The 123,147-nt window shown below is 47.0% G+C and overlaps 1 protein-coding gene across 1 annotated transcript; it reads right to left on the bottom strand.

The window, feature by feature from the left end:
• Positions 1–11,883: 11,883 nt before the first annotated feature.
• Positions 11,884–93,759, bottom strand: LOC144806587 (uncharacterized). The gene is made up of 3 exons (XM_078672923.1): positions 93,539–93,759; positions 82,041–82,105; positions 11,884–16,917 (listed from the first exon to the last, which is right to left on the bottom strand). The coding sequence occupies exon 3, from the start codon at positions 16,199–16,201 to the stop codon at positions 14,942–14,944; it is 1,260 nt and encodes a 419-aa protein (XP_078529049.1). The 5' UTR covers positions 16,202–16,917; positions 82,041–82,105; positions 93,539–93,759; the 3' UTR covers positions 11,884–14,941.
• Positions 93,760–123,147: the final 29,388 nt, after the last annotated feature.

Below are 123,147 nucleotides of genomic sequence, written 5' to 3'. Positions count from 1 at the left end.
TGGTGTTAAAGGGTTTTGAAGTGGTGCTTGATTTGGGTTCAACTAATCTATCCACCAGCACCTTGACATCAATGTTCTCCTTTTTTCACCTGAACTGTCTTTGCGTATAATATCAACACACGCTCTTGAATGCTAGTGACTTTTGGCTATGGTCAGCACTTCTTGAAGCAATGGCTTTTCTATTTGCCACAGGGCGTCTCTCGTTTTGTCGAGGGCACATCCCAACATGAACTGATATCTTAACCGCTCCTCTAAGCTGCACCAAAATTGCACGTGGAAGCCAATTTGCGCAAGGTAGTCATGTACTGTTTGACTGGCTCATCCTGCCTTTGCATCCTTCTCCCAAAAAGATATGGTTCAAGGACAGTACTCACTTTGGGGAGGTAGTGCAAGTCCAACTTTTTGAAGCAGATCTCGTATTCATTAAGAGTGACAGAGTCACTATAGAGAGTTCAGGAAGGTGTTCAAAGAATTCTTGTCCCTCAGAGCCCAAACAATGCATGAACAGTGAGGCTTTCCTCTAAGCACTTAAGGAAATGCCACAGACACGAGCATAATGTGTGAAAACCTTCTTTCACTTCAGCCACGAGAGAGAAGGAACTCCTGGAGATGTCAACAAGAAGGGAGGGGCAGTGACATTATGTATGATGTACGTACTATGTTTTTTTTTTTTATTCTTTTTATTTTCAAAATAAAGAAAGATCATAATCACCACAGCACAAACACGTATTAGCATATTATCATTAGCAATAGTACATTTCCAGGAAGACACATGGATTAAATAGTTTGACGTTTCAATAAGCATCATGAAAGTAGATCCAGTTCATACATTCTTCTATACATTAATCAATTAACTCGTCAACAGTCCTGATCATGGGGGGTTCACAGATGTTGCCTCTGTACTCATTTCATTTAGCCCATACAGCAACCCATTTCCTCGTACAGCCTCCAGACACGTATACCGTCTTTTCCTGCACCATATTCCAGTCTATATCTTTCTGCCAGGCCCCCAGTGTTGGTGGTGTGGCTGCACCCCATAGTCTTGCGATGTTTCTTTTTGCTATTGCCAGACCCAGCGTGGCCCATATTTTGCCCTTTGCAGGGAGGTCAGAGGGTTCCCAGATGTTAAGGAGGCACCTCTTCGCTTCAGGCTGCAATTCCACCCCCACACATCTCTCATACAATCAAGCACCTGTGCCCAGTAAAATTGCACCTCCCGGCATTCCCACAATATGTGTAGAAAGGTTCCCACCTCCCCACACCGTCTTCGGCAGAGTCCGTCATCGCTGCGGCCCATCAGGACCAGCCGGGTACCAGAAATATACTCTCTGTGTAGGACTTTCAATTGAATGAGTCGCAACTTGGCTGGTATTGCTATCTCTTTTGGGGACGCTAGCGCCTCATGCCATTCTTCGTCGTCAATTTCCAGTCCGTCTGCCTCCCACTTCTCTTTAAGGGCCCACTGTGGGTCAGGGGTATGGTTAATGAGTTTTTTGTATGGGAGCGATATGGTCTTTTCCGGGACGTGGCCATCTAGAAGTCTGTCCTCTAGTGGCAAGGACTCTGGGAGCTGCGTCCCAGAAGGAATATTGGCCTGTAGTGCATGTCGGACTTGCATGTATTGGAAGTGTTCTGTCTGAGCCAGATCATATGTGCATTGAAGGGTGTCAAATGTGAGCACTCCCACGGGGCCCCATAAGTCCTTGACCCGAGAAATGCCTATTAAGTCCGAGTTCCTAAAGCCCTTCGTGCGGCTAAGGGTGCCTAGCCTCTCAGAGGCCCACAGTGGGGTTGCCTGGGTAAGTTTGCCCACCCAGGCCAATTTCTTCTGAACTATGTGCCACAGCTGGACAGAGTGTTTGGTCGGCCCCGTCAATCGGTACCTTCCCTGTCTGGAGTAAAGAGCCGCCTCGAAGTTCCCCCCTGGAAGGAGCCATTTGTCCATCTCGTACCCAGGGTCATTACCTGCACAGTATGTCCCCTGATTGATGGCCGATAGATGCGCCACCCAGTAATATTTCCTGATGTCAGGTAATGCTATCCCCCCATCAAACCAACCCAGAGTTAGCTTCTGGAGGGAGATGCGGGGCGTACCCGCCCAGAGAAGGTCCCTTTGGGTTGCCTCAAAGCGGCAAAGTATTTATTCGGGACTAGGTCCGGGTGATTCTGGAGGACATAAAGGAATCTTGGCAGCGCCATCATTTTAAATAGGGCGGCCCGGCCTAGTAGCGATAGTGGGAGGTTCTTCCAGACCGCTACGTCTCTTTGGAGCTGCCGCAGGGGAGGCAAAAGGTTTCGCTCGTACCGTGCAGCACGGTCTTTGGATATGTAAATGCCTAGGTATGTGAACACGTCGCTGGCTATTTGGATCGGGCAATCGGCAGGTGTCTGCGGGGGGGAGGGTCCGCGCAAAACATAAATGAGAGATTTCCCCAGTTAACAGTGTAACCAGAGTACTCCCCAAACCTCCGGAAAATATCTAGTGCTGCTGCTAGGGACTCTTGTGGCTTCGTGAGGTACAGGAGGATGTCGTCCGCGTAAAGCGAGATCCTATCCTCCTAGCCGTCTGCCCATCGTATCCCCTGCAGTGAGCGGGTCTGCCTCACCCACGCTGCCAATGGTTCAAGGGCCAAAGCAAATAGCAGGGGTGAGAGGGGGCATCCCTGTCGTGCCCCCTCCCTAAACTGAAGTCCTCTGAAAGTTTGTTGTTGACCACGACCTGAGCTAACGGATCTGCATAAAGGAGCTGTACCCAGTGAATGAAGCTAGGGCCGAACCCCAACTTTCGAAGTACTGTCATCATGTACGGCCACTCTAGGGTATCGAAAGCCATGGCCGCATCTAATGACACCACCACTGCCTCTCTGCGTAGCTGGTGGCAGCAGCCCAGCACCCCATGGAGGCGTCGTAGATTCAACGCTCTATTGCGGTGAGGCATAAAGCCCGATTGGTCTGGGTGCACCAGTGTATGGAGGACCAGTCTGATCCTATTGCCCAAAACCTTGGCCAGGAGTTTTGGTTCCACATTGAGCAATGATATTGGCCTATGGGAGGCACAGAACTCTTTAGGCTTCCCCACCTTGGGGATTGCCAGGATTGTGGCTATCCGCTGGTCATGGGGCAGACTACCTAGCTCCCTACTTTCCTCGAACATCCGCTTGAGGTGCTCACCCAGGCCGTTAGGTTTGAGCTTATAGAGCTCCACAGGTAGCCCATTGGGCCCTAGGGCCTTCCCAGGGCGAAGTTCATTGATGGCCTTCACTATTTCTTCCACCACCAAGGGTGCTTCTAGAGTCTCTTTTTCGTCCTCGGAGAGGGACGGGAGGACAATGTCCTCCAAGAAGGCCGCCGAATCACTTTCCGTCATTGCGGATCTCCGAGCGTAAACTTGTTGATAGTATGACGCTAACTCCCTGACTATATCTTGCGGGTCCGTTAGAACCGTTCCCGTAGCCGTCTGCAACTCAGCGACCACCTTCTGAGCCTGTTGCTTCCTATCCAACCAGGCTATAAGTTTGCCCGTCTTATCTCCTTGATCATAGAGCCTCCCTTCTCTGTCCCTCGCCAATGTCCTGGCTGCGTCTGTAGCAAGGTCCCTGTACTCTGTGGCCTTCACTTGGAGCCGGTGTATCGTGTCTAGGCTCCCAGTGCAGTGCGCAGTGTCCTCAAGGGTATGCAACTCAGACTCCAGAGTCTGCAGTTGTGTCTCATGTTCCTTGTGGCGTCCCGCTATTGCTGAGAGTGCTTCTCCCCTTACCACCATCTTGAAGGCCTCCCATAGGACCACCCCCGAGTCCACAGACCGAGTTTTCATCAAAGTAGCGATCGATCACCTGGGTAACGTTCTTCTGTATAGCTTCACCCTTCAAATGCCACGCGGCAATGGGAGCGACACAGCTAACCTGCCGGTCGCCTAGCGTAAGATGCACCCAGAGAGCGGAGTGATCCGAGATGCCCCTTGCCAGGTGGGTGACTTCACGTATCGTCATGTCCTGGTGCATTGGTGCCAGGAGGTAATCTAGGCGCGAAAGAGTGTGGTGTGGACCTGACAGGAAAGTGTACTGTTTTTGTGTCGGGTGCAGGAGGCGCCATAGATCGACCAGTCCGAATGCCTCCAGGAGATTGGGGAGCCACCGCTGCCCCACCCGATATCTCTTGCCGGTTGCCTGTCTATCTGCCCGAGACCACCGCGTTGAATTCACCACCCAGCAGCAGGAGGCCTTCCGGGAGGGACAGTACGAGCTCTCCCAGGTCACTATAGGATTGTGTCTGGATGCCTGGAGGGATATAGACCGACACTAGGGTGAGTCTACGGCCCTCCCATTTCCCAGAAATAGCCACAAAGCGCCTCATGGGATCCACCTCCACCACCATGGGAAAGGTGCGTCGCACCAAAATACCTACCCCTCGAGACCCCGAAGTGAAACCGGCATGTGCCGCTAGTGTGTATCCCCATCTGTTTAGTGCCTGGCATGTCTACCCCCTCAGGTGCATCTCCTGCATTAAGACTACGTCTGGCAAGTGTTTCTTCACAAACTGCAGCACGATACACCGTTTGAGTTTGTCCCCCATACCATTGACGTTCCAGCTAATTAGTTTAAGACTCCTATCCCGCTTCATAGCCATGGACCCTGTAGCTAACCAGTGCTCTCATGTGTGTCCTATGTTGCTGTTTCAGAATATGTGCCCTGCCGTGGTGTGCTGCTAACCACCTCGCCCCTCCCCCTCCAATGTGCAACCGTCCCTGTCTCTCCCCCCTCACTCTCGTCCCTCCCCCCCAACAAATGCACCCCCCCCAACCCTGCTTCCCTGCTCAATAGGTCTCGAACTACCCACGTCCCCGATTAGCAGAGCGCCTTTCGCCCGTTACCCAACCTGGAATCGGGAGAATAATAAAACAGAAAAACAACCCCCTTTTCCCAACAGATGAACCTTGTGCAAGTTGGGTGTGCGCCGGCTCCAGCTCCAGCCGCCACCCATGCCCACCCCGTAAACTGTAACAGTGTACCATGAAAAACCTACACTCCATGTATCTAAAGAGTAATTCATTTTCAGTCTGCATTACACTCCTTCAGACAAGAAGGCAGCCCCTCGCGGGCTCACTTGGGTCACGGAGTTGGAAAAGAGAGGGGGGGGATCTTCAGCACAGCCGCCAACAATAGCACGGCCCTCCTTCCCGTATCATACAACATCGTCTCTCCCTCCCCCCAACCAGAAGTCCTTCGAAAAATCATGACCCACACCCAAACCACAAACCCTCGGTACATTACCGTAAGCAGAGGTCCACAGTTGCGGGTCCGTCGCACTCAATTTTCAGTCGCCTCTCGAAGCGTCCCCCAACGAGGACTTGCAGACCTCGACCTCCACGAGCGCTGACTCTGTCCATCAACGTCTGACCTGCCGGCCACAGACTCTGGCAACGCAGCCTGTGCGTCTCTCCAACTCCCACCTCTGGCCTGATCCCAAGCCGTCGACATCTTCCGGTCAATCCAGTCCTGCACGTCCGCAGGTGAGGTAAAGAATAAAGATTTGCCTCCAGCAAGAACCTTGAGCTTGGCAGGAAAAAACATCATGTATTTGATGCCTCTCTCCCTCAGCGCTGCCTTCACGCCTACAAAGGAGCGCCTCTCTCGTTGTACCTGAAGGGTAAAGTCTGGAAAAAACTGAATCGTGGCGTTGTCGTAGCGGAGGTCCACGGCCTGTCTAGCTGCTTGCAAGATGGCGTCTCTATCCCTATAGTTCAGGATTTTTGCAATAATGGTCCTGGGTGGCGCCCCTGGTTTGGGTTTAGGGATAGGTGCACAGTGCGCCCTTTCCACGGTGAATATGTTGGAGAGGCGTTTAGGCTTCAAGTGATTGAGGATCAGGTCTTTCAGGAAAAGTTCCACACTGGGCCCCTCCAAATCCTCCGGTACGCCTACGACGCATATATTGCTTCTGCGGGCCCTCCGTTCTTGGTCTTCCAGCCGCAACACCACTTGGCAGTGTTGGTACACTAGGTCGTTGACACGTTGTTCCATTGCCTTGGTTGACTTCTGTAGCACCTTGATGTCGGCCTCGTTGGCTTTCGTCTTCTCCGATGTTTTCCCGAGGTCGACCCGGAGGAGATTTACTTCGATGGAGACCTTGTAAATTTTCGCCTCTAAGTTGGCGCCAAGTATTTTATTTATTTATTTATTTATTTCCATTTATATAGCGCGTTATCACCCCGGGGTCTCTAAGCGCCTATACAAAGAGAAACCAGTCCCACAGATAGCGGATATCAAATCTATAACACACCCCATGCTTCACGGAAAAGTATTGTTTTTAGCATTCGGCAAAACAGCAAAAGATTAGATTCCTTCCGAAGGTCAGTTGGAAGTGTATTCCATGCTGCAGGGAGCAGAATGGAGAAGGCACGCCCCCCAACAGTGGACAGGCGAAAGCGAGGGTTCACCAGAAGAGTAGCTTCAGAAGATCGAAGTGCCCTACCCGGGATGTATCCAGCCAGTCTGGTTTTAATGTAACTGGGCGCATTACCATAAAGTGCCTTGTGTGAAATACACAGACCTTTAAACAATGCCCTCTGTCTAACAGGGAGCCAGTGTAACTGATGCAGGAGAGGAGATGCACGCGTTGTCCTAGGTTTCTTAAAAATCAATCTTGCTGCATCATTCATGACCGTCTGCAGCCGCGAAAATAGTCGCTGAGGTAGCCCTAAGTACAGCGCATTGCCGTAGTCCAGGCGTCCCAGGATCATGGCAGACATAACGCTTCTTAAGGTGGAAAAAGACAGCAGTTGAGAGATCTTACGAATCTGTCTCAGAAGACCAACGCAAGTTCCTACGACTACAGACACCTGTTTGTTCATGGACAACGTGCTATCGATGTAAATTCCCAGGCTCTTCACCGCGGTTGCTGGTTTCGGTGACTTGCCCAACTCCCTAGGCCAAAAACCGTCGTTCCACAGACTGCCCTGGATGGCTATGGGCAGCACCTCGGTTTTGTCCGGGTTGATGTTCAGGGAGTTGGCAGTCATCCAATTTACTGTGAACCTTAAGATGTTATGCAACCGGGTTTGAGCACCTGGAGAGTCCTCTATTTGGATAATGATCTGCGTATCGTCAGCGTAGTTAAAGATCTGACAGTCCATCTGGTTAAGAGCTGAAATTAGTGGCTGCAGGTAGGTGACTGTATGGCTGCCATGATGGAGGCAGCGATGGTTCTTTCGCGCCTGATTGGTCACCTGCAGCGTTCTCTGCTTGTGGCGTCCCCATCTGGACCGTATATTTGTCCAGTTTGTTTGATTGCGTCGCTGTATTGTATTTGGGCCTCATGTTGGCTATAATCCCACGCGGTCAGTCTGTGGCACGCAACACGCCCCGGTCCATCCAAGAATGGCATCTGCAGCCACTATTGATATTCGGCACACCCCTAGGGTTCCCGCAGCTGAGGCCTTCAAATCACCAGGCAGGCCTCCACTCCACCGGTCCAGGCCCAAGGCTGTGAAGCGCTCCCTCCGCTACGCTCTTCGCCGCACCCCAGCAGGTGGCAAGTTTCGCTGTGGCACACAGCCCTGTCCCGCTGGCCGCAGCTCCGTCTCGTATATGCAGGCTGCAGGCGTCCCTTCTCCGCAGCCCGCCTCCTGTCCTGCCCCGGGGGGTGTCGCACGTTATCTGCCCCCACGCATGTGATGGTCACCCCTGCCTTCCGGGAGAGGGTTCACTCATGGGGCCCAAATCACCGCCGCAGCCTCTCCGTCCCGCCTTCTCGATTCTCCTGCAGTCCGTCTCCTCTTCTGCCGGGGGCCACTACGCTGATGTGCGCCCCTGCTGTGCTGGGCCCGTCCAGCCGCCCACTGCCTCACCGACAGTCGGATTCCGCGTCTAGCTTACTGTCTTTGAACCGGGACCCACGCAGCCCCGGTTGCTTTCCTGAGGTGTCCTCCGGTCCGCCGCTAAACCTTCCCAACCACTGGTGCCTGCAGCCAGCCTCGATGTAGGACAGCGTGTGGTAGTCCCAAACTGGTGGCGCTACACTTTTGGGCCACACGATGCAGACCAGATGGCTTCCCTCAGGCCGAGTCGAGCTCCGTAACGCCCAACTAGGCCGCCGAGCCGGGCCCTTGCCTGAGACCACTTGCGCCACTTCAGCACATCCCGCCGGCAGCAGGCACAAGGCCACAGGGACGTAACTCGGCTCCCGCTGCAGGCAGCGCGGCCGGAGACGGATCAGTCGGTGCCCCTTCCTAGCGCCGATTCAGCGCCGCATATGGAGTGTAGGATTCTCCGGATATTGAGCGGATTTATGCGGGATGAAGGCTCGGCTCCACGGAGCTTCCGAGTCAGGCGGCCATCTTCGCTGGCACCCGGCCACGCCCCACGTACTATGTTTTGACCTAGTTACTACTTAAGGGTGAACTTCAGTGATCTGCTTACAGTGCGCAATATCCACAAGCCTTATTAACTGTGCGCATCAGCGGAACTGCGTGCAACTTCAGCAATTAAAATTTAGGCCAATGCGCACAGTTCCAAAAACGGTATTTGCTGTGCCATCAGCGGAACGATCAGCCCGATTACTGATGGCACATACTTATACAGGGAGGAGCCACTTTAGTCTGGTGCTCAATTACAAGTGTAAATGTGAGTCTGGTGGTGCCTGATAACTGAAAGGCACACATTTGTTTACATACAATTTCATATTTGTCTGATTTATTATTCCTATTACAGCGCCTTCTACCTTGAGAAGGCCCGTCCTAGACTAGTGTGAGGACAAAACCCACGCCGACAAATGAGCGACCTGAAGTGTAATACAGAGAAAAAGTAGCCTGGAGGATTGCTGCAAATTAAAGGAAATGAAACAGAATTAATAAAGAACTACATAACAACAGCTGTGTGACCTGGGAGCCGATTGTGTCTCAATAAAGCCCTAGTTTGTCATTACCTTACAGTGCTCACATTATCATCCGCATTAGAAGAGATGGGAGCCTGGGGTGTCTGGTCACAGAAGCTCATTTACATACAAAGGGGGTGACAGCCTGCTCACAACGCACAGCACAACTTGTTTACGTAAAGTGCTAGTACACAGAACAGGGTAAAGTCTTGTGTCTCTTTTTTCACTTTCTTTAATATATCCTGCACCTTGCTCTGTTCTTCTCTTTCTCTCATTTCAATTCATAGCAAATTACTCAAATTCACTATTGCTTTATCAGCACGGCACAAGTCGGGGGGTAGCCACAGTTTGAAGTGGTCCCCCCACTATTATCTAGAAACAGGACTCAGTTCCACATAGCTCCTTAGCCTGCGACTGATAATTGTTACTTTGTGCCCCAGCACTGCAGACACAGGCCTCTGAGTGTTTGTTTGTGTGAGTGGCGCAAGAGAGGAACAGAGAACTTGACACAATTAGTCCATCTATTTCTTAATACATTGTAAATGTGAAACACTTTGGGGTTTAGGGGCTGGATAAAGAATATAGTCAGGAAACAAGTGCAAATTAAAAGCCTATTTTATTTATTCGCTGAAAACTGTTTAAAAATGTAATTTCCAAGTTCCACATATCTGTTTAAAAATATTTACACTTTCAGTCATTTTTCGAGTTTAGTTACAAACTAATAGTGGGCAAAACACATGATGTATAAAAACTGAAACCAAAAATTTATTTTTACATTATTTTATGTTTCTTGTTTTGTGTTTTTAAAACAGGCCGTCAACCTTTCACGTGAAAATTATGAGGGCCTGACATCACTTCTTGTGATGTCACTACATGTGACGTCACTGTGATTTGCATATGATAATGGGCTCCTTCACTATTTTCCTTACTTGTGCCCTGTTTATTGGCATGACATGGGTCTATAGGTATTAAAAATAAACATTAAATTCACAGGTGTTCAGCCCATTTCTCTGGTGATGTCACACCTTGACATGTATTCGGCTGCTTCTTCTATTTTTAGATGAGTACAAATAACGTACGTTCCCCCTCATTCCAATTCGTTCTTTTTCTCCCCCTTTCTTTGTCTCTCTTCCTCTCTTTATCTCTCCCCCTCTCTATCTCCCACACACTCCTGTTAGCTTTAGCTTCATGAATGTCACTGCCACTTCTGGCATTCATACGACAAATCCTTCAGAACATTTGAGGACAAGGAACAATCAAGTGTGGAAGATGAGTTGCTGGGAGTGCAACTGATTGTCCTGGTACATATATGCTTTTGATGTGAGATTTCGCTATCTCACCACATTCTTCAAACAGAGTCGACTGCTTACAATGGCTCAATTCTGGTACAAAGTAGAGTTTGGCAAGTCTCAAAATGAATAGGGAGAGCCAAGTCGGAGAGGAGCCACGGGTCACACTTAGTTATAAGGCCCGAGGCACGAGCTGATCCATCAACCGATAACAGTGTGTTAAAGATGCAGCAAACGTTACTTAAAAACAAGGTATATGCTCTTTTATATCTAAAAATAACACTTGTGCTTCACTTTAGTTCATTACATATACTGCAGTGGCATTTGTTAATATTAATACATGCATTTTACCAATGAAGCTTCCATCTCCAGAGCCCTGACAACATGTCCACTCTGGGTGTGTTGGGTTTATAGGTTTTATCACTAATCCGACAAGTTAGCTGAAAATACCGCTGTTAGTCCCAGTATTGTTCAGTGTTGCTTTTACTGGTAGTGTGGTCAGGTGTGATTGAATGTTTTCCTTTGTATCTCTTCTTCACCAAATAAAAATCAACAATGTTTCTTTTCTTTTAATCCACATTGTGCTTGTCTTCCACTGTGTATCCTGGTACATAATGTCACTTTGCTATGTGTACGGAAGTGAACGATCACTGGAAACAAACACTTTTATAATTCTGCAAATACTGTTATCTGATTTTCTTCTTTACTGCTATCAGGGTCTTTTATCATCTGGTATTTCAATGTCCTACATAATTTGAATTTTATCTTTTTCCATAATTCATTCCTCTCACAATAACTGCACTGATTTGCTCTTTTCTATGTCTTCAGAAGGGTCAATATTATTTTTGATGTTCTTAAGTTCTTTCCGGAATCTCTGCATCTCTAGGATTATTTCCATATGAGTTAAATCAAGGAGTGTATTCACTGAGGGCTGTGTGGGATCGAAAATTGACAAAAGCCCTTCTCACTTTCACTGCCCTTCTATGTTTTCCCCCTGAGTGTTCACTGATGACTTTGTAGCTCTAATCGTCGACAAAAGCTCTTCCCACATTCATTGCACTTGAGTGGCTTTCCCCCTGTGTGTGTTTGTTGATGTTTTCGTAGCGTTGATAACTGACTAAAGCTCTTCAAACATTCACAGCAATCATATAGTTTTTTCCCTGTGTGTGTTCTCTGATGTGTTTGTAGGTCTGATAATTGACTAAAGCTCTTCCCACATTCATTGCACTTGAATGGTTTTTCTCCAGTGTGAGTTCGCTGATGATACCTTAATATTGAAGAGAAGCGAAAACTGCTGTCACATTCACCGCAATGATAGGGTTTTCCCCCCTGTGTGTCCGCTGAGTTGTTTGGAGGTTTGATAATCGACTAAAGCTCTTCACACATTCACTGCAGTTGAATGGTTTTTTCCCCTGTGTTCACTGATGATTGTGTAGGTGTGATGACTTTGCACTTGAGTGGCTTTCCCCCTGTGTGTGTTTGTTGATGTATTCGTGAGTTGAAAACTGACTAAAGCTCTTCAAACATTCCCAGCAATCAATTAGTTATTTTATCTACATAATTAAGTTTGGGAAACCATCTTTTTTTAAATTATACACAATGACAAAAACTGAAGAAACACACAGAATTTTCAAATGAAATTGAAATAGGTATTGTTACTGTTTCTGTAAAAGCTCAATGCTATATCTTGTACAGACATTGTGGGTGTTTTCATATTCCCTTTTCTAAAATCTCACTTCTCTCTATTCTTGTAAGGCAAAATAGGGTCCCTTATATCAGATTGCATGCATCACCTGGAATGTGGTATAATAGTTCAAAATGATGCAATTGTCTCCATGATCTATAATATCTGATTACTAACTATTACATGTAAATACCACTTTTTATATTGGAATTTTCACTCTTCTTCTTTTTCTTCTTCCTTATCACCCCTTCCCCCGACCTTTTCTGACATGTACACATTTGTTACTTAGTTATATTCTTCTCTAAGGAAACTCTGAACTTAGCCTTGGTATTTTAATCCAATCAAAAAATGAAAAAATGTTCTTTAAAAATCTGCAAGTTGAAGACTCCCCTTGCTCCACTTATCCCTCTGCACTCTTTGGTTTCTTTACTTCTGCTCTCTTGGGGTCACTCAAACTACAGAGAAATCTTTTGATAAAATACACTTTATTTTAATTTACAGCCTTGAGAAAGCCCTGGCGCCACTCGCCACACAGGGCGAAACACGTGTCGGCTGTTTGTGTTCAATCTTGAATCAATAAAGGACTTGTTTGGAAAAACTTTAATGAAAATGGAATGAATTTTTTTTACGTCTGAACGGCACTGTGCACCCAAGGAAAAAGGATTTAGCCTCAAATTAATACATCTACAGAACAGGAAGACATACTCATACTTTCCTCAAAACTTTGCAACTTTGAAGCTCATAGGATCCAGAGCTTTGAGTATGATTCCCTTGCATCTATAAAATTGCGAAAACAGATATAGGCCTGGAATCCTTGGACCTATTGTTTTTGTTGAAAATTTAAATTACGGATTATCCAGGACCATATCATAAGACATCAAATGATTAGCCTACATCAATAAATCGACATTTGCCAGAAAACAAAGCATTGGTGCATAAAAAGATCCTAATACAAAATGTCCACCTATACAAATCGACGCGAAAGATGAAACAATAGATTAGAAGAAGCATTTGACCCCTCGAGCGCAGCCATTAGCAAAACATCGAGCTCAACTAATTTATTATCAGCTAAAAGTACATTTCAAGCATTGGAGAAAGTAGCCAAAAAAGAAACCTCCAAATGGTGGGAAGGAGCATCACTCAAAAAATATCTGGAACACAATCTTATCCCTCGTGGATTACGAATTCTTATCTTTCCTCCAATAGAGACCACGGCTCCTGAAAAATTACAACTTTAGGAAGAAAATCTACGCACAGCCTCCAATAACATGCTAAGACAGCTAATAGATATAGCGCAAGAAGAATTTGAAAAAAACAAATCAGAGGTTGATACTTTATCCAAACGAATTGAGGAAGCAAATTGGGGTGATATTACAATGAAAAACTATGATATCCTAAACAAAATCTTGGATGAATATGAAGAGGACATAATCCAAAGGAAAAATCACAAATTTAGACAAGACTTGAATGACTAGGGAAGGGTATATACCTTCGCACAAAAATATGACAACATTAACACCTCAACATCAAACAGTAATACCAGCACCACAAATCAAACCCCTACCTCATCGGAAGCTGGCTCAGTAGAAGAACTACCAACAACTTGCAATACTCGTCCACAAGTAAATTTTCAGGAGGAAGTTCAACGACATCGACTAGGGAATGTCCAAGACAATCGCACCAGACCTCCAAACCTGGGGACACCAAAACCAAGTACAATAGGAGTTCAAACCAGAGCAAGAAAGAAGGAACTGTACACGGCAAAACCCTAACTAATAACCTGGTGATCAATCTGTCTACTACAAACCTTACTGATACACACAACCAAATTCTCAATAAAGGATTATCCTTCTGCCCAACTGTGTGTGTTCGCTGATGTTTTTGAAGGTGTGATAACTGACTAAAGCACTTTGCACATTCACTGCACTTGAATGGTTTTTCCCCCGTGTGTGTTCGATTATGACGCTGAAGGTGTGATAACAGACTAAAGCACTTTGCACATTCACTGCACTTGAACGGTTTTTCCCCGTGTGTGTTCGCTGATGTCTTTGAAGGTGTGATAACTGACTAAAGCACTTTGCACATTTACTGCACTCGAATGGGTTTTCCCCTGTGTGTATTCGCGGATGTCTTTGAAGTTGTGATAACGGACTAAAGCACTTTGCACATTTATTGCACTTGAATGGTTTTTCCCCTGTGTGTATTCGCTGATGTGTTTGAAGGTGTGATAAGTGATTAAAGCACTTTGCACATTCACTGAACTTGAATGGTTTTTTCCCTGTGTGTGTTCCCTGATGATACCTTAATGCTGAAGAGTCGTGAAAACTACTGTCACATTCACTTCAATGATAAGGTTTTTCCCCCGTGTGTGTTCGCTGATGACGTTTTCGGTCTGATATCCGACTAAAGCTCTTCCCGCATTCATTACACTTGAATGGTTTTTCCCCTGTGTGTATTCGCTGATGATTTTGAAGGTGTGATAAGTGACTAAAGCACTTTGCACATTCACTGCACTTGAATGGTTTTTCCCCTGTGTGTGTTTGCTGATGAACCCTTAATACTGAAGAGTCGCGAAAACTACTGTCACATTCACTACAATGATAAGGTTTTTCCCCCGTGTGTGTTCGCTGATGACTTTGGAGGTGTGATATCTGACTAAAGCTCTTCCCACATTCACTGCACTTGAATGGTTTTTCCCCCGTGTGTGTTCGATTATGACGCTGAAGGTGTGATAACAGACTAAAGCACTTTGCACATTCACTGCACTTGAACGTTTTTTCCCCGTGTGTGTTCGCTGATGTCTTTGAAGGTGTGATAACTGACTAAAGCACTTTGCACATTTACTGCACTCGAATGGGTTTTCCCCTGTGTGTATTCGCGGATGTCTTTGAAGTTGTGATAACGGACTAAAGCACTTTGCACATTTATTGCACTTGAATGGTTTTTCCCCTGTGTGTATTCGCTGATGTGTTTGAAGGTGTGATAAGTGATTAAAGCACTTTGCACATTCACTGAACTTGAATGGTTTTTTCCCTGTGTGTGTTCCCTGATGATACCTTAATGCTGAAGAGTCGTGAAAACTACTGTCACATTCACTTCAATGATAAGGTTTTTCCCCCGTGTGTGTTCGCTGATGACGTTTTCGGTCTGATATCCGACTAAAGCTCTTCCCGCATTCATTACACTTGAATGGTTTTTCCCCTGTGTGTATTCGCTGATGATTTTGAAGGTGTGATAAGTGACTAAAGCACTTTGCACATTCACTGCACTTGAATGGTTTTTCCCCTGTGTGTGTTCGCTGATGAACCCTTAATACTGAAGAGTCGCGAAAACTACTGTCACATTCACTACAATGATAAGGTTTTTCCCCCGTGTGTGTTCGCTGATGACTTTGGAGGTGTGATATCTGACTAAAGCTCTTCCCACATTCACTGCACTTGAATGGTTTTTCCCCCGTGTGTGTTCGAATATGATGTTTTCGGTCTGACATCCGACTAAAGGTCTTCCCACATTCATTGCACTTGAATGGTTTTTCCCCTGTGTGTATTCGCTGATGATTTTGAAGGTTTGATAATTGACTAAAGTACTTTGCACATTCACTGCACTTGAACGGTTTTTCTCCTGTGTGTGTTCGCTGATGAACCCTTAATGCTGAAGAGTTGCGAAAACTACTGTCACATTCACTACAATGATAAGGTTTTTCCCCTGTGTGTGTTCGCTGATGACGTTTTCGGTCTGACATATGACTAAAGCTCTTCCCACATTCATTGCATTTGAATGGTTTTTCCCCTGTGTGTATTCGCTGATGATTTTGAAGGTTTGATAACTGACTAAAGCACTTTGCACATTCACTGCACTTGAATGGTTTTTCCCCCGTGTGTGTTCGTTGATGTGTTTGAAGGTATGATAACAGACTAAAGCACTTTGCACATTCACTGCACTTGAACGGTTTTTCCCCCGTGTGTTTTCGCTGATGTCTTTGAAGGTGTGATAACTCACTAAAGCACTTTGAACATTTACTGCATTTGAATGGTTTTTCCCCCGTGTGTGTTCGCTGATGATTTTGTAGCTTTGATACTTGTCTAAAGCACTTCCCACATTCACTGCAGTTGAATGGTTTTTTCCCCGTGTGTGTTCGCTGATGACTTTGAAGGCTTGATAATCGACTAAAGCTCTTCCCACATTCATTGCACTTGAATGTTTTTTCTCCTGTGTAGGTTTGCTGATGAAGCTTGAGATGTGATGTCAAACTAAAGCTCTTGCTGCATGTGTATGATTCTTCTTTCTTGGTTAGTGTCTGTGGGTCGGGTATATATTTGTCTACATCCCATGACTGCATTTCCTGATGGGCCGACATGTCTGATAAAGCACTTGGCTTTTTCTCACACACTTTATATGTGTGCAGTATTTTCCACGTTTGATTTCTGTTTTAACAATAAAATGCGATAGCCACCAAATATTTGCCACACTCCTAATATGAAAAGGTGTCTTTGTAGGCGATTGTGCCTTTAGATTGGATTATGGCAATGCACGCTTGCGGGTAAAGATGTATCTTCCTTCTGACCGGTGCAAATTGGGACAGCCTGTTGTATTGTAGATAGAAGAACTCCTCTTTCCTTTACCCGTCAGTTGTCTGGCTCCGCTCTGTTGTGCTCTTCTCTGGTTACTGTGGTTCGGCCAGAAAGAGTTTACAATACACCTAGAGCACGGAATGATGGCTCGTCGTCATTTTATAAAACAAAGCACTGTGGTAATCACATCATACCGCCCCCATGATCAAAGCTGGTGTTGGACACTTGTTTATACAGGAGGCGGTTGGTTATTGTTGTTGCCTTAATTTTCCAAGGTCATTTCTTCGTCTTGTGGCGTGGAGGTGCACAGCTCAGACTCTTACAATCACTGAACTGCCCTTGATGCTTCATCCGGGATCTGTCAGTTTATGTGCAGGTTCCCCTGTCGCCAACTGCGCTGATGTTTTCCTGAATACTGAAGCTCATTATTTCTGCTGTTTTTGAAGATTTACCGCATTCGCTTTATTATTGATGGTCATTTCACACATTCAAGGCTTGTTTTCTGTTGGATGTAAAGATATTTAAAATTATTAAATGGAAACATAATGGAATGAGAATTCACAATGTTTAACTGGTTGTAAAAGACACTCCACGCAATGCAGCGCAGCCCCCCCCGCGAGGCTACGCTGCGTGGCGCGACAGGAGGGGAACAGGTGCGCACCATATTTTCAGAGATACGGCTCTCTCCTTTCCTTTCCCTTGCGCCGGCACTGATTACAGAGGGCCTGCGTCAAGCATACACCTTAGCACCAGAGCGCTAGCGTGTGTGTGTCTGTGAGTCCAGCATGGGTTTTGTACAGGGAGGACACCCTTCCTGTACAAATTGTTATGCCTCGACACGAGGGAAAGCTTTTACCATTTTGCATACGTGTTGCACAGTGCAGCACACATGCAAAGTCAGAAAAGGAAGAAGAAATGAAAGCATTTCTACTTCCTTGCACCTAGTTTTGTGGTTGCACAAGAACACTCATGCACCACCCTTGGCAGGCCCCCATGGCACAAAGTAATGCCAAACAATGCTATGCGCAGTGTCACATTACTTTAACGTTATTTCCAGTGCTAAACAAGTTTAGCGCTGGAAAGTAAATTAGGAAAAAAGATTTTGCGCCATTTTGTGCCTCTTTTGTGACGCAAACACAGTGCAAAATCTTAGTGTCGCTTTTGAAACTTAGCAAGGAATATTTCATCATACACAGATCTTTTGTGACGCAAACACAGTGCAAAATCTTAGTGTCGCTTTTGAAACTTAGCAAGGAATATTTCATCATACACAGATATTTAACTAAATGTTATGTTGATCAGGTGACATTTTGTCAGAATCAAAGGATACACTGAAGCGGCCCCCTCAGGAACAGAAGCTCTTACCCCAAATCCTCCTCAAGGATAACTCCAGGAACAACCTAGAATCTGCTGTCAATAGAATCAGCCCCGCGGGGGAAAGGGGAAGTGGAAGACAAACAAAGAGAGACTTGCTTCGGACACTGGCACCCGTCTGGTCTGGTCTGGAAGCGTACTGTAAGGCAAAATTCTTATTAGTTTCCTAACGCACTAAGTATGATGTTGATTATGATAATTGCTTTCTATCGTGAACTAATTCTTACCAGTGTCTAACCAGAAGCTAGCTCCTCCCTACACATGTTTGTCTGGAATGATGTACATACTGATTCACTGGAAGAACAAGTGGACACCTTATTGGAAACTGCGTAATGGGATCACCATGGAAGTCTCCAGCAAAGGTTGTTAAGTCTCTGAGAACTCCTTGAACTGTAAGCTGACAAGAGGAGTTTGAAACGAACAAGGTTATGAACTGCCAGCTTAAGAAGAATGGATATTTAATTGTATCTACAACACCGGGTACTGAATACTCAGAAGTCTTTGTCGAGTTCAAGATTAATAACCAGTCTCAAAAAAGGCTCAAGGATCCTCTTACATCTGAACACCTGAAGTCCGAAGATTACTTCACCTCAGTCATAGCCATGAGACTCAAGATAACGTCGAATAAATACTCTTACTTGGAATTCGAGGTCTTCTCTTGACTGAAGACTCTACAAAGAAGCCTGCTCCACTGCTTCCCAGAAATACTCTGCTTAGCGTCTTCAAACTCTGTTGTCACACGAATTCTCTGAGGAGAAAAAATAATTACTAAATGCTCTTTTGCTAGAGCCAAAACTGTCTTTCTGTACTTCCCTGTAAAATAGAGGAAAGAAGGCAAGACGAATTTCTTCAGAAAACACTTCTATTCAGTGAGGAATGACAGCGAGCGCAGAAGGCTCCTGTCGGACGAAGAAAGTCGGTTGAAGTGCGCAGAGCGAGGCGCGCGCATGCGCATTACCTCCAATTCTCGCCACTGCACAAACAACTAGACTGCTAAGCGGTGCTTTGCTCAGTGGGGACGGAACTCTGCCTTTCCAACATGGCTGAGCTCTACAGCATTTCAATAAACACCGCAGAGACGTTTTCCAGCACAGGCTTCTTTTTGCGAGTCTTTTCTTGTTAAGCACGTGGATCCTGACAGTACCTCCCACCAAGAAGGCTCCTTCCCGTTTGGGTTTAGAAGGATTGGCCTTGTGAAACTCCTGCAGGAGTTTTGGAGCGTAAATGTTTTCATAAGGCTCCCACGATCTTTCCTCCGGGCCAAAGTTCTTCCAGTCAATCAGATAGTACAATGTGCCTCTCTTCATTTTAGAATCTAAGACTTTATGTACCTCAAACTCTTCATGTGTGTCTACCTGAATTGGTTTTGGTGCTAAACGAACTCTCAACTTAGGAGGATTCTTTTTTAACAAGGAAACATGAAAGGTTGGGTGGACTTTGAGATAAGAAGGCAGTTGGATTTTAACTGTGACTGGATTTAACATCTTGTCTACCTTAAACGGGCCTAAGAATCGAGGTTGAAATTTTCGATTTATCTTTAACTTTAAGTTTTTTGTGGATAGCCACACTTTTTCTCCTGACTGAAAAACTGGGTTGTCTCTTCTCTTTTTATCTGCATGTTTCTTGTAAGATTCTTTTGCCTTCTCTAAATTTTTTTTGACTTGAGAAAGGGATTTCTGCATTTCGCTAACCTTCCTTTCCACTGCCGGGACTGGACCTTCCTCTTTTTCCACAATGAAGGTGGGATGTCTACCATAATTTACATAAAAAGGAGAGTAACCAGTGGAAGAGTGAACGGCATTATTATAAGCAAACTCTGCCGCCCACACCAGATCAGACCAATCCATTTTTTGATCCAAAAGGTACAGACGTAAGTACTGCTCAAGCTCCTGGTTCACTCTTTCCGTCTGGCCATCCGTTTCTGGATGGTAACTGGTGGAAAAACGAGTGTCAATTCCTAACTTAGCAGTGAAGGCCTTCCAAAAGTGTGAAACAAACTGTGTGCCCCTGTCTGAAACCAATATCTTGGGAATCCCATGAAGGCGCACAATGTGTTGGACAAAAAGCTGAGCTAAAAGGGGAGCATCTGGAGTTTTCTTCAAGGGAATAAAGTGTGCCATCTTTGAAAAGACATCTACAAAGACCAGTATGGTGGTAAACCCATGACTGGGGGGTAGCTCCACAATGAGATCCATGGACACAGTGTGCCAAGGATGAGGCGGAATTGGCAATGGTCTCAACTTGCCCTGTGGGGCCCTTCTCTCTGACTTCCCCCTTAAACACCGTTCACAAGTGGTCACAAATTGTCGCACCTGGGGTCTCATGCCTGGCCACCAAAAATTCCTCTCCACCAACTCTGTCGTTTTGTGAATTCCTTTGTGTCCAGCTAGCAAACTATCATGACAGGATTCCATGGCCTTTTCTTGAAGTTCCGATGTTGGAAGAAACATGCGATTATCCTGGTAAGGAACTCCATTCTTTACTTCTCTACCCTCCGCCTGTTTGGACCAATTCTTCATCTCTTGAGCAGTCATGGATTTCTGTAACCAATTCCGAAGAATCCACAGCCAACACGATCTTTTCCTCCGGGATGATGTTCTGAGGCTCTTTTTCATCATCATCTGGCGAACCCGAATCTATCCGAGACAAGGCATCTGCTTTTGCATTACTCTTTCCTGGTCGAAATGTAATTATGAAATCAAAATCAGCAAAAAATAAGGACCAACGTAACTGTCGGGCTGTGAGAGTTCGGGCTGATTTTAAGAATTGTAAATTTCTGTGGTCAGTGAAAACTGTTATCTTGTGTCTGGCTCCCATTAAATAATGACGCCACTCCTCAAATGCATTCTTGACCGCCAACAACTCCTTATCCGCAATGGAATAATTGCACTCTGGAGGACTCAATTTTCTAGAATAATAAGCTACTGGATGTAGCTGCCCAGACGTTGGATGCCGTTGTGACAAAATTCCTCCTATTGCTCCATCAGAAGCATCCGCTTCCACAAAAAAGGGGTCCTCCATTCGAGGATGCAACAGAATAGGTGCTTTTGTGAATGAGTCTTTAAGGAACTGAAAGGCATTTTCAGCTTCAAGGTTCCAACTGAATTTGACTCCCTTCTTAAGCAAACGAGTTATTGGAATCACCTTTTGAGAAAAATCTGAAATAAATCTCCGGTAAAAATTTGAAAATCCCAAAAAAATCTGCACTTCCTTAACTGTTTTCGGTGAAGGCCAATCCTGTACTGCCTTAACTTTGGTGGTATCCATACTCACTCCATCAGGGGATAGCACAAACCCCAAAAATTCTACTCGAGTGACATGAAAAGCGCATTTCTCCAGCTTCACATAGAGGTGATTTTTGAGTAGTTTAGTCAAAATCGCTCTCACATGAGGGATATGCTCTTCCTCACTGTTCGAGAAGATTAGGATGTCGTCAATGTAGACAACTGCAACTCGGTCCAGAAATTCTCCTAACACATCATTTACAAAATGTTGAAAGGCAGCAGGAGCGTTACATAATCCATAGGGCATTACGCAATACTCAAACAATCCATATCGCGTTCTGAACGCCGTTTTCCATTCATCTCCGGAGGCCACCCGGATCAAATGATAAGCCCCTCGGAGATCCAACTTCGTATAAATCTTGGCATCCTTCACCTGATCGAGTAATACCGAAATCAACGGAAGAGGATAGCGGTTCTTAACTGTCACTTGGTTAACCGCTCTATAGTCTATGCAAGCGCGAAGATCCCCATCCCGTTTTGGAATGAAAAACAGAGGAGATGACTGTGATGGGCGTATAAATCCGTTTGCCAAATGTTTGTCCAAATATTCTTTTAAATACCGATTTTCTTTTTCTGTGAGGGCGTAGATTCTGCTACAGGGTAAAATGGCTCCAGGCTCAATTTCAATTTTACAATCATAAGGGCGATGAGGAGGTAGTTGTTCTGCACCTTTTTTATCAAAGACCACTGCTAGATCTTGATATTGCTCGGGAATTTCCTTAATTTCCAAGGCACAAATCTGAGTAGAGTGGCCAGAGGCTAAAATCTTTACTGGAGCTGACTCTTCCTTAATTTCTTGAACCCCAAAACAATTTTCTCTGCAATACAAAGAATCCATCTCTATGGTTCTCTTACTCCAATCTATTCGTGGGTTGTGTTCAGTCAACCAAGGCAGACCAAGGATCAGTTGAAACTGGGGCGCGTCGATTAAATTGAATGTTATCCACTCAGAATGTCCTTTCAACCCAGTTAGCAACACCATCTCAGTTTCATGGGTAATTGGACCAGATGACAAATTGGTGCCGTCTACTGCTCGAACTGCCTCTGGCACTAGTTTTTGAACTGGTCTGATTCCATGTTGTTTGGCATATTTGAGGTCACAAAAGTTCCCTGTGGCCCCTGAATCAATCATCACAGACACCTCATGCAACTCATGGTCACGAAATTTTACTACAAAAACAGCTATCAAGTGAGGAGCTGCAGACTGCAGGGTGTTCATAATATGTTGTCTTCCTGGAGTTGTCTTTGAAAACGCTTCCACCCGTGCGACTCTATCTACGGGCGAAGCCGATCTTTTACTGGCAAAGAGGTCTTTGGTCTCTTTGAACACTTCTGAACAAAATGTCCTGCACCTCCACAATATAAACATAATTGGGAACTTCTTCTCCGCTCCTTTTCTTCTTTAGTAAGAGGTCCCCGCACAGAGCCTATTTGCATGGGTTCTTCTGAAGAAGCGTTTTCCGAACTTTTCGAAGGTTCACTTTTCACTCTGTCAAATCGTGGAGGTATGAAGCGATAATCTTTCTTCTTTTCATTCCGGCGTTCACTGAGCCGATGATCCAACTGCAACACCAAATCTATAAGGCCAGAAATTTCTGTAGGTCTTTGAGGGATTTGAGCCAAAGCATCTTTAAGATCATCTCGAAGGCCCCTGTAAAAGATTGCAGCTCTTTTTGCTTCTGGCCAATTGGTTTCCACCACTAACTTGTTGAAGCTGGCTAAGTATCCAACCAAATCCCTATTTCCTTGCTTGAGATCCAGCAACTCATTGTCTGTAGCCTGCGATGCTGACCTTCGATCAAATATTCGTTCGAATTCTACTTTAAAGTCAGCGTAGTTGGTTAGAACAGGATCGTTCCTGGTGACCAAGGACATGGACCATGCAGCCGCATCTCCCGTCAAGTACGACAAAATGAAGGCCACTTTAGCTTGGTCATCTGTAAAAATGACCGGACGACACAGGAAATGTAATGAGCACTGTGTCAAGAAAATTTGCGCTTTCATAGGGTCCCCCCCTTCAGAAAACACTTCTATTCAGTGAGGAATGACAGCGAGCGCAGAAGGCTCCTGTCGGACGAAGAAAGTCGGTTGAAGTGCGCAGAGCGAGGCGCGCGCATGCGCATTACCTCCAATTCTCGCCACTGCACAAACAACTAGACTGCTAAGCGGTGCTTTGCTCAGTGGGGACGGAACTCTGCCTTTCCAACATGGCTGAGCTCTACAGCATTTCAATAAACACCGCAGAGACGTTTTCCAGCACGGGCTTCTTTTTGCGAGTCTTTTCTTGTTAAGCACGTGGATCCTGACACATTTTATTAATGTCTGGAAAAGAGGTGATTTACCAGTGTTCACAGAGTAACTGAGCAAAGTAAGGGCACTCACGTAGCACCCAAGTGCTAGAGGTATAGCTTAAGATAGACGCATATGGTCAAGATTTCATTTAAACAACAGTAGAGTTTAGAAAAAGAGATGGATCAGGCTGGCCTGTAAAATTTCCAGTAACTCTTTACGAAGTATACAACAAAAGTAACTCCATTTACACACTTTTTCTCATTCTTTCCGATTTACTTAAAATCATCTCAAATACCAACTCCTGTCTTTACCTTGCTGTTCATAAGTCACCTTTGACACTTTCGACGCTCCCTTGGATCAAGCATTTCTGGTTTCTTCTAACCTGGAAGATTGGAACATTATTGTGGGTTGAGCTGGGTTTCCTATCGCCATAACTTCTGTCCATCTCCCTGAAACTAGTGCAGTTTACATCACCTGGTTCTGGCCTGAAAGACAACTTTAAAAAGCAAGTCTTTAGTTCTTCCTAAGTAAGATAAAGTTCTGTAAGATGCAGCTCCTTCCAGAGCTTTTGTGTAAAACAGAGCGAGGGGTTCACTGTAAGGCCCGCCCTTTACATTATAAGCGCAGATAAGGCAAACAAATGTTGAGTAATATAATTTAATATTCAACGATATCAGTCATTTACTACTTATAGAGAATCCATCACAACCAATAATTTACCTGATATATCCCCGCAGCAGATGTGTGCCTATTACTCTTTTTACCCCCTTTTCCACCATTACATGGCATCTGGCATGACGTTGTCCTTTTGGGGCCCTGGATGCCATTTGTGACCGGATGGGCATTTTGAAGAGTGGGAGGAGGTGTCAGTTATCCACAGGTGATGCAGCATTTCTACCTTTCCATATTTCTCATATTCAAGTTCATCTAATTTCCTGTCCTTCAGCCCCCCTACTGTCCTCTGGCTGCGCACTCACTCTGTGGGGTTCATAAGAAGTCAGATAACGGCCTGATAGTCACAAGGCCATGGATCTCACTTCTTCTACAACACTTATTGCAGACAAAGGGCCTAGTTAGGAGTTTGTCCAACAGATTATTGCCTCAAAACTATGGGTGGGTGAAGAATTCCGCTCTGCCGGCGGAGCTCACAAAGTTTTACCCACTCCTGGTCCAAAAAACTCCATGTAGAACAGAGTTCTTTTCTCCAGCGGTTCGCCAACGGTAAGGTGACGAGCGCTTGTGAGAAAATATAGCACGCTAGACCTCTTCCTGGTGAGATTTCTCATTGCAGGAGGTCAAGGCAGGTCGCGACCACTCGAGTGTTAAAATCTGCCATTCTCGTTGATGAAGCTGCCATTCGATTAGGATATCAATTTGAGCGGCAGAAAGCAGCATCGTCCTCTGACACGACGCGTAGTGCTGTTCGTGCTGATTTTACAGTGGGGGTTAAACTCCTGGCACTAAAAATCAGTACGAGCAGTGCAACTTAAACTCTGCCACTAGCGGAAGTCAGCAGAGTGTGGCGGAGTTTCCCTGACACTTCATGGAGTTCTGCGGGGTACACTCTGCAAACTACACCAAGGCATCATCAAAACGTGACAGATATCCTGCCTGCCTTATTATAATGGCCACAGGATGTAATACATATTTAATGGGGCGGGAAGGATACCTGTTACATTTATGATAGAATAAACAATACGCTGAAATCTAAATCAGGCCTCTGGTGTACATTGCGTCCAGTCTGGCTAGCTGGGCTTGACGGATCTTGTGGTTTGTGGGTATCTCACTGCTTTGAGGTCACCGCGAGGCAAACCTTCTGTCAGCTGTGCCCTGTGCAGATCTTCCTTCCAACCAGGACTTCTGTCAGCTGTGGCCTGTGCAGATCTTCCTTCCAGGCAGGACTTCTGTCAGCTGTGGCCTGTGCAGATCTTCCTTCCAGGCAGGGGCTTCTGTCAGCTGAGTTTTGTGCAGATCTTCCTTCCAGGGTGGATTTCTGTCAGCTGTGCCTCGTGCAGATCTTCCTCCCAGGCGGGGTCTTCTGTCAGCTGTACCTTGTGTGGATCTGCTTTGCAGACAAGGGCTTATTTCCTCAAGGATCAGTTCAAAGGTCGGGAGAGGTAGAACTGGTCTAGGTCATCTTCTTTATTGCCGTTCAACTGGTCAAGCCACAGAGCTCGTGCTCTGAGAGGACAGAGAGTCTGGGTTTTCTGAGCTCCATGGAACATTAAGACAGTTCCACCACATCCAGCACATACTACAAGACTCCAAGAGTCAACACTACAAGTGCTGCTCCATGGTTTAATTCTACCACTGTATCTGAACATCCCCTGGCAAATGCCAACTAGAGACTAAACATCCAGCCTGCACCAGCAGAGGGCAGAAAGCTTTTCAAGCAACTCGAGGTAAATGAACTTTCACTATCTGTCGTAACTGAAGATGTTAATCCTTGGTAACATCAATCCCCTTTGGACAAGGTCCTCCATTTTGCTATCGGGATGTAACTCATCCTGCGCAGACACAAACCCTCTAGTCCATATTGCATGAAGCTCGGTGGTTCTCCCCCAGAAGAAGGCCCTCCACAAATTGCTGACATTTTCTTACACCCCCTGGACAGCTGTGGCAACACACAGACCAACTACACCCCCTCAGGGATCACCCGTCCATCTGCCAGGATCAAGACTCCGATCTTTCAACCTTCTCTGTTACCGTCTTTGGAACGGCCCGTCTCTAGGATTCATGGAAGCTCCACACTCAGTGAGCTCAGAGTTGCCTTGTAAAACCATCTCATGAGAGTGAAAGAAAAGAACATTAAGTGACAAGCACCGCACAGAAGTGTAAATAACTCTACCATTATCATTCCATGAACCATTGTCCTACTGCTGATGTTTCGACATGGATGTTTTGCCATCTATCACAGCAGCTTCTTCGATTAAAATCTTACTCAACACTTTTGCATCATACCCATTTACCTATGTTCTGTTTCTGACCCTACGACATCTCTGGCAGACATGCTGGGCTGACTGTTGCTACATAAATAGGAAGTAGATTGCTACTGCAGGAAGAGGGCAGTGTCCTTGCAGTCAGATGCACTTAATTGGGATAAAAGGTACCATGTTTGTTAGAAAAGCTGCAACTATTAGAATAATAACATACCAAAAGCAGCGGACAATGCAATAACAGACCAGGTACTAGAAAAACCTGACGCAAACAATGCAATAACACAGGCCAGGAACAAGGAAAATCTGATGTAAACAATGCAATAACATAGGCCAGGCATTGGGAAAATCTGATGTAAACAATGTAATAACACAGGTCAGGCACTAGGTGAATCTGATGCAAACAATGCAATAACACATGCCGGGCGCAAGGAGAATCTGATGCAGACAATGCAATAACACAGGCCAGGCACGAGGAGAATCTCACACAAACAATGCAATAACACATGCCGGGCGCAAGGAGAATCTGATGTAAACAATGCAATAACACAGGCCAGGAACAAGGAAAATCTGATGTAAACAATGCTATAACGCAGGTCAGGCGTTGGGAGAATCTGAAGCAAACAATGTAATAACACAGGTCAGGCACTAGGTGAATCTGATGCAAACAATGCAATAACACTGGCCAGGCACTAGGTGAATCTGATGCAAACAATGCAATAACACTTGCCAGGCACTAGGTGAATCTGACGCAAACAATGCAATAACACAGTCCAGGCACAAGGAAAATCCGATGTAACAATGCAGTAATACAGGCCAGGCACAAGGAAAATCTGATGTAAACAATGCAATAACAAAGGCCAGGCACTAGGAGGATCTGATGCAAACAATGCAATCACACAGGCCAGGCACGAGGAGAATCTGACGCAAACAATGCAATAACAAAGGCCAGGCACTAGGAGGATCTGATGCAAACAATGCAATCACACAGGCCAGGCACGAGGAGAATCTGACGCAAACAATGCAATTAACACAGGCTGGGCACGAGGAGAATTTGATGTAAACAATGCAATAACACAGGCCAGGCGTTGGGAGAATCTGACGCAAACAATGCTAATAACACAGGCCAGGCACGAGGAGAATCTGTCGCAAACAATGCAATAACACAGGCCAGGCACTAGGAGAATCTCACACAAACAATGCAATAACATAGGTCAGGCACTAGGTGAATGTGATGCAAACAATGCAATAACACAGGCCAGGCTCGAGGAGAATCTGATGCAAACAATGCAATAACACAGGCCAGGCACTAGGAGAATCTGACGCAAACAATGCAATAACACAGGACAGGCTCTAGGGTTGATGCAAACAATGCAATAACGCGGGCCAGGCACTAGGAGAATCTGATGTAAACAATGCAATAACACAGGCCAAGCACTGGGAGAATCTGATGCAAACAATGCAATAACACAGGCCAGGCACTAGGAGAATCTGACGCAAACAATGCAATAACAAAGGCCAGGCACTAGGAGGATCTGATGCAAACAATGCAATCACACAGGCCAGGCACGAGGAGAATCTGACGCAAACAATGCAATTAACACAGGCTGGGCACGAGGAGAATTTGATGTAAACAATATAATAACACAGGCCAGGCGTTGGGAGGATATGACGCAAACAATGCTAATAACACAGGCCAGGCACGAGGAGAATCTGTCGCAAACAATGCAATAACACAGGCCAGGCACGAGGAGAATCTGTCGCAAACAATGCAATAACATAGGCCAGGCACTAGGTGAATGTGATGCAAACAATGCAATAACACAGGCCAGGCGTTGGGAGAATCTGACGCAAACAATTCTAATAACACAGGTCAGGCAAGAGGAGAATCTGACGCAAACAATGCAATTATATTGAAGGTGCTCTGTGCACACTATACTTTCAGTCAATAATCAAACAATCATTTTAGTGCTGCTCCATTCGTTACACTTGGTCAGAGTGCCTTGAAAATATAGTAACAGATCTGGTTGGGAAAATTCCCGTCCTGATGAAAGTGCGCACTATTTTCAGGGAACTGTTGGTTCCTTATCCATGTCTTTGAAAAATAAAAACTTAGTTGTCTTTTTGATGATTTTATCAATTTCCTTTATTTATATCATTTATTTCATGATTTCTTTGTTCTTTCAATAGATTAAATCAGTTTCATGAATTATACCCAATGCATTTTGGGTCACTTATAGGACCCTTCCTCAGGGGTCTACAAAAATGAAAACGAAAAACTAATTAGTCCCAAACAACAAAATCTACATTAAATTTTAAACACATCCTGTCTATTTCAAGCAATAATCTCTCTTTTCAGATCAAATCCACGTACATGTATTGTTTCAGTATCGTTCATCGAGTTAAATCAAAGAACAGATCAATACACCAGATTGGTCTTTCATGGTATCTCTAAGAAAATTATATGTGAAAAAATTATATACATGACTATACCCATTACTCACAGGATCTAATTTTACCCTGCTGACAAGTCATGCTCTAAAACAAATCAGGTTTACGCTAGAAATTACAAGACTTACTTGAGTTTCACGTAATTAAACTCTCTCGCACACGCTGCACGCCGTTCTGTGCAAGCGGTAAAAAACGCACTACTTTCTTGCGCTGTGTGAATAGCGTCCTGGATGTAGTGTTGTGGAGCCTCGTGAAATAGTCATGTGCTTAGTGATTTAAAGTAACCTGCACTATCGAGATGTAACCCGTTTTGTTGAAGTTGATAGAAAATTCGCAAATTGACATGATTATAATTGAAATCGATAGGTAGATTGAATCAGTAGTTAAATCATGTGTTAAAGTAAAAATAGAACAATGCTAGATAGTCATGGTATTATGAATTAGGGACAACTCTGCAGTAAGTCAAAATCCTAAATAACAGTATGATCTGAAAAAACGTTCTGTGTGACATTATAAAAAACAAGATAATTCAATACGGTCATTTAACCCAAACGGCTGTAAAGTATTCAACTTTTTGATCCAAAGGAATTCAGCCTTTAGTAATTGCATATGAACACTAGCCTCAGGTGTTTGACAAAAAAAACCCTCGGACTATTACTCTAGTTGATCCAAGTGAAGCAACTTGTAAATGTGGTTATAAATAAATAAATCACAACACCCACGAATTCAAAAAAAGTCGGGTGGTATCTGCACCAAATAAAAGAAGCAGTAAAAATAAAAAGCGACTGGGTTCCCTTTATTTAATTCAAGCCATTACTGATAAAGCACCCGGGCGGCAGATCCCTAACAACCAACGCAACTTAAAAGTGACGACCAGCAGACCACCCTGCAAGGCAAAACACCTCACGTAGGGACCCAACCGGACTACAGCGCGACCTGCCCACAGGGTCACTTCACTGTGATTGCGCCGCAGCGAACCGGACGCAGAACCCTGATCTGAGACGCCGCATTTAAACCGACGACAAAGCAAGACTGAGTCCACAGCCATAGGCCGCCATTACTGATACAGCACCCGGACGGCAGGTTCCCTAATAACCAACACAACTTAAGAGCGACGTTCATTCGGCAAGCGAACTGCACACACATAGCACGACCCTCCCGAATCCTCGACTGTCTTTATCTGGAGACATCCGCAATGAGTGGTAGAGGAACCAGGGGCCAGCAGGCCCCCAAAACTGGACAAGTTTGCGTACCACAAAGATCCGCCGGACAACGCGAGAGGAGACGCACAGCGCTCGCCGCCCCAGAACAACGGGACGCACGCTGAAACCGAACAGGTCACCCTGCAAGATGTAATGGCGACACTGAAAGCGATGCAATCATCAATGGGAACAATTTCAACGGATGTCTCCCTAATAAGGGCGGACTTCGCGAAGATGTCGGAACGGCTAGTTGAAGTAGAAAAGGCAACCACCGGACTAGTAAGGGACACGTCGGAGCTTCAACGGAAAGTCCACCAACTAGAAGAAGACAACGCCACACTGAAATCTAAACTGGACGACCAGGAAGGCCGCTCGAGGCGCAATAACGTCCGTCTGGTGGGTGTACCGGAATCCGAAGGCGGGCCACCCCTGGACCTCTACGTGGAGGATCTAATTAAAAATCAACTCCAACCCAAAGGTTTATCGAACTTTTTTTCGGTCGAACGAGCCCATCGAGTGCTGTGGTTCTGAAAATCTGGACCCTATTGTTATCCCAATATCGAGGTCCAATACCCGTGTCACAAAATATCAACATACCATGACGAATTTAGTGTCCGTGAACCGATAATGATTAGGACATCATTCCTATGTATTTGCGTGACAATCGAGGGTTGCCAACACCCCTAAATCGTAGTTTCCGTCCCAATCCCTTAGACTCCATTTTGTGAACGGCATCCATCTTACGTCTTGCCCTCATGTTAAGTCAATTAAAGGTCGAGCTTGATCCAAAAGGACACGTCCACCTTCCCTGACTTCCCCCTGACCTGTCCAAACTGACTCCATTGCCTTAAGCCAAACCTGTTTGGGCGGCTCCCCGCCCAGTGGCCGAATACGATACTATCGACACATAACATTCCACAAACCATTCACCCCATACAGAACATGCTTTCTACAAACATGCACCTGTCCATACTTCTTCTTTATGGCCAGTTTTATGACTGGGTGGTACCTGCCTTTATTGGTGTTTCATCGATATCTGATGGGAGTCCCGGATCTTGCTGGGTAATCTGTCACGAACTGGACATCTAAAATGTGGGCCTGCTTACGTGACGCCGCACTTTGTATTATTGCAGAAATATGTTTACAGCCATATCATAAACTCAAGAATTCTTGCTTGAAGCCATTATTTCTGTATAAAAGGAGAAGACTGGTTCTGTAAAAACTAACACGTACAGTCTCCTGAGAATACATGACCCGTGTTTGTCGTGCTTCTAGGACACGTGTTACTTGGTAGCTACCAATAAAAACTTGATCTCTGACTGCGACTAGAAGACTCATTGTTTCTGTGGTCCGGAACAAGGGAGAACTCAGAGGTCTTCGGGTGTTGTCCCCTGGCACCACCGGGTTCCTAAAAACCCGGCACCTCAGTTGGCGCCCAACTCGGGGCGATATCAAGCGGCGACGGTCCAAGCCAGATGTTCGTGAGGAGCTTCGTGTGAAAATTCCGGAGGACGGCCAGCCACTTCAGCGACCCCTGTATGTCGACGTGGTTCCGAAGGTCTTTGCTGCGAGGTTCCCCGCGTCCCGACGGCTACGAAGGACTGCTGCCCTGACTATCGCCTTGTTTTGGACCGAGTGATCCTTGGTAGAGCGAAACGATAGACGAGTCTTCTAGCGACGTCACCGATCTTCAAATACTTCAGTTAAGTATAAGTGGAGCGTCTCCCAGTCCTCAGTTTGTCCTTAGTTTTTGGTATCCTGGAGATACGACTTGATTTGGCACTTGCAAGCCCCAAAGCCGAAGGACTCGTGTTTTCACGAGAAATATCATAATAGATAAACCTTTGAAGTTTGAAGCTAGACTAGTGAGCGAAGATGCCTGGTTTTAGCAGACTTGGAAACTTGTTTTGTCTTGGTTATAATAGGGACTCCCGATTAGAGGATTCGTGTCCGGTTCCTCCAATTGGAACTCCAACGTATGAGCTCTATGTAAAACATGGCGTAGGTCCGATCACATATAATGAAGTGTGGATAAAATACACCCGTAAAGATGGTGTTTTAAAATGGCCCCAATATGGTAGTTTCGACTCAGAAATTCTAGATAACCTAGAGGTCAAACTGTTCAAAAAGAAAGCCCGACCGGCGATGTTTGACTCTTTCCGCTTATGGCGTAAAGAGGCCAAACAAAAGGCAATTAAACTAGAAAAGAAGAATAAGAGGGAAAGGGGTATTTCAGTAATACAAGCCGCGATAAAATTTAAAGACAACGAAGAGGATCGAATAAGTGAGCAGTTGCACAGGCAACGTAAAATGGCAATAGATAAATGCTATCCTGTTTTACCATCTCTTCAGCAAGAGACAGTAAAAGAGCGTGAGAAAGAGCCATTAATGGCGCATTTGCTGAGTTCGCCACCACCCTATGCGCAAAATGCCACAGCACCTCCGCAACCTTTAGTTGCACCTCTGGTAGCTGTTATACCAGCTCCTCTACAGCACTCACCAGCTACTCTTCAGCTGGCTTCTATTTCTCTAGTGCAGCCTCCTCAAGGCTCACCAGTCACATCTACTTCTCCTACTGTTCCTTCTACAACTTCGCCTAGCGCACCTTCTATTTCTTCCGATACTAGTTCTGCGAACGCTTCTGTTTCTGCTTTGCGTGACTCTGTTCTGACACCAGTTATTCCTCCACTTTCACCTTCCGTCTGGCATAAAACGGCCAGCATTGTTACTAACATTCCTTCACCACTTTTTCGGTCGCCTAAAACGACCCCTAATACGGGACTAAGACAGTTACGAAGCCAAATGCCTGATTATCGAAATTATCGGAAGATTGTCAGACGAGTTTTCACAAGTTGCGTGATGCATTGCGTTCAGCCCCTGTGTTGGGAAACCCCAACTACAGTAAGCCTTTCACATTATATGTCCATGAGAAGGAAGGCTGTGCATTATCAGTCTTAACACAACATTTTGGGAACAGACAGCGCCCATGCGCGTATTTTTCGGCAACTCTGGATCCTGTGGCTAAGGCACTACCAAGTTGTCTGAGGGCTACCGCCGCAGCAGCTGTCTGCATTCGACAATCCGCTGGATTAGTCATGAATAATACTCTGATCGTTATGGTTCCGCATGCAGTAGACATTTTACTAAACAGGACGAAGACACAACACCTTACTAGCGCTCGACTATCCAGTTACGAACTGACGTTGCTAGCAAGCCACATCCACATAAAGAGGTGCGATACACTGAATCCGATACGTACAAATCAGACACGCCCTAAAAGGAGCCATCCCAACGGGGACGACCCTGGTCGAATCCTCCCCACTGGAGGACAGACTCCTCACTGACCATCTGGAGAAGAAGGCAATTTCGTTGACATACCGCAAGCTGATAAACAATCTTCCAGACCCCACAGTGGTCCTCCGTAGCAAGTGGGAAGTAGAATTGAGGGACATAGTGGACGAAGACTGGCTGCACGCCCTTGCCTCGCAAGAGACGCCTCCATTCCATCTCGGCTGAAACTTATACAACTGAAGATACTGCACCGAATCTATTATTCCCACACCCTCCTACACAAATTAGGTCATGTCCCGGAGCCGGGGTGTCTGAGGGGCTGTGGAGTTCCGGGAACGTACTTTCATATACTTTGGGAGTGCCCCAGGATTCGAACATACTGGTCAGGGGTGCTGTCAGAACTCACAAATGCGAGCGGGGTGGAGATACAACTTGATCCCCGGTGCTGTATATTGAACATCTGGCCGCCCACGGATCTTAACCGGGGACAACAGACTTGGGCAACACTGGGCATGACACTGGCAAAGCGTAACATAGCTAGAAGGTGGGGGTCCGGTACCACTCCCACGAGGACGCAATGGGGAAATGACATGGATGAGGCGATGGTGGCGGAAAAGGCAGTATATATACAGAGGGGGTGCCCAAAGAAATGGTCCGTTATATGGGGCAAATGGAACGAATACCGAGGGGACATATGCAAACCACCACGGGAAGCACCTGAGCTGTCTGTAAGTCCTTAGGAAGGGAACAAAGCCATAGCTCTAGTGTCATAGACGCAGGGGCCACCTGGGCTAAATCAAAGAATTGGACTGGTAACTAACATTACTAGTTTTTGACATGTGAGCTGGTTGTTGGAGTTCTTCCGCTCACTACACACGTGGGGTCGGCCCAGGGGGGCTCTCACCGAAGGCCGAAGCTATACTATTAACACATGGATGATGTAATGGTTTGTGATATTCGCTAATTACCAAAAGTAGTACTGTCGCTATAACACGAGGATGCAAACGTATGTTTACTGCATGTCCGAAACTGAAATTGATATGTACTGTTACATTGAAAATGCAAATAAAAACTGTTTAAATAAATAAAATAAAATGGTTTTGAATGTAAAAAAAAAAAAAAACATTGTAGGGAGCTTCATAAGATGACCAGAAACATGAATTATCCATGGCACTCAGAAGGAAGCTTTGACGTAACTACCCTTGAGCACGCCACCACCTTCCTAAACACCAAATATTCCGGCACTAAATTACACAAAAGGAAAGCCACCCTGGACCTTTGGCGTATCTTTAAAGACAATACGCAAGAGCACACTGCTACCCTGCCCACTGCCCCTTCCGCGCCCCCACCATACCACGCCAATGGCATGTATCCCGCAATTGCATCTGCCGAAAATAAAGAACTAGACCTACAGTGTACGACTAATAATATGGCAACTGTTGGATACAGTCAACTCCCAAGTGACCTCTTTACCACATCTGAACACCCTCAACCTGTCGTTGAATGTAGTGCTGCCCCATCGGCACCCCCCGGCACCAGCACTGGCCCACCTATACCGGTCACAGTGCCGGCACCCATACCCGTCACAGTGCCAGCCCCCACACCCATCACAGTGCCAGCCACAGACATTCCCCCACCTGTAACACCTATCACTAGTACTAGTCCAACACTGCACGCCACGGTGCCAGGTTTACCAGGACAAATAAATGCGCAGTTTACGCTACAACTGAACCCCACTTCCGTCGCAGTCCTGCCTGTTGAGGAGGAAGAGGAAGATTCCGACAATGTGTCCCTTGCACCATCAAACAACTCACGCACGTCATCTCACCACTCATTAAGGGGGTCATTAGGATCGCGGACGGACTTGAGTCCGTCCGCGACCCCAGAGCAGGAGGGAACCTCCGCATGGCATGCGGAGTTCCCTCCAGTGCAATTAGGATGTGACCGCAAGGGTTGCGGTCACATCCTCTATTTATAACATTGCGGCGGGTGGAGCTTCAAGCTGCACCCGCCGCAATGTTAAAAATGCACGCATTGCATTTGCATGCAGTAAGAGGCAGGCACCGCGCGGTGCCTGCCGCTTTCTGCATGCAAATGCAGGGGGGTACCATAGGTACCCCCCATGTGCACCCCCCACCCCCCCTTCACCTAGGGGGCCCGCAACGGGCCCCCGCAGTGAAGTTCCGTATGTTTTTCCACGGCGGAAAACCCGCCGCGGAAAGGCATACTTTACGGGCCATCCTAATATGGTGGACGGTGTCTGACAGACACCATCACCATATTAGAGCTTTTCCGCCGCGGTTGTAAGCCAGCCGCGGCGGAAAAGCTGCGGACGGAAACCAGGACCCACCAGCCATCCTAATGTGGCGGTGGGTCTTTGGTCAGTCCGCTGCGGTTTTCCGCATCCTCTGGGCCGGCGGTGCCTTCCGCCGGCCCCGAGGATGCGGAAAAACCGCGATCCTAATCGGCCCCTAAATCTTTATTTCGGCACGAGTGCCATAAAAGAGCAATGCATATATTACATTACATTTCGTTATAATAAAACATTACAATAAATAAAACATTAGTTTAAAAAGCAAAATAAACAAAAAGCTACGGCAATTTAGGAGCTGGGTTGAACAAAACATTACATTCATAGGTCAAAATAGGGAGCATCCTAGCAATTCTAAGCGGATTAATTATATTACATTACAAACAGTGCCCCGATTTTTTCCTTGTATAGAATATGGAAAGTAGGAATCTACTAACACTAAATATTATTTGTTGAGAGGTGTTAGTTGTTAGGATTCTCACCGCCTGTGCACTGGAGCTCAGGCCTAAAAGAAGGCAAATGGGTTTAATCCATCTCTTTCTGGCCTGTTTATAACAAGGACAAAAAAGGAGGATATGTTGCTCGTTTTCAATCTGATTGTAAGTACACATAGAGCAATTCTCATCCATTGTCGGAGTTCCTGCAGCACGATTTCTAGCCCAACGGGCCAAGGTAGTATTTATTTGTAAATTTCCATATCTAAATTTTAGAAATAAAGTTTTTGCTAGTGGGGGCTCTATTTCATCCATAAAGGTCTCATACATAGGTTCATTCTTAAAGTTTAGGAACCTTGAAACCAAGGTCCCGCTAGTACTATTACTTATAGTCCTATTTAGTATGAAACTCCAAAATGCCCTTTTTAATATTGATTTGGGGTTTGCGGGTAGGTGTTCGGGGTTCTCCCAAAAATGTTTCAGCCCTATATTACTTAACCAAATCTTGATGTGTCTTAACCATGGGATGTCACCCTGATTATCAAGTTTAATAACTTCTTTTAATCCATCTCTATAATCTTGGAGTTCAGGGACATGCCATAGTCTGACCCACAGCATCAATGGTCGAATCAAGACTTGGTGATCAGTTCTTTTGAAGTTTAGATCAAGTTCCAGGGGGACTAAAGGAGTACCTCTTGGGACCCTTGCCAAACTTCGCATGAAGTTATTGTCTAGGAGACTGAACGTTTCCTTTGAACCGGGACCCCATATTTCTGCCCCATAAAGGACCGCTGATTGAACCTTGGCTTTAAAAAGTTCCATCACGGGAGAAGCTGCTTTACTTGTACTTAAATTTTGCTCCCTAAGAATAGGTTTAACATTCTGGACAAAAATTAATTTGCTTTTATCCAATTGGGCTTTCCAAGTAAAGTTGGAGTCCAAAGTCACCCCCAAATACGAAAAATGAGGGACGGATTCCAGCTTTTCACCGTTTAATGTAAGGCAGCCTCTATCAGGTTTTATGGGATTCAGGGCCATATATTTTGTCTTCTTCACGTTGATTTCAAGCCCCTTCTGACTGCAGTATTCGTTAAAAGTATCTATAATTATCTGCAGACCATTTTTCGTTTGAGAAATCAAAATGGTATCATCAGCAAATAGTAGCGATGTCACCTTCTCACCATTCAGTTTCGGGGAGTCATTTTTACATCTCTCCAAGAATTGGGGAATATCGTTTACAAACAGGGAAAAGAGCGTGGGGGCCAGGACGCAACCCTGGCGGACTCCACGCTCGATGGGTATCTTCTGGGTTAATTCACCATTTGGACCCCATCTAATTCTAGCAAAATTCCCTGCGTGTAGCTCCCTTATCTGAGTGACAAGGTTATTTGGCATACCTGCTGAACTCAAAGTTTTCCATAGGAGATTGCGAGGCACCAAGTCAAATGCTGCCCTTAAATCGATAAAGGCAACATATAAATGGCACCTTTTAATCACCACGTACTTCCAATAGAGGCAGCAGAATCTAAAAATCTGATCTATTGTGCTGATGTTAGATCTAAACCCTGCTTGGAACTTAGTCAGTATTGCATTTTCATCTAGCCAGTTGTTCACGCGTAAAAGAATGTGGCGTGAATACATTTTTTGTAAAATATCCATTAGACTTATTGGCCGATAGTTGCAAGGATCCATCCTATCTCCCTTTTTAAAAATTAAAACAATTTCCGCTCCTTTCCAGCTCTCCGGAAATTCTAAAGTGCCTGCGAATACGTTACATAAAAAATTAATATATGGTACCCATACAGCTAAGTCATGCTTGTATAGGTCCCCAGGAATTTTGTCCAAGCCTGGTGCTTTTCCTGATTTAATCTGGGTTATTGCCAGTTCTGTTTCTCCTAAAGTAAAGGAGAGTTGGTCTGCCGGGGGTTCATAATTTGATGCATGCATATCCAAACATGGGTCATCATATTTTTTGTATAAATTTGTAAAATGGGTAACCCAAGTTTGTTCATCCAGGAAAACATCCTTGACCACCCTGCCCACCTTATTTCCATTTGCCACTAGCCTCCAAAAGGCAACATTGTCACGTGCCCTAGCTGCTTGCAGCAGATTGGCCCATTTGTCTTCCTCCCATGCCATCTTTGCAGCCCTTTGTACAAATTTGTAGTTGTTCCTCGCTTGTTTTACATCAAAAGGAGATTTAGCCTTAATTGCAATCAATAATTCCCTCTTTGATTCTCTACAGGATCTGTCGTACCAAGGTTTACTGTGGGACAGATTCTGGGTCTTCTGTTGGGTTTTTTTGGGCATCTTGGTAACCAGTAATTTTAATTCTTTAAAAAAGTTTTGGTGTAATGGCAGGAATGCAGTTGTTGTTGCGTCCTCTCCCATTGACGCCAAATAAGGGCCAAACGTCCCAGCCAGAAGTGAATAGATTTCACTGAGGATATCATTACGGTCCAATATGAGTGGCCATTTCAGAGATCTTCTATTATTACTAATATGAATCTCAAAATTGGAATTCACCCCTTCCTCAGTTGTGCTTTGTTCGACCGTATTATTAAAGAGTAAAGCATCTAATGTCAAAATTAAGGGAAAATGATCGCTTTCAAATCGCTCACCACTCATCCGCCTCGCTTCGCCATGCACTCCCCCACTACCCTGATCTCAACGGCCTCCGTGATGCCAATGCTCCACAACTCCAGGAGAAGGAGGCCACCCCCGAGACCCCATGCCATTTTGCGGCACAAACGCAGGCGAACCACTGATCACATTCTCCTCTGTCCAACCACAGAATAGGGACAGGGAGTTACAGGGCCCTCCGGCACCGTATCTAGTCCACTATGACACATGGAGAATGGCCGCAGACTTCAATAAAAGCTTAGAGTGCAGTCAAAATGGGGATACCCGAACAGACATGTTCATCAGAGAAATTCCACGCAACCCCGAACACGGCGACATATCTCAGGTAGTCCGACGTGCCTCATTAAAGTTAGAACAAATCAGTGACAGATTATCTGAGACCCTCAAGATTGCCCACTTTAAACCATCCAGTACCCAAACAATAATGAACACTTCACCACAACTTACTGTACAGACAAACCCTATTGAAAATACAGGAGGGACTGGGGAACATGGCCGTAGTAAACAGCAGACAGCCTACTTCCCATCCACACCTTTGACTAGCGCAGGTATCTCTCGGGACATGGGAGACAACGAAGAACTGATGCAAGTACTGTGCCACAGCGCCCATTCCCCTTGCCCTCAGACAACTGCACTAGACCACACCAATGCGACTACCACGACAGCACAGGTCCACTCCACACACCCAGAGCCACCACCACGACATACTGCACCTGTGGTGGATCCGTTTGCCTCACCATCCGCCACAGCCATGGTAGACTCATCCAGCCAGCCCGCGCCCCAAATGCGACAAACCCATTCTACGAACATCAGGAATTCCCAAATTCAGGGGATACAGGGGGGAGAAGGAGGACTAGGACAACAGAGGTAGAAAGACTTACAGTGTTGGAAACACACGGACGCCCAGAGGACATCCACTATGATGCCACTGGCACCACTTCCATGCGCAACACTCGAGCGAAAAAGGGTAATGGCATGTTCCTCAGCAGACCATGTGCCCTGCGGGACGATGGCCTGACTCCCAACAAAATAGTGACACATGGAGAGGATTCAGATTATGCTGTCAACCCCTTCACAGACGATCTGGCCGGATGGACAGAGTCTTTGGCCCCGCAGATGATCCCCTGGCCAAGAGAAGGGTCTTTCGAACCTCAGCACATATCCACAGCAGTAGAATGTATCCTGCAGGGTGTAGGGGATGAGGATTGGGATTATGCCTATATGCGAGCCAGTCTCAAATTTTGGCAGAAATATGCCAGGCAATATGACACCACAAGACCAAAGCATCAAGGTGCAGGAATTACCCGCCAGATGCCGCTTTTATACAAAAGGGCAAAGGACCCCCCAATTTATAACTGCTGGTCATACACAGAGAAGGAAGCCATAGAATTTTGTCAATATAAGTTTAACTCATGTACCTTGGTGCGGGTCATTTTGTGTTCAGTTTTTAAGTGATTTTCTAATCACGACTAGGGGGTGTATATGGGTCACATCCCTGACTCTTTGATAGAAAATATTAGCCAGGTACTGGCAGCTTGTAGCAGCTCTTGCGCAGCGTGGTGAGCGCGTTTTGCTTTTAACACCCTGTTTTGTATTTTTGTTCGTTTTTCTTTTCTTGCACCCTGATTTTAATTGGCAGCATTTTCGGGGCTCTGCCCTTACCTGCACCCTAATAGGCAGAACACCGCCGCTTGAGCGGGCCCGGTTCCGGGGTGGCTGAGGGTTTCTCTTGCTTCCCTAGCGGGCGCCATCTTGGGAAGGGCTTTGACGCTCTTCTAGCGCCATCTTGAGTGTACTGGAGGGTCCCTTTGCTCCCCACCTGGAGGGACTACTTAAGGCGGTCCTCATGTGTTGTGCACCTTGATAGAAAATATTAGCCAGGTACTGGCAGCTTGTAGCAGCTCTTGCGCAGCGTGGTGAGCGCGTTTTGCTTTTAACACCCTGCTTTGTATTTTTGTTTGTTTTTCTTTTCTTCCACCCTGATTTTAATTGGCAGCATTTTCGGGGCTCTCCCCTTACCTGCACCCTAATAGGCAGAACACCGCCGCTTGAGCGGGCCCGGTTCCGGGGTGGCTGAGGGTTTCTCTTGCTTCCCTAGCGGGCGCCATCTTGGGAAGGGCTTTAACGCTCTTCTAGCGCCATCTTGAGTGTACTGGAGGGTCGCTTTGCTCCCCACCTGGAGGGACTACTTAAACCAGTCCTCCGAGCGCAGCGGGATCGCGCAGCGGGTCGGCCTCCGCTTTGCCGGAGTCTTGCCAGAGTCCTGCCCGTCTGCGCCTGTCAGCCTCTCGGCAGCGGACGGAGCAGGACGGCTGGGTGTTTTCAGGTTAGCTGAACTACTGTGCTGTTTCATGGATATGACTAGCTATACCTCGGCAGATTTACTTGCTTTACGCCCCCCCCGTGGCCAATGTCATCTTATCTTCCCTGGCGGTCGGGCCTCAAGGAAAGGTTGCTCGATCTGCGGTTGGCGTCTTCCGGTGTCTACTGGAACTGCGCTGGACAATATCCCGGCTCCTTTTCAATGTTCTCTTCTTAATACCAGATCTCTGAATTGTCATTCTCTTGATATCTGGAATTTATTACAGAATTCCAATATATCATGCTTATTTCTTACAGAGACCTGACTGAGTGATTGCTCCGCTCCTGATTTAGCCAACGCCATTCCACCGGAATACAACATCTTTAGGAGGGATAGAATATCGGGCAGAGGAGGAGGAGTAGCACTAGTTGTAAATAAAAACATTCCCTGCTCAACCTTTCTGGTAGACAATATTCAGGGATGTGAAGCTCTCGGTTTCACCCTTCATTTCTCTCCCCTCCAGGCTGGTACCGGGATTCTTCTGTATAGAACTCCGGGACCTGCAGGGCTGTTCTTTGACGAACTACAAGTAGCTCTCTCAGTCCCCTGTCTTAGATCTGAGCACTGTATTCTTCTTGGGGATCTTAATGTTCACATGGATAATATACTTGACCCCGATGCAATGAAACTTAGTGACGTCACAGCCCCATTAGGATTGTCTCCGTTTCTGCGAGAACCAACACACAATAAAGGCCATACCCTGGATCAGGTTTTTTCAACGAAATCTATAACTATAACGTCCATACAACCAGTACTGTGGTCTGATCATTTCTTGATCTCCTTTTCCGTGCCTGCCACCACTATCACTCGGGTGAGAGAATCAATAGAGACCACGCGGACTTCGCGTCCTTTCCATCTACTTTCGATGGATATGTTATCTGAGGCCCTTACCACCTTTCCATGTCCTCTTCCGGGCAATTTGGGAGAGAATCTTGGTCTCTTCCACAAATGGCTGATAACCAGATTTGAGACCTTAATCCCTGAAAAAAAGCTTAAATCAGGTGAACGTAGAGCATCGGCCCCATGGTTCACTCCCCAGTTAAAGATGCAACGGCAGGGATGTAAAAGGGCTGAGAGAGTTTGGAGACGGGTCTATGATCCGACTGAAAAATTGAAATTTTGAGCGATAACTAAAGCCTACCATCAGTTGATCTGGAATGAAAAAAAGGCTTATTTTGAGCGCCGAATTGATGAGGCTGAAAATGGCTGTAAAGAAATTTTTAAAGTTGTCCTGGATTTTACTTCTCCAGCCATCTGCACTCCATCTCATACTCATTCAGAAGTATGGATAAAACAGCTTGCAACTTTCTTCGTTAGTAAAATCACAACCATTCAAGCCTCTCTTTCCCACTCCAGCTCCCAGTTGGTTTCGGGCCCTTCACCCCCCCTTCACTTATGGAGGGTCTAGGCCCTTTTCTCTCAGAATTTCCCCATCTGTGCCTTGATACTTCTCTCGAGCTTCTGTCAAGTTTGAAATCAGGCTCTCCACTTGACCCGTGCCCGGTTAAACCTCTGGGGAAGGTGGCTCCTGCCTTAAATGCCCTGCTGAACCCCCTTTTGAATTCCTCTCTGTCAACTGGAGTGGTTCCGCAGGCATGGAAACATACTTTGATCCTGCCACTGATCAAGAAGCCTACCCTGGACCCCCTTATCCATGCCAACTACAGGCCTATTTCCCTTCTCCCTGCTCTGGCAAAAGTGGCCGAGAGATTTGCACATCGGACGATTTCCAATTTCATCGAAGGAAACGATCTGTTGCATGACACGCAATCTGGGTTCCGTGCAAATTATAGCACGGAGTCGGCTCTTCTCGAGGTCACGGATGCAATCAGGGAAGTACTCGACTCCGGGGGAAGTGCCATGTTGGTAATGCTTGATCTGTCGGCGGCTTTCAACACCGTTCCTCACGATCGCCTCCTTGTAAGACTCTGGGAGAGCGGCCTCCGGGGAACGGTGTGGAATTGGCTTAAATCATTTCTGGCCGACCGTCGGCAAACGATCTGGGCGCCCCCTTTCTCCGCTGATATGGCTCCGCTAGAGGTGGGGGGTCCGCAAGGTTCCATTCTCAGCCCCATGCTGTTTAACATCTTTATGGCCCCTCTGGCGGTAGTCGCGGAGTCCTTTGGCGCCCAGATCGTATCCTACGCCGATGACACCCAGCTCCTATTCACTTGTGGTAGGGGCGGGTCATTCGACGGCATACAGATCAGGGATTGCCTTGGTGCGGTCTTTGAGTGGTTTAGGTGTAATGGCTTAAAGTGCAATTCCGATAAGTCGGAATTGCTCTTTTTTGGATGCGCCTGTGAACCAGATTGGAAAGCTTGGTGGCCACAAGATATGTTTCCCCCTGACAATGTGTCTCTCAAGGCTAAAAACTTGGGAGTGATTGTGGACAGGGAACTGTCCTTTGGGCCACATATTTCGTGCCTTTCAGGTAAATGCTTCGGCATTTTACGGATGCTGAGGAAGTTTCTTCCTTTAGTGTCTTTCCAGCATAGGAAGATAATTGTTCAGTCCTTGATTGGATCTCGACTGGACTATGCAAACGTTCTCTTCTTGGGTCTACCAAAATATCTTTTGACCCGTTTGCAAGTAGTCCAGAACTCGGCAGCCCGTGCTATTTACGGGCTCCCGAGAAGAGCAGGTGCCACTGTCCTACTGAACACCTTACACTGGTTACCGATCGCAAAGAGAATTCTTTTCAAGAGCCTGACTTTTGCCTTCAAAGCTTTACAAGGCACTGGCCCCAAGTACATAAGGAAACGTCTCTCCCGATATGCACCTAGCAGGTCTTTGAGATCATCTTGTTTATCCAAGATGACAGTCCCGGCTATTAGGCGTGCAAGGATGGGAGGTCGATCTTTCCGCTACCTAGCCCCGAAGGCTTGGAATGAACTACCACTCTCCCTTAGACAGGCTCCCAGTCTCCTCGCTTTTAGAAAAGATCTTAAAACGTGGCTTTTTACCAAATAATTCCTTCCCCTCTTTTCTGTCTGCATTTTAGTTGTTATGTTGTTGTCTTACTTGCTGATACTCTTCGCCAAAGCACCGGGATGCTCCTAGGAGTAGCCGAGCGCTATAGAAGAAATAAATTAACATAACATAACATAACATTAAAAAGAACCTCCCGCCCCTCGCGGAGGGTGCCAGCAAATGGATAGTGGCCCTAGAGAAAAATACTACAGGCACCACCCCAGGGAAAGGCGATATGAAAAGTTTGCTTATCTCCCTCATGGGAGGGGAAGCAGAAGAAATTTTCACAAGTATCAGTAGAGGGTTAATAACTATGAACGACACCAAGTATGATGGAGAACCATTCGACAAAATAAGGGCAGCCGCCTGGACTAAATTGCAACTAAAATACCCTGACATTCCAGATATTGGGTATCTCATGTCACTGACTATGCAAACAAATGAAGACCCGATTAACTTTATTTCCAGAATGAAAGAAAAATGGCACCAGGAGTTAGGTGACTCCTGGAATACAACTGGAGGAAACAGCAGGCTTTTTTACCACATGGTCAAGAGTGTAGTGTAGTTCCTATTATCCCAATAGGCTCTGCGCATTGGAATAATACCTTCAATAGTATAGGCCTAGACCAGACGTTAACTAGGTCTTCTATTGTCGATATTAGACTTAAAGTTTTGGGTTTGCCAGCTAGCTCAGAGTTCACTAGAAACTTTCTCGAATAGGCAAGGAGGAGTTGAACCTCCCTGGATAGACAAGAAGGGATTTAGTTTCTGACAACCATAGAAAATGACAACTTTGCTCTCCCCTAATCAAGAGTGTATCTCTAGAGTCGTGTGAAAACAAAAGACAACTTATTTTACTCAGTCTGTACGTGCATTCTTAGTTTCACCAGATTGTAGAGAAAAGGAAGAGACGGGCGTGTTCAATAAAAGATGGTATTTATTGATCAGTCTCTTTTCTCATACAAGAGAAATGGATCGATATTATCGCAATACTTATGGTTAAGTAAAGTGCATACAATAAAAGCAGAAGTATAAAATAATACTGTAAAAACATGTATATGGTTTCTAAGCCATATAGTGGTTTAAAATGGATAAAATAGATACATACATATATACATTTGACTAATCGTACTCAACTGGTGCTTCTAACTACGCCTACCCCAATGTACCTGACCTAAGCCTAATACGTGGGCGGGAATAGAAAGTAGCAGTTTAAGTTAAGTTTGTTTTGCCAAGTGACTGACTCAAGAATTCTCTGCAAGGGGTTATTCAGTTCTGTACCTGGAATCTAGGATGGTTGAGGGATGGTATCTCTCGTCTTTGGTCTCGATATTCCAGGCTGCCTGCGAGGGCTGCTCGGAAGCGCCGGAGCTGTATTTCTCGGCAGGAGAAAGCAGCGTCTCGTTCTCAGCGCGTCAGGAAGGCGGAGCTGCGCCAGCGGGTTCTGCTCTGCTCTGGACTTCGCAAGTCTGGCTGCTCCGATCTCGTCACCACCGCGTGTGTTTGCTTAAGGCAATACCGGTAATATTTATACCTGTAAGGTGCCGAGATTGACGTAAGGATGGACATAGATACGTCAATAAGGATGTCATACGAACTGGTCGTTAGCACATTCTTTTGCTGAAGTTCTCGGTGAAATCAAAACAATGGCCGCAGGGTTTTTTCCCAGGTTGTCATAGGTTTGATTTGTTTTGAGAACTCCGTATGCCTTATCAGGGGCTGGAGGAATATTGCTTGTCTAATTAGATGGCAAGCGTTATGACCTAATCAGATAACACGTTCCTGTGCCGTGGTGTGGCTTAATCAGATAACGGTTTCTGCATCATGGGATGGCTGCTAGTTAACTTGTTAACCAGAACAGGGTCAGGAATAGGGGGATCGATACAGAACCTATAGGAATACATCACACCCACTCCACGCTAACTATGGCCATATTTACGAATCTAGGCATAGTAAAACATACTGTAGAGTATCGTGTATACCTTACCACCCCAAAATACATATAATGCATTTCGAAATTATGTAATATACGGAAAAACAGTCATATATACTATATGCACTCAAGCTGTAGCATAATGCTAAAGTAATCACGCATATCTATACATTATTACTATTTAAATATGAGAATCACACATGAAATGGCTCTTAATACAGAAGAAAAAGTTCGAGACCATTCCATCACAGAATAAAATAATTATGAACATACCAGCGGGCAGCTAATGTCTATAAAGTATCTAAAAATAGAAATGTTAGTTCTCTAAGAATAGTTCTTACTTTAAGCAGAAGATAAGTGTCCCGAAAAATCGTAAAAATATTTTGGGGCTGCTGAAAAAAATTGCTGTCCGTGAACTGGAGGGAAAATTGTTCATGCTACTTTATTATGAAAGTTGAAGGCCAAATTCAGGGTGTTGGGAACGCCGTGTGCTAGCTTGCTCAAAAGTCGTTATTTCTGCTCTGGTGAGAACATCCTATCATTTAGACTGTCGAAAAAGCTGTCAACAGCTTCCTGGGAGAGTTCCACTAACTCGGAAAAAGATGTAACCATGCATTCGTGCGCATGATTGTCTCCATTGACGTTTTGATTAGTATTGCTGACAGAAGGTCGTACCTGATCAATGCTGCTTTCATCTTGAACTTCACTACCCCTCAATCGTAGTGGTGAAGTTTCCACGAATGCCGTCATCAGGATTGGTAGCCGTTGAGGGCAGCACAAAGCATGGGCCGTTACCGGACCCAACAATGTTTCTGCATCCATAGGCGCATCCGATTGTAGCGTCAGACAGGTGTCCAACACGCATTCTTCTCCGCACAGCAAGCACCTTAATACAGGTAAAACACATCGATGCCACATTGGTCGAAATGAAAGAAACCAAGTCATGTTTAGGTCTCTAAGCCGGGATAGTCCCTGGATTTTTGATATCCGGTCCCGGTATCCAATGGCTCGGATTGCTTCTTCCCTTGTCGCAGGTGTTTTGTCTGTGACATGGTTTGCCATAACGAAATATAAGGACCAAGAATAGGATTCCTGCAATTAGTCCCAAAATGAGGGGAAGTCCGCCAAAAATCGAATGGACGAAATCTGGAAAAATACCCAGTATGGCTTTGAATGGTGTTAATGCCATCGAAAATACTGTCTTAAATACTTTTGAGACTCCACTGGTATCAGAAATATTTAAGATTTCATTCAGGATTTCTGCGAAATGTATGGGGGAATTAGTTGATAACAACGAGTGAATCTCTGCAGTCGTCCTTGCGACCAGGAGATCATACGTTTCTTTTGATGACGTGAGTCTGGTCGGCTTATGAAGAAGCACTGTTTTCATTCTGCTTAAAGTATCTATTCGTATAGAAGTAATTTTCAAGTTAGGCCATGCCCTTGCCTCCCTGTCTGGAAAGGAGCTGGGGAACAATGAGTGTCCACAGCACATGACCTTCGCAGTCGTAGTTATGAGATAAGGAATCCCGGGCAGAAGACTACAACATCTGCGATCCACAATTAGAATGTAACTCCCGTTATAGAGTCTTTTAAAGAATGGTTCTATCTCAGTTGCAGGTGCGCCTAGCTGGTGACATGAAAGGTTGTTTGAGTTCCCTTCACAGGCTCCATGTAAACTAATTCCATTACACAGAAGTGTACCGCTTAGTGACATCGCACAATTATTGCCACTAAGAAACACTTTCTGTCCTTTATTACTGACACATGCATGTGAATAGGGTAAGTTCCATGTTGACTTAATGTACCCTTTTCCCAATTTTTCGTACATGCCAGCCTGTATATATTTTTGGCAGTATTGAAACCTGAAGGTAGATATTGGAATATTAATTATCCCATGTATTATCCATTCACTGACAGGTCGTTCTGACATTGTCACTGGTAATCTCTCGAGTTTCTCAATGCTCAGGATTGTATAATCAGCACCCTTCTGTGCCATACTGATTTGTTTATCAGTAAGGTTAAAGATATTGAATAGTGACGTTGTGTTGATTAAACGCCAAGGCACATAGCCTGAACGCAGATTTTTTAACGTCCAGCCAAGCTGTACAATAGAACGCAATTGAGACTGACCGTGTTGTAACAACAGTAAGTCTTGCAATATTATGTCGATTGCTGAAGACACAATGCTGTCCAAAGAAAAAATTCTGGAGGACAGAGTCATTAACCCATTGTCCACTACAGAAAGTGATTTTTCCAAATTAATACGGTCAATTTCCCGTATACTTTCTGCTGTCTCAATTTGAGTCACCTTCCAGGCCTCGTTGTAAGCTGCATATACAGAGGCTGCTATGAAACGTTTTTGACGCTGTTTGCGCGGTCCCATAATGAAATCACGCAAGTCAGCACCATCAGTAAGTAAAGTTAGGTGTTGCTTAATTTCTGTCAGTGTGGAAGTTTGTAGCCATTGAAGGCAGAGTTTGCCCACACTGTAGGTGGTTATTATCCCTGGGTGTTGTCTTTGGGAATATCTAGGGTCTGGCCTGGTCAATGTGAACCCCTGTGTTTTGTTCAGGAATCTGTCTTGACAGTTATTAGTATCTGTGGGCCAGATTAACCATTGTTTCCAATCAGGATGTGTTCTGTTTTGGTTAAATACATAGTTTACGTCTATCTCTTCATCTGTAGAGCTATTGCTGTTCATTGTTGGCTTTGGAATAGACGGTTTATTTAAGTCTTTGATTTTGGCTAGGCCAAGACAGGTAGTTTGTTGAACAGTGTCATTCAAAAATATAATTTGTTCTGGGATCATGCAGGCTCTAAACAATGATTCTATACCTTGTACTTGCCATTCTTTTGTACCCCAAACACTTTTTACTTCAACATTTTTGTCCCAATAATCAAAACCAAAAGTATTCATTTGTGCAAAAAATTAGTCTGAATATATCAATTTCGTGTTTGTTAGCATAGTTTTTGTTCCTGTCTTATTTGACAATTTGAAATAAAATGTTTCAGCGTTACTTGTGTTGAACCCTGAAAAGTATGAATATTTGTTATAAAAGGTTCTTGAGCTTCCTTTTGGAGGGGTTGCACAATGTTCCCATTGATTATAATTTAAAACATTTCTAGGTTGTGCCGATTTATGTAGAAAATGGTTACCATAGTGGTTGTAGCAGTACATACTATCATAATTGGATGAACCCTGCAAATAATCATGTTTGGTAAATTTAGCAGAGATTACTAGGTCAGACATCATATTATTTATACTTTCAAAGTCCCAATCCTCAGCAAATGAGCTTGATTTTACAAAGTCACTCAACGAGATCTTGATTTGGTGTGGATATTTCAGGATTTCAACTGGACCATAAATTTCATAGTCAGTATTGTCCCATGCTACCCCACCCGGTATAGGATTGGCTGTGAAGTTGACTGAAGAAAGTTCTCTTTTCTCGACGTGTGAAGACGTGTGTGGCTTGAGGATCAAGTTGATTTTCTGACTTGCTGTGTCCATTTTAGCATATTTTCCCTCAATGAAGCGTCCCAAAGTTAGTACCATGATGAGCCAAAGTATGAGGATAAATGCACCAAAGGCCACCCAAAATTCAATCCATGGAGAAATCAGATAGGTTTCTTTCAGTTGTTTCAAAAGTTCTTTAGCTTTATCTTTAAAGGTTTTTGTTGATGGCTGTGTTTTTGATTCACTGAGGTCTTCAGAGGAATCATCGAAGTTTATGAAGTAGCCGGATGCAGTTCTGTCAATTGTTCCAATTGCTTCAGGATTACTGTTTCTTGCATATTCGTTTGTTACTTCATTGTAGGTTGGTGTGTCTTTACTAAATGTTTTTATTTGGGTTTTTAGAGGTCTGAGTTCCAATGCATTGTTGCATAGTCCTTGTTGTTGTTCTGTAGGCGTTTCGAATGTGATTAGCCTCTTAGTTAGGACCTCTGTATTGGTAGCAAATCTTGGTGTTCTGCTACTTATCGGGAGTCCACTTGGCCTACTGATTGTTATCGGCCACATGATTGTGGTTTTACCAGGTCGATGGATACAACTCGGTTCTCCTTTTTACCAGCAAGCGGCGGTAGTACAACTGATCTTGTCCCGTTGATAGACAAGACAGGAACTGCTTTTCTGTAAGAAGGCCCAAATTCCTTCTTTACCGCGATCTTTTCTCTGACTAGATCCCCGACTTTTGGAATCCAGACAGGTCTTGCTGGGACAGGTGGTGGTTCTTCAGTGGTTGTTGGCTGCTGTTTCAACTTTATGTTGCTCAGGTCTTTTCTTGTTTCGTTTAAGTCCTGCAAAATAGCCAAACGATCTTTGATATCAAAGCTTTTTTCCTTCACCACTGAAGTCTGACTGTCAAGATCTAAGACCAACATCCTAGTTCCAAACAATAATTCGTACGGACTGAATCCCTTCAGAGAATTTCTTGGCAGGTTGTTTAGACTACGTTGGACACTTATTAGATGTTTGACCCACCCAGCTCCCGAACCTAATATCCTTTCCGTTCTAGATAGATTTATGCCTTGGTTTTTTCTTTACACCATCCCGTATCCCTCAGGAAGGAAGTGAGAAGAATCCCGCTGTGCTATGCTCATTTGGCCATGCTTCCCCACAGGCTTGAGGGCTAAAGTGAAAACATTGGTCAAACGTAGCATGCTCCTAGCGTATATGCCATTTAGACTCGCAAATCCTTGTATAACAGTCCCGACGTCAGCCGAGTGCTGGGGTCTACATTATAAGTGGAAACTAGTCTTTATTTGTTAATCGGACGCATTATTAACACTGGAATTACTGATTATTGTTTAGCCCTTATTGAGTGAACCTCCATGGTATTACCCCGTTCCTCTCGCCGCTGCGATCTCTGTTGCAGTCCGGGCATTTTTTTACAAAAATGTGATGATGCAGGCTCATGCCTGGCCACCAGTACACTGATTGTAGTTCTTCCAGAGAATCTTTTAGTTTGAGGTGTCTGAGACCCTCGCCCATATGTGCGTCTGCTATTAACAAAGTTCTCCTGTCCTTGTTTGGAATTACTCTATCCCCCACTCCAGGGATTCGAGCAAAAGGGACGGAGTTTGCATCGATTATGTATGTATAATTGAGTGGATAGTTGATCGGTAGCGCTGAGCAGTCGCCTTTTGATGACGTTTTCACCGCCAGCACTGTTTCACCGTCAATGTATTTCACTGTACGCTTTTTTCTAGCTACGGAAGCCGATTTAGTTGCTACCGCTGTGGCTGTCTCAGCCAATGAATTCCCTGCAACGTGAACGCCATCACGCTGATGACTCAGTGTATGTATCACGTGAGTCTTTGGTAATTCTTTTTGAAAAAGAGCTACTTGTTCCCAAAGCAGTTTTTACTTTATTGTTGCACCTGTGTCATCTTTGTAACCGTTTTGAATCCATTTCTGCAAATCGTTGTTATATGATTTGACGCAGTAATATGAATCGGACACTATAAGTGTCGGGAATTCGCGATCTGCATTATCTAGCGCCATTTTCAATGCTATTATTTCAGTCTGTTGTTCTGAATTAGTTTCTACTGAGTGTGTTTTTGTTAATAGAGGTCTTAGTTTACCTCCGCGCCACACTTCTTTTGTAATCTCACATGTGGGGTTGTATGCTTGTTCTCCCCAAACGGAGGGTTGAGCATGTCCGTCTGTATAGATTACACATACGTACTGTCGTAATGGCAGAATGTCGATTGGCAGAGGGAATGTTCTTTCATATTCTAGATTTTTTAATTCCTTTAGTTCTGGATCAAAGTAGTATTTTACTCTGTCCGTTGTAATTGAATTCACCCATTGTATCCATTCCGGATTCAATGCTGTTGTTGGTAAATTACACGGTGTTGTTAATGCCTCAAAAGCTGATTCTGCTGTTCGGACTGTGATACGTCTACCGTCAGCTTTATCTTTTTCTCTAGTTATTGCTGTTTGAACTGCATGAACAATGTTTTCTTTAATGCTGAACTTCTTTTCAGCTTCTGTGTACAAGTGTGTTTTGAATGCAATCGGTACCTTTTCTCCCTCATTAGAGGTCAGGTATGTGAATCCGCATCTTCCTGGGATGACTCGAATCACAAGATTGTGTGTGTTGTGACGTGTTTCTAATTTTGTTTTAATTAACATGTCTGTTTGTAAGGATCTCAGAATTTCTGTGTGTATTTGAGTCCAATTGGTTCTTTTAAAATCTGGTTTTATTAGATCATAAAGGGGTTTGACCCTTTCTGCGTAATTTGCAATGTATGTTCTTCCGAAATTTAGGAAGCCTAGAATTGACTGTAGGTTTTTTAGTGTTCTAGGTGCTTGGAGTACGGCACATTTCTCTAGGAAATTGTCAGCCAGGCTTTTGCCTTCACTTGATAATTCATATCCTAAGAACAGGACTGTTAGATGGGCAATTCTGGATTTTTTAAAGTTGAATTTGTAACCCTCTGCTGCGAACCCAAGTATTATGGTGTTCACTCTCTTCAAGTGAGTATCCAAGTCATCATCTGTTAGGTATATGTCGTCGACATACGATAATGCTTCGTCATCATATGTTTGTAGTAACTCTGTTACTCTCGCTGAGAATAATCCTGGGCTGTTCATGTACCCCTGGGGTAACCGACAGAATTGTTTTTGAGCGCCATTTATTGAGAACGCGGACAAGTATCTGCTCTCTGGTGCTATATTTTGACAAAAGAATCCATTAGAGATGTCTAATGTTGTTTTGTATTTTTTGCGCACTATGTTATTCATTAGTGCAGCACTATGCGAGTTTTGCACTGCAAAAGTTTTGCAACATGAGTTAAGGTGTCTGTAATCTAAAACTAGACGATATGAATTGTCTGGTTTGGAGACCGGAAACAAAGGGTTGTTCATTTGTGAGGTGCAAGTTTCAATCACCCCCTGGTATTCTAATTGGTCTAGGATTTCTTTTACCTGTTTTTTAGCTTCTTGCTTAATTGGGTACTGTCTTTGTGCAGTAGGTTGTGATTTTAACTGGATTTTGTGAGGAGGAGAGTCCTCATCCCATCCTACATGATTTTTATATAAAGCAGGAGCTTGAGCTACTGCCCACTTTCTAGCAAGTGTGTATTTTTTATGAATTGGGATATGATTTGAGAAGGCAGGCATAATTATTTCTTCGCCATGAGGGCAGTCCCTGACAAACTCTGGTGGCCAGTCTTTTTCAGCTAGAGGGATGTCATAGCCCTTGGAGAGATTATCCCAAAATAGTCCCCTTATTTTTCTAGTCTTATCCCCTTCTATACGTAAAGTTATTTCATATATTTTGTGAGGTTTGCTAACTCTGGTGTCTGCAGTTTCCACTTGAAGGTATTCATTCGTGTCCACTGTCTCCAGATGATTCATAAGGACTTTGCGAGCTATGCTCACTTCTGCTGCGCTGTCTAGCATTGTCTGAGCCCATTCTCCGTTTTTCAGTTGTGTCCTCAGTATTCTCGGCATTGTTAATTACTTTAATACTGGCTACCTTCTTTTTTGGAAATTGTAGTTTCTTTTTTAGATGAGCAGGTTCCTTGTCTTTGGACTTGACGTGCTCTTCTCTTTGTTCTGATCGTCCTCTTCTTTCCGATTTCTGCGAGGAAGTCTGAAAAGATTGAGAGGGGCGTGTATCAATTTCTTGATATCTATCAGGCTTCTTTATATTATCCCTATTTCTAAGGTTGTATTTTTTCCCAGAGGGCTCACTTTGGGGAGACCTGTGTCCCTGGTTTGGAGATTTTTCTCTCCACCGAGGAGACCTTCCTCTGGACTGGAATTTCTTTTCTTTAGGATTGGATTGTTTGTTTCCATCCCAGCTCTTTTTTGTGATGTTAAATTATTATTAAAAAATACTTTTTCAGGACTTTCAATCAGTCGGGGTTTTACTGGTATTCCACCTAGACTATCTCTACCTAGTTCCTCATAGGACTTTTCTATAATTCTGGCAATTTCAGCTGGTTGGTCTGCTATATCTGTTTCTTTTAACCTTTGGCGGATCGCCACGTTTGCTGCTTCTCCCTTTATATTGGCTAGTAATATAGCCGAGACCTGCTTGAAGTCTTTCAGTAATTTCATACCAAGAGTTAAAGCGGGTTCTGGACCGTATTCATCTTGAATTTGTTTTAGCACATCTGGTATTACCGAGATGGATGGAACACCATGCGTTTTTGTGTAAATGGAAGCAAAGACTGTACCCCAAGTGTCACAGTCCTCCACGTGTGGTGCGATTCCCATTGGAAGACAGATAGTCAGAATCCTGTGTTTATTCACAGGAGTGGTGTCTGGAAACACCGCCTCTATTTGGGTGATTTTTTGTGCTAACCAGAATGGTATTTGTTCCCGTTTAGCTGGTACTTTACCTAGGCAGGACTGTATGTTCTGTGGTGTAATTTTATTTGTGTTCCCCTGATGAGGGGTCAGCTGTGGAATTTTAATTGCTGGTTGGATTGTTGAAGTCCGCATTACATATTGGACTAATTGTCTATGTACTTTTATTAATTGTTTTAGTTGTATTAAAAGATCTGCTGCAGACATTCTTTCGATGTCTGGATGTGGTGTGTATCCGGCTAGGACCGGCCACGTTGCTCCTGGTCTACCTAATGGACCGAGCCTGGTGATGTGATTATTATGTTTTAGGGCGCCATTAAACAAGAGCAGGTGCTCTTGGAATTTAAGTGGTACTTCCACCTCCTCGAAAGGAGTGTACTCATCAGGAGGTTCCTCTGTTTTGTAATAGTGGAAGACCTTTGTTACAGCATTAGCTGCTGGAAAGTTTATCCATGAATAGAATACCTCTGTCTGCCGATATTCGTGTGCCTCTATTACGAATAGGACTGTGCCACCTCTCGGTGTCAGTCCATTTTCTATAAGTTTTAAAGTTATAGATTTTCTTTTGTTGACCGGGATGAGTATTATATCCGGGTCTGCTTCTTGCATAGTATTATCAGCTGCTACGAGTTCAGCTGCTAATCTAGCTGTCTCTCTTTCTTCATCACTGTCTACCATTTTACCGACAGGAAGGTTTTACCGTTTGTTTGCAGATCAGGTTTCTTATGGAAACAAAGATTAGATGCACAATATTTTGGAACAGTGTATCCTTCAACGTTGACTAAACCAAGAACCATACATAGGAGTTTCCTCCTGCGAGGTTTGGCGGATATGACCTTTCACCCACTCCAGACGTCTTTGGAGTATTATGGGAAAAAAGGGGTCTGAGTGAAAAAGCACGACTGAGTTACTCTAATGTCTTGCGTTAGTTTTATCGCCTTTCCAAACGTTGGGCGCCACGTAGTGTAGTTCCTATTATCCCAATAGGCTCTGCGCATTGGAATAATACCTTCAATAGTATAGGCCTAGACCAGACGTTAACTAGGTCTTCTATTGTCGATATTAGACTTAAAGTTTTGGGTTTGCCAGCTAGCTCAGAGTTCACTAGAAACTTTCTCGAATAGGCAAGGAGGAGTTGAACCTCCCTGGATAGACAAGAAGGGATTTAGTTTCTGACAACCATAGAACATGACAACTTTGCTCTCCCCTAATCAAGAGTGTATCTCTAGAGTCGTGTGAAAACAAAAGACAACTTATTTTACTCAGTCTGTACGTGCATTCTTAGTTTCACCAGATTGTAGAGAAAAGGAAGAGACGGGCGTGTTCAATAAAAGATGGTATTTATTGATCAGTCTCTTTTCTCATACAAGAGAAATGGATCGATATTATCGCAATACTTATGGTTAAGTAAAGTGCATACAATAAAAGCAGAAGTATAAAATAATACTGTAAAAACATTTATATGGTTTCTAAGCCATATAGTGGTTTAAAATGGATAAAATAGATACATACATATATACATTTGACTAATCGTACTCAACTGGTGCTTCTAACTACGCCTGCCCCAATGTACCTGACCTAAGCCTAATACGTGGGCGGGAATAGAAAGTAGCAGTTTAAGTTAAGTTTGTTTTGCCAAGTGACTGACTCAAGAATTCTCTGCAAGGGGTTATTCAGTTCTGTACCTGGAATCTAGGATGGTTGAGGGATGGTATCTCTCGTCTTTGGTCTCGATATTCCAGGCTGCCTGCGAGGGCTGCTCGGAAGCGCCGGAGCTGGATTTCTCGGCAGGAGAAAGCAGCGTCTCGTTCTCAGCGCGTCAGGAAGGCGGGGCTGCGCCAGCGGGGTCTGCTCTGCTCTGGGCTTCGGCAAGTCTGGCTGCTCCGATCTCGTCACCACCGCGTGTGTTTGCTTAAGGCAATACCGGTAATATTTATACCTGTAAGGTGCCGAGATTGACGTAAGGATGGACATAGATACGTCAATAAGGATGTCATACGAACTGGTCGTTAGCACATTCTTTTGCTGAAGTTCTCGGTGAAATCAAAACAATGGCCGCAGGGTTTTTCCCAGGTTGTCATAGGTTTGTTTTGTTTTGATAACTCTGTATGCCTTATCAGGGGCTGGAGGAATATTGCTTGTCTAATTAGATGGCAAGCGTTATGACCTAATCAGATAACACGTTCCTGTGCCGTGGTGTGGCTTAATCAGATAACGGTTTCTGCATCATGGGATGGCTGTTAGTTAACTTGTTAACCAGAACAGGGTCAGGAATAGGGGGATCGATACAGAACCTATAGGAATACATCACAAGAGAGGACTGCCAGAAGACGTGCAGGAAAAACTAGATGGGGTAGTAGCCACGGAGGCAAAACCATGGCCTGAGATCCAAGACCACATCATACATTTCTGCAAAAAGAAAATAGAACAGGAAAAAAGTAGACAGCTAGCTATTGAAAATGCAGCTGCAAAACTGGTACAGCAGAAGCATAATAAGAAAAAAGATGCATTTGACAAATGACGGCAGTCACCACCTTTCCACAGGCTGCTCGAAACGCGCTCGCCACCAATACCCAGTCTACTCCGCAACAGGGGCAGCAGCCTGCCATACAATATGTGCAGGCACAGACACAACAACAAACACAGCCAGCCGTACAGTACGTGCAGACCCCACCCCAACAAGCAGTACAGTATGTACAGGCCCAACCACAGCCTACAGTGCAGTACGTGCAACAACAGCCCCCTGTACAATACGTATCACCACTACCTGCTTATGGAAGTGACCAACAACAGCACTACAACAATGACAGAAATAACACCTACCAAAACACAGGCATGCAGGGAAGGGGAAATGGAATGGGACAGCAAAGGGCCACACTAGAGGCAGGGCCACGCACCTGCTTTTATTGTCACAAACCGGGCCACATGCTAAGAGAATGTCGTACTAGACTTCGAGAGCAAGGCCAAAAACCATGGGCCCCATCCAACAAGCACCCCAACAATTCCAACAACAACGACCGATGTATTCACAACAGCCCAAGATCTTGTATGCCTATGCTCAACCTGCCCCACCGCAAACTATGCAGCCCCAGCAGATGCAAGCCCCCCTGCAGCCGCAACAGCAAATATCCACATACCAAATGATGCCTCAAGCCCAAAACACCGCACCCCAAGGAGGAGTGGTGATTACCCCCAACAATACCCTCACACAAGGCACTATCCAACAATACCAAGCTGGAGGATACACTTGCTAGGACAGCCCACAGACAACTCTTGTGTGTCCAGTTTTATCATGCATCATGAGCGGTGAAGATGACCCCACCGTCCTGGTCACGATAAATAACAAAACATATAGCTTCCTCATTGACACAGGCGCCACCTACTCCTGCATTACAGGCGGACATCTGCCTATTTCTGATCAAGTAGCGGACACACAGGGATTCTCTGGGGCAATAGCAAGGGCCCCCTTCACCAAGCCAGTACCCCTACAAATAGGAGACCGGATGCTGGAGCAACCACTGTTGTACTCGCCACATTCTCCAGTTAACCTTTTAGGGAGAGACCTCATGGCAAAATTGAACATGACCCTTCACTTCCGTGAGAATGGAACAATGGTTTGTTCCATACCAGGCACACCCCTAGCAAGGATGATGGCACTCACTATTGACTCTTCCTTGAAGGATCAAATAAGAGCTCGCCCCGTGGATGAGCAAGCGTTCTCCACTGCGGTACACATCATTGTAGCCAACACACCAGAACTGCACGATCGCACTGTCCAGCTCCCAAAAGAGTTCCTCTTCTGTCCACAGTCCCAGAACTCCCAGACATCAGACAGAAACATGATCTTAGGCATACACGCTCTTCACATTACACCTACATACGGGGCGTTCATAGCAGGAGACGACTATATGTGCTCCTAGGCCTGTGTAATCTTCATCGAGCCCGGACACCAAGTGAGGGACATTTCAGATGAACAGCTCTTTGGTGATCCTGATGAATATCCCATCACAGAGATCGTCTATGAGTATGAGGTACCCCTCTCGGTGACAGTGGAAAAGAGAACACCCACTCCCTCACAAAAATATGATTCAGTGCGCTAAGCGGACTTGGCTCAAGTCCCGCCGCATCTGTGGACCGCTGGACACAATGATGTAGGCCTTATTCGCTCTTCCACCCCATTTAAAATAACCTTGAAGCCAGGCGCAATGCTACCCAGAATTAAACAGTACCCAACTCTCTAAGGAAGCAGAGGAGGGCATTGCCCCTACCATACAGGCCTTGCTGGATCAGGGAGTCATATACCCCTGTGTATCGCCTTGTAACACCTGCCTTTTTCCGGTTAGAAAAGGTAAGACCAATCAATGGAGTTTGATACACGACTTGCGTTCGATAAATAACATAGTGATACCAGAGTTTCCCATCGTCCCAGACCCTTCTGTCATCCTCACGAATGTTACCCCGAATGCACAATACTTTTCCGTGATTGACCTGAAAAATGCGTTTTTCAGCGTCCCCCTTCACCCAGACAGCCAGTACCTATTGGCTTTCTCGTTCAAAGGGGTGCAAATGATGTACAGAAGATTGGCTCAGGGGTACTGTGAGTCCCCTAGCAACTTTAACAAAGTTGTCAAAGAAGACTTATAAAATTTCCAATGTGACAGCACTCTGCTGCAATATGTCGATGACATTTTGCTCTGCAGCACCACAGAACAGCAGTGCAGAACAGACACCATCTCTCTGCTTACCACCTTAGCTCACAGAGGCTATAAAGTGGACAAAAACAAACTTCAGTACTGCCAAACAGAGGTACACTACTTAGGCCAGGTACTATCAGCATCAGGGAGACGAGTAACACCAGGCAGAGTTGAAGCCATAAGAAACACCCCAGAGCCCCAAACTGTGACGGAAATGCAAAAATTCCTTGGACTTATTAATTATGTCCATCAATGGGTTTTTGACTTCTCCACGATAACTGCCCCCCTGCTGAAGGCAGTCAAAGCAGCCAAAGACAAACGCAACAAAATAGACTGGACACCTGAAATGACAGCATCCTTTAAGCAGCTCAAAGATGAAATAACAAACGCACTAGTGTTAGGCACACCTGACTATACAAAATTTGTTTACCTGCTCACCCACTGCAATGGTCAGGTCATGACTGCTGTCCTTACTCAGAAATACCCCATGGGCCACAAGCCTATTGCCTACTTCAGCGGCATGCTAGATTCAGTCATGAAAGGCCATTACCCCTGCGAACAAGCTCTCACTGCTGCAGCCTTTGCTGTAGATAAAAGCACCCCCATTGTCATGGGATCCTCGCTAACAATGTACACAGAGCACGCTGTCTTTGCTATAATTCAGAAAGCCAAGACAACATTAACTACACAAAGAGTGTCAGGTTACGAAGTCATACTGTCATTACCCTCTCTGAAAGTTGTCAAATGTCACACAGTAAATCCTGCCACATTCTTTGCCCATCCCATTGCAGCCTCAGATGACGACACCCATGACCGTGCCACATACTCTCCCTGCACTCTGCCCTGCTATCGGTGCCAGCGACCTGCTATCTGTGCCAGCGACCTGCATTCTGCCCTGCTATCTGTGCCAGCGACCTGCATTGTGCCTGGTATTGTTGCCTGCATTGATTACAATTGGGCCAGCTATTTGTGCCTGCGACCGCATTCTGTGCCATTGATTGTGCCAGTGATTGTTTTTTGTGCCCACGACCTCCTTTGTGCCAGTGATCTCGCCCAGCATTGTTGTTGTGCCCTTAGCCCGTCCACGCCGCTGCTCCCCCGCGGCCCCACCCATGCTCCCTCCAGCTCCTACTGACCCTACCCACTCGCCACCCTGCTCCCGCCTCCCAGCTGCTCCTCCCTCGCTCCGCCCCCCTCCACTATCCACTTATGTCAGTGCAACATACGCGCAGCGGACGCGCCCTATGCGTGCCGAAGGCGCGCCAAAGGTAAGCCCGTCTACGCCCGTCCGCGCCTGGACCGCGCCCAGCGCCAGACCCCCTGCCCCCTGAAAAATTCACTCCACCCGCCTAATGTACGACGTCGCAACCCTCTCTGCACTCAACACCGGCCGTCTCCCCGACTGTCACCAAGCTGCCCCAGGACGCATGCATGGACCCTTCACCTGCCAATCCTGCAAGTTCGACTGCTTCAAGACCCACACTAAATCCACAAACGCCAAACAGAGCTCCGACAACAACTACCTGAAGTGCATCCTGCTCAACACCCGTTCGATCCACAGACACGCCAGTGAACTATGGAACCTACTAGACAACACCACGCCGGACATCGCCTTTCTTACAGAAACTTGGATGAACGCCTCATCAGCGCCCGACATCGCCATAGCCATCCCAGACGGTTACAAGATCATCCGAAAGGACCGCATCAACCAGACAGGAGGAGGCACCGCCATCGTCCACAAGAAAACCATCCGCATCACGACCAGCTCCGACGACACCCTCACAGCCGTCGAACACCTCCACTTCCAGATACACACGACCCCAAAACCACACTTAGAGGCACCCTCATCTACAGACCACCAGGACCCCGCACACAATTCTGTGAAGACATCACTGACTTCATCAGCCCACACGCCCTCCCCTCCGAGGACTACATTCTCCTAGGGGACCGCAACTTCCACCTGGAAAAGAACAACGACAGCAATACCATCACCCTTCTGGACAACCTCTCCAATCTCGGACTCAAACAACTGGTGAATACCCCCACCCACTACGCCGGACACACGCTCGACTCGATCTTCTCCTCCAGCAAGCACGTCTCCTTCAATCACGCCACAGGACTCCACTGGATGGACCACAGCTGCGTACATTTCAACTTCAGAAAGACCATGACCCACCACCACCCACAACAAGTCCCCCGCAGAAACTGGAACAAACTTACCACCGACCAGCTCACCACATTGCTATACCAAAACCCTCTCGCCAAATCATCGGACCCAACTCAAGCAGCCATCAATCTCGCACAATGGATCACCCACTGCGCCGACGAATTAGCTCCCCTGAAAAAGCAACACAACAAGCCAGGCTGAAAAAAAGCCTCTTGGTTCAATGCCGACCTCAAGAACTCCAAAAAGAAATGCCGCACCCTCGAGAAAGCCTGGCGAAGAAACCCTACCACAGACAACATGACCGCCCTCAAGGAGGCCACCCGCAAACACCACCAGCTGATCCGATCCACCAAGAAATCAGCATTCAAGGAGTGACTCGACAACAACGCCCACAACAGCAAGGAACTCTTCAGCATCATCAAAGGGCTTACCAATCCCAGCGCCGACACCAACGACATCACTCCCTCTCAAGGCCTCTGCGACTCTCTAGCCTCGTTCTTCCACAGTAAAATCGCTGACATACATAACAGCTTCTGCGACCAGTCCACCCCCCTTACCACCGAACTGAAGCCCCCCACCACCACCCTTGACGCCTGGAACCCGATCAGCACCGAAGACACCATCCGCTTGATGAACTCCATTCACTCCGGATCATCAACCGACCCATGCCCCCACCACATCTTCAACAAGGCCGACTCCATCATCGCACCCCACCTCCGGAATATCATCAACTGCTCCCTCAACACCGCTACCTTCCCGGAAAGCTGGAAACATGCCGAACTCAGTGCTCTCCTGAAGAAACCTATAGCAGACCCCACTGAACTTAAGAACTACCGCCCCATCTCGCTCCTCCCTTTCCCTGCCAAAGTCATAGAGAAGGCCGTCAACAATCAGCTCGCCGCCTTCCTCGAGTCTAACGGCTCCCTCGACCCTTCACAGTCCGGTTTCCAAGCCAAACACAGCACCGAGACAGCCCTCATCGCAGCCACAGATGACATCCGATCACTACTCGACAACGGAGAAACAGCTGCCCTCATCCTCCTGGACCTCTCCGCAGCGTTTGACACGGTCTGTCATAGCACCCTTGTACAACGCCTCAACAACATCGGAATACAAGGAAAAGCATTGGATTGGATCATATCGTTCCTCACCAGAAGAACCCAGAGAGTCCGCCTCCCCCTTTCAGATCAGAGGCCACCGAAGTAATCTGCGGCGTTCCCCAAGGCTCCTCGCTCAGCCCCACTCTCTTCAACGTCTACATGAGCCCCCTCGCATCCATCGCACGCCAACACAACCTCAACATCATCTCCTACGCTGACGACACACAGCTGATCCTCTCCCTCACCAAAGACCCAAACACCGCCAAAACCAACCTACACGAAGGGATGAAAGACGTAGCCGAATGGATGAAGAACAGCCGCTTAAAACTAAATTCAGACAAGACGGAAGTCCTCATCCTAGGATCATCACCCTCCGCTTGGGATGACTCATGGTGGCCACCAGCCCAAGGCAGCGCGCCCAAACCAACGGACCATGTTCGCAACCTGGGATTCATTCTAGACTCCTCCCTCTCGATGACCAGACAAGTCAACGCCATCTCATCATCATGCTTTAACATCCTACGCATGCTCAAAAAGATCTTCCGATGGATCCCCACCGAAACAAGAAAGACAGTCACTCAAGCACTTGTCACAAGCCGACTGGACTACGGAAACACCCTCTACGCTGGAACCACAGCCAAGTGACAGAAAAAACTGCAACGCATTCAGAACGCCTCCGCCAGACTCATCCTAGACATACCCAGCCACGACCACATTTCCGGTCACCTGAGAGACATTCATTGGCTCCCCGTCAACAAGAGAATAACGTTCCGTCTTCTCACCCACGCACACAAAGCCCTCTACGACCTAGGACCCAAATACCTCAACACACGCCAGACCTTTTACACCCCCACCCGCCAACTACGATCGTCCAATCAAGCCCTCGCCACGATTCCACGTATCCGTAAAACCACCATGGGAGGAAGATCTTTCTCCTAACTGGCGGCCAAAACCTGGAACTCTCTCCCCACCCACCTCCGCCTTACTCAGAACCACCTCTCCTTCAGAAAACAACTCAAAACTTGGCTATTTGATAAGTAACAACCCCCCCCCCCATCAAGCGCCTTGAGACCCTCCGGGTGAGTAGTGCGCTATATAAATTTTAACTTGACTAACTTGGCTCTGGCAGATTGGGCAGCCAAAGCGGCAGCCAGACCCCCCGTGCCTTTCATTACACCTGAGGACTTTCTCTCCAGAGATAACGCTCTGGCAGATTGGGCAGACAGAGCGGCAGTCGCACCCCCCATACCGTTGATCACGCCAGATCCCCGGAACACCCCAATATTACTCGCCCAAGGTGTAACTCCAGCACACCAGACAAACACGAATGAAGATAGTGTAGCACAAGCACAGCACGCAGACAACAACAAGTACACTCTTGACACAAATGATTTCTGCCCAATGGATAACACACAGCAATACAATTCCATTGCCCAACTGCATCTCAGAGAAATACAAGAAAGTGCACCACATAGAGAAAGAGCTATGGAAGAAGAGGGGAGTACAGCAGGACCCTGCTGATTTCATTTACAGGCACACAATGTCAGGGAAGCCTGTCATGCCACAAGCTTTACTGCAGAAGGCACTGGACCAACTCCACCTTCCCGCACATGTCTCCCGAGATAACATGTCCACAACGCTGCAAGCAGACTGGTTCATTCCCAATGCCCACGAACTAATACAACTCTTTGTTAACAAATGCCTTATTTGCCAACAGTACTCACCAAACCCAACACTCAAAACAGTCACTTCCACCATCCCCAAACCATCTGGCCCCTTCAAAGAACTCCACCTTGACTATGTCGACATGATTGATCGGTGCCAAAATTACCGATATCTCATTGTGGTGGTATGCCCATTCTCGCGCTGGATCGAAGCTGGACCTTGCGTCCACTGCGATGCCAAAGCAGCAGCCACATTCCTACTCCGTGACGTCATTTCCCGCTTTGGAATTCCGGATGCCATTAGGACAGACAACGGAAGTCATTTTTCAAATGCCATCTTCTCCTCTCTGACCACAATGCTAGGCATCAGACACAAACTAACATCTGCCTACCACCCCCAAAGCAATGGCATTTGTGAGCGCCTCAACGGCTTGCTCAAAAATAAAATAAGCAAAATTAGCGCTACCATCGGTAAAAAATGGCTCTATTGCCTCCCACTTGCCCTCTACTCACTAAGAAACTCCCCAAGCTCGGATCACCACCTCACGCCCCACCAACTTGTCACCGGACGATCCATAAATGTAACCGTACCCTTCACCAGGCCCAAAACAGATAGCCAATCATCCTCTGAAATTATTAAAGCTGAGCTTTAAGACAGTATTCAAAGAAAGACTGGACAACAACACCCACAACAGCAAGGAGCTCTTCAGCATCTTCAAAGAGCTCTCACATCCCAGCGCCTGCAACACCGACATCACTCCCTCGCAAGACCTCTGCGACTCTCTCGCCTCGTTCTTCCACCGCAAGATCGCCGACATTCACAACAGCTTCGGCGCACAAACCACGAACCCAACCGCCAAACCAGCGCCCCCCACCACCACCCTCTGCACCCGGACCCCTGTCAGCACCGAAGACACCACCCACATGATGAACACCATCCACTCCAGCTCCCCCACCGACCCCTGCACACACCACATCTTCAACAAAGCCGACTCCATCATCGCACCCCAACTCCGGAACATCATCAACAGCTCCTTCGCATCCGCCACCTTCCCGGAGAGCTGGAAACATGCCGAGCTGAGCGCCCTCCTCAAGAAACCCACCGTGGACCCCACGGACCTGAAGTAGTTCCGCCCCATCTGGCTCCTCCCCTTTCCAGCCAAAGTCATCGAGAAGACCGTCAACAGACAACTCTCCACCTTCCTCAAGACCAACGGATCCCTCGACCCTTCACAGCCCGGCTTCCGAGCAAACCACAGCACCGAGACCGCCCTCATCGCAGCCACCGACGACATCAGGTCCCTGCTCGACAACGCAGAAACGGCTGCCCTCATCCTCCTGGACCTCTCAGCAGCCTTCGACACCGTCTGCCACCGCACCCTGATACAGCACCTCAGCAACACCTGAATCCAAGGAGCGGCCCTGGAGTGGATCATCTCATTCCTCGCCGGAAGAACACAAAGAGTCCGCCTCCCCGTTCCGATCCGCGGCCACCGCAGTCATCTGCGGCGTCCCGCAAGGATCCTCACTCAGCCCCACCCTCTTCAACGTCTACATGAGCCCTCTCGCAGCCATCGCCCGCCAACACAACCTCATCTCCTACGCCGATGACACCCAGCTGATCCTCTCCCTCACCAACGACCCCGCCACCGCCAAAGCCAACCTTCAGGAAGGAATGAGAGACGTCGCAGAATGGACGAAGATCAGCTGTCTGAAACTGAACTCAGACAAGACGGATGTCCTCATCCTCGGACCATCTCCCTCCATGTGGGACGACTCCTGGTGGTCCCCTGCCCTGGGCAACGCACCCATACCAACAGACCACGCACGCAACCTGGGCTTCATCCTGGACTCCTCCCTCACGATGACCAAGCAAGTGAACGCAGTCTCATCATCCTGCTTCATCACCCTGCGCATGCTCCGAAAGATCTTCCGATGGATCCCCACAGAAACCAGGAAGACGGTCACCCAGGCCCTCGTCACCAGCCGTCTGGACTACGGGAACACCCTCTATGCTGGAACCACAGCCAAACTCCAGAAAAGACTCCAGCACATTCAGAACGCCTCAGCACGACTCATCCTGGACATCCCGTGCCGCAGCCACATCTCTGCCCACCTGAAAGACCTGCACTGGCTCCTTGTCAACAAGAGGATCACGTTCAGACTCCTCACCCACACACACAAGGCTCTACACGACATGGGCCCGAAGTACCTCAACAGCCGCCTCACTTTCTACACACCCACCCGCCAGCTCCGATCCGCCAGCCTCGCCCTCGCCTCCATCCCACGAATTCGGAAATCCACCGTCGGAGGAAGCTCCTTCTCCTACCTGGCAGCCAAGACTTGGAACTCCCTCCCCACTCACCTACGGCTGACCCGGGATCACCTCTCCTTCAGGAAACAACTCAAGACCTGGCTGTTCGAGCAGTAGCGACCCCCCCCCCCCTCAGCGCCTTGAGACCCTTACGGGTGAGTAGCGAGCCATACAAATTATTGTGATTGATTGATTGATTGATTGAGCTCTATGATTTTTTGTGCACACTAACCCGCGCTGCGAAGTTCCTTTCTGCCCAGGTGTCCAAAAGGAAGGAGAAGAGCTCCATCGATCCAGAACTTCCACCTATTCGTCCTGGGACTCTGATCTTCGTCCGGAGGCACGTCAGGCACTGGAAGGACCCCAAGTTTGATGGACCCTTTGCAGTGACTGATTCCTCTCTAACTGCCGTCCGGATAGCCGAGAGGAAGGCATGGATCCATCGGAAGGAGGTCCGCCTCAATCCTGTGCCTCCGCAGCAACAAACAATGGACTGAGAGAGGAAAGTGACATGCCCATGGTCCCCCTGAATGAAGACAGCGGTTTCCCGTCCACTGCCGAAGAAGAAGAAGAAGAAGAAGACACCCCCGAGCTGTTCCGTGAATACAGCAGCCGTGATGCAAAGGTAATGACTCTGTCTCTGTTGGGCGTAACACAGACTGTAACACAACTATCTTCAATTTCGACATGCAGTTTGGCACCTCCGCATTAATGGACTACTACTGGGCTTGTGGAGAACGCCTATGTCTCCACCTACCTCCTCAGTGGCTCAGACTGTGCTCTTTGGTGACTCTGCATGAAGTACATCTGGTTGTGCCGGCATCGAATGCCTCCCACATACTGTCACACCCCATGTCAGGCGATGTGACATTCCTTCACCGCCACCAGCGAACAGCGGAGTACTTCGCAGCAGAAGCCCTTGGTAAAGTTCCAGAAGAATTCCGCCTCTTCAACGAGGCACAGCTTTTTTTCGGAGGGGTAGTTCCAATATTCCAAACGTATGCAAATGCCCGTTGGCTGGAAGTAACTCGCTATGAGGTCATGAAAGCCATTAACAGCACCAGAGACAGACTAAATGCAATCAGGGAAGAACTGCACCCCTTGAGACTAATGGTTTTGGAACATCGCTATTTCCTCGACATGCTGACTGCCAAAGATGGTGGGTTGTGTCATCAAATCGGAAAATCCTGCTGCACTTTCATACCAGGAAACAATGAGGATAACGGATCAATAGCGAGGGCCATTGAGGAGTTGACAAAATTGGGAAAAGAAATGACCGATGAAGGAGGTGCCCCTGCGGATATTATTCCAACGGACTGGTTCGATTTTGACTGGATGCCTTCATGGCTAACAGCAATTTTGAAATTAATGATACCCATAGTTGGGATTATGATAATTCTGTGTTGCGCCTTTCAGATTGGGAGTCACTGTATTAAAAGGTTAAGTACCAAAGCTGTAGTGATGAATTATGCGAGCACAGCGATCTACCAGGTAGCGAAGTATGAAGACATGGATCGGGTTCCTGGGGATGGGACTGGAATGCAATTAGAAATGAGCGAAATAGCAGCACCTGGCACTCACTATAGCATACCCACAGCTCCCCCACTTCCCCCAAGTAGGGACATCCTGAGCAAGACCCCGGCAGCAGCCCAATACGAACGCCTGCTTAATGAATCAGGTGCAGAATATGCCGAAATACTTGTTAGGCCAGATGGAAAAAGAGCCAAGAAACAAGAGCAATTCCAAGGCAGCTTTAAGTGTTATGTTAACGACATGCCCTGGGTACCCCCACTGGCTAAAGGGTCACCGAGATACTCAGTTAAGAGTGTGTTCATAAATGAACAAGAGGGGGCAGATGATGAAGGGTTAAAATCACGCTCTACCATCTGATCACCAAAAAGAGCATCTCTTATCTACCTTGGTAGTATTAAAGTGCTATATGGCCCCACCCAGGAGAATCTGAAAAATGCTTTAAAGCCCTCCCCATTTGCTATGTATTATCAGCAAATTAAATTCCACAAATCCCCTGAATTCTTGGGTTATAGACCCAGGGCAAAGGCCAAAAAGACATGCCCTAGGATAACAAAATGCACTAGGCCCACAATAATGTTAAACATGCATTTCTGGTTCACTGAAAACAACGTGGTAAATTGGGCTAACACGAAGTACAGTGATTTTCCACAGCATCAAAACCAACGCCCACACACGTACACAAACCCAGCTGGTACAAGTTGGCACATCTTGGGACTTTTTACTGAAATATTGTTTTGAAACTTAGCTTGCCGAAATATAAGCCGCAACATCTTGCAATACTAGCACCTGGCGTAAGTTCCGCTCTCACATACATTTTTAGAAATTTGTACAGGACAAGATGCTCTTAGTTTATGTTCTGCGGTCAAGCATGGCCAACCAACCGTTAGGACACCTGACCGCCCCCCACTGTCCTAGGACAATGCGGTCAAGCCACCTGCGTCAGAAAATACGTCAGGACAGTGTCAGTTCTGCAATTTCAGGTATAAAAGATTCAGCATCACAATCAGAAGACCGAACTCTCCAGCTGACTTTGGCGAGATTCTCCGGTCGACCGTTTATCTGATTTGGGACTGCCAAGCCTATTCTATCAGGTGATGCCTTCCCAGATAAGATAATACCTCTATCTCTCTTAGAATTCTTGACTTTACCTAGGATTTTTCCATCCACACCCAATCCCTTATATTCTTAAGGTACCTTAGCAGCATTATATCTTGTAGGGTTACTCTTCCTAGTTAGGTGCTTTAAGGCACTAGGCCTGATAAAAATGTATTCTGTATAACTCAGCTAAATTCAATTATGCCTCTTAAGGATCTTATCCTCTGGTATTTGTTCTTTCTGAAATGCTTAAACTTGCTAAAATGATTCTCTCCAGGAGACTTGTGTGACAATGAAATATTGTCTTGAACTGGTTTTCAATGTCTTCTTAAAGTTTCAAGTTAATCAAATCTCGCATTTTAATAATTAACCACTTCTGTTTGCCTCGTAGCATTTTACAATCAATCTTCATCTAGCATGTACCCATGGCAGAGTGAAGCCAGGTTTTCTTAAGCGTGTTCTTTAGCAATACATTTTATTGAAATACATATGTTTTTGTGTAATAAAGTGCCACTCCAACGTGAAATATCGTCATCTCACTTCATTGTTCCGCTTTTATCAGTGCATTATTGAGACGGTACTCCAGATCACAGTAAACGTGACCACACCCTCAAAGGGGGCTCAGAAGGGCCTCCAGTTTCCCCTCTGTCACATGCACGAGGAAAATCTGATGTAAACAATGCAATAACACAGGCCATGCACTGGAAGAATCTGATGCAAACAATGTAATAACACAGGCCAGGCACGAGGAGAATCTGAAGCAAACAATGCAATAATACAGGCCAGGCACCAGGAGAATTTGATGCAAACAATGCAATAACACGTGCCAGGCACAAGAAGAATCTGATGCAGATGAGAATGTAATACCTGGCGGGATCTAGTGTACTGTGTGGACAAGAGGGTGGGAGGGCAAAGACTAGCTTCATATGGACTTAAGCATGGGCAAAATGAGCAATATTTTAAGGAAGTATTTACCATATAGTAAATCATGCAGAGTCAGTTTTTTTTTTTTTGGGCCAGGTACGGGATATTACGTACCAAGGGGTGTCAGAGATATTATAATCTTTCCTACAAGGGTCATCTGCTTTACAAAGAATTTCAATACAAGGAGTGACTCTAAAAAGCAGCAACGGGGCATGCAGTGAGAGGATAGATTGCAGAGATTCACTAACGTTATGGAACAGCACACAACTTTAGAGGTTACTTAGATACAAGGGAGACACCTGAAATGGGCTCTGCACCTCACACGTACGCAGTACACGAAAGCACCTTTACACACAGACCAATCATCCTAGGAGGGGCCGAGGGGAGACATAACATCTAATCCCGGCTTTACCACTTTACCTAAAGATGCTGGAAATAAACACCAAATGTTACTTCTCGACAGGGCCACTATACAGGTCCTTATCCTGGGATTGTAGTCCCTCGGCCTCTCCCTCACGATCTCCACTACCCCACGTGTGGTTTACTGCACTAGGAAACTGTGCAACCAGGAGACTCTGTGTTTAACCCTGACCTACAATTTGTAAAATATTGAGCTTCAGGAATCACTAAGTAAATTTATGCCTCCCCCCCTCATTTATGTCCAAGATCGGGGTATTTACTACCATCCTAAAGTTGTAAGTAAAACTGTGCTTTTAAAAATGGGCCCAGACTGTGGTGTTGCGTCTTTAACTAAAGATTCCTTCCAGCGGCTCCTGGAATGTTGTTGTTGATGCGTTGCCAGGAGTGTTCCCAGCAGTTACGTTCCTGGTGCAGTTGGGTGAGTGGTGAATAAATCTTACCCTTAGCCTACCGATGACACGAGAGTTTGATTACCACATAGACATTGCCTCTGGTGGGGGGGGTGGTAACACAGCGCCCACTCTCATGGACTATTCACCAGAATGTAACGTGGCCAAGTAATAACCTTTGGAAAAAGTAGTCCTGTGTTTGTCAGACTTAAACTGTTTAGTACTAGGCAAATCCTACTCTTTCTGTGCCTCTGTCTCCTTATCTGACAATGTATGTACCTCGAAGGAGGCTGGATGGAAGCAATAAACATGAAAGGCACGATACCAGCTCAAACCACCAGCATTGATTTCATTCACTCGTTCAGAGCTGCTTAACTGCAGGTCTCCGCACTGCATATCAGCATCTCTAAAGGCGAACACTGTCGAAGCAAAAGGAGGGGAAGAGCCCTGTGATCCTCTAGAGCCTAGGCAGCTCACTAGAAAACGACGATGAAGGACAGGACAGGACTCTAACAGGATAAACTGATCCAACTCAAATATGAGGTCAACGTATTATTTATCGCCTTAATGGTGCAAAAGTCACTCTGGAATGAAATCAATACTATTCGAATAATCAATGTTCGATTTATAATAGAGGCATTGCTGTGCTGCAATAAAGGAAATCAGCGGCAACAATAGCTATTCTCACAACAAAGTGTTCTTATTTCAAGTTTGGTTTGCATATTTTACAAGAAGGGGATAAAGCGACAACTGATAGACAACATTATAAAGCTTACCGACTTGTCTTATAAAGGTTACTGATACTTTTAAAACAACACAAAGGTTAAGGAAAAGCAGAAGTATCAAGGTAGACAGTGCATCCGCAATGGCGGACAATAAACCCTTATTAATAGTGACCACATAACAACCGTCTTCAGGTAGGATCGCCTAATTATAAAAGACCTGCTAATACAAAGAACGGCTACAGCGCCTCAAACTGTGACTATCACATTGGTCTATCAAAACATTTGAATTCTGCGTTTGTTCTTCTCGTTAGGTGTTGATCCTGGAAGATGTAGGCTGATGGATTTCGGGCTTGTGCTTTATGCATGCTTCAGGAATTTGCGGAACGAATGTCACCCAAACATCGCACCATGTTGAGGAGGCCATTGGGGTGAGAGTTTGTCGCTTAAAATTGAGCGCCTCGATAAAAGAACTGTTCGAAGAAGCACTGGGGTTACCAGCTTCCCAAAAGGCATGCCCTCTGTTTAGATAACTGTCCAGAGGGCTAGAGACCTGGGTGGGGCTGTCGTGTTTTGGCAGCTCCTGAGTTAGCGTTTAGCTCAGCTACACGATCTTTTCTATTAACTTGGCTAAAGTATACGGGGGCCATTTTGAATCCTTTTGGCTTCCATTTTGTATGAACATGCTGCCTCGTGGTTAGCATGCCCTTTCGTCCTTTCTCGATACCCATGGTCATCTACTTTGCCCAGCAACAGGCTATTTTTAGTACTAGTCAAGCGCACATGCGCATTATACATCGACTGGTCATCCTCTCAGGAATGTAGCTCAAACTGACCAGTACTACCGAACTCCTCCCATATGTTGGCTGTGTTCCAAAAATGCCCTTATATGTACCTTAAAGATGTAACTTGTAAACGCCTACCTTTTTATTGTCATTAAACTGTATAAAAGGGGTCGCACACCGATGTTCGGTGTGCTACTTCTTGCATTGCCGAAGGGTGCTGTAGGAATGTACCACCACCCCATGGGGTCCTAATAAACTTGTCTATTGCATTTTCCAGTGTCCGTGCCAACTTCTATACTAAGGTGTTCGAGAGTTTAGCAGAGTATGTAGGCCTGATTGAACCCAACACCACAATTGGCGACCACGAAGGGACTCATCGGCGACTCGAATGCCCGAAGGAGAGGTCACGACGAAGGTTCGGAAACTCGCCATGGAAGCGATCGCTGCCACTGAGTGACCCGAGTCTCGGCACCCACGGTGTTTCTTCCTTTCCTTCCGATCTGACCTTCCAGGTGGCGCCGGTCCTCGACTGAGATTCTGATCTTGGATTGTCGTGTAATGCCGTTTGGCTGATTCGGTTAAAGAACTTGGCAGTTGGATCTTGGATGTTTGAAGATACTTGGTAAGCCTATGATTGGTAAGGTAGTCTACTGACGCTTACTGTGGCTTTTTGAATTTGAATTTGAATTTGTTTGAGTTAGCTAACGTTTGGATCTATGAATTTGATTTATATGTGGAGTGCACCTCACATAGGCAGGCATGTAGGGATATTTCTCTAATTTTGTTATGTTCGAACGGCACACCGTGTAGAAAGCACATTAAGTGCCATTTTATGTAATATCACGTTTCCGTGATATTTTTGACATGCCTGTTTTCAGCACACTCCGAGGAATGTGCTGTTTTGGAAATGGTACCAGTTATCGATTAAATGAATCACAGCCGGCTCCCCCAGAGGGGACCCCTAATCGTGAGATGTATGTAAAATTTGGCATTCCGCCAATAATGTACAGCACATTATGGCACAAATACAGTAAAGCCGATCGTGAATTACAGTGGCCACTACATGGGTCATTTGATTTACGAAAGGTTCAGTATGTGGAGCAGTGTTTGTTTCAGCGCAGGTCTAGACAGGATATGTTTGATTGTGTGCGTATGTGGGAGAAAGAGGTGCGTGAACGAATGAAGCATGAGGAAGCCTTGGCGGATAAGGTGCAGCGAAGGGCTGCACGCGATAAAGCTTTACAGCTACAGGAGAAGGAGTTACAGGAACAGAAAGAGAGGGAGACTCGAGAACGTAATTTACAGGTTAATGGACAGTTTCCTATCAGGCGTCCTCTTTATCCGGTCCTTACTAATGAAACAGATGATTTTTCATTACTAGATCGTTGTCCGCCTCCGTACGTCGCACCTACGGCTCCGAACGAAGAATCAGATGAGGAGGCTCAGAATACACAGCGTACAAGGTTATCGTCAGATCGGACTGCGGAATTGCGTTCGTTTGCACGAAAGCTAAATGTTAATGCCGTAACTGTTTCTGACATTAGTAAGCAAATGGAACAATAGTCTGATAAAGAGCGGTTGTATTTCTTGGATCATTTTGGAGATGAGGTTGTTGACCGATTTAGAAAGTATTCTTCTGAGTTAGAACCTAAGGATATATCAAAGGGTCGCGATAACCTTCGTAAAGGTCTTTTTATTCTTTCAGATGCGGATGAATTTTTCAAACGCTTGGTTCAGCTACGGGATGAGGCGACACGGCTACGGGAGGTGCAAAAGACATCGGGTTCGCCTGCGCCTAGATCAACGGAGATATCCAAAGAATGCTCTATCTTTGGAACAGATAAGAATGCTGCGATTAATGTTAGACCTATTCGAGAAGCTGCGCCTTTATATGTCCCTCATAAAGGGGATGGCACAGATGATGATAAAACATCTAAAGAGGCGAAGGGTTATTTTATATATAATTGGGTTTATACGCCTTGGAATAGAGCAGATGTTATGGCGCTTAAAACTGCTTTGCCTGATCCCCGTAAGAATCCAGCGGCTTTCTATGAGAGTGTTGAAAGGGCAATTTCCTCGTGCATTATGACGTTAGTTGATATTGATCTGTTTTTTGGGCTAATATTGCCCCCTGATATGTGGCGAATGATTCGCAAGTTTGATGATGAAATGGCTCTTGGGGCAAGTTGGAAGGATATAGTTCAAGCTGATTTAGACAGAGAACCAGCATATAAGCCTTGTCAATTAATATTGGACCTCCCGGGGGCTATACTAAACAAACTAAAAACGCTTGTTCCCGCTAAGAAAATTGATTGGACCATGTTAGCCTCTTGTAAGCAGAAAACGGATGAATCGGTTTCTGATTTCTTTTCTCGCTTTGAGGAAGCGTTCCATGATTACAGTGGGCAATCATTAACAGAAGATACAGGCAGGCATTTATTTGTTGATAAGTATGTGGCTAATCTCCTACCGGAGATTGCAAAATGATTAAAGGCGAGTGAAAGTTCATGGACCACGGCAACCCCTGCTTCTTTATTGACTATGGCTCAATACTATGAACGACAGGAATTGGAGGCAAAGGAAAGTAGTGATAAGAAAGTGAAGGATTTGAAGACGAAGGTAATGCTGGCTCAGGTCCAGGCTACAAGGGGGAATAATAGGGGTAGACGAGGATCGTATAATAGTGCGCCTCCTCCCCGTTCCGACATTTCTGAGGATCAGTGTGCATACTGTAAACAGTTTGGACATTGGATTTCGGATTGTCCGGTGCTGAGAGAACAGCGTAGCCAGCGTGGTCGAGGAAGTGGAAGGTCTAGGAATGGTTATGGAGGATCGAGAGGTGGAGCGAATGATCGTGGAAGCTATGAAGCAAGGGGTCGTGGTCAGACAAACTACAACACGTTTGATAACCGCAATCAATATCAGATAAATGAGGGTGGCTCTGCCGAGTCACGCGACGAGCGTCATGCATAGGATTGCGTAGGATGGGGTGTGGAATCGGTTGAGGTACCAGTTGATCAAAGGGGTCCATATATAGAAGCACATGTCTTGGGTTCTACTGATCAGTTTTTAGTTGATACAGGAGCTACTCGTAGCGCCTTGTCCAAAAACTTGGTTTCAAGGGCTCCCCTGTCTGGCGAAGTAATTACAGCTATAGGGTTCGATGGAACACCTACTTCTAGCCCACTGTCTCAACCTGTTACATTTTATGTTGATAAATTTGCTGCCCCATGTCCCTTTTTGCTGTCCCCAAACACACCAGATAACATTATGGGACTCGATATGTTGAAGCATTTTCGAGCTACTATTCGCTGTGCTCCGGAAGGAGTGCGGGTTGTGTTGAATGAAAATTATCCAGAAATTGAGCGAGTGTGTTTTCTTCACGAATCTGAAGTACTAGCCTCCCTACCAAAAACGTTGTGGGCCACTTCTGATACTGATGTAGGTCAGATGATTATTCCTCCAGTACGTATTACTGTAAAGGAGGGAGTATCTCTGCCACGTGTCCCACAATATAAAATTTCAAGGGAAGGTGAAATTGCCTTGATACATATCGTGAATGATTTGATTTCAGCAGGAGTAGTTGAGGAAGTCTCCTACAATGTTTGTAACAGTCCAATTCTCCCGATCCTTAAAAGAGATACAGATGCTAAGGTTTATCGTTTTATCATTGATTTGAGAGAAATTAATAAGATAGTAGTGCCCCAGTACCCGGTGGTGTCTGACATCACTACGTTGCTTACGTTGGTTCCACCGACGGCAACTACTTTTACGGTCATCGATTTGAAAAATGCATTTTTCTCGATTCCTGTACATCCTGACAGTCGATATCTTTTTGGTTTCACATTAAATAATAAATCGTATAGATTCTGTCGAGTTCCTCAAGGTTACACAGAGAGTCCTAGCATCTATAATCAGGCTTTAAAAAGACAGCTTGATTCTTTTGAATTGCAGGCTGGAGTGGCTCTTATTCAGTATGTGGATGACATCTTACTTGCAGCAGACACACAGGAACAATGTGAGGAGAGCACTTTTTCTTTGCTTTCCTTCCTTGCTAAGAATAATCATAAGGTTTCGAAGAAAAAGTTACAATACTGTAGACCCAAGGTGACCTACCTCGGTCATCTTTTGTCTAAGGAGGGCCGTGCATTGACACCAGATCGAATCCAAGCAGTTTTAGATACACCAGTCCTCCGTACTCAGAAAGATGTTCGTGCCTTCATAGGTCTGACGTCTTATTGCAGGCAATGGATACTGGGTTTTTCTCACATTGTTAAGCCTTTGTTTGCATTGTTGTCCAAAGATACACCGATTCCCATTGAATGGACAGATGAATGTCAGAATGCTTTTGAACAATTGAGACAAGCTCTTTGCTCTGCACCAGTGTTAGGTACACCTGATTACATGAAGATCTTTACATTGTATGTACATGAGAAGGATGGGTGCGCATTGTCAGTCTTAGTGCAGACACACGGAGACAAACAGAGACCTTGTGCATATTTCTCGGCAGTACTTGACCCTGTGGCTCGAGGGTTGGCTGGATGTTTTCGAGCAGTTGCAGCAACAGCAGTAGCTATACGACAAAGTGAGGGAATAGTTCTGTCACACAAATTGTTGGTGTTAGTTCCCCATGCGGTAGATGCGTTGTTGAATCAAACGAAAACACAGCATCTAACTAGTGCACGTCTAACAGGATATGAGCTAACATTGTTGGCGCCGCACATCACACTAAAACGATGTGCTACATTGAACCCCGCTACTTTATTGCCGTATCCTGTTGCTGAGACCCAGAAGGAAGAACAACATGACTGTGTTTTTCTGACTGAGGAACAGACAAAGGGTCGTATCGACTTACAGGATACGCCATTTGCAGATGTAGATGGGGAACTGTGGGTTGATGGGTCATGTGTGAGGTTACCAGATGGTACGACTTCCGCAGCTTATGCAATCACGACGCTTAAGACAGTGGTAGAAGCAGCACGAATACCCCAGAAATCGGCTCAAGCAGCGGAATTAATAGCCTTAACGAAAGCATGTGAGTTAAGTGCTGGATTATGTGTGAACATTTACACGGACAGTCGTTACGCTTTTGGAGTAGTTTATGATTTTGGCCTACTCTGGAAGGAACGAGGGTTTTTGACTTCACATGGAGTACACATTATGCATGGAGAATTGGTACGCGATCTCCTGAATGCACTATTATGTCCGAAGAAAGTAGCGATAGTTAAATGCAGCGCACATAAAAAGGTGACACATAAAATAGGGCAAGGCAATGCTTTCGCAGATCGCATTGCGAGAGAAACTGCTATGCTACAAAACAACTCTCCCATGTACGTGGTGAAATCACAAGCTGAGCGATGGCATGATGCTAGAGAAGAAATATTAGGCATACAGAGGTCGGCATCTGAAGCAGAACTTGTGAGTTGGGCCACTGAAGGAGTATTGGATGATGAGGGTTGCTGGCGTAGCAAAGACATGGAAAGATGGAAATTACCTACGGCCTACTTACAAGCAATGGTGCAAATGACGCATGGGCTGGCACACGTTGGAGCTCTTGCAATTACTCAATTGCTTACACAGGTTTGGGAAAATCCAGAGATTGCTTCTACAGCTAAGAGAGTAGTGCAGACCTGTTTGATATGTTTGCAGCACAATCCTGGACAAGGGACTTACACTCCCAAAGGAGGGTTTGTTCCACCTACTGCACCATTTGAAGTACTGCAAATGGATTACATCCAGCTAGAGCGCTGTAATAACCTCAAGTATGTCTTAGTGGTGGTGTGTGCTTTCAGTAAATGGATTGAGGCCTACCCCACGAAGGATAATACAGCACTGACAACAGCTAAGGTGTTACTCAAGGAGTACTTCCCTCGCTATGGTGTTTGTAAGTTTATGTGGAATGATAATGGTCCTCATTTCATTGGGAAAGTAGTAGAGTATGTCCTGAAAGGATTGGGAATCAAGCAAAGATTCCAAACTGTATTTCACCCGCAGTCAGCAGGTCTAGTGGAAAGATATAATGCCACTCTGAAGCTGAAGATAGCAAAGATCGTAGCATCCACATCTTTGAAATGGCCGGACGCTTTGCCTTTGGCATTGCTGTCTATCCGATCAGTGCCACATTCCCGATCTGGCCTCACACCCTATGAAGTGGTGTTTGGAAGGCCTATGAACATTTGGGGAGTTCCTAAGCCTCGATTGATACATGATGTGCCTTGTATAATGATGAACGATTATTTGGCACGATTAACAAATGATTTACTTTCTATTCATCAGCAGGTTCGAGAAGCGCTCCCTGATAACTCCACCGGTGAGGCTCACGATCTTCGCCCTGGGGACCACGTGATGATCAAAGTGTTTGAGAGATCTAGCAGCTTGGAACCAAGATGGCATGGTCCTGAGCAGGTGCTGCTTGCAACCCGAACAGCAGTAAGGGTGACCAACAAAAAACGGTGGATTCATTCCACCCACTGACGTCGTGTTTCCCCGGATCTGGTGAGCCCAGTGGTGCTATCCGACTACAGAAATATTTTGGATGCAGAAAAGAGCCCAGCTGTTACGTCCAGCGAATTGGAGGGAGCCTTCCCGGACCACACTGTAGCTGATGGAGTGAAGTACAATCTACGCCCCAGGAGATAATTTTTTCTTGCATTTTTTGAACTGGTTTGTAACCGTTCTGAGGTTTGTGAAACGGAAGCCGGGAATATCAAGGGGGGGGGGGTCAGTTCTGTCCAGTGTAGCGACACCCGTCTTGAATCTCGGAGAAAAAACCAACGGCAGCCTCAGTCCAGAACTACCTTTTTATTTTTTTAGTTTGTTTCTAGAGAACATTGTTTCGGGAATTATGGCACCTCCTCCGTCACGAAAGGGGAGAATTTGTGGTGCCGTACTGTTTGTCTTGACTATAGTGGTAATAGCAGTAATAGCTTGGACTATAGAACAATTGTTTCCTGCACGAGAACATTTACTGCCTACCACTCCAAGCCCATCCGAACATTTTCATTTCACTTTGCCTTATCATGAAGAGAGACATAGGCAGACTTATTTGAATAACAGTTTCATTCAGATTTTGCATCACACTCACAACATGACTAATACAACAAACTGTTGGGTATGTGGAATGTTGCCTGGACATCAGAAGAGGGGAGGAACGCCACTTATTCCTCTCCCGTTTTCTCATAATGGTTCGTGTAACGCTTGGTACACTCTTCTTTTCACTTTACGATGGCCAACGAAAGGTGAACTGCTCTTTCGATTAAATAAAGTCTGTTTCAATGATAAAGATGGCTACCCACAAGCTGAAGGAACTAAATTTGAGTGGGAAGAAATACGCCTCACATTTTTACGAACCAAAGACTCATAAATGTGTCGAACTCACACGTGATAACTGTTATTGATACACAAGCAGATCTTTGCATTAGAAATAAAGGTACAATCCCTGTAGGCCGAAGCGAATGTAATATTACACTCACATTTGATACACCAAACGGAATTGCATTTGTAGCCTCACGTAATACATATTTCATTTGTGGAAATAAGGGATACCATTGTCTTCCATTGGGATGGTTAGGAGCCTGTTACATATCTTTTGTATTACCGCCTGTGTTTATTGCTCTACCTATGTATCATAATGATTATGTGTTGTATCACGATTTTGTACTAAACAGAGTTAAAAGAACATTAGATCTTGATGGAATAGATCAGACCGATACCTCCTTACAACAATATGTAGATTTCAATCTGGGATTATTTTCATTCGTAGGAGCTGCGTTAAACAGTAGAAAGATAAGACGGCTTACACGTGTCGTGGAAGCAGTCGCTAACGAAACTGCCTCTGCTTTGGGAAATATAACTGAAGAATTGCAGATTACTAGAATTGTGACGCTCCAGAACCGGATGGTTCTAGACGTGATACTAGCTGATCGTGGAGGAGCATGCCGTGTCATCGGCAGTAGTTGTTGCGTGTACGTGCCAGATAATTCACCTTCTGTGTATGATGCTATAACAAAACTACATAAGATAGCAGCTGAGATTCACCCAGAGAATGGAACATGGACCTTTTCTAGCTGGTTCTAGACTCTACTTAGTACATGGGGTTGGAAGTTATTAACTATTCTATGTATTATTATCGGAATACTGTTTTCTCTTTGTTTATGTATTCAATGTGGCCCTACCTTATGTTCTGTATGTATCACAGCTTGCATCCCGTCCAAACGAGCAATTATTAAGCAAGAGAAATTAGTTAATGATGAAGTGATGAAGATAATGGCAATTAATATTGATGATGAATACCCTGATTACTTTCGTTATGAGGTAGCTTTTGCTAAACGCTAAAAGGGCCGTCTGTCATGTTTTGGCAGCTCCTGAGTTAGCGTTTAGCTCAGCTACACGATCTATTCTATTAACTTGGCTAAAGTATACGGGGGCCATTTTGAATCCTTTTGGCTTCCATTTTGTATGAACATGCTGCCTCGTGGTTAGCATGCCCTTTCGTCCTTTCTCGATACCCATGGTCATCTACTTTGCCCGGCAACAGGCTATTTTTAGTACTGGTCAAGCGCACATGCGCATTATACATCGACTGGTCATCCTCTCAGGGGTAATGGGGACTTTTAGATCTGCGTTGTCGGTGGCACTCGGCTGCTACCTCATGTCCACTATCGATCGCTATCTCCTGTTTGCAATATATGGATTTTTATTATATACCTGATGACCATTTCTTGCCCAGTGATACCTGTGCCCCTACAGTGCCTTAATGAGGTTATCGTTCTGTATGCAACAGTTTTTGTATGATGCCGCACTTGGGGGGGTGGGGACTGTTATTGTTTTATTCCATAACAAAAAATAAAGTTAAAAAGAAAAAATATTTAAAAAATATATATATATACAAGTCACTATTTCCTCGTGCACCAACCAGGATTCAAATTAGCGACCATCCAGTTTGAGACGCAGACATCAGACATTATAACACTAAGCCCAGTGCCCCAGGCGATGTGAATGGCGTCTGTGTTGAGCCCATTTACGTAAACGCAGGCCATAGGCTGTGGGTCCAGCAGCTTCATACATGATCTCAAACTCCCTGACATACCAAGCCGCCTACACATCTCGACCATAAAAGGCTACTCCAGGGAGTCAAATGCCTTATCGGCATCAGCTGACTTCATGTTTGGGTTTACCTGATGCAGCACTGCAAATACTGCGAATACCGTCCGTAGATGAACCGCTGTGGATTCATGTGGGACAAATCCCAACTGTACAGGGGAGACTATTTTCTCTAGTAGGAAGGCTAGCCGAGTCGCATCACCTCAGGCAGGAATTTATTATCACTGTTACGCAGTGGCAGAGGGCGATAAGATGTACACTTACAGGGTTTCTTCCAGGCTTAGGGAGCACTGATATGACTGCATCACTTACAGACGCCAGCGACACACCGCCCTTCAATCCCTCGGCATAGACCTCCTGGACAGGCCTCAACTTCTTTGCACCCCCTGAACAAGTCTCACCTCCTCAGCACAGTACACGCCTCACCTCTTCTGCACCCCCTGGACAGGTGTCAGGGTGCAGGAAAAAGGAATCAAAGCTCTTCTTTGTCTCGCAGTATCTGCCATTGAAACGGCATTGCAAAGATCACCCTCTCGCAAAAGGTTGCGAGTGATTATAGCACGGAACCAGGCATTCTCCCCTGTACTACCAACAGGGAGGACCACGGTGGAAGTTGCCGGTCTAGTCCTGAGTTCCTGGACACGGGCGTGAGGTCTAGACCTGCTGTGAAGTGCGCCGGTTGATTTTAGAACCAAATGCACTTCACCAACGGATTTTCAGAGATTAGTCACGTTCTTTCTGTAGTCTAGTTAGATAGAAATAGTGCAATTTTGTGCCAGGCTTAGGCGCAGGTTAGAGCACTTCGGTGCGTCGGTTACTTAGTTCGGTAATTTAGAACTAGGGAGAAATACCAATTTAAAGTAAATAGGAAAAAATAAATATAAAGAGAAGAATTAATACTTACCCATTGAATACTTCAGTTCCTGATTTCTTCGTTGCTTGGTTGACGCCGGAGGCTCCAGAAGGTTTCTAAGGGAGAAGTAAGAAGAGTTCAGAAGATAAGAAAGTAAGGCAGAGAGTGAATGAACGAATGAGTGAAAAAGAATAAATGAACTCACAGAGTTAAAGGGTGCTAAAATGTTGTTTATAATGCAGGTTACCAAAGAATAAAATACTTATATTGAAGAATAGATGAGGAGCAAAAGCCATAGGCACTCTGGGTAAGGAAATAAGAGAGAGAGAGAGTAAGAAAGTGGAGAAGGAATTGAAGGAAATTAGTAATGGTGTGCTTTTCTTTTACAGCGATTTCCACTCATGCTAGAAGATAGAGTGGGAGTAAGAAAGGAATAAAACAGAGTATGGCAGAAAGGAAGAGTAGAGTGGAAGAGCCAGAAGGTCAGGCAGTCTCTTCTCTGTCCCATTCCCCTTTCCCCCGGCTGGGTTCGCACGGCCACTAGTTAACTCTTCAGTTGGTGGCTGTGGGAAAACCAGTGGTGGAATTTGAAAAATCTCATCATTCTGCTCCTGGGAGTGTCGGCATTGTCAGTAAACAAAACCCTTGACAACAGGCCTCACCTCCTTTGCACCCCTTTGGACAGGACTCATCTCCTCTGCACCCCCTTGGACAGGACTCACCTCCTCTGCACCCCTAGACAGGCCTCACCTGCTCTGTACCTCTGGACAGGCCTCGCTTCTGCTGCACCCCTGGACAGGCCTCGCTTCCTCTGCCCCCCTGAACAGGCCTCTCTTCCTCCGCCCCCTGGACAGGCCTCTTCTCCTCTCCTCCTCTGGACAGGCCTCTCCTCCTCTGCACCCCTGGACAGGTCTCACCTTCTCTGCCCAGTGGACAGGCCTCACCTCCTCTGCACCCCTGGACAGGCCTCGCCTCCTCTGCACCCCTGGACACACCTCACCTCCTATGAAACCCCTGAACACACCTCACCTCCTCTCCTCCTCTGACCCCTGGAGAGGCCTCTCCTCCACTGACCCCCGGACAGGCCTCACCTCCTCTGCACCCCTGGACAGGCCTAACCTCCTCTGCACCCCTGGACAAGCCTCACCTCCTCTGCACCCCTGGACAGGCCTCTCCTCCTCTCCTCCTCTGGACAGGCCTCACCTCCTCTCCTCCCTCTGGACAGGCCTCTCCTCCTCTGCCCCTCCTCTGGACAGGCCTCTCTGTGAAAGATTCTCATTAAGGACAGAGGAGCCCAGAGTTCATTCCACCCCATCCAGCGCCTCTGACTCCGCCCTGAGCCTCGGGGCGCTATGCACAGGCCCCGAAGAGAGACACTGCTCCTGTGGACCTGCCCAGAGGCTCCCCCGGGGGCAGGACTTTGGCCCTCCGCCGATTAGTCTCAAAAGTCCCAAGCAGGATTACACACTCAGGGGCTGATTCTGATCGGGTTGGAAATGGTTTCCGACGCACTCGGATCGGGAGAGTCCGACCGACCAAGTACGATGCATCCGGGTGCCTCCAGATACGATTTGGTTGGACTCCCATTGACTTCAATGGGAGCACATGTTCCTACCCGCATTATAATTGGGCACTGGGTTGCTCCCGATACTTTTTGGAAGGAGCAAATGCCATTAGGAGGCCTTCCTAACCGCATCAGAATCAGGCCCTGGGAGGGAATGCTTTCCAACCCGCATCAGAATCAGCCCCTATGTGTTATTTCAGTTTCTAACACTTCTGATAAAAACTTTGTGATATCTTTATAGAATTTCTACAAAACCTGACATGATGCAAAAATATGAACACTCTCTGCATTACAGACTGCACAGCGAGGACAACATGTTCCCTTCCCTCAACCCCATTTCGAGATTTTGTCAGGTGTATAATACAAAAAGAAACACATTTTATAAAACTGTGCCTGTGACCTAGCAGATATCAAAACCGAATGCAATAACTCGTGAGCATAAAAAAATGTCTCGTCGGACACTCCTACCATCACCTTTCATTTTTTGGAGGTTTGTCCATATCATCTGGGAGGGCTGCTTACTTTTTTTTGGATTATACTTTTATTAATTTAAACTTTCCCAAATTTAGCCTGTCCCCCTCCTTTCCGTTCAAGAAGATCTCTAATTTGAAGAAATTTTTAAAAATCCCACCAATTCAAAGTCAAATCTTCTTTCAGTTCTTCGAAGGATCGAAGATCAGTGGGGTAAAAGGAACAGACAATTCTATTTACTCCCGCTCTCTTGCATTTTCCCATACAAGTGTCTCTAAATACTTCTGGGAGAGTAAAATTATTATTTACGGGTGTGTGGAATGATAATCTACCAATGCCACATGCTGTCCGTGAAGCACTCCATGCTTTAAAAACACTCAAGATGGTCTTGAGCCGGACTGTCTTGCAGTAGCTGTCATGCAACTGATGCCACAGCCAGCCACTGGTTTCTTTCCTTAATATAAGTTTAAAGGGGGAGGGGATCTTATGCATCTTCCCATTGTCCATCATCATTCTGTAGCTCACTCCGCCACCCCAGTGCAGACATGGCCATATGCAAATCAGTCTGACCCTGTGCCTCATGGGAACAGTCCAGCCCGAACTGCTAAGCCATGTCTTCCCTGGACCGGAAGCAAGCATCCTAGGACCGGTTTCTGGTTAATCAGCCGTCATCAGCCAGGCTAGCTTGAATCCAGTGGCAAAGTGAGCACAGGACCCACGTCTGGGCATACCCTGCCAACTTAGGGCCAACTGATCTGGGTTTATTCCATCATCATTCTTTTGCTCACTCCGCCACCCCAGTTCAGACATGGCCATATGCCCTGATGGCATGCCAAAGGCAAGCCAGTCTGCGCCCATCCATGCATGGACGATGCCCAGTGACAGGAACCCTGGTCTTGTCCATTCCCACTACTGCCTACTGTGACCCTCCGCACCCTCAATCCCAGCCACCCTTCCACATGCTGGTGCCTCACTGCCCCACACAACATCGAGGGAGCGTTCACTTGCGCTTCCTGCAAGTTTTCATGCACTTACCCACACCCAACACTCACCGCATCCGCACCAGCAGCAACCAACACCCCACTCTCTCGCACACACAGTCTCGCAACTAGTCACACAACACTCCGCACTCGAATGCAAGTTCATCAACATCTGCTCACTCACCAACCAAGCCACAGAGATCTGGGACCTACTGCACAACAAAACACTGACCTTCTTTTCCTCACAGAAACCTGGCTGAACCCTGCATCAGCACATGGCATCCCCGCAGCCACCCCCCCCCCCCGGTGTAAGATCACCAGGCAAGACAGACTTCACAAGCTCAGAGGCGGAATCACCATCACCCACAAGAACTCCATTAGCGGCACCACCTCCAAAGACACAATATCATAGCCATAAGCGGCATTTTCATCTGCAGACCACCAGGACCGCACACAAACTTCGCTGGCTCCATAACGGACATCGTCACACCACTAGCCCTGGACACTAGCAATATCATCCAACTCGGAGACAAGAAGTTCTATCTGGAAGGCTACGACAACTCCAACTAAAAATAAGACTTTGCAAACATGGGTCTAACCCAAAGAGTACAGGGACCAAACCAAGTCGCTGGACACCTCCTGAATCCTATTTTCACCACCTTTAACAACATCAGATTCGAGGAGCCCTCACCAGTCTCCTGGACAGACCAGGCCCTCATCAAGTTCAGCATCCTGGTCCAACACACACACCCCCACCAGACCAGCCCGCAAAAACAAGAACAGCCTCACTGACAAGGACTGGAACAGTGCTCTCACTTACAATTACTACTCCAGGAAATGATCGGAGTAATCCCTTCTTTCCTGAGCTCCCGCGATAAACGGGATTACTCAGTTTTGTTGACGGAGTTTGTTGGCCAACGCTCCTTCAGCTGAGCTCTTTGGTGGTGAGTACCCTCACGCTGTGAGTGATCCAGCCTTCACTTGGGACAGAGTGGATGCCCCCCTAGTGAGGGCTGAGAGAGGCAGAGAGAGCTGATTCCTTGGCGTTTCAAGCCTCGTCATAGTTTTGGTTCTAACTCGAAGTAAGAGACTAAATGTAACCTGATTTCTTGCGCTACCACTAAAGACCATTATTAGTCGAAACAATTCCAGGGAAGGCAGCTCCATAGAGACAAACCCGTTTGACTGAAGAGTAAAGAACATGATTCATGAATTTTATTGTTCAGTTCATATAACTATCTTTCGCAGCCAGATGACTTAACCTGGGGCATTGAAATATTGAAGAAGAGGGAGATAAATGTTTAATGAAACTCTTTACGGAATGTATCCTTGTAGCAGTGTCTAGAATCGGGTGTAGCTAAGGTGTTAAAAGGTTAGCGTTGAACAAGTGACTTCACCTAATCACCTTTATCTTACAGCCTAATTTTAAGAGAGCCAGTATAGAAGCAGAAACCCTCAAAAAAGCAGAATAGAGAGAGAGAGAGTTCTTTTAAGTTCACCAAACAGGGTAAAAAACCTAATCCTTCAAAAGCAGGGGAAGTTTTATGGGGGAACTCAAAACTCAAGTTCCATCTGAATATTATGTGTGTTCTCTTTTTGAAATCTCGCTCCTCGCAGCTCCTATCTCCTAAACCCCTTTCCCTTGCCTGGCCACTCCAATACTCTGTGCTAATACAGCATTCAGAGTCGGTGGTGCCTAGGGGTGGATCTCTCGATCTTACTACAGACCCCGAGGAAGAACTGATTGAGAGAAAGACACCACTGTCCTCCCACTGCTGAAGAAACCCCCTCAAACCCTTAAACGCTCACCAACCACAGGCCGATCCCCCTGCTACCATTCTCGGTTTACGTCCTGGAGAAAATGGTCAACAGACACTTTGTTGAATACCTCACCACCAGCTCCTCAAAACCACTCAGTCTGCTTTGAGCCCCAACCACAGCTTGGAAACTGTCCACATCCCCGCCATGGATGACATCTGCATGACTCTGGACACAAGAGACATGGTGATATCATTCTCCTGGTCCTCTCTGTAGAGTATGAGACAGTCTCCCACCCCATCCTTATCCAACGCCTCCAGATCAGAATCCAACGAGACGCACTCCAATGGATCTGCTTCTACCTGACTGGAAGAACCAAGTCAGTCATCCTGTCACCATACACGTTGCATGCCGGTGACCTTGTCTGCTGAGTTCCACGCAGATCTTCCTGGAGCCTGACCCTCTTCAATGCATACATATTCCCTTTAGCTAGAATCATCCACTCTCATAACATCAAAGTCCTCTCCTACAGTGACACACAACTGTCTCTCATGGCCAAGACGCCCAGTACCCGGATGAAGTTTTATTCCTGTATGACTGGAATTGCCCACTGGGTGAAGATCAACTGTCTAAAACACTGACGGACTTAAACCGTGATCTTCGGGAAAAGCACGTCAGCGTGGGACTCCACCTGGTGGCTACTAAAGATAGGACGAACATCTACCCTCACCACCCATGCCAAGAATCTCAGGATCGTCATAGACAGCAAACCTTGACCCGCCAGATCAACGCCGTCGCCTCCACCTGCTTCAACTCCCTCCACATCCTCTGCAAGACCTTAAAGTGGATCCTCACAGAATGCAGAAAGACCGTCACCCATGCACTCATAACGAGCAGACTGGACTACGGCAACGCCCTCGATGCCGGAATCAACAAAACCCTACTACACAAACTCCAGACCAACCAGAACACCTCAGCCAGACTCGTCCTCTGAATCATATTCTAGTATGGGCACCCTCAAATTTAGAGATGTACAAATAACAGTTTTGTAAATTGGTCATTGTGACAGAAATTCACAGATGAAAACGTGGTCACAAACGGCATTTTTGTCCTACTCATTTTCAATATTTCCTTATTTCAACAGTCAGCATCTTTGGGAAAATCTTGAGGGATCTACACATATGACCCCTTTCTGAATTCTGGGTTTCTTCTACTTTCAGAAATCTGCAGCTTTCCTGGATCCCCCCCGGGTTTCACAGTGGATAACACCAAAAACTGGAAGAAAGTTGAGAGCACAAAAAATAGGCAAAATGGGCTAAAACTGTGGTTAAAAAAATTGTTTTTGTCCCTACAAGCTGGGAAGATGGTGACCTTAGCACAGAAAATGTTCGATGATGACATTTAAAGGAAAAAAACAGTTTTCTCTGGAGCACTTTGTCCCTATTTTGCCTATTTTCTGGGTCCCCTCCAGGGGAATCCAAAAACCCTGGGTACCTTTACAATCCCCTGGATGTTAGACATAAGAGGGTGCAAAATTTGCCATGGGTACCTTTTGTGAAAAAAAGTTATGTACCCTAAGCACAAACTACCCAAAATACGTTAAAAGAAAGTGCTCAGCATGTGGGGGAGGGGAGAGAGAGGGGCCAGCATTTAAGGGGTCAATGTGAGCAGTTAACAAACATTTCAGGTAGATTTTTTTTCCAGAGCGAACAATTAGGGGAATTTTTCAGCACAAAACTACTAATCCAAACAAATCTGTGGTATTTGCACATTGGATCTTTAGTTAGTTGAAGGGTTCTTTAACCCCTTCGCTGCTGGCCTGTTTCTGCCGCTGTGCGGTAAACAAAAGAACAGGGCGGGGCCGTGACGAACCCCAGCCGTCATCCGCACACGAGCACCGCGGAGCGTGGCAGCTGGGGTTCGTCACCAGCATGCAAGGGGTTAAACATGAGGCTCCTGGTTTGATCGGAGTCAATTACAGGGCAGAAGTTACACAACATTGTGAAGACAGAGGCAACATTGAGCACAGGGGGGCAGTAACATTTGTTGTACATGCACATGCAGTGTATGCCTTTGAAATGCTTTATTCATGGGTGAACTTTGATCCTATAGATGCTGGTACTACGCTTTCTACTCCTACAAAGATGCAGCCGTTCCTACTCAGCCCCAAGCATATCACGACCCAGTGGACCCTTTCACCCGTCCAGTTCACAAGATTGGTTTGTTGGTCACTTAGCCCCCACATACCTCAGAATGTCAGACAGGGTTCCCTAAAGTGGGATCACCTGATACCGTACTGGCTCGGTACACACCGTGTCCTATATAGGTGACTCAGACAGTATGTATTGCAGAACAAAGCAGGCAGAGTGGGTCGAGTGGGACCTGTACCACAGACACAGGGTTCCATACAAGCAATCTGTCCACGGACTATAAGCGCCACTACGTGCAAAGTGCCTGTAAAAAGCAACAAAACTGCCTTCTGGATTGCTTGCAACACCAACCAGAGGAGCAGCATTGTGGCGATGAGACGTCCCCTTGGAATGGTGCCTTCTTCAGAGGCGTACAACACCTGGGAAAGTATCTACACTGCTACGTATGGCACACCCTCATTGGTGGTACTACCTGATGTACTAAGGAAAGTACAAATGAGTACAAGGCTGCACCAGCCCTAGATCTAGGAATGAGATGAAGTATCAACCGTACTACCCATGGCACGCCGTCATGGGCGGTACTACCCGATGTACTAAGGCAAGAACAAATGAGTACAAGGCAGCACCAGCCCTAGATCTAGGAATGAGATGAGGTATCAACCGTACTACCCATGGCACGCCGTCATGGGCGGGACTACCCAATGTACTAAGGCAAGAACAAATGAGTACAAGGCTGCACCCTCCCGAGATCTAGGAATGAGATGAGGTATCAATCGTACTACCCATGGCACGCCGTCGTTGGTGGTACACCCGATGTACTAAGGCAAGAACAAATGAGCCCAAGGCTGCACCCTCCCGAGATCTAGGAATGAGATGAAGTATCAACCGTACTACCCATGGCACGCCGTCATGGGCGGTACTACCTGATGTACTAAGGCAAGAACAGCCCGGATAGAAGAGCCCAGCTTAGACCCGGGGTCCCCGGATAGAAGAGCCCAGCTCAGCCCCAGGGGCCCCGGATAAAAGAGCCCAGCTCAGCCCCAGGACCCCCGGATAGAAGAGCCCAACTCAGCCCCAGGGGCCCCCGGATAGAAAAGCCCAGCTCAGCCCCTGGGGCCCCCCGGATAGAAGAGCCTAGCGCAGCCCCAGGGCCCCCAGATAGAAGGGCCCGGATCAGCCCCAGGGGCCCCCGGATAGAAAAGCCCAGCTCAGCTCAGCGCCAGGGCCCCCAGAGAGAAGAGTCCAGCTCAGCCCCAGGGGCCTCTAGATAGAAGGGCACAGATCAGCCCCAGGGGCCCCCGGATAGAAGAGCCCAGCTCAGCTCTGCCCCATGGACCCCCGGATAGAAGAGCTCAGGTCAGCCCCAGGGCCCCCAGATAAAAGAGCCCAGCTCAGCCCTAGGGCCCCCGGATAGAAGGGCCCAGCTCAGCCCCAGGGGCCCCCAGATAGAAGAGCCCAGCTCAGCCCCAGGGGCCCCGGATAGAAGAGTCCAGCTCAGCCCCAGGGGCCCCGGGATAGAAGAGCCCAGCTCAGCCCCAGGGGCCCTGGATAAAAGATCCCAGCTCAGCCCCATGGGCCCCCAGATAGAAGAGCCCAGCTCAGCCCCAGGGGCCCCGGATAGAAGAGCCCAGCTCAGCCCCAGGGGCCCCCAGATAGAAGAGCCCAGCTCAGCCCCAGGGGCCACGAAATAGAAGAGCCAAGCTCAGCCCGAGGTGCCCCTGGATAGAAGAGCCCAGGTCAACCCCAGGGGCCCCGGAGAGAAGAGCCCAGCTCAACCTCAGGGACCTGGATAGAAGAGCCCAGCTCAGCCCCAGGGGCCCCCGGATAGAAGAGCCCAGCTCATCCCCAGGGCCCCGGATAGAAGAGCCCAGCTCAGCCCCAGGGCCCCCGGATAGAAGAGCCCAGCTCAGCCCTCCAGGGCCCCGGATAGAGGAGCCCCAGCACAGCCCCAGAGGCCCCCGGATAGATAAGCCCAGCTCAACCCCAGGGGCCCCGGATAGAAGAGCCCAGCTCAGCCCCGGGGTCCCCAGATATAAGAGCCAAGCTCAGCCCCAGGGCCCACAGATAGAAGATCCCAGCTCAGCCCCAGGGGCCCCGGATAGTAGAGCCCAGCTCAGCCCCAGGAACCCCCGGATAAGAGAGCCCAGCTCAGCACCAGGACCCCCGGATCGAAGAGCCGAGCTCAGCCCCAGGGCCCCGAATAGAAGAGCCCAGCTCAGCCCCAGGCCCCCCGGATAGAAGAGCCCAGCTCAGCCCCAGGGCCCCCATAAAGAAGAGTCCAGCTCAGCCCCAGGGGACTCCGGATAGAAGGGCACAGATCAGCCCCAGGGGCCCCCGGATAGAAGGGCACAGATCAGCCCCAGGGGCCCCCGGATAGAAGAGCCCAGCTCTGCTCAGCCCCATGGGCCCTCCGGATAGAAGAGCAAAGCTCAGCTCAGCCCCATGGGCCCTCCGGATAGAAGAGCCCAGCTCAGCCCCAGGGCCCCCAGATAAAAGAGCCCAGCTCAGCCCCAGGGCCCCCCGGATAGAAGGGCCCAGCTCAGCCCCAGGGGCCCCCGGATAGAAGAGCCCAGCTCAGCCCCAGGGGCCCCGGATAGAAGAGTCCAGCTCAGCCCCGGGATAGAAGAGCCCAGCTCAGCCCCAGGGGCCCCAGATAAAAGAGCCCAGCTCAGCCCCAAGGCCCCGGATAGAAGAGCCAAGCTCAGCCCCAGGGGCCCCTGGATAGAAGAGCCCAGCCAACCCCAGGGGCCCTGGATAGAAGAGCCCAGCTCAACCTCAGGGACCTGGATAGAAGAACCCAGCTCAGCCCCAGGGGCTCCGGATAGAAGAGCCCATCTCAGCCCCAGGGGCCCCGGATAGAAGAGTCCAGCTCAGCCCCGGGATAGAAGAGCCCAGCTCAGCCCCAGGGTCCCCCAGATAGAAGAGCTCAGCTCAGCCCCAGGGGCCCCGGAATAGAAGAGCCAAGCTCAGCCCCAGGGGCCCCTGGATAGAAGAGCCCAGCCAACCCCAGGGGCCCCGGATAGAAGAGCCCAGCTCAACCTCAGGGACCTGGATAGAAGAACCCAGCTCAGCCCCAGGGGCTCCGGTTAGAAGAGCCCATCTCAGCCCCAGGGGCCCCCGGATAGAAGAGCCCAGCTCATCCCCAGGGCCCCGGATAGAAGAGCCCAGCTCAGCCCCACGGCCCCCGGGTAGAAGAGCCCCGCTCAGCCCTCCAGGGCCCCCGGATAGTGGAGCCCCAGCACAGCCCCAGAGGCCCCCAGATAGATAAGCCCAGCTCAACCCCAGGGGCCCCGGATAAAAGAGCCCAGCTCAGCCCGAGGTCCCCAGATATAAGAGCCGAGCTCAGCCCCAGGGCCCCCAGATAGAAGATCCCAGCTCAGCCCCAGGGGCCCCGGATAGAAGCGCCCAGCTCAGCCCCAGGTACCCCCGGATAAGAGAGCCCAGCTCAGCACCAGGACCCCCGGATAGAAGAGCCGAGCTCAGCCCCAGGGCCCCGGATAGAAGAGCCCAGCTATGCCCCAGGGGCCCCCGGATAGAAAAGCCCAGCTCAGCCCCAGGGCCCCCCGGATAGAAGAGCCCAGCTAAGCCCCAGGGCCCCCATATAGAAGAGTCCAGCTCAGCTCCAGGGGCCTCTGGATAGAAGGGCCCAGATCAGCCCCAGGGGCCCCCAGATAGAAGAGCCCAGCTCATCCCCAGAGGCCCCAGATAGAAGAGCCCAGCTCAGCCCCAGGGGCCCCGCATAAAAGAGCCCAGCTCAGCCCCAATGCCCCCGGATAGAAGAGCCCTGCTCAGCCCCAGGGGCCCCGGATAGAAGAGCCCAGCTGAGCCACAGGGCCCCCTGGATAGAAGAACCCAGCTCAGCCCCAGGGCTACGGATAGAAGAGGCCAGCTCAGCCCCAGGACCCCCGGATAGAAGAGCCCAGCTCAGCCCCAGGGGCCCTGGATAGAAGAGCCTAGCTCAGCCCCCCAGGGGTCCCCGGGATAGAAGAGCCCAGCTCAACCCAAGGGCCCCCGGATAGAAGAGCCCAGCTCAGCCCCAGGGGCCTCGGATAGAAGAGCCCAGCTGAGCCCCAGGGGCCCCCGGATAAAGAGCCCAGCTCATCCCCAGAGCCCCATATAGAAGAGCCCAGCTCATCCCCAGATGCCCCAGATAGAAGAGTCCAGCTCATCCCCAGGGGCCCCGAATAGAAGAGCCCAACTCAGCCCCAGGGGCCCCCAGATAGCAGAGCCCATCTCAGCCCCAAGGCCCCCGGATAGAAGAGCCCAACTCAGCCCCAGGGGCCCCCAGATAGCAGAGCCCATCTCAGCCCCAGGGGCCCCTGGATAGAAGAGCCCAGCTCAACTCCAGGGGCCCGGATAGAAGAGCCCAGCTCAACCCCAGGGGCCCTGGATAGAAGAGCCCAGCTCAGCCCCAGGGGCTCCAGATAGAAGAGCCCATCTCAGCCCCAGGGTCCCTGGATAAAAGAACACAGCCCTCCCCAAGGGCCCCAGATAGAAGAGCTCAGCTCAACCACAGGGGCCCCCGTATAGAAGAGCCCAGCTCAGCCCGGCTCCTGCAGAGATTCCCCCCCAGGTTTATTCAGTCTATTTCCACAAACACAGCAGAAAGTGCTGACAATCTCCTACCTGAGCAGAGACCTGTGCAGACGTGTCCAGGCTCTCTACTCCCCCTGGGGGGCCGTGGGGGGGGCAGATCTGGGGTCCCAGGGGGGGCAGGGGCAGATCTGGGGTCTGAGGGGGGTCTGTAGATGAAGGTCGCTGCACAGACAGACAGGGCTCCTTCCTCCTCTGCAGCAGGCTGAACACACAAAGAGAGGCAGGAACTGATGTCAGCATTTGCTGCTGGTGCTGTCTCTGCCGCCGCTGACCCAGAAGAGGAAACCCTTCTCCCTTTCATCCCATGGGCAGCTCAGTGGATTCATCAGCAGGCGAGGAGCGCCCTCTGGTGGCCGCTGACGGAACCGCCGCCTCCAGCAGGGAAACAAGCATTGGTGCCTGTAAAGACACAGACATGGGTGTTATGGGAAACAAGCATTGGCGCCTGTAAACACACAGACATGGGAGTTATGGGAAACAACATTGGCTCCTGTAAAGACACAGATATGGGTGTTATGGGAAACAAGCATTGGCTCCTGCAAAGACACTGACATGGGTGTTATGGGAAACAAGCATTGGCTCCTGTAAACACACAGACATGGGAGTTATGGGAAACAACATTGGCTCCTGTAAAGACACAGATATGGGTGTTATGGGAAACAAGCATTGGCTCCTGTAAACACACAGACATGGGTGTTATGGGAAACAAGCATTGGCTCCTGTAAACACACAGACATGGGAGTTATGGGAAACAACATTGGCTCCTGTAAAGACACAGATATGGGTGTTATGGGAAACAAGCATTGGCTCCTGCAAAGACACTGACATGGGTGTTATGGGAAACAAGCATTGGCTCCTGTAAAGTCACAAACATGGGTGTTATGGGAAACAAGCATTGGCTCCTGTAAAGTCACAGACATGGGTGTTATGGGAAACAAGCATTGGCTCCTGCAAAGACACTGACATGGGTGTTATTGGAAACAAGCATTGGCTCCTGTAAAGTCACAGACATGGGTGTTATGGGAAACAAGCATTGGCTCCTGTAAAGACACAGACATGGGTGTTATGGGAAACAAGCATTGTTTCACAAGTGTGTGTCCTGCAAAGACACTGACATGGGTGTTATGGGAAACAACATTGGCTCCTGTAAAGACACAGATATGGGTGTTATGGGAAACAAGCATTGGCTCCTGCAAAGACACTGACATGGGTGTTATGGGAAACAAGCATTGGCTCCTGTAAACACACAGACATGGGAGTTATGGGAAACAACATTGGCTCCTGTAAAGACACAGATATGGGTGTTATGGGAAACAAGCATTGGCTCCTGTAAACACACAGACATGGGTGTTATGGGAAACAAGCATTGGCTCCTGTAAACACACAGACATGGGAGTTATGGGAAACAACATTGGCTCCTGTAAAGACACAGATATGGGTGTTATGGGAAACAAGCATTGGCTCCTGCAAAGACACTGACATGGGTGTTATGGGAAACAAGCATTGGCTCCTGTAAAGTCACAAACATGGGTGTTATGGGAAACAAGCATTGGCTCCTGCAAAGACACTGACATGGGTGTTATTGGAAACAAGCATTGGCTCCTGTAAAGTCACAGACATGGGTGTTATGGGAAACAAGCATTGGCTCCTGTAAAGACACAGACATGGGTGTTATGGGAAACAAGCATTGTTTCACAAGTGTGTGTCCTGCAAAGACACTGACATGGGTGTTATGGGAAACAAGCATTGGCTCCTGTAAAGACACAGATATGGGTGTTATGGGAAACAAGCATTGGCTCCTGCAAAGACACTGACATGGGTGTTATGGGAAACAAGCATTGGCTCCTGTAAAGTCACAGACATGGGTGTTATGGGAAACAAGCATTGGCTCCTGTAAAGACACAGACATGGGTGTTATGGGAAACAAGAATTGGCTCCTGTAAAGACACAGACATGGGTGTTATGGGAAACAAGCATTGTTTCACAAGTGTGTGTCCTGCAAAGACACTGACATGGGTGTTATGGGAAACAACATTGGCTCCTGTAAAGACACAGATATGGGTGTTATGGGAAACAAGCATTGGCTCCTGCAAAGACACTGACATGGGTGTTATGGGAAACAAGCATTGGCTCCTGTAAAGTCACAGACATGGGTGTTATGGGAAACAAGCATTGGCTCCTGCAAAGACACTGACATGGGTGTTATTGGAAACAAGCATTGGCTCCTGTAAAGTCACAGACATGGGTGTTATGGGAAACAAGCATTGGCTCCTGTAAAGACACAGACATGGGTGTTATGGGAAACAAGCATTGTTTCACAAGTGTGTGTCCTGCAAAGACACTGACATGGGTGTTATGGGAAACAAGCATTGGCTCCTGTAAAGACACAGACATGGGTGTTATGGGAAACAAGCATTGGCTCCTGTAAAGACACAGACATGGGTGGTATGGGAAACAAGCATTGGCTCCTGTAAACACACAGACATGGGTGTTATGGGAAACAAGCATTGGCTCCTGTAAATACACAGACATGGTTGTTATGGGAAACAAGCATTGGCTCCTGTAAACACACAGACATGGGTATTATGGGAAACAAGCATTGGCGCCTGTAAACACACAGACATGGGTGTTATGGGAAACAAGCATTGGTGCCTGCAAAGACACAGACATGGGTGTTTGAGTCCTTGACAGGGTCTCGTATGAGAAACAAGCATTGGCGATGGCAAAGACACAGACGTGGGTGTTAAGACACTCACAGTCGGAACACTTCTACTTCCTGGTTTCTTAAGCAAACACCAAACAGGGTCCATCTTCGACTACTTTTGAGAAATGTCACTCGAGGGGATTTAATTCAGTGTAATCTCACGCATCCTTAGCTCTTTCAAATTTTTGTTTTTGTTTCTGTTTTGTTTCTTGTGCAGCGAGGTCTGTGCTTTAGATTGACTTCTCCGAGCCAAAGCAGGGACCAGAGCTGCACACCTGTGTGTGTGTGCGTGTCTCTCTGTGTGTGTCTGTGTGTGTCTGTGTGTGTCTGTGTGTGTGTGTGTGTGCGTGTGTGCGTGTGTGTGTGTGTGTGTCTGTGTGTGTGTGTCTGTGTGTGTCTGTGTGTGTCTCTGTGTGTGTGTGTGTGTGCGTGTGTGCGTGTGTGTGAGTCTGTGTGTGTCTGTGTGTGTGTGTGTCTGTCTGTGTGTGTGTGTCTGTCTATGTGTGCGTGTCTGTGTGTGTGTGTCTGTGTGTGCGTGTGTGTCTGTGTGTGCGTGTCTGTGTGTCTGTGTTTGCGTGTGTCTGTTTGTGTGTGTGTGTGTCTGTGTGCGTGTGTGTGTCTGTCTGTGCGTGTGTGTCTGTGTGTGAGTGTCTGTGTGTGCGTGTCTGTCTGTGTATGTGTGTGTCTATCTGTCTATGTGCATTTGTGTGCGTGTTTGTGTGTCTGTCTGTGTGTGTGTGTGTCTGTGTGTGCGTGTCTGTGTGTGTCTGTGTGTGCGTGTGTGTGTGTGTGCATGTCTGTGTGTCTGTGTGCGTCTGTGTGTCTGTCTGTGTGTGTGCATCTGTGTGTATGTGTCTGTGTGTGCGTGTGTGTGTGTCTGTGTGCGTGTGTTTGTCTGTCTGGGTGTGCGTGGGTGTGTCTGTGTGTGTGTGTGCGTGTCTGGGTGTGTGTGTCTGTGTGTGCGTGTGTGTGTGTGTCTGTCTGTGTGTGTGTCTATGTGTGTGTTTGTCTGTGAGATGTGTGTTGTGCTCTTCTAAGTGTGACCGCCCAGCTCTATGAATCATAATTTGAAGGGGCTGAGAAAAGATTTGTTTTTACCAACTATGTTTGTGTATGTGTCCGAACTGTCAGGGCCTCTTGTCCCGGAACAGCTATCCCCGATAGAAGATTAATTCACACATATGAAAATGTATACAATACACAATTATTTTAAAGATGTAAAGGCAGGTTTTGTGAGCAGTAAAAGTGACGTTTATGCTGGTAAAGAAATACTATTGGTGCTTTTATGTTGAAAGAACATAGAAATCGCTTTGTGACTTGGCAAGTTTTCCAGTTTGATCAAAAGAGGGAAACTCAAGCTACGTAAATGCAGACTCGCACTATGTTGGAGAGAGAATCTGGGTCCTGGAGCAGAAATAGGGTTGCCACCTTTCCCAGAGAAAAATACCGGCCTCATGTTTTACATTCCATTATAACATAACGGGGTAACCCAATAAATATCCGTGGACCTGGGTAACAAGAGGTACAAAAACAGTTAGTCCTGGAGCAATAAAGTCTAAAAATATTCAGATATAAAATACATAGGCACCTGTTGACTTTGTAAAGGTAAATTCAGTTTATTATTCATAGATATACTTCTAGAACTGGTAGAAGGCACTACCTTATTTAATGATAGTCGGGAGGTTGATCCCAGATAAGGGCGTGTATGCTAGTGGTATGGAGCCTGGCCAAGTTTTTGAGAACATCACAACGTTAATTGTGTATAGGGGCTGGTTGCATGAGAAGAGTCCTACCTTGGAATCTCAGTTTCCGATGCGAGAGGTTCATCTAATATATCACCCTGAAATACCAGAGTTAACGGACCAGCCCAGTACTTTTACTAGAGCGGGTGTAGCTGCCCATTTCCAAGAACAGTGGGCCTGATTCACAGACCTAACTTAAGACAAAATCCTAAACTTACGACCATTTTGGTATTCACAGTAGGCACTTACTCATTTTGTATACACAGAAGTCATTTAGGAGTCCTAAAGTTAGGAGTCCTAACTTTAGGACTCCTAAACTGAGAAAAACCCTAACTTTAAGACTTTCAGTATTCACAGAAGGCATTTAGGAGTCCTAAAGTTAGGAGTCCTAACTTTAGGACTCCTAAGTGCCACCATTGGTCCCAGAGTGTCAGTGTACGATCCAGATCAGGCAAGAAATGGAAGTTCATCACAGTCAGTAGTAGGAGAGAGAACTAGCTCTGAAGGGAATGGCACAGTGAGCGTGATAGCTCAATTGCCGAGACCCAGGGAATTGAGTACACCATTGCCAGTCACTGAAGACTCATCAAGGGGACAGATGGAGATAAGGACGGCGAGATCGAGATCCCTTGCCGATTCGAGATCAGACCTAAGAATGTGGGAGCCACCCGTGAGGAATCGGAATGACAGGATGACAGCAAGTTGGAATCATGGAAGCGAAGGGAACAAACCAGTCCTTTGGATACAGCCAAAGGGAATAGGTGTAGAGAACAGAGCAGTGGAAGCGAAGAATTGAATCGTGCATCTAGTCGAGGGACTCTGAAGGCGGACATAAGGGCAAAGATGCTGGATGTAGTGAGTCTGAAAGCAGAGGCAGATGAGATAATCGAGGGAAACTTACCTCTGGAGAGAGTGGAGCATTATGATTCAGATGAGTTATTGTTTGTAGCAAAGGATGTGACTCGAAAGGCAAGGTGGGTACATGAGAAAATGTCTGCCTTAGGGAAGAGGTACAAGGTGGATTTGTCCAAATCAAATATGTTACAAGGGCGTTACATGTTGCAATACAGTGAGCAGAAACTGGAAAAGAAGAGTGTCATTGGATTAAGGACATTCGGGAACTGATTATAGAGACACACGCATGGAAAATGCTCCAAAAGTGGGAAGAAATATGGCCCAAAAAGAAGAGTGCTAAAAAGAGCATAGGAGAGACACCACCTCCGGGAGGGGGAGTGTTGGGAGTACAGAATTACCCTTTGCGGGAGGTAGCTAGTAGACAGTATGTGCCTTGGAGTAGAGGTGTGTGAGAAGTTGGCCTGGTAGGGGATGTTTCCAATTCTGGAACCACCTACTACCTGACCAAACAATCCCTTATGGTGTCTGGTTGTAAGTCAACCTTATTAGACAAGCTATCCTAGGGGTAGCATGGACTAAGCAGCCTAAAGGCTTAACTTAAGAGGTCGTGTTAAGCGAGCTGTTTTACCACATACAATCCTGTAATACCAAATGAAAGGACACCACACAAGTATATATTATAAAAATATATGTGTTTATTACTAAAAACAATCCCCAGTATTCTTTATGAATAAAGGGGCACAAGCGTTAAATCAAAAGCACTGTTTAAACATACAAGTTGCACAATTATGGATGAGGGCGGGTGGCCACTCAAACCATATACTAAACAAGTGGTATAAGAGAGGCCACTCGAACAGCGATTCCCTAATGTGAGAAGTTGGCCTGGTAGGGGATGTTTCCAATTCTGGAACCACCTACTACCTGACCAAACAATCCCTTATGGTGTCTGGTTGTAAGTCAACCTTATTAGACAAGCTATCCTAGGGGTAGCATGGACTAAGCAGCCTAAAGGCTTAACTTAAGAGGTCGTGTTAAGCGAGCTGTTTTACCACATACAATCCTGTAATACCAAATGAAAGGACACCACACAAGTATATATTATAAAAATATATGTGTTTATTACTAAAAACAATCCCCAGTATTCTTTATGAATAAAGGGGCACAAGCGTTAAATCAAAAGCACTGTTTAAACATACAAGTTGCACAATTATGGATGAGGGCGGGTGGCCACTCAAACCATATACTAAACAAGTGGTATAAGAGAGGCCACTCGAACAGTGGTTAGGCCTAGGGCCTAGGGAATCGCTGGGAGCAGTCAGGACAAGCAATGCTGAAGTCGGGAATGGCCCTCGGGATTCGGGAGATGTGCGGAAAGCGCACGCATGCACCAATGTTAACCAATGGTGCGTAAAAGTCATAGAGTTAAAGTTTAAGGACACTTCCGCTGAACCTAGAGGAACAAAACTTAACACACAGACCCTAGAGGTGTGCACCAGTGTGGGAACACCGGCGGAGCAAAGTTACCTCACCCACAGGAAGTGGGTGCACAGGGTCGAAGTGACGTCGGGTTTTGACACGCAGGCTCTTGGTGCTTGAAGCTGAAAGGGCTGCAGGCAGGTTGAAGATGAAGTGTCCGGTGGAGTCCAAGGGTGGACTCAAGTTGTAGAGTACCTGAAAGCAGAGGGGACAGAGTCTGGGTCACTCAGCAGTGACCAGGGTGGAACCAGGACGGAACCAGGCAATGTCGGGCGCAATCAGGTGGTCGTCGAGGAGCTTCTCTCCGCTGTCACGTGGGCTCTGGGGCATCTGCGACGTCCAGGAGCAGGTCACGATCTGTCCCACGCAGGCTCTCACCGTCGGTGCAGTCGGCTTCAAGTTTGGAGCAAACAAGCCTTGGTAAGAGCAATCCACGCGGGATCGGAAGCTTGCTTCTCACTCGGACCAGGAAGGTCAGAGTCGGGGCTCCTTTTCAGGGGAGCTGGTGTGAATCTGGAGCAACCAGATTCACGAGTCTTCTTTGTAGTTTCGTCGGCACAGGGACCACTAGCCAGCTGGCAAGTGACCGGGCCAACGCGTTGAGCCAAATAGAGCCAAAGGGCCCCACGCAGCACTCGTCAAGTGTGGAGGGCTGAACTTCGGCTCAGGAGCAGCTCAGGGTGGGGGCTTCTCAAACCCCGGTGCACAGCTTCGAGGGTCACTCGTGGGCTGCACGGTCAGCGTCTCGTGGTCAATTCAAGATGGCGTGCCCCACGCTTCCGGTCGCCTCCACGGGTCTCAGCTCTGCAGGGACTGTGGATCGGGCTGTTGGAAGGCAGGCAAGCTTGATCTTGTCGATCTCAGTCGCTCGAGTTCCGGCGGGAACTGCAACTAAGTAGATGTCGAGGGCTGGATGGTGCCTGCTGCTGCAGGGTGGTCACTCCTTGACCACAAGGGAGATTCTTCGGGCTTCCACGATGAGATGGAGGGCGAAGGGTCCAGAATTGCGTTTCAAATGTTTCTTCCAGGAAATCTGATGTGCATTGGCACTGCTCCCACTCTTATTCCAATCTGGGGGGCGTGATTACCTGCTAGGTCCCCTCCTATGGGTGGGACCCAGGAAGTGGGTGGATACACCCCCTTCCTTTGATCCAGGCCGCCCTGGCACGAGGGCTGGAGTGCCCCAGAACCGGTTTGGCCGGATTATGCAAGGGGCAGCCTTGTGCGCCCCAGGCAGTGTCTGGTTTCTTTCAAACCTCCCTGCTACAATACACTATCTCCTGTCTGGAGGGCGGTGACACCCTCCTGTGACAGGAAACCCTTTGTCCAGGACCCATTTGGTCGAGTTTCGGTCAACTGCAGGGGTCCAGACATTTGTCTGTGGCAGAGGCATCCATTTTGTGGATCTTAAGGTCTTTGGAGAAATTAACCGCATTAAAGTAAAGTAACATGTCTTACCCCTCTAGAGGGGTGGAATGCCATCCCCGTCGCCAGAACTGGTGAGGGGATGGTATTCCAAATCGTATGACACCTTACACGACATGTTTTGATAAAGCCAAACCAAAGTTGCTAAATAACCGCGAGGATTATAAGGCACTTAATAGTATATGGTATGGCATTATCCTGAAACAGCTTAGGGATTTGTTCCCGACAGCTGCAGACAGGCTCAGCTCATGCTAGAGCTCCATCTCACATAAAACCACGCACTCAGCCTCCAGGATTGATGAGGCCTACTATAGGAGTGGCTCACAGGTTTACATGTGTCCAGATATAGGTTTAGATATAGGTATACTATACCTAAGCAAGGGGTGATTACACCACCTTGCCCCAGCTGAGTGATCAGCCAGTTGTGTCAATTTAAGAACCAGCCAGGGGTGGCAAAAGATATGCTGCAGCCCCTGGTAGGCCTTGGTGGCCCCTATGCCCTGGGCACCTATAGTGCATTCTACAGGGGCTGACAAGGAGTCCATTTCCAATTGGTATGTGCCTATAGCACATGTGTCATTAATTTAGTGAGAGAACAGCAGGCTGGGGGTCTGATTAGCAGGCCCACAGCCTCAGTAGTCGAAAACCAGTGAAGCAAAAAGCAAAAATTTGGGGTGACCATAGGATAGCAGACCCTACTCTCCTACACAACCCCCCCCCAAACGCAGGGACATTAAACTAACCTTGACCAGATAAGTCTTCATGTTCTAAGTGGAAGTACCTGGAGAGACCATCTGCATTACCATGGTCAGTCCCTGGGCGGTGCTCCACTGTAAAGTCCATCCCCTGTAGGGAAATGGACCACCTGAGCAGTTTGGGATTTTCACCCTTCATCTGATTAAGCCATAAGAGGGGCTTATGGTCTGTCTGCACCAGGAAGTGAGTTCCAAACAAGTAGGACCTCAGCTTCTTTAATGCCCAAACCACAGCAAAGGCCTCCCTCTCAATGGCTGACCAACGTTTCTCTCTGGGAGTCAGCCTCCTGCTAATGAAAGCAATAGGCTGGTCTTGACCATCTTGATTAAGTTGTGAGAGCACAGCTCCCACCCCCAACTCAGAAGCATCTGTCTGAACAATGAACTGTTTGGAGTAGTCAGGACTCTTTAGGATAGGTGCAGAGCACATGGCCTTCTTCAGGTCATCAAATGCCTTCTGACAGCTAACTGTCCACTGAACCTTTTTTGGCATCTTCTTGGATGTCAAGTCATTTAATGGTGTCACTATAGACCCATAGTTTTTCACAAACTTTCTGTAATACCCAGTCAGGCCCAAGAAGGCTCTGACTTGTGTCTGGGTAACTGGAGGAGCCCAGTCCTGTATGGCCTGGATTTTGCTTTCCAGTGGCTGAACCTGGCCTCCACCTACTAGGTGGCCCAGGTATACAACCTTACTCTGCCCTATCTGGCACTTTGTGGCCTTGATAGTTAGGCCTGCCTTTTGCAGGGCCTCCAAAACTTTCTTCAGGTGGATCAGGTGATCCTCCCAGGTGGAGCTAAAGACAGCAATATCATCTAGATAAGCTGCACAAAAGTCATCCAACCCAGTAAGGACTTGGTTCACCAACCTTTGGAAAGTGGCAGGTGCATTCTTCAAACCAAAGGGCATTACCACAAACTGATAATGTCCACTAGGGGTAGAGAATGCTGTTTTGGCTTTTGACTCCTCAGCTAGTCTGATTTGCCAGTAGCCAGCTGTCAGATCAAATGTGCTCAGAAACTTGGCAGAAGCCAATCTGTCAATGAGCTCATCTGCTCTTGGAATGGGGTGAGCATCTGTCCTAGTGACAGCATTGAGACCCCTGTAATCCACGCAAAACCTCATTTCTCTCTTTCCATCTTGGGTATGAGGTTTTGGCACCAGGACTACTGGGCTGGCCCATGGGCTCTCTGATGGCTCAATCACTCCAAGCTCCAACATCTTTTGCACCTCAGCCTTGATGCAATCCCTGACATGATCAGGTTGCCTGTAGATCTTATTCTTGACAGGCAGACTGTCACCAGTGTCCACAACATGGGTACACCAGTCAGTCTGGCTGGGTGTGAGTGAAAACATTTGCCTGTGAGCCTGCAAAACTTGTCTGCAGTCCATCTGTTGCTGGTCAGTGAGGCTGCCTGCCAAGGCTACTCCATCAACTGAACCATCATCAGGGTTCTGAGAAAGCAGGTCTGGGAGAGGGTCACTCTCTTCCTCCTGTTCCCCATCTGTGGCCATGAGCAAGCTCATGTCCTCCCTGTCTACAAATGCTTTCAAGCGATTCACATGGACTACCCTGTGAGGGCTCCTGGGTGTTCCAAAGTCTACCAAGTAGGTGACTTCCCCCTTCTTCTCAATAATAGGATAGGGTCCACTCCATTTGTCTTGGAGTGCTGCTGGAGCCACTGGCTCCAGTACCCATACCTTCTGTCCTGGTTGGAACTCTACCAGCACAGCCTTTTGGTCATGCCAAGCTTTCTGTAATTCTTGGCTGGCCTCCAGGTTTTTGGATGCTCTTTCCATGTACTCAGCCATCCTGGAGCGGAGACCAAGTACATAGTCCACTATGTCTAGTTTGGGCTTTTTGAGAGGTAACTCCCATCCTTCCTTCACCAAACACAATGGACCTCTCACAGGGTGGCCAAACAAAAGTTCAAAAGGGCTGTAGCCAACCCCCTTCTGTGGGACCTCTCTGTAAGCAAAGAGCAGGCAGGGTAAAAGAATGTCCCATTTCCACCTGAGCTTCTCTGGTAATCCTTTTATCATGCCTTTAAGGGTCTTGTTAAATCTCTCCACAAGCCCATTGCATTGTGGATGATATGGGGTGGTAAACTTATAGTTTACTCCACATTCCTTCCACATTGCTTTCAGATAGCTGGACATAAAATTGGTGCCCCTATCTGATAACACCTCCTTTGGAAAGCCCACTCTTGAGAAAACTGCAATGAGGGCTTTTGCCACCACAGGTGCTGTGGTGGTCCTCAGGGGAATAGCCTCTGGATACCTGGTGGCATGATCCACTACCACCAGTATGAATCTGTTCCCAGATGCTGTTTGGGGGTCCATTGGACCCACAATATCAATTCCAACTCTTTCAAAGGGGACCCCCACCACAGGTAGTGGTATTAGGGGGGCCTTTGTTGTGCCACCTGACTTACCACTGGCTTGGCAAGTGACACAGGAGCGACAAAACTCCTTGACATCCTCTGACATGTGAGGCCAGTGAAAGTGTGAAACAAGCCTGTCCCACGTCTTGTTCTGGCCTAAGTGTCCTGCAAGGGGAATATCATGGGCCAAGGTAAGAAGGAACCCCCTAAACTGCAGAGGTATGACCAACCTCCTGGTCATGCCAGGCTTGGGGTCTCTAGCCTCTGAGTAAAGGAGTCCATCATCCCAATACACAGTATGGGTACCTTGGGCATCCCCAGTAGCCTCAGCAGCAGCCTGCTGTCTGAGGGGTTCAAGGGAAGGGCAATCTAATTGAGCCTGCCTCAGGTCTGCCCTTGAGGGTCCCCCTGTCCCCAGAAACTCAACCTGGTCAGGTTCAAGCTCCTCAGAGACAGTCTCCTCTTGGACTGCAGAATCAGTTTCCTCTGAAACTTGATCCTCAACCTGGGGCAAGGTGGAAGGCTGGGCCTTTCCTCTCTTGCTCCTTCTCTTGGGTTGTGGCTGGTCTATTGTTTCAAGATCCACCACTGGTTCAGGAAGGCACTTCTTAGCCTGAGCCCTTGTCATGGCAAGGACATGCTCTGAAATCCCTAGCATTTCTGCATGAGTCCTGTACTCCACTTCTGACCATGCTGAGCTTTCAAGGTCATTGCCTAACAGACAGTCTACTGGTAGGTCTGCACTCACCACAACTTTCTTTAGGCCATCAACCCCTCCCCAGGAGAAGTTCACAACTGCCACACTATGGGAGGTAGTGGAGTTGCTGGCGTTGGTTACTAGGTAGCTCTCTCCTAGTACAATCTGTCCAGGGTCCACAAAGTCAGGTGTCACCACGGTGACACTGGCACATGTGTCCCTGTATGCTTGAGCCAGTTTCTCATTAATTAAGGGAGTCTGCCTGTATTTGCCCAGGTTAGTGGGGCTTACTGCAGTGGGCAACTCAATGTCCACATCATACAGGAGAACTGCCTGTGTAGGGATTCTGACTAGGCCAGATCCTACTTCAATACCCAGGGTCAACCCAGCTACACCCTTGGACTGTGTTCCACCACTGCTTACTGTACTTGGGGTTGCAGTTGCTTTAGGAGCTGTAGTGGTGGGAACTGGATTTGCCTTGGTGCACTCACTGCCCCAGTGTGAAACTGATTTGCAGGTATTACACCAAGGTGTCTTTGGACCTTTGTTCTTCTTCTTCTTGTTACCATTTTGGGAACCACCCTCCTTACTATTAGTTTGGGGGCCTGAAGACTTCTGGTCTTTTTCTTTATCTTTCTGATTCTGGTTACCACCCTTCTGGTCTGTTTTCTTCTGGTCACCACCTTGGTTCTGGGGTTTCTGCTTAATCCTTGTTCTGACCCATTTGTCTGCCTTCTTTCCCAATTCTTGGGGAGAGGTCAGATCAGAGTCAATAAGGTATTGATGCAACAGCTGGTTTGTACAGTTATTAAGGATCTGTTCTCTCATCATAAGATTGTACAATCCTGTATAGTCTGAAACTTTACTTCCCTGCAACCAACCCTCCAAAGCCTTAGTGGCACACTCAACGAAATCAGTCCAGTCTTGAGTCTGTGCTTTTTGGGTGTCTCTGAACAACAACCTGTATTGCTCAGTGGTTAGGCCAAACCCTTCAATAAGAGCACTCTTCAAAACAGAGTAGTTTTTGGCATCCTCAGGTCTAACTGTGAGGAGCCTGTCTCTCCCTTTCTCAGAAAAGGAGTACCACAAAATTGCAGCCCACTGATTCTCAGGAACCTGCTGTACCATGCAGGCTCTCTCAAGAGCAGTCATCCATTTGTGGATGTCATCCCCTTCTTTAAAGGGGGGCACAATTTTGGTCAGGTTTCTATTGTCATAGGCCCTGTCTTTTTCTCTTGGAAAATTGCTGCCACCAGTGACATCTAAGCCACTTAATTTCTGCTCTCTTGCCAAGGCAAGTCTAGCTTGAGCCAAGGCTACCTCCTCCCTCTCTATCTGGAGTTTGACAGCCCTCATTCTGGCCCTATGCTCTAACATTTGAGAAGCATTCATGCCTCTCTGTGATTCTCTGGAGGCACTAGAAACATGAGAGTCCCCTGAGGGAGATCTCACTCTTCTGTTGCCTGGGAGAATAACATGTTGGGTTCTGGGGAGGTGCTGGCCCTCTCCATTCCCCAGTAGGTCCAAGTTGGCCTGGCTAAGCCTGGCAACTGGAACCTGGCTACCCTGATCCTGAACTTCTAAGTCCTCAACATCTGAGTCCTCATCTAAGTCATCATCATCCTCCTCCTCCTGAGGGGGATCAGTTTCAGGGGGGTTCCCTCCACTTCCTGTGTCTAGGGAAGCTGCCTTTGCCTTTTCTAAGTCATCCTGTTCTAGGATTTCTACCAGGATTAGGCAGGTGGGGCTTCTGCCCCTTGTTAACCCTCTTGCTTTGCACAAGGCAATCAAGTCTCTGCGGGTTAGTTTGTCATATCCAAAAGTTGCCTGGGTAGGGTCAACTGTCACAGGAGCAGACCCTGAGGCTTTTCCTGTGTCAGACATGGTTACTAGTGAGGTGTAAGTGGTGCACTTACCTACACTAAGTGTTTTCCTACTGTACCTTGCTAGTTAGTTGTAGTCAGGGTGTGCTACTCCCTTCAACCTACAACTACTAAGTTCAGTAGAACTTAATATGCTAAGCTTTTGATTTATATGTACCTAGAGGTACTTGATGTGATCTTTCAATTTGATATAAAGATTGCAATGGTAAAACAACAGCAAGCTCAAATCCGCACCGCTGCTCACCAATGTGAGAAGTTGGCCTGGTAGGGGATGTTTCCAATTCTGGAACCACCTACTACCTGACCAAACAATCCCTTATGGTGTCTGGTTGTAAGTCAACCTTATTAGACAAGCTATCCTAGGGGTAGCATGGACTAAGCAGCCTAAAGGCTTAACTTAAGAGGTCGTGTTAAGCGAGCTGTTTTACCACATACAATCCTGTAATACCAAATGAAAGGACACCACACAAGTATATATTATAAAAATATATGTGTTTATTACTAAAAACAATCCCCAGTATTCTTTATGAATAAAGGGGCACAAGCGTTAAATCAAAAGCATTGTTTAAACATACAAGTTGCACAATTATGGATGAGGGCGGGTGGCCACTCAAACCATATACTAAACAAGTGGTATAAGAGAGGCCACTCGAACAGTGGTTAGGCCTAGGGCCTAGGGAATCGCTGGGAGCAGTCAGGACAAGCAATGCTGAAGTCGGGAATGGCCCTCGGGATTCGGGAGATGTGCGGAAAGCGCACGCATGCACCAATGTTAACCAATGGTGCGTAAAAGTCATAGAGTTAAAGTTTAAGGACACTTCCGCTGAACCTAGAGGAACAAAACTTAACACACAGACCCTAGAGGTGTGCACCAGTGTGGGAACACCGGCGGAGCAAAGTTACCTCACCCACAGGAAGTGGGTGCACAGGGTCGAAGTGACGTTGGGTTTTGACACGCAGGCTCTTGGTGCTTGAAGCTGAAAGGGCTGCAGGCAGGTTGAAGATGAAGTGTCCGGTGGAGTCCAAGGGTGGACTCAAGTTGTAGAGTACCTGAAAGCAGAGGGGACAGAGTCTGGGTCACTCAGCAGTGACCAGGGTGGAACCAGGACGGAACCAGGCAATGTCGGGCGCAATCAGGTGGTCGTCGAGGAGCTTCTCTCCGCTGTCACGTGGGCTCTGGGGCATCTGCGACGTCCAGGAGCAGGTCACGATCTGTCCCACACAGGCTCTCACCGTCGGTGCAGTCGGCTTCAAGTTTGGAGCAAACAAGCCTTGGTAAGAGCAATCCACGCGGGATCGGAAGCTTGCTTCTCACTCGGACCAGGAAGGTCAGAGTCGGGGCTCCTTTTCAGGGGAGCTGGTGTGGATCTGGAGCAACCAGATTCATGAGTCTTCTTTGTAGTTTCGTCGGCACAGGGACCACTAGCCAGCTGGCAAGTGACCGGGCCAACGCATTGAGCCAAATAGAGCCAAAGGGCCCCACGCAGCACTCGTCGAGTGTGGAGGGCTGAACTTCGGCTCAGGAGCAGCTCAGGGTGGGGGCTTCTCAAACCCCGGTGCACAGCTTCGAGGGTCACTCGTGGGCTGCACGGTCAGCGTCTCGTGGTCAATTCAAGATGGCGTGCCCCACGCTTCCGGTCGCCTCCACGGGTCTCAGCTCTGCAGGGACTGTGGATCGGGCTGTTGGAAGGCAGGAAAGCTTGATCTTGTCGATCTCAGTCGCTCGAGTTCCGGCGGGAACTGCAACTAAGTAGATGTCGAGGGCTGGATGGTGCCTGCTGCTGCAGGGTGGTCACTCCTTGACCACAAGGGAGATTCTTCGGGCTTCCACGATGAGATGGAGGGCGAAGGGTCCAGAATTGCGTTTCAAATGTTTCTTCCAGGAAATCTGATGTGCATTGGCACTGCTCCCACTCTTATTCCAATCTGGGGGGCGTGATTACCTGCTAGGTCCCCTCCTATGGGTGGGACCCAGGAAGTGGGTGGATACACCCCCTTCCTTTGATCCAGGCCGCCCTGGCACGAGGGCTGGAGTGCCCCAGAACCGGTTTGGCCGGATTATGCAAGGGGCAGCCTTGTGCGCCCCAGGCAGTGTCTGGTTTCTTTCAAACCTCCCTGCTACAATACACTATCTCCTGTCTGGAGGGCGGTGACACCCTCCTGTGACAGGAAACCCTTTGTCCAGGACCCATTTGGTCGAGTTTCGGTCAACTGCAGGGGTCCAGACATTTGTCTGTGGCAGAGGCATCCATTTTGTGGATCTTAAGGTCTTTGGAGAAATTAACCGCATTAAAGTAAAGTAACATGTCTTACCCCTCTAGAGGGGTGGAATGCCATCCCCGTCGCCAGAACTGGCGAGGGGATGGTATTCCAAATCGTATGACACCTTACACGACATGTTTTGATAAAGCCAAACCAAAGTTGCTAAATAACCGCGAGGATTATAAGGCACTTAATAGTATATGGTATGGCATTATCCTGAAACAGCTTAGGGATTTGTTCCCGACAGCTGCAGACAGGCTCAGCTCATGCTAGAGCTCCATCTCACATAAAACCACGCACTCAGCCTCCAGGATTGATGAGGCCTACTATAGGAGTGGCTCACAGGTTTACATGTGTCCAGATATAGGTTTAGATATAGGTATACTATACCTAAGCAAGGGGTGATTACACCACCTTGCCCCAGCTGAGTGATCAGCCAGTTGTGTCAATTTAAGAACCAGCCAGGGGTGGCAAAAGATATGCTGCAGCCCCTGGTAGGCCTTGGTGGCCCCTATGCCCTGGGCACCTATAGTGCATTCTACAGGGGCTGACAAGGAGTCCATTTCCAATTGGTATGTGCCTATAGCACATGTGTCATTAATTTAGTGAGAGAACAGCAGGCTGGGGGTCTGATTAGCAGGCCCACAGCCTCAGTAGTCGAAAACCAGTGAAGCAAAAAGCAAAAATTTGGGGTGACCATAGGATAGCAGACCCTACTCTCCTACAAGGTGACTTAGCAGCGTTCACAAATGACTTCCCTAAGCTGAGGGAGAAACCAGTTGAATAGTACAAACAGGTTGATCGCTTTGTTAAGATCTCAAAGGTGTTGTGGTTTGATATGAATACGCTGTTTGACACTGAAGTTCCAAGAGATTTGTGGGCAGCTTGTAAAGTTGCTATTGTTTGGCCTACTTATAAACTAGTTAGAGATTCTGTTACGAATGGGCCTTCGCCTATTGTCATGAAGAAGTTTGAACAGATGATCACATTGCTGAAGTCCAAGGTAGAGCCACAGGACATTGATTGGGTCAATATAGATCGAACGGTTCAGGAACCGAAGGAGACGGTACATGAGTATTATGAAAGACTTTTGCAAGTCTTCAAACAGTACAGTGGGTTAGATACGTTAGACCCTAAAGACATGGGACAGTTCATTTCAAAGTTTGGTTTGGGTCTGAGACAAGAGATTAGAATTATGATTCAGCAGCATTTGATCTGTTGGCAGAACAAGCCAGTGGATGACATACTGCGATATGCCAGGTATTGCAGTGATGAGGTGGACTCGAAACATGGGAATCTTAAAGATAAGCTGATGTTAGTCCAGATGAAAGCTGCTGATAAGGGACTCCAGATGCAGCCAAGTGGAGTAACATTAGGGAAAAAACAGGGGAGTAATTAGGGAGGAGCACAGAATGGTCAGGCTCAGGGAAAGGGAAAACAAGTAGACCCCAAAACGGGAATGGATGTGGCAACACTGAAGAAGACCACTGCATGTCATGTTTGTCACCAAATCGGGCATTGGAAATGCGAGTGTCCATTGAACCCAGCAAATCAGTTGCAGCAGGAGGTAGAGACAGTGCAGGTGCCTGAAATGATTAATACTGTGACAAATCCCAGATCGATGAAAGGGGGGACATTGGTTCCACAAGCGCAGGTTCCCCAGCCACCGAGAGTCCCTCAAGGGACTCGGACATACCAGCAGATGTCTCTCTTTGATGGGCTTGACCAATCAAGACATTTAATCAATCAAGACATTTATAGAGCGCACTACTCACCCGTAGGGTCTCAAGGCGCTAGGAGGGGGGGTGCCGTTACTGCTCGAACAGCCAGGTCTTGAGCTTCTTCCTGAAGGAGAGGTGGTCTTGGGTCAGGCGCAGGTCGGTCGGGAGGGAGTTCCAGGTCTTGGCGGCCAGGTAGGAGAAGGACCTTCCTCCTGTTGTCGCTCTTCGGATGCGTGGGACGGCGGCGAGGGCGTGGCTGGTTGATCTGAGGTGGCGCTTGGGAGCGTAGAAGTTGATTCGGTTGTTGAGGTAGCTCGGGCCTTGGTCGTGTAGGGCTTTGTGTGCGTGGGTGAGGAGACGGAAGGTGATTCTTTTCTTGACGGGGAGCCAGTGCAGGTCTCTCAGATGTCCGGAGATGTGGCTGTTTCGTGGGATGTCGAGGATGAGTCTGGCTGAGGCGTTCTGGATCCGCTGGAGTCTCTTCTGGAGCTTGGCGGTGGTTCCGGCGTAGAGGGCGTTGCCGTAGTCCAGTCGGCTGGTGACGAGGGCCTGGGTGACAGTCTTCCTGGTCTCGGTGGGGATCCACCAGAAGATCTTCCGTAGCATGCGTAGGATGTTGAAGCATGATGAGGAGACGGCGTTGACTTGTCTGGTCATGGAGAGGGAGGAGTCCAGGATGAAGCCCAGGTTGCGTGCGTGGTCCGTTGGTTTTGGTGCGGTGCCCAGGGCGGGAGGCCACCAGGAGTCGTCCCAGGCGGAGGGCGAGGAGCCCAGGATGAGGACCTCCGTCTTGTCTGAGTTCAGTTTCAGGCGGCTGGTCGTCATCCACTCGGCTACATCTCTCATCCCTTCGTGCAGGTTGGTTCTGGCGGCGGCGGGGTCGTTGGTCAGGGAGAGGATCAGCTGGGTGTCGTCGGCGTAGGAGATTATGTTGAGGTTGTGTTGGCGTGCGATGGCCGCGAGGGGGCTCATGTAGACGTTGAAGAGGGTGGGACTCAACTTGACGAGTACAGTCCTGACTCGTTGGTATGACGGTGCCTGAGGGGGAGGAAGACTGCACTCTTGGGGCAGTTTTGGAGGTAGACCAGAGGTGACCGTTTGTAGAAGGTGACATTGACGGGCATCCTTCCACCTTTTTGGTTGACACTGGTGCTACCCGTTCTACTGTTAGATCTGCAGCAGTTCCCAACCTATCCCTCCCGGAACAATCAGTCCAAGTTGTAGGAGTAGCAAACAAGAAAATGACAAACCCTTTGACTGAGCCGATTCCTGTGAGAAAAGGGACTTTCCGAGATAGACATCAGTTTGTGGTATGAGACTCAAGCCCAATCTGCCTGTTAGGAAGGGATCTTTTGTGTAAGCTTAACTGCACTATATACTGCATAACAGATAGACAATTTGATATATCTGTACTAGTCTAGTGCTCATCATCATGCATGCATTTCCTTTTCCTCCCATAACAGATTTATGATGCTCGGCTGGCAAGATGAATGGGTTGTCCATGTGTAATGTTTGTCTTTGTCAAACCTTTCCCTTAAATCCCACTTTCCATCCATTCATTGAACCCCTAACCCTCTTCCTCCCGGCTGTGTGATTTATTGAGGTGTGGCTAAATCAAATTTACATCATTAGTTAATCACACACTTGCTGGGGCGGATGTGGTGAAAGCAACACCAACTCAAGGCGGGGCGAGGACCTTCTTCTGCTCTAAGTATATAGCCCACACTGGCAATATTATAAATATTAGATTGCCCACCCACCAGTATTCGATATTCAAGATTTTGCCGAGGAACCTAATCCATAATAATTGAAAGCATCATCCTCCTTCCAGCACTAAAGGTTGCGCTTGTCCACTTCATAGCTCAAGTCGACTTCAGTTTTCAGTTTGTAACTTGTACTAGCCCACCATTCTGATTTATGTTACTTTAGCATTGCTTATCATGGTTTCTGGTTTGGCAGTCTTCTTCTCGTGTACTGTACTACTAGTCGCACTCTAGTCTCCCTCAGGTGGCAGTCTCATTTTTTGTGTGTGTAAAACCTGCATGTAAAACGGCATTAAGTCGGTTTTAAATATGTCACTTTATTTAGTTCCCTGGAATGAATATTCATTCCTCATCCTATAGTTCTAGTTGGGCTAGGAGGGAGTTGAACCGTGCTGCAAAGTCTGGTGCTTACTGCTTTCACCAGTATTCGACTAGTCCGCTAGCATGCTGCTGCGACTGTCTACTATCACCACAATGGCACCTTGGGAAACCAAACCATCACCATGCAGCCATCGCTTCGCCTAATCATAGGTAAGAGAAGATCTGTGGGGGATTCATTGAAGATGCAATAATCAGTATCAACTATGGAAATACATGCACACACCCACCCCCCTTCTGAGTCCACAGGGGTTCACATAGTTGCAGACTGCATAGACTAGGAGGAGAGAGTAGGAGGACAAGTGAGGGTGCCGCATCTATCTATTGCTGTGTTACACTATCGGCAGATTTTTAAAACTGTCTGCGGCCCTGCGGCAAAGGAAACAGTGCAATGTAAAAGAGTAACCCCCACCAAAAAAGATTTATGTCATATGTAAAACTAAACATGTATTCCTCTAACAAATATACACTAGAAGAAAATCCCACAACACCTGGCCCGCCCGTCCCTAACCCCAACCAATGTCCAACGAAAGTCCAAAATCCAAATTGTCCAAAGAAATGTCCATAAAAAATGATTCCAAAAACCCCAATCTGATTTCCCCAACTCCCACATTCACACCCTCTCTCCAACCGGTCCCATCCACCAAACAAACAATTAAAAACAGGCAAGAGACTAAGGCCTAGCAGCAGGCTAGGAGTCGGATCTTCCCCTCCAGCTGGTCAAATCACTCCTCTATCCTGCTTTCCAGGTGCGCAAACCTCAGGAGCATGCGGCGCTAAAAGGCTCGAAGTGTACAAGGAAAGCAGCAGTGGTTGAAGAATGGCAAAGGGCGGCTGCTGGACCACGACGCAGTACCACCGGAGGCACTACTGGGGCCTGGCGGGGGCCTGGGGCATTGGAGGATGCAGCTGCCGCCGCCTCCTCCTCCTCCTCCTTCATGGCCACCAGCCACTGATATTCGGCACTGATGGCCTCCAGCTTCCTTTTGCCAGGCCTTGGTTGCTCTCTCCCGCCTGTCAGATGATGGATTAGCAGGAGTAGAAAAACACAAATTGTAACCAGTACACTTAGCAAAACAGTAACACATGAAATAAAATGATATAGTGGCACAGTAGCACTAGCAGTACATAATATTTGTGGTATCCTCGATTCCTCGGCCCCTAAGATGTGGATGTGATTAGAGTTTCAGGCATTAAACACTATGGAGTAGCAAGCATTCCTCTTCTCTCTCTCGTTTAGCTAAATTAATCTTGTAGGCATGCCAGCTACAGACATCCTCGTGTTGCAGACTTGCGTTACTTTACCACTGTCTGCAGGTGGGGAGCTGTACTACACAATTATCCCTTTTTCTATTATGGCCACGCTCTGTTAAATGGCAAATACTCAATTTCACTTTCGCCCTGACCAGTTGAAGACAAGGCAGATGAATAATTACTAAGCGTCACAACATCACAGGAGGTACTATTTATTTATAAAGTTTTAGATAGTGCCACAAGACCCAAAAGGGTTGTTGCATTAAAAGTTACATAAGTTACAAGAGCATAGTATGGTACGGTACACAAAAACAATGTTGCAAGAATTCGTAGGAGGGAGGGGAGGAAGCAGTCATAGCGGGGAGATGAAGGGGGAACTGTGCTCAATGTCCGGCTGAGTAGGTGACGGTCAAGGGCGAAACCAGTGCCAATTTCCTCAATAGCTGTCCAGCAGTTCCACCGGGCATCAGCCATGTTGCTCAGGTCTCAGCATTCAGGAAAACAGTTTTGAGTTTATTTATTTATTTATTCAATTTGTAGAGAGAACTGTAACCTAACAAGCATCCTGGCGCTTAGCAAACTCAGAGTACAACAGAAAAATGTGTCAGCAACAGAAACAGCTAAATTTTTGGGAACAGCCAGGTTTTCAATCTCCGTCTAAAAGGAAGGAGGTCAGTAACTAGCCTGAGCTCCGGGGGGAGACCGTTCCAAAGTTTGGCAGCTGCCACCCCAAAGGATATACCACCAGACCAGACTCTCCTGAACCTCGGTATCTTGACCAGGTTCACTGATGATGACCGGAGACTTCTCGCAGGCACACACCACTCATACTTTCTCTGCAAAATGAAGGGCTTTGAATACTAAACAAAGGGACTCTGTTGCAGCCACAGGGCATGAGGCACTGGCCTCTGTGGAAGCCGCGAGGGTGTGCCATGAGGTAATGGATAAGGTTCATTGGTTGGTACAGTTTTTAACACGGTGTACTTACGCACACAAGGCTTACACCGCACATTTCCCTCTCTATTACAGTGGCTCATTCTTAAAAAACACTCTTTGACCAGAGAAAGGTCCCTCTTACATCTGCACTCACGGTTAGCGAATAGTTCCTACCTACCCTGGAGAGGCCAACTCTTATATACTGGAGCCATCGGATGCGTAAGACACGGTCAAGTGAAAGGCATTCCCGTAGGATGTCTATGCTAAGTGTATTTTCTTGCTTAGCTCAAATATTAAGCCACAAAGCCAGGGGACTGAAAGCCAGTACATCTGAGAGGAAAGGCATTCCCAACTCTTCCTGCACGACATAAAACAAACTACTTTGTGGCACAGAAAGGGCCCTTCGGAGGAAAGAGTTTTCAGCACTTTGCACTGCTCCTACCCCAATGTGGCCCAAAATCTCACTCCCATAACTAACCTTTGAGTTATATTTGTCTTCATATGTCTTCAAAAGAGCCCCTATTGGCTTCCCTCCCCCTCTGCTGGCAAAGTTAAAAACAGCTGCAAAAGCTTTCACTAGATCACCTTTCTTCCAAGTAAGCAAAGGGCACCAACTCAAGGAATCGTCAAACACAACTCCCAAATAGGAGAAAACATTGGTCTTCGGTATTGACGAAAGTCAGAGTTTAAAAGTGAACTGCTTAGCTTTACGAGGTCCCACCTGTATAATGAACGACTTGGAATGATTAAACGAAAGGTCCAAGTCCTTCATAGAAAGGGCAAAATAATTCAGAGGAAGTTGTAGGCCCCTAGCTGTCCTCGCCAAGAGGACTGCGATGTCTGTGTATAGGAGGACTGGTAGGCTACACTTGCCTACCTGGGGACAATCCGCATTTGTGGCCAAAAGGGCCTTCTCTAAGGAATTAATATATAGGTTAAAAAGAAAGGGTGCTAAAATGCACCCCTGAAGCACCCCTCTCTTGATGTCAAGCTGACAGGACACGTTCAGGTCCTTTGAATAGCAGACAACCGCAGTTGAATCACGGTGAAGATCCCTCAGAAATAAAACGATGTTACTGTCAATGCCAATGGAGGACATCAACTGCCACAGCTTGGACCTATTAACACAGTTTTACATTTTTTTTAAATTTATTGCCATTTTCAACAAAACAATTCCGTTACATTCCAACAAGCCAGTACGAAATGGATTGAAAAGCAGCGTATACAGTCTGTCTTTTCTAATAATAGCTCACATCGTACCCACCCACAACAAATCTCAGGCATGATAATAATCAAGCTAGGAATATTGCACACATTTCAACAATTATTAACACAAATGTAATGATGTTAACATATCTTCCCAGATACGGCCTTTGCTACAGTTGTACATTGTGGCCTCTGGCCGGAGCTATCTCTTCATTTGCTCTAGCATTGAAATTGGGTGTGGATATATCACGTCTGGGGAGCAGTTTACGTGCTCTCCACGTCTGTCACCCTCAGTCGTAATTTGTAAGCCAGCATTCCACGTTAAGAATGGCTCCCATATATTGCGGGGTCTGGATGAGGGTGGCATCAATTCCCAAAATGTGCTCAATTGTGCGTGCCCATATGTGACGTCTCTAACCCAATCTTTAAGGGAAGGAACTTGCTGTCTGCTCCAATTAACTACAACCTGTCTCTTAGCAAACAGTAGGAGGAGTGCGTGCAGTTAACGCAACTTTGGCGGAGTGTCCTTTACGTACCCTAATAGGCTAAGGATGGGAGACGGGGCCAGCGACACCCCCACTATGCTGTTCACCGACTTGAAAATCTGCACCCAGAAGTCGGCTATTTTGGAACATTGCCATGCAACATGTAAGAACATAGCTGAAACACAGCCACGTCTCCAACAGGTATCCTCATCACGAATGCCCATCCGGTGAAGGCCCACTGGGATCCTGTAGTATCTATGCAAATATTTATAGTGGATCAGCCTCAATTCATAATTCAGGGAAAGCTCCGACAGCTGTCCACAGCAATAGTCCCATTGGGCTTCAGTCAGTGGCGTTTCTATTTCGTCGTTCCAATTCTTAAAAGAGTTTGGCGTTACTATCGGAGCAGTGTCTTGCATGCGGACATAGAGGTGCGTAATAAGTGTACGCGGAAACGGACATTTCAGCAGATTTTCTAATGCAGGCAGGGTCGGCGGCGCCCCCAGGAACTCCTCACAGAGGGCACTACATGCCGTGCGTATTCTATGATACAAAAAGATCTCAGTAAACGGGACCAGTTTACCCTCTGAATTCATCTCCAGGGTATAGGTCTTCGAATGTCTGAAGATTACTTTACTGAGCTAAGGCCTTACTCATACTGTCCCTTATGCAAGGCATCATTGGGTTCTGAGATAATGGGATGAAAGGGGCAAATAGCAACGGGATCCCCGCTCGTTTGCGCAGTTCATCCCATGACCAGCACAGGGTCCCAGCAGAGTCTATGTCACCACGAGGGTGGCGTGCCGTCCAAAAGAATACATCTTCATTGAAGAACTGAACACAGTAGTAAGAGTCACTCACAATTAAAGTAGTCACAGGAGGGTTAGCAAACTCCAGTGCAAGCACTAGAGCACGTAGCTCAAGTCACCTAATGTCTGCATGTGCACGACATTGGACTTTAATTCACCATTTACTGTGGTACCAGACACTATTGTGCAGGCCGCTGAATAAGAATGCTTAGATTCTATCGCCGATTGCGAAGAACCGTCAGTGTAAATTTTATAATGGTAATCATCAAGCGGGCGCATGGGCAGAGGAGCAGGATGAACAAACTCATACTGTACGAACTCCTGAGTCTGCAATGAGTGGTCAACGATAAATGTGACATCCGGAAATGTCAGCGAGGTGGCCCATTGTATCCAATGAGGATGTAAAGCTTTCGTCACTGCTTCAAGTGCAGGAAAGGTGTAACAACCAACATGCGTTTTCCTTGTGACAGCGCTCTCTTTTTTAGAATTGCCATCTGCACAGCTGTCAGGACTTTTTCAACAGAAGAAAATCGCATTTCAGCCGAAGTGTACAAGTGGGACTTGTAGGCGATAGACACTGTGTCTCCTTCATTAAACGTCAAGTACGTGAAACCCACGGCACCTGGCACAATTCTTATTACCACGTTAGTGTGGTTATCACAAGTCAATAAGTACTTAGTTTCAAGAAGATCAGTTTGAAAAGATTGCAGAATAGCTGAATGTTCGGGCAGCCAGCATGACTTGGTAAAAGTTGGTTGTATCAAAGCATATAGCGGCTTGATACGCTGGGCATAATCGGGAATGTAAGTACGCCACAAATAAAAAAATCCCAGCAAGGATTGTAGCTTTTTCAGTGTGTTAGGAGATTGCAAACGTGCACATTTCTCCAGGAAGTGAGGTGCAAGACCCCTACCTTCATTGTTGAGCTCATAGCCCAGGAACAACGCTGTGTACTCTGCAATATGTGATTTTTGCAAATTTAAATTTATAACCGAAGTCCGCGAACATAACTATGATGCGGTCAACGCGACACAGGTGCGGCCATAATTCGTCATCCGTGAGATAAAAATCATCAACGTCTGAGTATGTATCAGAGTCAATGCCATCTAACATACAGACGACACACACGGCAAAGATGCCTGGGCTGTTTTTATAGCCCATGGCCAATCTTTTAAATTGTTTGTGTATGCCGCCACAAGTGAACGCTGTCCATTGACTACTAACAGAGGACAGGTTATGACTAAAAAGGCAGTTGGAAATGTCTACTATGGTCTTAAATCTTTTTTGCAGCAGACTGTCAATGAGGGCTGAACTGTGGGTGTTCTGTACGACACTGTGAATTTAAATGTCGATAATCCAAAACCAGGCGGTATGAGCCATCAGGTTTAGTAACAGTGAAAAGAGGATTATTCATGTGTGACACAAATGTCTCTATCACATCTTGGTATTCTATTTGTTCAAGGATTTTCACAACGGGAGCTTTAGCCTCTCGCCGCATGGGATATTCGGGTGGTGGTGGTGGTTGTGGCATAGACCGCAATGGAATCTCGTGGCTGCAAGCACCAGAGCCCACTCTTCTGCAAAGTTCTGCGCCTGTTCCTTGGGCGCTGTGTGTGAAAAACTAGGGAGGATAACCTCCTCCCCTCTCGGAGCGGCCAAAATGAAAGGCGGGGGCCAGTCTGCCTCAGCTAACAGAATGTCATATGTAGAGGTCAGATTTTCCCAAAAAATCCCTTTTATTACACGTTGTATGTCACCTTCTATCAAAAGAACAATGTCATATAGTCTGTCGGAGAGCCCCTCTAGTGTCAGCAGTTTCCACTGTGATGAAAGTGTCAGTTGCTGTCACCTTCAGATGTGGACGCAGTGCTTGCCGCACTATTGTAACCTCCGCTGCGCTGTCGAGCAGCGTTAATGCCCATGTCAGGTTCTGAAGCTGTGTTCTCACTATCTGTGGCACACCTTGCAGTTAACGCAGCAACTTTCTTTTTCTGAAACGGGGGGTGTTGAAATGGAAAGCCGTCATGCTTGCCTTTACCATCAGTCGGGCGGGGCTGCTCACGTCCTTGTGGGGCGCCCCAACTTCTGCTGCGTTTTCCTCCACCGGCTTGCATGCTCGATGTTTCCTGTGAAGAACGAGGAGAACGGTGATCAGGAACCTGAAATCTATCAGGAGACCTAATTCTCGTGCAGTCGCGCAAATCATAAGTGTGCTCTGTAGACACTGGTATAGGTGACACAGGACGTGACCCTTGTTTCTGTTGCTGCTTCCCCTGTTTTTTATTCTTCCAATTCTGTTTTGGAAAATTTGGATGGTCGTCTTTAGTAGACTTCGCCGTCTGAGTTTGCGGTTGTGCTGCTAATTTAGCAAAACACACAAACTATTACGGCCAATGGTCTTATAAGCCTCCACAATAATTTTCGGTAATGCTCGGGTTTTGTCGACATCTGGGACAAGGCGCAAAGCATTTGACACCTGAAAGTTAACAGCAGCTCCCTTTACATTCGAAAGGATGAGATCAGCAACTACGTCAAACACTCCAAAAAGCCTCATTCCCAACACGACAGCCGCCTCCGGACCGTGCTCAACTTGAACACGTTTGATCACGGAGGGCAGGACAGTCATAGACTGTGTGCCGAAGCACTTCGCATATACTGCTGCAAATACTTTACCCCAATTCTCACAATCTGTTACCTCAGGCACTAAGTCTTTCTCCAAACTAATTGTCAGGATCCTGTGTTTTTCCACAGGAGTGGTATTAGGAAATGCTGCTTCCAGTTGGTCAAGTTTCTCAGCAAGCCAATAAGGCATATCGTCCTTAGTTTGGGGGCGCTTGACCTTTACCAAATTAACCATGACGGGACTAATTGACATCCCGGCTGGTCCAACTGGTTGCGCCGCAACCCCAGGTGCCCCACCTGAACATTGCGAGAAATGTATTGAACTAAATCCCTATGTACCCCAATCAAAGAGGTATAAAGTTGACGCAAGTCGTCAATCGGGACATTTAGATAACGTGGATGTGGTGTGAACCCGGCCAAGACTGGCCAAGTGGCCCCAGGAATTGACAAAGGACCTAACCGAACCGGAGTTACGATGTGGGGGAGGGCGCCACTAAACCAAACACGATGCTGCCATGCCAAAATCAGAACTCTTATGTCATATATGGAGTATAGTTCACAGATATCGCAGTGTGAGAGTACGTATGGAATGTATCATCATCCGCATTTACTGTAGGAAACGTAACCCAAGAGTAGAAAAGCTCAGTAGGGAATGCTGCATCGGCACTCATCACAAAGATGACAGACATAACATCGTCAGGCACTCTAAACTGCGTCAAAAGACGCCGGAGCGCTCCGTGACTATGCTGAGCTATATCAATGTCACCCATAAGGACACACAGAAGAAAAACAATTTATATAAATTGTAGCACAAAAAGGGTAGTAATTCAAAACGTGAACCTTTTTATAAATCTGAAGCTTGAATGAACCTATAACACATTCATATAGGTAGGTTAATCCGTCACTCCTGTTAACCGGAAACAGAAGTGAGGGTATTGTGGACAGATACAAGCACTAATCAAGTGTCTCGAATATAAGACTAAACGTTAGGTGTGCCATGTTGCAGGGATTCTGCTCATGCACAGAAGTATGCGCAGGAAACCAGGACCGCAGTGTATTATGGTGTACCAAAAACCCACCGCAGTGCCCAGAACCCCAATCCGACTAGCATCCGTGTCTCATTCATTCTCCGTACTACAGCAAAGCTACCAATGATTAGACAACCCAGAACAAGCGACTTAGTGACCTTTCAGGAATAGTGGGAATCAAGAACACTCTTTCAGTTCTTATTCTCATAACACAACGTGAGTAATCAGAGACACGGTATAGCTTAAAATGTTTTTTTCAACTACGTGCTCTAAGAAGCAGTATCTTTCCCAACATAAGTAAAAGATGCATAAAATCAATACAATCAGCATTGTTACAATTTCATAAAATACAAAGGGAGAAATCATATTATAATGATAGTGGAACCAGGTCTATAGTGCCTTGTGTACCACCCTCCCTTGGCTGGGAGCTATGTATTATAATAATAGAAGATCTCTAGCTTAAAACGGGGAACTCATACCTCCAAAGTCAGGGGAAGTGAATCATTTTGTACCTGGAAAACGCTGTAAAGTCTGATATGGTGGACATGAGTGCTGGCAGCGAACGTTCTGGGAGGTTAAAGGGAGGAGTTTGACTTCCACTCACAGCATAATTTCCAGGTTTCAGTTTCCCAAATGTCTTCTGAGCAGTATAGGGTACATTTGAGGGGCTCTGGGACTACCAGGAAGAGTATGGGTGAAAGGGGACATCCCTACCTCACACCATGTCCAATGAGCTTCTTTCTCTTCCTTTCCCTTTTCCTCTTCTTCACTTCTTTTCTTGTCTGTCATCTGTTTGTTCTCATCAAAGTGCACACTTGTATGCACGCTCAGAATTTAGATTATCCTAAGTGTAAAGATTCAGAAAGTCTAGACTATTATGCATTTCATCTCTAGCTTTATCAGCATCCAAGTTAAACACTGTTACACAATTACTGCACTTCCCAAAGCCCATTGCAATGCATTACTCCAGAAAACTGCACCTCTTCTCTGATAATGAACATTGAAAACATGATGCATAGGCTTTTCTGTTTTCAGTTTCTATGGGTTTTAAATTGTGGTGTTTTTTTCAGTGTTTTACAAACGTTTAAACCATTTTTGCTCTGAAAACATTCACAGGGCTGGTGTTTATCCAATGAATGTTGAGTTTATTTTCTTCTCTTGTTTGTCCCTATTGCCATTTCTAATATCCATCTATCTTCTCCTACCTCTCTTTTTTAAATTTTCTCTTTCAGGTGATGTTTCATTGTTGCTCA

This window comes from Lissotriton helveticus (assembly GCF_964261635.1).
Source record: "Lissotriton helveticus chromosome 1_1 unlocalized genomic scaffold, aLisHel1.1 SUPER_1_unloc_9, whole genome shotgun sequence".
Lineage (NCBI taxonomy): Eukaryota > Metazoa > Chordata > Amphibia > Caudata > Salamandridae > Lissotriton > Lissotriton helveticus.
This window is presented reverse-complemented; position numbering and strand designations above follow the sequence as displayed.

Bases quoted from the DNA above. Each gene is read 5' to 3' on its own strand.
- LOC144806587 (XM_078672923.1), bottom strand. From the start codon at position 16,201: ATGTCGGCCCATCAGGAAATGCAGTCATGGGATGTAGACAAATATATA.